This window comes from Protomyctophum bolini (genome assembly GCF_963924005.1).
Source record: "Protomyctophum bolini genome assembly, chromosome: 5".
Lineage (NCBI taxonomy): Eukaryota > Metazoa > Chordata > Actinopteri > Myctophiformes > Myctophidae > Protomyctophum > Protomyctophum bolini.
In genome coordinates, this window is record NC_137866.1 from 37,698,873 (window position 1) to 37,801,150 (window position 102,278).

General features: G+C 43.5%; 4 protein-coding genes across 4 annotated transcripts; 1 reads left to right on the top strand and 3 right to left on the bottom strand.

The window, feature by feature from the left end:
* The first annotated feature begins 830 nt into the window (after positions 1-830).
* On the top strand, positions 831-73,985 carry chchd6a (coiled-coil-helix-coiled-coil-helix domain containing 6a). The gene is made up of 8 exons (XM_080763413.1): positions 831-1,036; positions 3,119-3,236; positions 3,917-4,085; positions 6,405-6,543; positions 26,785-26,868; positions 35,090-35,160; positions 47,360-47,495; positions 72,447-73,985. Exons 1-8 carry the CDS (start codon positions 953-955, stop codon positions 72,468-72,470), a joined length of 825 nt encoding a protein of 274 aa, XP_080619539.1. The 5' UTR covers positions 831-952; the 3' UTR covers positions 72,471-73,985.
* LOC308315971 (armadillo repeat-containing protein 6-like) lies at positions 16,262-17,665 on the bottom strand (the record flags this gene model as incomplete). The annotated part of the gene is made up of 1 exon (XM_080764250.1): positions 16,262-17,665. The coding sequence occupies one exon, from the start codon at positions 17,663-17,665 to the stop codon at positions 16,262-16,264; it is 1,404 nt and encodes a 467-aa protein (XP_080620376.1).
* Positions 73,986-86,267: 12,282 nt separating the features above from the next.
* On the bottom strand, positions 86,268-87,302 carry LOC308315973 (E3 ubiquitin-protein ligase TRIM35-like; the record flags this gene model as incomplete). The annotated part of the gene is made up of 1 exon (XM_080764252.1): positions 86,268-87,302. The coding sequence occupies one exon, from the start codon at positions 87,300-87,302 to the stop codon at positions 86,268-86,270; it is 1,035 nt and encodes a 344-aa protein (XP_080620378.1).
* Positions 87,303-89,022: 1,720 nt separating this feature from the next.
* LOC308315985 (ubiquinone biosynthesis protein COQ4 homolog, mitochondrial-like) lies at positions 89,023-89,889 on the bottom strand (the record flags this gene model as incomplete). The annotated part of the gene is made up of 1 exon (XM_080764277.1): positions 89,023-89,889. One exon carries the CDS (start codon positions 89,887-89,889, stop codon positions 89,023-89,025), a length of 867 nt encoding a protein of 288 aa, XP_080620403.1.
* Positions 89,890-102,278: the final 12,389 nt, after the last annotated feature.

Sequence of the window (102,278 nt, forward strand, 5' to 3'; positions counted from 1 at the left end):
GTACAGTTATATTATGTATTATGTTGCATATTCATACAGCTTTTCAGGTTTTGGCCTTTATAATGCATGACTGAAAAATGCATTCTAATTCATTCATTCATTCATTCAAGATTCAAGATTCAAGATTGCTTTATTTTGTCATTATTTCCAACTGTAGCAGCAGAAAAAAACGAAAGTACGTTTCTCCTAGTTAAAAAAGACAACACAGGCTCATATCATACAATAATACATTATCAGTGCAAGACAATACTAAGTATAAATAAGTCCTAAAAACTACAGGGATCCATAAAAAAGATTAATAGAATAAAAAACCATTTAAAAAACTGAACATAGATCACAGTTCATGTCTTATCTGCCAGGGAGGCTAGAGTTCAGGAGCCTGATTGCCTGGGGAAAGAAGCTGCTCCGCATCCTTTCTGTCCTGGCACTGATGCTCCTGTACCGTTTCCCAGAGGGCAAAAGGGAGATCAGGCTGTGAGAGGGGTGGGTGGCATCCTTAGTGATACCAGTTGCTCTCCTGATGCACCTTTGCTGGTACATTCATTCATTCAAAATAAGAACTCCTACTGTGCTTGCTATGCACATCAGGGTTGCCAGGTTGTACTTCATGTAAGGAAACAAGGAAGTTAATGTATGTTTGAGACTATGAGTTATACAAACGCGTAAATAAAATAACGTAAAAATAAATAAATCACGATAAACTGAAAGTACTACACGTGAAATAAGTAGGCTATGGTGTGTTTGAACTTCTGATCATATCCTGTACAGGGGAACGGCCAACAACAAATCTGGCAACCGGGGGGAACCCATCTGTCAAAATTTCCAGTCGATGATAGAGAGGAGAGGATCATCAGCTGAGACTGCATGAGGTTGAACCACGTTAGATCTCTACAATAAAAAATAAAAAAACAGTAGCAGTCTAGTCTAGATCATCATAATAGAGAATTCAGTAATGGGATCTGGTGAGAGTACAACCAGGAAGGTATCCTTCGGCGTGGATGAGGAGGATAGAGTCCGAATCCTGCGTGGAGTCAAGGTAAAGATTATACGGTTGTCGCTTTGCCCCCCAAAACAAAAAGAACAGATCTGCAAATCGCTGGTCTGGTCTGTTAATATTTAAGCAAAGCGACGTTCTGCGTGGTTGAACGTATAGCGTTCGTTTGCTATGGTCTTGTTGCAGATTAAGTGGGCGATAACTAGCTTGAATCGTGTATGATGCTCGCTGTTGTATTGTAGGCTATATTTATGAATGTTAACTGTTACAGGTATTCAGTAATTACTTAATGTAAAACACCATGCTTAAATAAATCCCGGCAAAGGATGCCAGAGCAGGATGCAGGCAGGGGGCTGCCTAGTGCCTGTCGTGCCCGAGGGCGAGGGGTTATGTTCATGTCGACAGAGGGCAGTTTCTTTCATGACACGCCTGAGTTACACCGAAATCGGCGACCTATCTGATTCTGTAACCACATGGGTGTCGCTGTAGTGTCATTTCGTAGTGATTCTCAGCTATTTTCAATTCAGGACAGCTACCTAACCTAACCATACATGTCTATACTAACCGTTCAGGACCCACCATTTATCCCATTTTTGATGTGTTATATTGTTATACCGCGCATATTTGATATTTGATAAGAAGTTTCCGGTCCGTTGCGGTTATTGTGAACTTTACACACTCGACACAGGTCACAGCAGCCGCAGGTGTCGTTAATTACTTCACAATGTGAAATAAATAAATGAATGACACCTGTGTCCTCGCACTCGACTGGAGGAAATGTGGTCCGTGGGAATAGTATACAAACTACAAAGTGAAAGTGGAGATATTTATAGACGTTTTCTGCTATAACTTTCAAATGGATATGAAACTATACAATATAGCTGACCCCAAGTCGCAGCAATTGGGTGACCGTGAGTACAAACGGAGCGCTACTACAACTTTTAATGCAGGCCGTAAAGGCATACATTATCATTTGTCAATATGACGAAACGGCAACCTGACTGGAGTCACATAATGCAATATGGTCCCAATGTCAGTGTAACACCTCTGCTCTGACACAGACCATTCACCTCGTATGAACTGGGCGTGAGCCGCGTGACAAGGCAGCTGGAAAGATAACTTTGTTGCAAAAAGTATTTAAAAGCACACAGTTAAAAGGTAATATGAAACCTAGTTAACATCTTAAAACGTAAAGGGAGAACCTCATTGTAATGTTGGCAAAGTTGCAGGCACTACACACTACCCACATTTAGCAGAGGCTGATTCTTAGCATCTACGCCGGTATTCTATATAGGCTTTAAATCTAAACATTCAAATGCTGTGACACACACACACACACACACACACACACACACACACACACACACACACACACACACACACACACACACACACACACACACACTTCTTTCTTCCATCAGTTAGGCAGTTCATTAAGGCAGGTAGGCTATATGCTTTTTTACACAGGACTGTTTTGTCTAGACTAGTCCTATACTGCAACTTTGCTTTATGGACCAGTAACTGGAAACTGTCGTCCCAGGTCTTTACTTTTTATTCTGGATGTCTGAATAAGAATTACGTTTCTGCTGTATAATATACACCAGAAACTTACATATTATGTATTAGGGGAGTAACGGTATAGTAACGTCATCGGAAATCAAGAATCGAAGTAGCCTATCGAAATGAGAACTCAATATATTGTATCGCATGACTTAGTTTGTATCGTATCGTTTTGAAATGCAAATAATCGGTATCGAATCGTTTTGCAATGCAAATTATAATTGTATCAATACTAAGCACTTGTGTGTTGCATTCAGCAATTTTAATTGGTTTAATTACTTTTCTATTCTATCTATCGCTACACTTGGTCTATTGATAAATGTGTGTATTCTCTGTGTTCATGTGAAGGTGCAGGTTTGTCCATAATGTGTTCAAATATAATGTCCATGTATTTACCAGAGATGCATGTTTCCCTTAAACTGCTCCCTTAAACTGCTCAAATCATTGAATCGTATCGCCATGAATGAACCAATATCGTCCATGTATCGTATCGTCAACATATGCATCGTGATACCCTTGCTCTCTCTCTCTCTCTCTCTCTCTGTGACTGTTGTCTTTCTATAGCTGTCAGAGGATGTTCTTCAGAGGATGAAAGGCGTAGCCAACATTCCACCACCACCACGCACACCGTCACCAGCCTCACCGTCACCAGCCTCAAGCAGCCCTCAGATTGAAGACCAGGGTACTACAGTGGCAGACTCACTCTTATAGCAATTATTACTGCGTTCATTTGTATCCTTCAGTAAAGAAATCCATAGTCGAATAATGCTGTGTTCACACTAGCGGCTGGTGATTGGTGAACAAAGGTACAAAATGTCAATTCAGCATGGACGAAAGCATAAAATAAAACTATCAACTTACTAAGTCTTGGTCGACTAAGACCAAACTGGACGATTAATTGATTATTTGGCTATGAGAGGGCAGCCTGACTCATTTCATAATGTCAGTGAAAGTCTATCTTGCCCGTTGCTGTGGGATACAAATTAAGTCAGTAATCTAAATGATTGCACACACACACACACACACACACACACACACACACACACACAGATTGTCGGCTCGTAAACCAGGAAGTGAATGGCTGTGTGCGCAACAAAACAGCTCCGCGACCGACGAGCAAGGCGTTGCCTAGCAACGGCCGCGTGTCAAAAAATGGATTTTATCGATCGCGTTTTATATCATTAAAAAGGACCTAAAGATGTGTCCACACGTCCTAGGCCTCCTACGGGTGTAATTATGAAGACGTGTGGACACATCCTGTGTGTTAATTAATTGTTATAATAGTCCTTCCCATGCCTACTATAGCTACTAACAATATCGGAAGTGTTTTCTGATTTGGAGTCTTTGTGTTTTGTTTTAAAGGCACGTCTCGAAGTCCCGCTCCCATTCCCGATCCCATTCCCGCTCCCATTCCCGCTCCCAGCCCCGCCCCCTGCCACTGCCCACCGCCTCCGTTGCAGCCCAGTCCTCCACCCAGTACCACCGCCGACACCAACACAACTGCAGCCAACGCAGAGGATCAACAGAAGAGGTGGGTGTTCTTCTGTTGAGAGGAAGAGTGGATCTCTACTTGAGCCTGACCGATATATCATTATGATCGACATTATGGGCCATTGACTTTTTTGATAACATCAGTATTGGCAATTATGCAGGCAATTGCTAACTACGTTTTTTTTTTTGAAGATCTTTGAAATGTTTTGAAAATAGAAGATAAAATAACTACTTGACATGAGTAAGTAGTCCATTTCTGGGTTGGTGACTGACTGATAAAAGTAATGGTCTTATTTGGGATATGCTGTATAACTTAATGATTCCCCTATTTGTGTACACCCACAAATAAAGATTAGCTAGCTAGCAATAAGGTGAAAGCCAGCCAGGTAAAGGTTTAATTGCATAGCATATTTAAAGAGCAACGCAATACATTGTAGATATGTCAGATAATCTCTGAATATTTCAGGTTCCTTATCCAAGTTTTTCGCAGCATCCAAGTATGAAAAACGTTTAAGAGCTCATCCAGGGACATCCAGGGTGTATGTAACCAGTGGCCATTTTATTTTGACAGTGTACATCTCGGAGAATCACGGCAGCATGTGATTGAGTTGTATACAGTATAGTCAGGGAATATTATCAGTTTAATGTCAAATCTGGGAATGCATTTCTTGCCAAGAAATGTCTGTCTTCACCAATGTGTTTGTAAAGGTGTCATATCCCATATTGGTTTATATTCAACCACCCTAGGGGAACTTTTGACAGAAGCTGAAAGTCGGGGTACCATCAACAGCCAATATATGGAAAAATGTTCTAAATTTCATTATGCTTTAATTTATAGCATGTGACGTATCAAACTAGGGGTTTTTCATATATTCTGCATTCTGCTATAGCATTAGCTTTGCACGAAAAACACTCCTTGGGCTAAAAACAGCCATAGACACCAAATGTGCTGACCTCATCACATTTGTGATGACGGCTATGGCCATTTTTAGCCCAAGGAGTGTTTTTCGTGCAAAACTAATGCTTGGAATGGATTCAGAATTATGAAAACCCCCTAGTTTGACACGTCACATGCTACTTAAAGCATAATGAAATTGAGAAGATTTTGCCTTTTATAATGGTTATATGGTACCCCAACTTTCAGCAGCTGTCAAAAATTCCCCTATGGTGGTTGAATATAAACCCATGTGGGATATGTTAGTAGACACCTTTACAAACACATTGGTGAAGAAAATTCTTGGTAAAACAAATTATTCGCAGATTTTATTATTAATATCCCCTGACTATAGTAGAGCTCTTCTCAGGTCCAAAATGACAGAACTAATTTTGTTCTGACCCTGGATCGACCTGTGAAATTGGTTCCGAGATAGAAATTCTAAGGATCCGATTTGTTTTCCGAGATATTACAGACCTGACCTATTATTTTATGGACACGACATACCTAAAATGTCATTCTAACAAGTTAGATGTTATAGGACACTCCTCTACAATGATACCTAGCAGCTGCATAGCAGCCTACAATCTATTATTACAACTGAGAAGTTATGAGCACAGTTCAGTTGAGCAAGTCATAGACCGTGATGCATCCGGTAGCGCCACGTACGTCCGTACTCTGCGGCCTCGGTACGTCACTGAACTTACCCCTGCGCTTTCAACCCAGCTCCGTCCATGGTTTCCTTTTCCGTGATGCGATGGTCCGATTACAATCAACCTTAAAACAATTTGCATGGGCAGCGGACACACAACATTTACAGAGAAACAACAACAATACAACCTGCCCAACACGGAAAACGCAGTTTGTAAAGATAAATCGCTGTTTGCCTTCATTCAAAATGTACGCTTTGTGTGTGTGTCTCTCACTCGGATCACACTACAAGACAGACGCGTGTTGTTAATCACTTGACCCGCTTCTAGTAGACCCGCTTCTATTAAAAGACAATGACATTGAATTGTATATTTTTACATTGATGAACTGGCAATCATGACATGCCACACCACATGTGCTTTGTCTGAGTCTGTGTTGCGCTGAGTCTGTGTTCTCTCCGCTCTCACTGAACTGACAGTATGCGCAGCCCGACTTTGTTCCCCCCCCTACATTGCGCTTCAGTAATCTGATCCCTGGTCAGTGTAATCATCATAGCACTTTTTCTCTACCGATGAGCGCTGAACAAGGGTCTTCTCGGATCCACTGTGGTATTTTACATAATGATAAACAGACCCAAGGTCTGAGTCTGCGTTTTTATGGTAAAACACAGATCCGGACCCCTACGTGTCTCGGTTCCTGTCGGGTATTTTCTGAATCGGGGGACCCGTGAAGAAGTCTAGTATACATATCATTGTTTGTTTGTTCAACCCCCAGGTTTGAGAAACAGCAGGCGATACTGCAAGAAGAGCTGGCCAACATGGTGAGGAGGGAACGGGAGGTGGCAAGGGTTGAGATGAGCAAGGAGCTGAGCAAGGACAGACACCGCACATGTGAAGAGAGTGCCAAAAAAATGGTAAGTCTACACACTGTGGATTAACACTCAGGAGTTTGTTGTGTATCTATCTGAAAGCTTTCATCACATTTTTGCAGTTGCTCAGGGATAGAATGGCCGATAGAGCAGTTCGATCCCAGGCTCCCCCAGAGTTAGTGTCGAAGTGTCCTTGAGCGAGACGCTGAACTCCCATTTGCTCCCGATGTGCAGGTTGATGCCTTGCATGGTTTCCTCCGCCATCGGTGTGTGATTGGGTGAATGATGTAATGATAAAGGCGTTATATAAATGCAGCGTTTACCAGTGTAGAGTGCTCTTCCTCCACTGTGGAGGAAGAGAGTTGTATTGACCCCCAGTGCACAGCAGGTGGAGCTGTGGAGCTTTCCTAGAGCTGGCTGTACTTGCTTCACATACACCGAGTTGGGTGATGGAGATGTGCTGAAGCAGATTCATTTGACTCCTATATCTGAGTAAGGGGGTGGGGTGTCTGTAATGATTCAGTCCAACCTTCTTTCTTTTTTTCTTCTTAAATCACACGTCCACCACTTCACCTGGGTCACGTCATGTCTGTAATTTCAGTTGAGTTTCTCTCGTCATTCACTTTTTTTCCCCTCCTTTCTCGTCTTCTCGCTCGTCCTTCACTCAGGACTTTCTGCCTTTTTTCCCCCTCTCATTTCTAATCTCCCTCCTTTTTGCTCCTCTCTCGCTCTCTCCTTCTGCGCCTATCCCCCTATCCTCTTTCTCTCTCCATGGTTCTCTCCTTCTCTCTCTCTCTCTCTCTCTCTCTCTCTCTCTCTCTCTGTCCCTGCGTTCACCACTCTCCCCTCCTCTCTGGAGACGGTATTATCAGCACGGTGCAAGCGCTAAATTGCACCCGGAGAGTTTTCCCATCCGGGGGCTTAAGATTGGAAGTGGCCGGTGGGGGGGAGGAGGGGAGCGGGGGGTTGGGCTGTTTTACGCCCCCCACACACACACCCACCCTCTCTCTCATGTGACCCCCCCTCCCTCCCTCCCTCCCTCCCGTGTTGAGACATGCTGTAGCGAGCTCCTTATCTCGTCTCCTACACGCGCGGGCGGCTAATAGAACACCACTGGAGGGACCGTGTGAGCAGAATGACCGATGGAGACACCGGCAGACCTGTAATGTTCAGGCCGCGTCGTAATTACAGCTCCCATATGCGCCTGTGCGTGCGTGTGCGTGTGCGCGCGTGTGTGTGTGTGCGTGTGTGTGTGTGTGTGTGTGTGCAAGCAGTGCAGGCACACACAAATACATGAGCATATGCACATCGCGCACGAACACTTGAACCCACTTCCCTGTAGCGATTAATCCAGAACAGTGGTTACAGCCTGCGGCGGCCCCTTTACTCAAGCGAGCAGATGATAATAATAATTTTATCATTCATTTCGGGGGTGCTTATTTTTTTGGGCTTTGTTGGGATTTTTGCGGTTGACGGGGGAGAAAGATGTGGGGGAAGACACGTAGCAAAGGTCGTCGGGGTCGGGACGCGAACCCGCGACACACTTAATGCTGGATTACCAGCAATTTACAATTTAGGCATTTAGCAGACGCTCTTAATCTAGAGCGACTTACATTAAGCAAGAACAAAAGCATGGGAATACATCACATAGCCTAGGTGCCCGGACCGCTAGGGCGGCCCGGGCCAGGGGTAGCCTGGTTAATAAGCCAGACCGAATCAGCCGTTGGCAAAAATAAATTAGTCTGGCTTATTAGCCAGGCTAGGCCAGGGGGGCAAATAATGTCTGAATTTATGTTCCTTGAATACATTTTAGTGTGTGTGTGTGTGTAGTGGAGATAGTTCACCGTTTACATAGCACATCAACTTAGTATAGTATATTGTATACTCGTATAAATACGATACATTATTAGACGGCTATAAAGGCCTACACTCTCCCTCCTTTCTATCATTTCTCACTCTTTTCTCCATCTCTCTCAGCAGAGACAACATGTAACATTACAACATAAACATTTGTGTGAGTAAATGTGTTTGTGTGATTAGTTGTGACTGATATATGTAGCGACTTGTTGTTTGAGACCTACCTTGCAAATGACGTGCAACGGGGTAATTCAGACCGCTGCAACTTGTTTTTGCAACGTTCTGCAGCGGTTTTGCCTCGTGGAGAATCACTGGCCTGAACGAGGCTGTCCTAACTTCTAGTGGGTTTTTCTAATGTAGCATCCAGACGATGGCTGGGTGACTGCCAACACGACGCAGCAGCACACATAAACCCAGCCAGGCTGGAACAGCTATAAAGCCAGCGACACTTGGCTCAGGGCCAGTGTTCATTTCATATCCTGCCATGAAAAGACGCAAGTGATGACGGGTGACTCGGCACGGAGAGAGACAGAGAGATGAGGAGAGAAACATTGAGTGTGATTAGTGTGGACGCCACTCCTGCATCAATGGGGAATGCTGTGGTTTCCCATTGTCAGTGAGAGAGGTGTTTGAAAAGGTTCTGCTCGATTATGGTCTCAATCATCACAATGATTTTGGTAAATATTGGTCTGTTTTAGCTCCTTTGTTGTTTGGTCATAGACCACTTTGTATTTGAATTTCAACTAATTAAAACAAAACTAAAATAAAGTGTCACAGCCTGAGAGCGAAAGGTGCATGAAAATGAAAGAGACAAATCATTGTGAAATGGAATGCAGCTCATTTATCTCAATTATTTTGTCATAATCATTGGAAGCCAAAATTGAAAATGAAATGCAATTAATTGAGCAAGCCTGTTTGATTGAACAAGGACTTTTCAGTGTAGTACAGGTCAGCTACAGTACATCGCTGGAAATGCATCCAGTGCTAATAATTTAGAGCTCTTCAGGCCAGGATTACGGGAAACAAAATGGAATGGAAACAAATGTAATCGTGGAATAAAAGGCTTAATGACAAACATTAAACCTGTATATAAGAGGGGCTAGCGCTCCTCAAAAAGGTTGAGGGATTGCTCTGTGATCGGTATCTGAGTGAGCGCTGGTAAAAGGGTGAGGAAGAGGAAGTAAGTACATTTTATTTATAAAGCACAACAGTTACAAAGTGCTGTACAACAATGTAAAAAACAATCAATTCAAAGCACAAGATTAATAAAGACGAGAAGACAATAAAAATAGAAAACAAAACATTGGCCTGTACAAAAAGGTCAGGTCGACAAATCACAGCTCAAAATACAAGCGAAATAAATATGTTTACAGCGACTTCTTAAAAATGTCAACAGACTCTGCATTCTTTATAAAAAGGGTGAGGGCATTCCACAGTGTGGGAGCAGCTACGGCAAATGCCCGGTCGCCCTTGGTTACCCGTTTAGTCCAAGGGGCCAGCTAGGCACTCCAATGTTGAAGCGCTGGTAAGAGGAAGGACTGCAGGCGGACCCGTGGATTCTTGACGAGGAAACCCCGTGCAACCGAGCGCCCAATGTAAAGCCCAGGTGCACTCTGGGTGCACTTCCGCATTTGGACACCAAAATTTGGTGTCCAAATGCGGAAGTGAAATGCTGAATCAGCGAAAAGACGGTATACTTCCGGCAGCCTTCCGGGTGCTTCAAAACGCCACTGAGCAACTTCCACTGACATGAATAGCGGAGGGGGCGGAGCGTCGCGCTAGTTTAGTCTCTATCCTTTTAATACTCTATGGTTTAGTCGGCGGAATTTTCAGTAGGCCCTTCAAGATTCAAGATTCAATAATTTATTTGCCATGTCAACAAGTTGATAGGAATTTGTCTTGGTTCATACTCAACATATACAGACAACCATAGATACACAAACAAGAAGGACAATACAATAACAAACTGAATGTAATTGCCTATGCTGCTGGTTTTTGTAAAGTGCTATATGCATATATCTGAGTTCAGATGTCTAATGGCTACGGGGTAAGTGCTATCCCTGAAGCGACATGTTGAGCTCTGGATACTTCTATATCTCCTGCCTGATTGAAGAGGTGATGTGCAGGATGGGAGTTGTCTGCAATGATTTTATTTGCCTTCCTAATTATTCTGGTGGAATAGAGTGAGGAAAGTGTAGGGAGGCTACATCCTATGTTTTTTGATGCGCGACGTACTACTCTTTCCAGCTTTGATTTGTCTTGAGAGGTTGTGTGACCAAACCAGACAAGCATGGAGAAGGTTAGAACACTTTCAATAGTGGCCCTGTAGAAGTGAGTCATGGCTGCTTGGCTAACTTTAAACTTCTTAAGCTGCCGCAAGAAATAGAGACGCTGGTGTGATTTACCTATTATGAGACTGGTGTTAAGATCCCATGATAAGGATTCATGAATGGTGGTCCCGAGGAACCGGAAGGAGGAAACTCTTTCTACCTCTTCCCCATTGATGAAGAGGGGGGGGGGGAGGGGACTCGATATCTTTTTCCTAAAGTCTATAAACCTCTCTTTGGTTTTAGAGATGTTTAGAATCAAGTTGTAACTCTCACACCATCTCACCAGCTCTGCGGTAGTCGGTTTCAACCTCGTAGTCGGTTTCAACCTCGTTGATAATAAGACCTACTAAAGATGTGTCATCAGCAAACTTATACATCATAACTGTACTAAAGTGAGATTGACGGAAATGAGTACATAATGAGTACAGAAGTGGAGAAAGGACGCACCCCTGGGGGGCCCCAGTGTTTAGGAGCCTTGACAGCGAGACGAGATCACCTATTTTGACCACCTGTTTCCTGTCACATAGAAAATTAAAGATCCATTTACATAGAGGTGTACTGACGCCTAGCTCCTGTAGGGTTGAAATCAGCTTCCCCGGCACTATTGTATTAAATGCGGAGCTGAAGTCAACAAAAAGTACACAAGCATAGGTGGATCTGGATTCTAGATGTTGGGTAATAGTGTGCAGACAGAGGGACACTGCATCATCTACACTCTTATTTGCTCTGTAGGCAAATTGGTGGGGATCTAGTGCTATGCTGGACAGGTGTTTACAGACCAGTCGCTCAAAGACTTTCATAATGACAGATGTTGGGGCAACAGGCCTATAGTCATTAAGACAGGTGATATTATTTTTCTTTGGGACAGGAATGATAACCGCAGATTTAAAGCAAGCAGGCACAGCACAGAGTTCAAGTGACCAGTTGAAAATGGAAGTGAGGACAGGTGCAAGTTGGTCGGCACAGTGCTTTAGTGTGGCAGACGACACGCCATCAGGCCTTTCTGGGGTTTTGCTGACGGAGCAACAGTCTGACATCATGTTCATATATGTTGGGTGGAGAGTCACCCTGCTCTCTTGGAAAAGAGGGTGACTGATGGTTTTCACTGTCGAACCGACAATAAAAATCATTAAGCCTCCCAGGAAGGGAGGTGTCCAGGTCTGGAACATGGTGCTTGGTTTTATAGTCAGTGATGTCCTGCAAACCCTGCCATACACCTTTGATGTAATTTGCTTGCAGTTTGTTTTCAAGCTTCACCTAATCATGAGTAACATGAGCAACATGAGTTAGAATTCCCTCCTCGATGTTGTAAGATGATAAGAGCGCCCCTCACTTCAAACGGGTGTGATTTTTATTTCAAGGACCCCCTTGTAAAATCCTCTGATCATTTACCTCACTGTGCAAATTGGACACGCTCTGCGTTACAGACCCGTAACACCGCAAGGACGCCTGGGGGTCCCTGGACCACATGTTGAGAACCAGTGGGCTAAGTGAGTCGTCCCCTATACCCGGTGTTGGGGTGAATCACAGAGTCGCGTGTCAAGACGAAGGACCGGAAAACGCGTTAATGAGGGGGTGGGGGGGTTTATCACAGTAATGGCATCCCTTATTTCCTCTTTCATTCCCTCCCTCGTCTTTTGTCTTCTGGGCGAACCGCCTGACCTCCCTCCCTCCCTCCATCCTTCTCTTTCAGCCGGTGCCCTCGCCCCGCTGTGCACTGTGCCCCGTGAATAGTCATTGTTGGCGGCAAATGTTCCGCAGATTAATTTCGGAGCGAGGGAAAGGAAGGAGGAGGCAGATGAAGAACAGAAAGAAAGGAAGTGAGCGGAGCTAAAGGGCTCAAAGGGATTTTGTCTTTAATTATTTTTTATTAATGCCCCCCTGCTGCCCATCAGAAGCAGAATAAAAGGTGATAAGTCTCATTAGCATACGATACGCTGGATTCTATCCTCTTGTCTCTTTGCTCAGAACATTTAAGGAAGACTGTTTTATTAACTGGCCTTCAGCCCACTCTGTGATAGAGCCTCACGCACGACCGCCGTCCGTGCTTGGCCTGGGTTGTTGGCGTCGCGCTCTGTTGGATTCTAGTGAAGATTGGGGGCCAGGAGTGGAGTCAGCTGTAGCCACAGGTTAAGTGTACTGTAGCGCAGGTTAGAATAGCTTCTCTTCTCAAAATCACAGTTCAACCTTCGTTTCCAGCTCAATGCTGTGCCAATAAGAACAATATTTTTGTTTTGCGAGACACGCAACGCATACACAAATCTCATGCACACACCTCTATCTAGAGATTTTTTAAGGGTGTGTGTGCAGTGTGTGTTGAACGTATTGATTTTACTTTAGTTTCTAAATGTATCAATTATTGTTTGTATTTGCAAATGGGCATATCTAATTTAATATGCAGATGAGACTTGTTGTCTTTGCTGAATTGGTGTGGAGATTCTTGTAATAGACACTAGATGGCAGCAAAATCATTCTGTATTCCATAGCTTCTCTCTCTCTCTCTCTCTCTCTCTCTTCACCCCCCCCCTTCATACAGGGTATTACTGTGTACAGTACCTGGAATTACATCACGTCTCGAGTGCGTCATTTTCTTTCGCAGAGACAAAAGGTGGTTCTTGTTCATCTAATCTGCCTAAGCACTTGCCATTTACACTGTGATTGCTCAGTTCTCAATTTTTTTTCCCCAAATTGGAAGTGGTTGTGGAGTTGAAATGGAATATACATTTAATCATGCATCTTCAAGGATGTAGAGAGCAAAGGGGGTTGTGTTTTATCTATGGTTAGCTTCTATAGGTGCATAATGTAATTTCCAGCATACGGTATGTGTCATTATTTTCACCAAGCCCACATGTTTCCTCTAATTGCTTTATACCTCGCCTCGCACGGTAATTTAGTTCTTTTCATTATCACTAGTATTTTGCCTCCGCTATTGAATTTGACACAATCCTTACCTCTATATGAGTTTACTAGGAGATCTATTAAAACTGTGGTATGGAGGCTTATATGTCCACTTAATTATACTGCTCGAAATATGCGATGTTGTGGCATGGGAGATTGTGTGGTATAGCTATAATGGACGCACGTGATCCCATTTTAACACTGTAAGATTCAATTTATTAGTAGTTGTGCTTCTTTCTACCCGTCAGGAGTCTTAGCAGTACCTTTTATCATAGCATACTTCAGTGCCAGTGTCATTTATTGCCCATTTGTCCAACAAAATGTCACTCTGCGATACACTCTGCCGGTTTGAAGTTGATTTTTAATGTTCCTCGAGATATGCCGGCCAGGGCAGCTACACGCACACGCACACGCACACGCACACACACACACATATTGATTATGACATGGCCAAAATATGGACGCCATGTTGAAAGTGGCTAAACCACACTATTCTGGGATGAAGAACTTGGAGATGAGCGTATAGGTCGACTATGTTCGGCGAAGATATTCGGTGTTGAGTGGACAACAGGAGCGGACCTAGTATTGAGTCCTGAGGGACCCTGGTCAACTGTATATAGGGTTTATAAGTGCTTACATGAACACTCTGTATTTGGCAGTGGTTTGTCAGACAGACGGTGGTTGATATTTTTACTCAAGTAGATGTTCTTCCACCATTGTCAGCAGCGCTATGCTATCTCCTTTCAGCACTATACTCCAACCACCGTCTGTCTGGCGAAACTATTACTTGCGCGCTCTGCTTGCGCAAGTAATAAAATAATACAGAAAAACAGTGTTTCCAATGTGAAAATAGGAAATCTGCTGTTGGTGTAACAGGTTTGCATATCACTAATGTGAAAATAGCATTTCTGGTCAAAACAACACTTATTGCAGAGCCTGGCAGTCGCTGTAATGGTGCCGGCCTGTACTTCTCAGTTCTCATGCCCCAGGCAAAGATACAACCGGTCGAGACAACACACACATACACACACACACACACCAGTAAGTTGACACAACATCCGGTCGCGGTGTTTTTCATCTTCAAAATAAGGGTTGAATGGGGGTTAATCTTGACATATAGCAATCGTTCTTTAATTAATCCTGGCGGGTTAAGGAAGCAGGTCCACAGCCCACTGGGAGGTGTTCTGACTCTAGGTCCCACTAGTTGAGAATGCCTACAAATCTGCTCTAAATCTTCAAAGTAACTAGTAAAGGTGTAAAATAATTGTAGTGGAGTAAACAGTAGGACAATTGTCTCTGAGATGTAGTGGAGTAGGTAGGTACATGAATACAGGTAGAAAATTGGAAGTACTCAAGTAAAGTAAAACAAATACCTCAAAAGTACCTAAGTACAGTACCGGTACTTGAGTAAATCTACTTGGTTACCTTCAGTTTCCACCACTGCATAGCGCTGCTGGGATCTGTGAGTGAGCACAATGAGACGGATGTTCCCTTTCATTGGACAAGCCTGCATTTAACAGTAGTAATGCTGCTGCACACAGAGATATAGCGAGTCCAACACATCCACAGTAGTAATGCTGCTGCACACAGAGATATAGCGAGTCCAACACATCCACAATGCTGCTGCACACAGTCCTGTAGTGAGTTCAACACATCCACAGTAGTAATGCTGCTGCACACAGAGACATAGTGAGTCCAACACATCCGCAATACTGCTGCACACAGAGATATAGCGAGTTCAACACAATCATCCACAGTAGTAATGCTGCTGCACACAGCCATGCAGTGAGTTCAACACATCCACAGTAGTAATGCTGCTGCACACAACCATAGCGAGTCCAACACATCCACTGTAGTAATGCTACCCCCCCTCTCCCCCCCACACACACGCACGCGCGCACGCGCGCACACGCACGTTGTTGAGCTGAGTACCTTATAGTCCGCTGGTTCCCAAACTCGGGACTAGAATAGTTCTAGTCTGACTCACAAAAGTACTAACTGGTTGATCAGACAGTGAGAGCGACGAAAATGAAAGACATAAATAAAACGTATCTTTACTTGGTTCGTGACTATTTCACAAAGATTAAAGAGTTAAAGAGAGAGTTAAAGAGTTAAAAGATTAAAAGTTAAGATGATAAATAATCCCTGTAGGATTCTCTTTCCTGATAAAAGTAGTATCCTAACCTGAAAATTGATTTCCTGGTCAGGACCAGGAGACCTCTGTTACTGAACAGTCAATAGTAGTCATGTACTGCTATTGCGATTACTGATCGGAATATACGAATTACACTTTAACAAAAACCTTTTCCTTAAAAAAAAGAAAACAAATGTATGTTAGTTAGATAGTTCAACCAAAAAATACTTATTTTCTATCAATTACCCAGCCCCATGAAGTCTTGAATAATTTGACGACCAACATTGTATGTCAATGAGACTCAAAGGAGAATACACTGCTTCATACACTGTGATTTATTGGCTTCGGAATGTGACAAAAACTAAAATATCTCTGTGAATTCAAGGCTCCATGGTGTGGGTAATCGATAGAAAAAATGTCATTTTGGGGGTGAATTATCCCTTAAACGGGACTCTACTTACCCTATACTTGTGTGCGCACGTGTCTCGACATCTATGCGACACGTTGTGAGCTTGTAGAAAGTCTAAATCAGGACGGCACGCATTCAGTTCATGGCAATGGTACCCTTTTTGCCGGTCCACAGCTCTCGCAGTTCCACTTGGCAGCCCAGGTCCCTGAGGGCTGCTCTGCACACGTCACCGCAGTCCTCCTGATAGGAGCGTAGAGCCTCACATATCAGGTCTTCAGCTCCCAGCTGCAGGATGACCTGGCTGAAGTTGTTTGTGTGTGCCACAAGGTTCCTCATGAGCATGCATGCCTGTTTCTGTACGTTGACTTGGCCCGGGTGAGACTTCATGGCCTGTATGGCGGCCATGGCTCCCTCATTGTCCATGATGACCCGGCAGTTGTTGGGTTTCCGCAGAGCCAGGACGGAGAGACATCCGCAGCCCTGCTCGCACACATTGGAGTTGCTCATGTGCACGTTCATGGCGACCACGATGAGTTGCACCCCGCCCGCACTCACTACCATGTCCTTCACGTCGTCATTCCCTGCTATGGCTCGTATAGCACATAGTGACTGTCGAACTACTTCCTGGGCCTCAAAGCTGTCTTCAAGCAGCGTCATCAGGAGTTTTAGCCCTCCGAGGTCACAGATGTCTTGACAGAACTCGTTCCTCACAGCCAGCCGGGACAAAGTGACACAGAGTTCACTGATGACGGGGATCTTATCGAGATGAGCCTTGGCAGCCTCGATGATAACTTTCAATCCGCTGTGTTGCGTTACGATGAGCCTGACGTGTTCGTGAGCACGTCCAAAAGGAACTCTGACATCATCATCAAATGTCATGATCTTGAGACACACACTGGCCTCTTTAACCAGCTCGGCACATCTATTGTGCTTGCTGATGGCACCAGTCATCAGTGGCAGAACGCCAGCTGTCACCAAATCCAGACGATTCTGCTCATGCTTCAGACAGCAGTGGCGTACGGTACGAAGGGCTGCACGCGTTACAGCAGGGTCAGCCCGGTACCTCCTTAGGATAGACAAAAGGAGACCCGTGCCTGCTTTGTCTAACAAGTCTGGCTGTCCATCAGTCAACACAGCCAGGGCAGCAAGAGTCACTAGCAGATGTCCTTGGTCCTCCAAACTCTTTCTGCAGCAGGAGAGAATGACGGGGTAGGCGCCGTTCTGAGCAGCCAGGTACCTCTGTGGAAATCCCGAAGAGCATTGATCAGTGAAGCGTTTGAGTTCTGCTGTCATGTTCCCAGAGTGTAGTCCAACTCGAAGGGACTCCAAGGCCTGCAAGACCTCATGAGTTTTGCCCTCTTGTTTGCCATCAGATGAGGCTGTTGGTATAGCTTTCACTATGAAGCTTAGGTTCACACCTTGAGACACAAACTGCTCCACAGCCTCTCTCAGTGCATCTTTTGGATCCATGTCAAACTCCTCCATGTTCTCCTTGACGACCTCGTCAAAGGTCTCCTGTGTGACCCTTTGTGTAGACATTGTGATCCTTGTTAACACCACCCGGTGACAAACTATTGAACAGAATAAAATCAGTTTCATGCTATTTGGCGTTAATATAATGTTTTGACGACTACGTCATGCAGTATGATGTTGGTCATCTCCATATTTGGGCAAAAACACATGTAGACTTTTTGTGGAAGACACACACAGTGGAAGTTATAGATACTAGAGGTTTGGGGCGCTATGCGGCCCTCAAACCTCATAAGATTAATGAACTCACCGTGCTGATTGGCCCATCTCTCCTTAGCAATTTCTTCTCAGTGGCTCACTGGCTTTTAACTCTGTCTGATATTGGATTGCATTTTGGCTGGCATGAAGTCAGGCATGAATTAAATTGTGTAATTGCACTTTCTTTGGTTGAACACTGGTCTTAGTAAATGTGCTTAATAAATAATCAATTTGAATTTAATTCAACTACATGCACAATCCTGAGTGTTTATTTGGCCACATGGACCCTAACATCTGTGTTCTGGGCATGTCAACATTCGATAAAAATAGGACGTTCTGCAAATATAGCTGATCGACAACCTCACAACACGCAATGGGAAGCGATGTGAGCTTGTTGATCGACTATTTTCTCTATTTGCCGTACAGCGGAGTGTACAGATGGGGATTAAATTAACTCTCAGGATTTTTAACTATGTACTTCTGAGATCAGAATGTTCCTCTTGGTACAACTCCCAGGCAGTTGTCGGTGGAGTAATCTGTCCTGCCGTGCGCGCGCGAGATAGCGCTAGCGCTGTCTGTGGGGATCCCTGTATCTGTCTGGGGGAATGAGACAGATGTTTACTCTGATTGGACACAAGGAAACCGCCTCTCGCGTTTATACCCGCAACCGCCTGTCTCGTCGGCCTCAGATTGCCTGCTGATAGAAAAACAATATTGTCTCTCCTCGTGCAACACTCAAGAAAGCCATTCAGTTCGGGCTGTGAGAGAAACAGCTGCCATTACACGCACACACGCACACGCGCACACGCACGCACGCACGCACGCACGCATGCACGCACACACACACGCACAAATGCACAACTCCTCCACACCAAGCACTGCAGCAGTTGGAGACATTATAGCTTTACATAATTACTTTTTTGTTTGACCGTGTCGTGGGTTAAGGCGGGTGGTGTTGGTAGTGGATGTAACTATTGAGTCACAAAGGGTCCATTTGGTTCCATTTGTGCAGTTCTCAGAGTTACATTTGGTTGCTTTCTTTCTTTCTCTCTCTGGTGGTGTCATGAGAAGAGAAAAAGTGAGTCTAGCTAGCAATCAAAAAAGTTGCAGAAAGAGAAGAAACGAGCATGAGTGAATGAGAGGAAAGCTAATGGAAATAGAGGAGAGTGGGAGTGTGCAGTAGGCCTAGTGGGTACAGATAGGACGGTGGGTGTATCAGTAATTGTAATCTGCAGTGGGCCACATGGCTTTGCATGTAAATCTATTAGACTGTGGGCTTCACTCACTATGTGATCAGTGTAAACTTTAAACTCACATACACTATTGACTGTACTTATATTCACTATGTATTCAGGCAGACAGAAAAGGAAACACAAGTATTCAGGGAGGCAGACAATGGTAGAGTTGGGTTAAAGCTACAGTCTGTAATTTATAGTAGTCTATGATGTCCTACATATCCAATGTCATACTGACATCATAGTACTTAATCTGTCATAGGTGGCGACTGTCCACAAATTGTCCGCGATCACCATAGTCTCAAATAGACCATGTCACAGAGCTAACGAGCTAATAAAACGAGTTAACCTGCCCTTAAGGTGGACTGACCTTATTCCACTTAAACCTCTATAGTCTTGGATAACTGCGCTTTAGATACAACTGTATTGTAAATGCTTTATTCCATTTACAGTACACCAAATCACTTCGGCAAAAGTAGCCGATGCACAATGCGACCCGTTGTGAGCTTGTACACCAGCTCCTTTTGCTGTATGCTCCTTCCAGAATAGAACATGAACCAGCATTCATTTAGTTTAGTGACAGTCTCCCCTACTCCTCCTAAATAACTTACGTTAGCTGCAGAGGCTCTCAAAATCATGCACGCACACACCCACACAAAGATAGAGCTATTTTTGAGCTCCCATGTCCAGCTTTGTCAGTTTGTGTGAACACAAACACGATGATTTGACTGGCTGATCACCCCATAAAGATGAGTTGATTGGCTGAGCAAAGTACATATTGAGGATAAAATGTGAGGGCAGAAAAGTGAAGATGCCAGAAGTGAATAGCTGGAATGATATTTGTTATGATTTGATTCGCTGAGCACGGAATGTGATGTAGGATGATGATGATAAGAGCGCCGCTCACTTCACACAAGTGTGAGTTTTGCCAGCCGCTTGCAAAGCAGCTGAACAACATGTTGATCCAACTCTATAGTCAGAGGATATTAATTAAAAACTAATCTCGGAATACATTTCTTACCAAGAATTTTCTTCGATGTGTTTGGGTGTCTACTAACATATCCCACATTGGTTTTTATTATTGGTTGCTAATTAACTTCAGCCTACACCTTTTTTGGTCATAACAATGTATCTGTATTAACAAATTATTCATTTTTGTACATAAAAAAGACCAAAGTTGGGGTACCATCAACAACCACCAATATCAGGCAAAATGTTCTAAATTTCATTATGCCTTAAAGGACCACTTCAACACTTTTCAACCTATCCTCACTAATAATCATGATAAAATGGCACAATTATTTTCTACTCTGTGTCTCAGGAGGGCTGTGGGCAGTTCAGAAACCCATCCACCAGTGACATCATCATTAGGCAGATATTATTTTAAACAAGATTGTTTTACAAAAATGTTTAGATTTTTATTATCGTGAGAACGATAGCTTCCATTTTCGCATTGCAACTTTTCGGGACAAGAAAGCCTGCAGTTTCTATTAGCTTGGATTCCCCATCGATGATGTCACTGGTGGACAGGTTTCTAAAATGCCAACAGACAGCCCTCCTATGAGACACACAGACCGAGTAGTGTTTTTCATGCAAAACTAATGCTTGGAATGGATTCAGAATCATCTAGTCTGACGTTGCTACTTAAAGCATGATGAAATCTAGAACATTTTGTCTTTATATTGGTTGCTGATGGTACCCCAACTTTCAGCAGCTGTCATAAAATGACATTATTCTGAGGATATTACCTGACTGTCTACTAGCGACCGTAGTAGAGACTTCTTCATCTTTGACTGCCTCTAAGCCAATGGGAGACTTACCCATAAAACCCATACTCTGAACACTGCAAGCCGTGAGCATGAGGCAGAGGCTGAGGCACATACACTGGTTATAGCTGTTCATAAACGAGAGCTTGCTGCATCTGGAAATTATGACCGAGTTATTCTTGTTTCTTATTTTTTCCCCTATATTTCCTCCCTCCTGGGGCCTGCAGCCCCCTCTTTGAAACCCACTGAGCTAAACGGCAGTGAAAACGGGGAGGAGGGGCAGTTTAAACGAGGACAGTGAGAGGAGGGGAGGTGTAGAGGCCTTCTCTCTGTGCGTCTGTCAAGGGTTAATTATCACGAACATTGCTATTGAGTGCTAATTTATTGCCTTGCTGCAAGCTATGTGTTAAATAAACGGAGCACACTGCTGCTGCTATCAGATGGCAACACAATACACACACACACACACACACACACACACACACACACACACACACACACACACACACTATTGTTCAAGGCCATAGTGATGTTGTTGTTCTTAATGAAGCTACTGATATTAATAGTTTCTATTCCTGTGCAGAAAGACAACACTGGAATACATTTCTAGGGCAATTCCCTTTTGCAAAATCTAATTAAAATAAAAGTATTCAAATTAATGCAAATATCGGTCTTGATATATCGACAGTCCGATATCTGACAAATTCACACACACACACACACACCACACACACACACACACACACACACACACACACACACACACACACACACACACACACACACACACACACACACACAACCTGCACATGCGCATGCATGTGCATGTGTGCATGTGTGTGGAGCAGAGTTCCAGCGTCCTGGAGCCAGTGCCACTGTAAACAGTAGACCTCTGTAAACCCACACAGTGACAGCTTAGCAGCCTCCATCCATCTGTCCTCCATAACAACACCACCACCTCCTCCCCGAGGAGATGGCTGAGAACACAGCTCTCCTGAGGACCATTCACTACTCTGTGTGTGTGTGTGTGTGTGTGTGTGTGTGTGTGTGTGTGTGTGTGTGTGTGTGTGTGTGTGTGTGTGTGTGTGTGTGTGTGTGTGTGTGTGTGTGTGTGTGTGTGTGTGTGTGTGTGTGTGTGTGTGTGTGTGTGTGTGTGCCTGTCTTTCTGCCTGTGTGTCTGTTTCTTTCCGTTTGTCGATATACACACACTCTATCTCTCTTCTCCCTTGCTTCTAAATAGTCTGTTCACACCTCAGGCTGTATGCTGAGCTGATTGGTATGCGGGTTAGCATAATGTAGGATAATACATTTGTAAGCTTATCTTTCCTTTAGCTCACAGCAAGCAGCTGCCTCATTCAATTATGCTTCTTCTAAATAACTGCAAGTTGTTGATGTCTGGTTTTTTTATTCGTTCTTTTTTTTTTTAACCCAGTCCTTTACATTTGTTTTTAATGTAGACTTGGGGTGTGCTTCATCTTATCTTCAGTCTGACTTATACTGAAAAAGGCAATCGTGCAAGCTCATAACATGTCACATCCTGCTTGTAGAACTGCTATTTTTGTCATGCAACACGCGTAGACATGTAATACACAAAACTGTGCAGAACAGCAAAAAATGAAACTTGCAAAACTCACGAAACTGAAACTTGTGGAAGTCTAAAGACTTTAAGTCTTGCCCAGTGTATATGAATGGGTGCAGAAAAGTCAGTCAGTCAGTCCATCCTGGATGCTTTAGATATTAAACAAAATTTGTTTTTGTGGCATTCCTGAGACAATTATTTCCTAGCGGAGAATCCGCCAGTCATCAAATTATTGGCTGAGGAATGCGACAAAAAAACAAAACAAATCCATGAATTCAAGGCTTCATGGGGTCTGTAGAAAATACATGTAGGTGAACTTTATTTGTCAGCCGGTGGTGTGTTGTAGCCAGACATAATGATACGACTTTTGACATATACATTTAATGTAGCAGGTGCTTGAACAAACATACGCCCACTGCTTGCTTTGATAACGTATACAGTAAGAGTCCCAATATATAAGGGAAGTCCTAGAGTCCCCCCCCCGAGACTAGCAGGCAGATTGGCTGAATGACAGACAGGCGTAGATGCAGAGACGTATATTATCAATTTACAATGTATCTAAATAATGCTATCTTAATAACATTCATAGCATTGTGAACCAAGTAACCAGCATAGTGCATTGTACAACTAGCATCTATCAATTCAAAATAGATCTGTCCCATCAATTTCTGCAGTTCCTACATTGACTTCAATGAAAGCTCGATAACTTTTAAGTTTCACTTCTACCCCCTCTCTCCCTCTAGCTCTGTACTTCTTCTCGCTCTCTTTTTCCACCTCCCTCTTTCCCACTCTTCCCTTGCATCTCTCTGCCTGTCTCTCCTCCTGTTTATGAGACACAGCTGATCTGCACTGATTCGATTCAATGTTCAGCAGCCATGATAATCATGATGAATACCCTGTGTGTGTGTGTGTGTGTGTGTGTGTGTGTGTGTGTGTGTGTGTGTGTGTGTGTGTGTGTGTGTGTGTGTGTGTGTGTCCGCCTCCATGCATGCGTGCACAGGTGTGTGAACTCTCTCTCCTCTTCCTGTGTTCATAACACTCCTTGAAGCCACGGTGATGTCAGCAGTATGAGCGATGAGAAGTCATTCAGAAGTACTGCTTCACTTAAGTTCAGTTCCTTTGGGTCACACGGTGCCACTTGCACAAGGCCGCCTCCGGGAAGAAGTAAACAAACACAATCGGTGCATGTGGTAAATGGTGCATTTATATAGCGCCTTTATCCAAGGCGCTTTACATAGATTGTGCATTACATTCACCCATTCACACACACATTCATATAGCAATTAGGGGTTCAGTGTCTTGCTCAAGGACACTTCGACACTAACTCTGGGGCAGCCCGGGTTCAAACTGGCGACCTTGCGGTTACCATCCGGAAACTCCACCCCTGAGCCACCGCCGCCCCGTGGAACGAGGTTAGGGGTTATATAGGGTTATACACACACTATGAGAAATATAAATGATATGCTAAACATCCCCCTGAACAAAGATTTTTGGGTCAATACCACATTTGGTGTAGAAGCTGAAAATACATTTTCCTAAACACATAAAGGAGAGTACTTTGTTAACAGTCCCTACAGTAAGTAGCTCCATGGTTGGGTTGGTCAAATAGCCAACATGAAACTAACTACTTCACTATACCTTTTGTATCAAGATGTATATTGAAAATGTCTATTGCACAGACAAATATATGTCCTTGCATATTCCTATCAAATGATTACATTGACTGTAACACAGAGGATACAAGCAGAGTGGAGCCTCTCCTTGTCTGTCCGCGCGACCGGGCATGCTCAAACATGTGGTGCGCGGCCCCGATCGGGGTGGCTCGGAGGGGAGAGCGGTCCTCGCTCCAAAGCAGCTGGGGATGCTTTTCAGGTTTTCGGGGACTGATCCTGAATTCCAATCACTGATTGTTTTTCTTATGATCGGCTGATGCCGATCTTGTGCGTAAGGGGCAAATTCGAATATTTCTAAAGTTATTTATGTCAAAATTGTTCCTGTGTGTGTGGGGAGGAAGGGGAGAAAGATGAAAATGATATTATACTATGGGCTCTGTTTTGTCCTTTCAAAGTAGTAAAAAAAGTATAATGGGTTTAGCATGGACAAAAATAGAGCCCTATATATCTGATATTTATAACACTTAAATGGTGTAAAAGATGGGTTTCTCCAGATACAGAAATTGCCGATTATTTTTAAGATTCCAATTTTCTTTTTAAACGTTAATTGAATGAAAAGGTTATCAAAACGTATCAATGAATGAATTCATGGATCATTCCAATGCCTACTCACAAGTGTGTGAATTGGATATGAACCATCCATAGCTCAAAATAATATAACCTTATTTTTTATGAAGAGATAATAAGACCTCTCGTCTCCGCAGCAGTGGTTAAGAAAAAGTGAAAGGTAAACTTGCAGTGGCAGTCATATTGAAGGTCATGAATGCATACAGTGGAATAGGGATTGGTTAAAACTTAAAACAACATTTCATTACCGGTAATTAAAATAAGTTCCGGGTTGCAGCTTTAAATAGATCAATATAAAATGCTGTGTGCTGCGGTACCAGGCTGTCCGTACTGATTAAGATGTTTCATGGCAACCGAGACAAAACGATTTTCTATAGATGTTTTTCTTTGCCAAGGGGACTCTGTACCTTTGTCCTGAGGGCAGTATAGCTGAAAGTGGAGATTTAAGGGATGGCTGAGGGTGTCTGGGAATTTGCCCTGCAAGCATTAAAGTACTTTACTGTGTGTACCTGAAGATTTTTGGTACTCATCGTGTTGCACCCTGAGGTGTAATGCACCCATCTCTAGCTGCCTATCACAGATGAGGCAAAGTAAAATGGATCAATGGATTGTGCCAGGAACTTCAATACAATGAAGCATTTTTTTTATTCTTCTCATTTCACATGTCTAGGCTACAGTGGCGTGCACAGACATAGAGGGGCAGGTGCTCAAGTGGAAAGAAAGGGCACCTTGTGCAGCGTGTGGAACCGGCCAGTTGCCTTAATAGTGTGAGATTTATAGTCAAACTGTTAATCATGGTAACATGGTACAGTGCCTCAATGGGTCTGCATGCATGAAGACTTTGTATACCATGGTCAGGGGTGGAAGAAGCACTTTTATTTACTTAAACAAAAGAAGAATATGAATACACAGATTCTTGACCTAACTTCAAGAATGGCAATCAGTAGTAGTAGCAGCAAAGAACTCAATCTCAAACATATATCTGCCTTCAGATTATTCTTCATTTCCAATATTGATATTTCTTAGTTTTTCACTGTACCATGAGACATGATGACTACTGTACCTGGTTGCAGGTGTGTAAATGCTGAGATATGTAAATGCTGAGAGTGCGTTTTGAAATGATGGCATCATCAACACTTTTCTGTGAACCTTTATTGGTTTGGTTTCACATAATTGAAGTTGCTTGGACGAAGATCCTTCCTCTGACATTGAACTCCTTGACATTGAAAGCAAAAAAAGAAAATAAATTAATCGAGAGAGTCATCCCATCCAAATATTATGCTCTATGAAAAATTCTCATGAAAAGTTAATCCTGAATATGATTTGGGTTGCGGCCAATTATCTGTGATACTCTGTGTGTGTGTGTGTGTGTGTGTGTGTGTGTGTGTGTGTGTGTGTGTGTGTGCGCGCGCGCGCGTGTGCGTGTGCGACTGCGTGCGTGCGTGCTGGTATTGCACACACTCCCTGGAGGCCTCCTCCAGATTCTGTCCAGAAATCCTGCAAATCGTTAGACACCATCTCTTTAGTCATGTGTTCAAGACGGATCTGTCCGATATTTCATATTCCATCCTAATTGGCTAACATTGGCTTTCAAAGTTTGAAGGATTCGCCCGTTTTGAACAAAAAGCCTCAAATCATGAACGCAGCGTGGAATTTAAGTGAAACTTTCACAGACTTTCCTAGCACTAGGCTGAGGAATATATCCCACCCTTTTCACATTGGCCTGTTATAGCGCCACCACAAGGCCAGAACCTGACCTGCCCTGGTGGAGACCTGTGCCCCGAGGGGCACTTGATCTAGTTACACTTCTGTTATTGTATTCTTTATTATGCTGACTGCATAGATCTGTTGAGGAACTATATATGATAATATACTGTATGTTCTATACTACATCCTAAACCAGTGCTGCTGTCATGCGCACATACTGTACAGTATACGCTTGAGCGTGGTCAATGTATGAAATGATTAGCAGACGGTATACTCGTTGTTTTTCTCCAAGAACTTCTGCACGGCATACTACAAATATAGCATGTAACGGTAGACTACACACCACTGTCCTAAATGATGGGTGGTGGTGACTTTCAGTGTGTGTCTGTGTGTTGCTTTGCAGGCTCAGCAGTTGCAGAAGAAAGACGTGGAGGTGAAAGCCCTGGAAGCTTTCTACAGAGAGCAGTTGGTCGATTTTGAGATGAGGGTATGGAGACCACATGCACACACACACACACACGCACACACACACGCACATGCACACGCTCACACCTGCACGCAACGCACACAAACGCGCGAGTTAACCTATTTTGACCTGAGATCAGATTAAAAAAATGTCTTCTACATCCTGACAGTTTTCTGAAAAAGCTATGTTTTTATGTCAAGTCATTCTTCGATTTTTCAAAAATAGCAGACCTACAAGCTCGTAGCGCGCCACTTGGTGGCGCGCTATGAGCTTGTAGGTCTGCTATTTGTCAATAATGCTAACACCAAAAGGGGTTCCCGCCCAAAATGAGTTAAATAGATGATTTTCCAGTGTCTAGTTCATATGGATGCAGTCAGAGCAGCAGCAGGATGACAGGGTGTGAATGGATACAAATGTTCATGTCATGCACCTCGTTATTAGATCCTCCCTCCGTGAACATCCCCCTCTCTCTGCTCCTCTAGCCCGCAATGCTGGACTTTAACCACCAACACAATGCAACACAATGTGTGATTTATATATTTGATCTTTTACGATAGTTTTATGTATTTCTGAATAATATATTTGAAAAATGACAAGAACAGATTTTGAAGCTAACAACACATGGCATTACCTATACTGTATGCAAATGAAAGCCTTACCACAGGGGTGTCAAATGTACCTGAAGGTGGAAAATATGGTGTTTTTATTTATTTTATTTTATTTTTTATTCCCGGCCAAAATTCCCAGGTAGGCATGCTTCGGTTAGGCAAAAATGGCACAGTCGCTTTCACATTACTGTAGGGGCCATTCTGATGGTGGCATATTATTTGTTAGTTGGCACTTGGCAGTATTATTTTTTCGACACTTGGTGGCGGGCTTTAGATTGACAGCACTGGGGTGTGTATGTAGAGGGTCAGAGGTGCAGTGATGAGCTAGGACTCAGGCTCTGACTGTTCTTACCAGCCAAGCAGAAGCAGACGGATGGATGGATATGGATATACAGTATGTTGTTTGTTTCTGTGTCTACTGGATCACTCCCTTAACCACCCTGTGAAGTAATACATGACATTGGAAGGTGGAGATTGCCATTACATTGTCCTTAGTGCCACTATTACAAGGAGAAATTACTGTAAGCCTTAAAAAAAAAATAGACCTTATGCCTACTGCATCAAAAACAAACGAACTATACTGTAAAATCTGTTTAAAAGTTAAAAGGCCAACAACGCCATAACGACATCCAAGCGGAAAAAACTACAAAAACAGACAAAGTTGGGGGGATGACAGAGTGGGGGTGTCACGTCGTTTCCCAAGGGGAAATTAAGAACCACAGCTGCTCTCATCAGCAATCACATCCAAGGCAATATAATAAAACATAAGATACAATCAATGAAATCAATTATATTTGATAAACTGTGCCTCTGGAGTGATGGATTCGCATGGCTTTGTAATTGGTTAGTAAAACGAGAGAGGAGATGTGAATATTGTGATCTCTCTGTGGTCTCTCTCATGCAACACCAAATACAAACACAAGAAGAAAGGGCATTCCACTGCACATCAACCAGGTAGAGTTTGGCAGGTCTGGGGCATCATAAGTAGATAAGAAAGCACTGGAACACCTCCTTTTTTTAATAAAGATGCAAAGTACATTGAAATGGGACAATACTTTTGCTGTAGCCTAAGTCGGTTCCATCTTCGTCAGGTTTAAGGAAGGCTCTGCTCCAGTGCCCTTTCTACCAGATATGAACATTCAGTAAAAACACAATATTCAAAACAAACGATATGAAGATTTAAAAGGGCTTTCTGCTTCCTTTTTCCTTGTGCGTGCGTGACACTTCCCAGACTGTGCTGCAGACGGCGGGGACCTTTCACTCTCCTCTCTGGGGGTAAACGGTACTCTTAGCTCAGAGTAGAGGAGACCTTTTAAACAAAGGGACATTTTGCTTCAGATGAAGTCGGAGCTTTAAGTTGTTGTGTGCTCTGCTATGTGTGAACTGGTCCAACAGTTAAAATAAGCGATCTACAAGCTAAGGACCTTGTTGCCATGTAGATGCATGTATTGGGACATATTGTTGAATCATGTTGATCGATGTACCCAACTATCCTCAATGTTTACGGAGGAGGTTTTGGCTTCTCTATTCTCTATTCTGTCTGTCTCTGTCTCTGTCTCTGTCTCTCTCTCTCTCTCTCTCTCTCTCTCTCTGTATGTCTCTCTCTTATTCTCTCTCTCTGTCTTTGTCTATCATTCTCTCTGTCTCTCTACTTTTCTCCCTCGGTGTGGAGCTCATTTAAGAGTCATGGCTGGTAAAACCCTGTGTGGGAGCACACTGTACATACCACCATTAACTCCGTATAGAAACGAACATGCGGGTGGCACATGCCGTATCCTAGCCTAGGGGGTACGATTATAATTGTAGATAGCAGAGAAAGAATTAACCAAACAACACAGGTTACTTACAATGGTGTTTAGTTCATGGAATTGTGACAGTGAATTTGATTGGTTGAATACTCTATTAGCAGTTTTCAGGGGGGAAAAGCACAGGGATGTACAGTTAAATACAAGGTCTGCTAAGAGGATTTAAACCCAAGAAAGCCTATGCCAGATGGCTGATTGCTGGAATTTCTTCTTTGATCAAACAAAGTTGACAAATATTTAAGTAGAAAAGAGAAAGAAATGCATAGAAGGCATAATTGTGTGTCTCTTTGTAATTCAAGAGTCTAGTTTGTCTATTCTTTCAATATAAATATGTCAAAATAGAGGGGTTTATGAAGGTATACCTTTGTCTGTAAATAACTTGGAAATTATGGTTGTAGATGTTTACTTGTACTTTATTTCTGGTGAGGTATTGTAGCTTGTCGTTGCCTTTGTCCTAAATGTCCTAATATTCTACAGCATATGAATGATTGTTTAAAACTCCAATCTTGTCACCCATCCATGGCACCAATCTATCAACTCTGTCTCTCTCTGTCTCGTCATCCTTAAATTAGGGATGTGCCCAAAATTATCTTCTGCTTAATAATTAATATTCTATTCTATCACGTACACCTACATTACTCACATTTTCATTTTTAATGGAAGGGTTGAAAGGTTTTTGTTAAAGGTTCAAGCTCTAGTAGCATAGTAATCATTGCTATAGAGTGTTTGTTCAGTGACAAGGGTCTCCCCAACTCTCCATGCTTAAACACAAAATAAATACTGTGTTCAAGTGGGTCACCAATTTCATCCAAGCAGGAGAAACAACCCATTTATCAGCTTCAATAATGACTCTGTTCCCATTCCAATTGTGCCTCTTTTCTTGTTTCACACACTTGTGTGTGACTCACTGCATGAAGTGGGGTGAATTCATGGAGATGTGTTGTGAATGTCACATTCCTGATCTAACATACCAATAGGAGGCCATGGCAAAACTATACGAAACAATCACACCCGTGTGAAGTGAGGGGCGCTCTTATCATCATACGTCGTCATACATCATCTCATTCTGGCCAATCATTAGTCTTTTAATGCTTGTCTTTACGCAAACACTCACTACTTCAATTAACAATTGCGTCAGGAATACGGGGAAAAAATGTCATTGAATTCAAGCTATGGTATTTTGTGCCTGCGCGTGAGTCAACGCAAGTGTCAGGTGAACAAGGCACTTAGAAGCACATTATATCAGCATTAACATTGAATCTTTGCTCTATCAATCATGTAATGAGCATACATATTTTAATATCAGCTTCTATTCACTCAAACAATGGCTGCACGCATGTCGCTTACATGCACAAACACTTGGTTGATTCATTAGTCTCATTAGTAGCAGGCTGGGTTTACTGACTGCATGTCAGCCTGACACAGTGGTGGCACGAGCTGTGTTTGCTGTCGGGTTCAGGGTGTTTGCTGTTGGGCTCAGGGTGTTTGGAACGCATTTGGATTGTCAGCAGTGCAGTTCTGGGGCGCTAAACCCTCCAATGCATGGCTTTTGAAGATTACGTTATATAGCAGCGTTATATAGTGCCATGTTTGTTTAGAGCACTTATGACGTAAATCGTTTGCCAGCCAAGTCTATGGACTTTAATGTTTGTGTAGGGCACTAAATGCGATGTAAGACGTCATGTGGCCGATATATAAATACAGTGGGCACCCCTCACTTCACAAAGTGTGATTTTTGAGGGGCGCTAGCCCCTCCTATGCCCAGCTTTGTGTGTCTGTGTGTACCCATAGCGATTATTTGATTGGCTGAGCAATGTGTGTACCACATCGCGATGATTTGATTGGATGAGCACGGAATGTGATGTATGATAAGAGCGCCCCTCACTTCACATGAGTGTGATTTGTATTTTTTTCTTAAACTCTAGTTGTTCCCACCCAGCTTTATCAACGAAATCTGTGAGATTATCCTCAGTCACCAATATTGAGCGAAATGTTTAGAAACTGACTTGTGAGTTTAGTAACTGGTCTCCAGTCTCCATCTCTGACCTGGGTAGCAGAGGACTTTGAACCTGATGTCGGAAGTGGAGCGTGCAATAGCAATCAGCTTCAAATCTGAAGAGCTGCTTGACATGCTGTCAGTAGACTGCCTCCAAGTACACACCCACCCACACACACACACACACACACACACACACACACACACACACACACAGACACCCACACAAGATCAGGCCACTATACAAGCGGTCAGAGTACCTGGCCAAACAGCAGCAGCAGATGTCAATTCATAAATCACACACACATAAATCTCTCTCACTCTCTCTCTCTCACACACACACACACACACACACACACACACACACACACACACACACACACACACACACACTGACCCGTTTTGTCCCCTGGCCATCAGAGACCTACCAATCACAAAGTCATTTACTTCAAAGCTTGCAGGGTGGGAAAACGAATGCATTTTAATTGTATCTTTTTTTCCTTCTCCCTATCATCTCCCCCTTGCCTCTTATTTTTCCAGCAGGATTATACATTTCCCAGCATGCTGAACACTGGTGTGTGTGTGTGTGTGTGTGTGTGTGTGTGTGTGTGTGTGTGTGTGCGTGTGTGCGTGCACACCCCTGGGGGTTAGTGTATGTGTGCATGCATGCATATTTCCTTGTGGTCGTCCGGGCCCTGGGGGCGTGTGTGTAACCACAGCGACTGGTTTGGCAGCGTTCAAGGCCTCAGAATTACGCCTTCTTTAAAAAAAGATGCATTAAAACTCCTCATTTTGCCTCGTTGCACTTTCTTATGTAAATGTACACACAGCAGCAGCCTCATGTAGTGGAAGTCAAAAAGTTTGATGCTTTCATCGCGTGAAAAGCTATCTGCTCAATATGCCTGAGCGAGAGCTCTGAATTCTGCTTATTAGTTCAGCTTGTTAGCAATATTTCCAGCACGCCCGCTCCCCATCTGGAGATGAAGATATGAGCTACATAATAAGTTAACCCAATTTGGGCGGGAACCCCTTTTGGTGTTAGCATTATGTTATGCTTTAGCTATTGAAAAATAGCAGATATACAAGCTTGTAGGTCTGATATTTTTGATAAATCGAAGAACGACTGACATAGAAACATAGCTTTTTCAGAAAACTGTCAGGATGTAGAAGACATTTTTAGAATCTGATCTCAGGTCAGAATGGGTTAATGTTAGCAAACATTGCAGAGCGGAGACCAACGTCACCGACGAGCCTCATTATTTCGGCCCAGCGAGAGAGAGAGAGAGAGAGAGAGAGAGAGAGAGAGGCAGGGGGTGGCGGCACTTGCTTGAGGGTGGGATGTGCATGGTGGGACTTCTGGAGCGAATTCCATGGTTTAATTGAAGCATGCATAGAACGGTCTTTTCTGCAGTCCAGACGACAGTACTGCAAGAAAAGCAGGAAAATGCATTAGATTCACGCCAGGGACTTTTAAACGTTACTGGAATGGATTCATTGGAGCAAAATCTGTTATCTCGCAAATAGCATAAGTTTACCTACAACTTTCCGATTTCTACTATTCTTTTTTTTTTCTCCCAGCAGATCAGCAGATCTGTTGCCTTTGGTTCTGGAGTGTACCAGTTTCATTTTGAGATTGTGTCAGGAAAGTTTTCAGTCATAGAATTGTACTGGCACACAAGTAATAACCACTTTCAGTTAGGATGTCCAGCTACTGTAGCTCTGGGTAGCTCGGTCAGTATAGAGCACGCATCTTTGGAAGGTTCTGGGTTCCATCCTGGGCTCCAACAACGCAGTGTTTGAGTAGCAGGGCTTGGTTGTGCGGTACCACAGGCAAGGTGACGGCGGTTGGTGAATGGAAAAGCGGGTGGTCCTGTCAGCAGGAGGTGGAGGAGAGGGGGGGGGGGGGGGGGTGACGGATGGGTGCCAGTATGAGGAGTGAGAGACGATGCAGGTGCCAGATGCTGGATTAACGAGGCAGCTAATCCCTATAATTTGCCATAACGAGCAGTGAGCCTAATTTACACACAGTGACGATGCTTGCCTAAAATAAGCGATCTACAAGCTAAGGACCTTGTTGCCATGTAGATCGATCACTTACGTTTTTTTAGTCACATTTTTTGCCTGCCCTTAAATGTGTACAGTACAGAGTTCAGTGAGGCAGACATGGGATGGTTTAAAAATATTACAAATTAAAAAATCACTTCTTTTAACAAACATCGTACTCTGTTTAAAATGCTCTAAACAAACATTAGAAGGTCCATAGACTTGGCTGACACTTGACGTCACGTGGGGTGTTCACTGTTTACGTCATTAAAAGTCCATAGGCCAGTGTCCCTCAAAAATGAAACCATGTGGATCCTAAGATCCAGCCATCTATGACATGATTAAATCTAGTCATCTATGACATATCTATGACATATGGCTCCACTATGGTTTCACTCCATTGACTTTGATTTGCAAGATTATCTCCAGAGTTCGTTTTGGAGCGGTACTTCCATGGGTTTGTTTTAAACTGCATTCCAGAAAATCGCAATAAAATGGTTGTTACCCACAGTGGTCATAGAGACATCATACCATCTGTGTAGCATTTGATTGATCGAGGTTTTAATTGTCACAAATGCATATCCCGTAAATTAATTGTGGTCCGTTGAGTGTAAGTGTTTTTGTAAATTGAGTTGAGGAAAATAAAAGTGGTCGAGTCGGCCCTGAATCTAACCCATGTGGTACATGTACAGTATGCACCCTAAACACTTCTATCAAGACTCCTTACTCCCAGTGGATAAGGAGTGGATTGTACACTGTGTCAGAATCCACTAGCGCAACACGCACGTGGCACCCACACACACACACACACACACACCGGGGCTACCCTCCTACGTTTTGCAGGAGACTCATTTTATTTGACCGTTTCTCTTGCGCTGCACCTGCGGCAGCATTTCTCCTGCGTTTGGGGGATTTCAGCCTTTTTGCGTGGTCACCCCTGTCAAACTGAGAGAGAGGGTGGGAATGTTACTCTTTTACTCTCACTTGGATAAACTCCAGTTCCACTACAGTGTACACATAAACTCAGGCCTATCTAAATTAAGTAATTAGTGGTTATTATTAAAGATGGCTCTTTTATTGTTTCAGTCGTCAATTAGATTTCTGTAGGACTGCTGTACTTTTAGCTTTAGTAAAGGCTCCCCAAACTTCCCAAATCCAACAAAATACTGGAAATTACATGTACTTTGTTAGAACATCCAGATCCACAGACCCCCCCCCCCCCCCCCCCCCCACTTGGGGGGCGTGGTCAGTGTCCCCAATAATTCTCCCCCCCTTTGAAAAGAACGGGCACGACATCCAATGCAAGCCGAGCTGGCCGAGAATGTTGTTTAAATATCCTAGAGATGCTGGGTGTTGGGAGGACGATGTGTGTTTGAAGGACTGCAGTTGTTGTGGATTAACTGCTTGTCTTCAGCACACAACGGCTGTCTGCCCAGGGGAGATCCTGGCATCAAGACCCCGTATATCTAAATAGATCTGGATTAAGCGGAAGCCTTTCAGAGGTCGGAAAGAAAGTTTTTATTTAAAAGTTAAAAGTTTAAAGTTTAAACGTTTTGTTGTTAATTCTCAAGTGGCTCTAGAATCTGATAGTGATAATTGCTATAGAGTGTTTCTTAACAGGGGTCTTTCTGGGTCTCTCCAGCTCTGTAGTTAACAGAAAATACATTTTCATGTTATCCAAACAGGAGAGAGAAGTCATACAGGATAAACAAGTGAAAAACACATCAGAAAACAAAAAACAATCACACACAGAACTACAATAACCAGCATACTTTGTCTGTCACTTGTAGAACATGCAGCGCTTCAAACAGAGCAGTGAACAGTTCCACCACGCTGCCTCCAAGACCCAAGCTACTGTGAGGTAAGACGTACAGCACACGCGCACACGCGCACACACACACACACACACACACACACACACACACACACACACACACACACAGAGTTTCAAAGGTGAGGACATGTTATTCCCCCAAACCCCCTGATGCACGCATGCTTGCATTCACACACAGAGGACACACACACACACACACACACACACACACACACACACATAGCAGCGTACACACACAGTGGCGTAATGAGCAGCAGTGGATAGCAATCTCCTCTTTTTCCCATTTATTTTGTTAAGCACTTAAATGCAAACAAACATTCCCCTGAGCAAAGCCAACTAATGTGATAAGTGTTTTAATTGCCTGCTTTGATTAAGCAGAGTTTAACAATACCCCAGCTTCCCCCTTGTGTGTGTGTGTGTGTGTGTGTGTGCGTGTGTCATTTAATAGGCGAAGTATCTTATTCTGAAAGCCGTTTCACTCGGACACCGAAAATCAGGAAGTGAAAATGTCCCGCGATTGTAATTTAATCACCATATGAAAATAGGCGTGAAAAGGCGATATCGCCGGTAAATGAGTTAAAGGCCCTACAACATGAAATTCAAGTCCCTTTTTTGTGGACTCTCTTACAGTACATGTTTTCTATGCCCAGGAGCAGTTCTCAAACATTTTCCTAATTAAAAATGTATTCAACATTCTTCCAACACTTTTTCTAAAATGTTCAAAAATAGCAGCTGAGCTTATTATCTGGTATTTTTGAATGCCCAATGCAAAAAAACTAAAATTACACGGATGCTTTCCCGGTTTTAACGGGATAAAATGTAGTGAAAATGCTTGCGACCGCAAACGCTTTTTAAGGTTTTCAAATCCAGGGTTCTGATCCATAAACCACTGGACTCTGTAGTCTTTTTAGGTACCCCAACCCCCCCTCCCCCATTCAAATACAACCCAGGCATGAATCCAAGCTGTTGCCTCTCCCCCACCGTTATTCTACCTGCTGACTACTCAGTCACACCGATTCCCCCGAGCTGACGTTTTTAAGCCTGATACTAACACTAGTTATGGTAGCGTTTTCATGCTTATCTGGAGTGGATGAGCGCTATTGGCTGAATGAGATCCCCATTACACACAGATTAAACACACCAGAGGGGTGTGTGTGTGTGTGTGTGTGTGTGATATGTGCCGACGCTGTACATGTAATCTATACTAGGTGATTCTACCTCTGGAGAATAATGCTACAGCAGCACCTCTAATCCTGTGTGTGTGTGTGTGTGTGTGTGTGTGTGTGTGTGTGTGTGTGTGTGTGTGTGAGAGGCTCATGTGTGTAGCGTGTGTTTTTTATCACACAAGATAAAGCGATCACAGTTTCAGCAGGTAATTTACTGTATCAGTCTACTTCAATTACATGCTGTCAACATTGTCTAGGTCCTGGTTTAGGCTCTGTATAATTCTGTTATCTACCTTTGGGAATGAGAGAGACGGAGAGAGAGAGAGAGATTACTTGGGTTCATGCGTTGTGTGTGTGCACATGTGCATGCGTGTGCACGACTAATTAACTACTGCCAGGTATTATGTTTTCGCAAATTAAACGGGACCTTCACAGACAAAGATATATACATACTATACTTATAATAAAATTGACTTGTGGGTGGAAGGTCTGCATCAGAAATGTAACATCCGGATTTGATTGCTCATCAAATGTCCCAAAAATGTCACAGATGTGACACCCGAAGCGGAAAATCTACATGTGAAGGCTACTACTCGGCCATCGGACCAATGGTGCGTCGGAATAATGAGCCGTCGGATGAATGCCACGGCACTCTGGGAATGTTCCATTCTTACACATTTCAGCATCAATGGATTGCCAAATCCAAAACCACCTCTGTAATTGATTGGTGGGCAGCAGCTCATGTTTAATGTCCGTGCTGCATTGTGGTGCGTTGTGCGCTTGTCTGCTATTTTACGCAATACAATACAAGCATCACATCATGCGACAAACTATAAGTCAGGCTTCACCGTGTTTTCGACAGACAAGACACACACGCACACATCACAATTAAATTCCCTAGCCTTAGAGCCTTCAAGGTGACTGTGTGCGCGCGCGCAGATATGTGATTGACATGTGTGACATCTGTCAGTCAGGAGCCATGTGAAAGCGTACCCTTGATGAAATGGGCTGATAAGAGAGACATCAGTGTTATGTTTGCTGCATGTGCGCCTGGGAATGAGAGAGGGCGAGAGCAACCAAAAGATAGTTATATTAATCTTTGTAGCTTATTTTACAGTATGTGCACCTCCTGCCTGTGAATTTCTTTTCTCATTTGAATAGACATGAAAGAGTGAGAGAGAAACAGATAGACAGTAAGCTACATGAAAAAGAGAATATTTTACAGTAACTCTCACTGTAACCAGTTTCTGGGAAAGAGAAACAGAAGGACTGACAGAGAGACAGAGTGACAGAAGATGGCTGGAGTGAGTGGCAGAGTTTCAGAAACGACAGCCATAGGGAAACAGAGAAAAGACATTAACAACCCCATAGTTGTGCTTGAAAAGCAACCGTCGGTGCCATACTGTATGTATGTTGATATTGGACAAGACTAGCACAACAATGGCCTCAGTTTGGAGTGTGGATACAGTCTTTTCTCCAAGTTGCAGGGGATGTGAAGCAAAGTTATGATATAACTAATGAAATAAGGTAAAAAAACAAGGCTTAACACATTGTGTGCCCACACAACACTAAAAAACCCCAGGGTGCCCACCTTTTACATTCATCTTTTTCCACATATTTCTTTTTAAATAAAAACAAAAGACGTCCATACGGGGTACTTCCCAGGACGTCTAAATCATAGAGAATCCTTAGTTTTATTCTTTATCCATATATTTCATATACAGATGATATTTTTTGTGGATATGAATTCTATCTTCCATATGTTTTAGCTGTGCCAGTTTAAACACATTGACTGCCAGGATTAAGTGTTTTTTTTATAATTTAAAGATGATAACTATAATAATATTTTTATGAAGCTCAGCTGTCTGTGAGAGTTGCATGGATGATGAACTACATGCATCAGCGTTTTAGTTGCAAGCAGTTGCAGTTTGTTATGTTGTTGTGGCGGGTGTGTGTGTGTGTGTGTGTGTGTGTGTGTGTGTGTGTGTGTGTGTGTGTGCACATGCGAGTGAGCATGTTTTATGGTGTGGGAAAGGGTTAATGTGAGATGTATGTTTATAGTGTTGCCCCTGTTGTTCCCTTTCTCATTTAAATAACAAGATTCACCTTCAGACCAAACGCACAATTTCCAGTGAGTGAGGAGGGACAGTCTGTCTTTCCACAGTTACAGGAGGAAATCCTGACCCTGACCACTTGAAACTGCTGCGGACTAGCTCTTTCTGCTGAATTGGACTTTTACGAGAAGCAGGATTCAAAGTGAAAGTAAACTTGATTGTTACCACAACATAACTGGCTGAGTTAGTTGAGTGAGCAGAGTGTTTTAGCTTCACTCAGAGACTAAATGGCTTAAGTTCCCAGTCATCTTTTTCAGAAGAGGATTTTTCCTGCCCTGTGTGTCATGACATATTTAAAGATCCTGTTCTCCTATCATAGCTTCTGTCAAACCTGTCTGCAGGAATGGTGGCGAGAGAAGGAAATAAAGGAATGTCCAGTTGGTAAGAATAATAATTCAATGGATTTTTCCACCCTGTAACCCGTCTCTGAAGAACCTGTGTGAGACCTTCATACAGGAGAGACATAAGAGAGCTTCAACAGGGCCTGAGATTCTCTGTAGTCTGCATGCTGAGAAACTCAAACTCTTCTGTCTGGAATGTCAAAAGCCAGTGTGTGTTGTGTTGTGTGTCGGGATTCTATAAAACACATCAACCACCGTTTTAGACCCATCGATGAAGCTGCACTGCATCACAAGGAGGAAGTCCAGAAATCACTGAAGCCCTCACCGGAGAAGCTGGTGGTCTTTAATAAAGTTAAAACAAACTATGATCAAACAGCAGAACACATTATGTTCCAGGCCCAGAACTGTTGTTTATTTTCCCCAACACAGACCAATCCGAAGCCACGGGTCGATTTAGCGAAGTAGCGAAGTGACAAAACAAATGCACGGAACGCAGGCTGGAACCCAGGCTAGGTATATAGCCTATCCTGTATGTATATCTCCACTCTGGGAACAGCATTTGTCTTTAGGAGAAGGTCTTTCCCCTACTCTCTTTGGCTAGCTTTAATAATCCTTGTAGAATTGGTCACTAACACGGCAGGTCTCATTGCACAACAAGCCACTGTTGCAGTGTTGTTGTCATATCATCCGAAGATCGTTTATGAAAGATGATGTGCAGTGTTGCTATACATCTACATGAACATGTGCAAAATAAACCATTTTAAAATACTTTTAAGACTTTAAAAGTTCTTAAAAATATATTGTAAAACTCCGATGTCTAAGGATGGGTGGAACATGGTCATGTCTCATTTTGTTACACTTTAGTTTTGTTTAGTTTTCGAATAGTGATTTTACTGATGCGTTTAACTCGCCTGTCACCATCCCTCTACCATATTTCTAATAGTTTTAGACAGGGGTGAGATGGCGGCCCTGTGCAGATGGAAATGTGGTCCGTGCATGAATGCACTCTTGGATATCTGCAACATAAAAAATGCATAACCCTCTCCCCCACCCCCCCACCCCCCCTCCCTGGACACTAAATAGTAATCTGTACAGTATATCTACAGTATCACCTGTCTTAAACGCTTAGCAAAGTAAGAAAACACTTGTGAATTGTTTGATAGTGACAATGGCACACTGTGAGCTTGTTCTGAGGCATTAAATTACTTTAGTTTCACATTCTTTTATGAGCTTTTATGATGGTCCTTTTATGTGAGTTAAATGGCTGCAGTGTTCATATTTCATCATTATATCTTTTGTATTTATTTTGTAGCTTACACATTTCATTATGCGAGTGTCATAAGTACAGCACGTAACACAATAAAGTGCACACTCATCACAAGCAATAGAAGGTGGAGGATTTTATGGTTATTTTGTCTTTGAATCTGAGTCTGGATGCAATGTATTTTTCATCAGAAAGCATAGTGACCTTTGTGATGTGTTGTTTTTAAATTAAAGACCCAACCCCACCATAATACATGAGGACAAAGAAAAAGCAGAGATAAAGGTACTGCAAAGCCGGGATGTTTTTTGGGGGGAAGAAAACGTACAGTAGTTGATTTAAACCACATCATTGGGCATGTGTACATGGACTTAAATTTCAACAGAAAAGCTGTGTTCCCTGGATGGCTGGAATAATGTGTCATCCAGTGTGCTATTTCCCTGTTGGGAAACATATTCCTTTCTGGTATATAAGGGAAGGTAACAAGGGTCAAGTGGGTGTTCCTTTTGGGAAGAAAATCTGATAATGTGAAAATAATTCCAGTGCGTTCCGTTTTATTTGAAATAGAGGTTGCAGGCAGACATAAGAATACCATTGAGACATAATTTCACCTCAAGCAAGGCAGGGTGAAACGGGTTAGTTTTGAGGATTGCAAAACATTGGGAATATTCAAAGATGGAAAAGTGTCATTCCAAAGAATATAATGGGAAATATATGGGAATTTATAAGAGTGTATATTCCTCCCCTGGGTCCATTACTATACAGTACAATTGTGATTTAACCATGACGGTGCCATTTGTACACTCTCTGAGCTACAAATGGATAAATTATCTCCTGCTTTCATAGTGTCTATACACGTGTCAGAGTATACTGTGTTGAACCTGCCATTCTATAAGATTTAACAATAATTGTTTGCCAGCAGTGTAGCGGCGCTGGCACGGTTTTATTTGACAACTTATAAATAGAAATAAAAGGGAAGACAAATACTGTTTCATGTTCATACAGCTAATGCCATTAAAGGCAAAACGGACCAAATCAACTGGGCTAGGATGTGTGGCTGAGGGAAGATAAAAGCACCTTTCTTATCGGGGCTCGGAGCTTTAACGGCGGCACCGGCTTTTTGTAGTTGTTGTTTCATTGCGTCTTTTCCAATTTCCAATTTCTACCCCCTTTCATTTCTCCCTCGCCGTCTCGCTCCGTCTCGTCTCGTCTGCGTGGTTAACAAGTCTCGCTCCTCTTTGTTGTGCGCGTGTGCCTCCGCCTTCGCCGGTGCAGATTAAAAATAACGAGCAGCATCATTAATTAAACAACTAATCTCATCGTTTTGTGTGTGCACGGCGTGTCATATTTACCGCTCACAGATGGGCAGAAAACTCCCTCACATTGTCACATACTACACACATGCATACATGCACGGGCGCACATGCACACACATACACACGCGCGCGTGCACACATGTACACACCAGTGGCGTTTCCAGAAATTGTATTTTGGGCAGGCAAGACGTGTCCTACCCACACCCACCCCCCACACTGCCATTCATGCATTTGCATTACAATGGGTGATTGAGTGTCTCGCACAACGGCCAATCCGCTGCCCACCAATAGTTCTCGGGTCTGGTGTTTGTCCTCGGTTTTTCAAATGGATTCCTGGCCTTATTGTAAATATGCCACTGTCTGGCACACACACACACACACACACACACACACACACACACACACACGTACACAGCAACAGGCAAGAGTGTTTTGGTCTTTGAGTAGCTCAGCAGAACCGATTAATGAAACAACCCGATGCTCTGATGCTGAAGGCCTCTTAAAGTTCCTAATCTGAGTCGGCATCCAATAGACAAGACGGACAGGCAGAGAGAGAGAGTTTCTGTGTCATTAGTGAGAGAGATTACAGAGAGAGAGAGAGAATGAAAAGGAGGGTGTGAGAAATGAACAGACAAGAGAAGTGAGCGGAAGCTCCATAGGGTGACATGGGGAAACGCAACAATCTGAATTGTGTGTGTGTGTGTGTGTGTGTGTGTGTGCGCGCGCGCAGATGGATATACACACTTACTGCGCCGTGCGTGCGCCGTGCGTACATAATATTTAGCAGTAGGACTCATGCACACAACACGTTCAAGCACCTCCAAGGGGGCAATGACTAATATACATGCAGTACTGTATTATTTCTCTTTAACGTCTGCTTACAATTGTTGCGATTCTTATTTCTTTGTTATTCTTGCTATTGGTGCTACAATTAGGAGCCAAAATCATTTTACTCTCGGGTGCTTGATAGATATAACGATAGTAATCTTACAATTGGAATCGATTTTTATAAATATGACCAGCTCAAAGGAGTTACTTTAATGCCAATTAAATGTTGTAATCTCTGTAATAGGATGCGATATGGTGTGGTGTCTAATGCAGCTCTAGGGTCTAACGAAAAACTGCAATTAGGAGGTTATTTGCAACTTTCACCAACACTGTCTCTGTGTTGCAGTTTAATCCTGACTGAAGATCTTGGAGATAATGAATAAATGTTGAACGTAGAAAATCACATTGATTGCCGCTGCTTTCTCAAGGATTTTAGAGAGAAATGGAAGGTCGGATACAGTTTTGGCTGAAATGCCTGAATCATGTGCAGGCTTTCATTTAATTACAGCTACCTTAACACCAGTAAGAATCCTGAGGTCGCGTGCATGCATCCGCCTGGGTGACGGTAGATTGCTGGGCGAGCGCTGGTGCTTTGGAATGGGGGGTCAGATCAACATATGGAATGAATTCTGTACTGGCCTATATATGGAGCGTATGAAGTGTACAGGGTTTGATGAGTCGGATCAACATATGGAATGTCAGAACAGGTTAGCTCCAGATCTCAGGGTGGCAGCAAGGGCAGTGTCTTGATGGTACAGGGTTTGATGAGCGCCCAGGTAGGGCCGAGCCTTAATTTTCATGCCTGTTGAGAAGTTATTACGCAGCCGCGCGAATGCTTATTTGTCCCTTTTCTGCTCAAAATGAGACAATCTAGGATATTTAGGACCTTATAAAACCTGAAAACAAGCTATGATGATGATGATGCCGCCGGGGCGATTCTGCTCCTCCTAGAGCAGCAACAGCTGCATGCTTTAATGCTATCTTGCCACACTAAGTGAGATTCTTGCTTTTGTGTGTGTGTGTGTGTGTGTGTGTGTGTGTGTGTGTGTGTGTGTGTGCATGCACACCTATACGTACCTGCGTGCATGCATGCCTATACGTACCTGTGTGCGTGCATGCGTGTGCCTATACGTACCTGTGTGCGCGCCAGCCAGGTGTGACGGACGTGTTGTAATTGAATCGCCGGGCCCGGCGCTCCTCTGCGAATCAAAGCCGAGAAGAGCCTTTAATTTGCTTTCAATTAAAGGCGCTGTTAAACAGTCCCCAGAGAGAGCACACCGCTACAGAAGGCTGCTGTGCAGAGATGGAGTGTAGAGGCAAGCCAGGAGGTTGTAGCAAGTCTAGCGTGCAGGTGGGTCTGTGTGCTCCATTCCACACAACTGGCTGAAAATAATGGTGTGTGTGTGTGTGGTTACTCGTTATGTATCTGTCTCTACCTTAATCAGTCAAATTACATTACTCTAGGCACCTCGGCAATGAGCCTGTCATGGTAATGCCTATAGTTTCTTTGTTCTGTTGTATGAAGGTTTTGCGTGCTGACAATAGCAGCTCTGCAAGCTCACAATGCGTTGCAGCCACGCCACATTGTGTGCTTTGGATCGGCTACTCGGGGTGCACTACACTGTCATATGACAAAGTATGAATCCGTCTCTAACCTTCACACGGACAGACCAACAGACAGAGACCAATTACAGTACAACCCACATATCACACTAAACACAGCTGATTTAATTCCTCAAAGGCTTCTCTGCTTCATTTGATCACATTTTAATTATTTCCCATTCAGTTAGCTGTGATTTCTCGACTAATTGCACTATTCTTGCCTCAGCTCATGTTGGCTTGTTGCTGGAGAGTGTGGGCGGTCCTTTGTCTTTCTTTTTCACGCCTTATTTGTTTAAGTCACTTTTATCAATTTAATTGGCTTTGGCTCCCAATGCCATATACTACTGTATCGGCAATGCATCTCATGTTATGTACACATTTATTTTTAGATTATTGTTCTGTTGTCAAAAGATGGACACGTTTAGATGAAGTATACTTTTGTTCTTGTTAATACTTTATGTCAATTTGTTTCATTGGTTAAATAAATATGTATTAATCCCACAGACAAACTTAACCACTTTCAATTTATAGCCGGGAAACCACAGGCCCAAAAGCTCAATTTTTAAGGATTAACCTGCATGTCATGACATACTTTTTATATATTTGTGTTTTTTCTATTCACTTGGTCATTAAGGTACACAGAATGAGAAAGAATGAGAGGTCTGCTCTGCCGGAAACATCGCAAAAATAACTTATGGCCATTTTTGTATACCATACCATAGACCAATATAAGGCAAAATATCATCATACTTTAAGTAGCATGTGACATGTCAAACTAGGGGGTTTTCATGATTCGGAATCCATTCCAAGCATTAGTTTTGCACGAAAAACACTCCTTGGCCTTAATTTGGCCATATCCACCCAAATGTGCTGACCTCACCACATTTGTGATGACGGCTATAGCCGGCAATAACAGAGCTCTCATTCTGTGGACCTTAATGACCAAGTGAATAGAAAAAATACAAATAAAAAGTATGTCATGACATCACAGGTCCTCTCAATTCTTTGGTGCTGGCTCCCCGGCTATTAGCGTCGCTATTTTGTGCATGTCATTACAGGTTAAGATAAAAGAAAATACTCAAAACATTTTCTAAAAGGTTTAAAAAATAGCTGACGTACAAGCTTGTTGATATACAGATATAATAGATACAATGTTTCTTCCCGACAGTCACTATATACATTTATATACAATACTGTAGGCGAATGGAACATAAATGCATCACACTGGCTGATAATTAATTGTAATTAATGCATCACACCAGATCTCAATCTCCATTGTCTCTCTCTCTCTATTGGTACTTAGTTGATTTCATGACCATGAATGTGCTCAGCAAGTTTCATTACATTTTGAGATGTCTAAGGTGCCAGTGGACAATCAGGTCACTGGTCCTTTATTAAATTAAACTGCCTTTCCTCCTTTTTTGGCAGTTGCCTTTTTAATTTAATAAAGGCATTCCTAATTTTTTTACTTTGTGTGCCCGGATCCTTCTCTCTTTATCTATGTCTTGATCCCGTTTTTGATCCGTGTGAGCACCTTTTTCATCATTATCACATTTTGCTATCTCCATTGACCATTTCTCGAGTTTATATACATATTTTATGTGTTTCTCTTGGTGTTCAGCACTTCGTGCTTTATAAATAAAATTGACTTGACTTGACTTGACCTTCCCAAAGGAGCTCAGCTCACAGCGGCCGACTGAAGAGTCCATGTTGACGGTCTTGTGGGGAAGCGATCCCTAGACCAGTGGTTCTCAAAGTGGGGTCGGAATGTCCCCAGCAAAATGTGGCTGTTCAAAAAATAGCAAATATATAGTACAAGCTGCTATTTTTGAATGTTTTTACGAAATATTGAAAGTATTTGAATGTTTTGCATGAATTCGATTTTTTTAACACAAATCTTCTCTTCTGGGGGTCCCTGGCACCTACAGTAGTATGTATATTAATTTGAGGGTCCTTGGCATGGTTTTGAGAAGCACTGCCCTAGACTGTCGGAGACTCTCTTGTCCACAGACGTCATGGCGGAGTTAGCAGACCCGGTGTTCCGGTGTGGAATCTCTCTCAGGGTAGTGGGCTAGCTGCTGGAGTGATTCCAGAGGTCACTGATGGGACAAGAGCTTATATGAATCTGTTTTTTAGAACTTAGAACGTTCAGAGCCTTTACCCATGCAGGCATGGTGGTACGTACATCTCCAGAAATCGCTGACACGGACAGTACAGGGTTGGGGGCCTGATGGGGATTAGCCTGGACTAGGGAAATTGGAAGAGTCTGTGCAGAGCAAACATCAACTAAGAGGCCAGATGGACAATCTGGGGTTGGGACTGGAACTTAAACCAGCGTGGAGAGCTCGTATAAACCATCATTGAGAAAATGGTGCAGGGGATTTGCAATGGAGAATCCTACACGGGCTCATGGAGATGAATGCCTCTGGCTATTTAACCAATCAATGAGTCACTATTAACTGTCCTTTCGCTCAGCAGCGGGAAACGGATCACCCATTCCCTGATTTGTGTGAGGTTGCCTTTGAGTAGAGTTTTGAGGATTTCCCATCTAGGTAAATGTTTGCCAACTGATTATTTAATGTTCGGCAGGAGATTGTTGCATCCGTGTGTGTGTGTGTGTGTGTGTGTGTGTGTGTGTGTGTGTGTGTGTGTGTGTGTGTGTGTGTGTGTGTGTGTGTGTGTGTGTGTGTGTGTGTGTGTGTGTGTGTGTGTGTGTGTGTGTGTGTGTGTGTGTGTGTGTGTGTGTGTGTGTGTGTGTGTGTGTGTGTGTGTGTGTGTGTGTGTGTGTGTGTGTGTGTGTGTGTGTGTGTGTGTGTGTGTGTGTGAGATTAAGATTTTTCAGTTTAATACTACAATGCACTTTAGACTGTACAGTGAATGGACAATGTATTGTTCACACCACCAGATATTTTGATTTAAGTTTAGGTTTATTTATTTAGCATGTAGTACAAAAAATAGACAATAACATATCAAAGAACAAAAATACAATGCAAGGAAGGGAAGAAACCAGAAGGCTTATTTTGAATCCTTTCCTATAGGAAGAGGTCATTGGTTTAAAAGTTCATAAAGAACAGTACATAAGTCTACAAGTTGGCAAAGGGGGGCAGCTGTGCAGTAAAGAAATAAAAACACAGACTGCACAAAAAACAGAAATAAACAATACAACAACAACCACACAAAAGAAAATATAACGCATCAAGGTTCATACCGATTTGAATGTGAAATCATTCTCAGAAACATTTTTTGAATGATCAGTAATTTAGTGAGATGTGTTGAATATGTAGCAGCCCAGACAATATTACAGTAATTAATATGAGGGAAAATTAAGCTATAATAGAGTGTTAAATGACATGAAGGAAGAACAAAAGGGCAGACTTTTCTCAATATACCAAGCATCTTCATAGACTTCATACATACAGTATCAATATGTTGTTTCCAATATATTTATTCCAATTTAAGCAAGTGATTAAAAACATCAGCCTTAAGAACAGATTATTAGTTCTTATTAGTAGATTTTTCGATGCATTACAAGGTTTAATTAGATGTTTTTTTTTTACATAACCTGATCTCACCTGATGGTGTCGCTGTTCCTCTGCAGAGCTCGTTGCACGGAGGGGGTGTGCCCTGCGCTACAGGCCCAGATCTTTACCTGCTACAAGGAGAACAGAGAGCAGACGCTGCGCTGCTCAGACCTCGCCAAAGAATACATGCAGTGCATCGATGCCGCCAAGAAGGTGAGCCCGTACCAATGAGTACCAATGAGCTGAACTGTAACCATGAAAACCATTGAATTATGTAACTGTTCATCAATATCTGAAGTTAAAGTTAATTTGGACATCTCTGTGCGACGTCTCGGGGACATTACAAATTAAAAAAGGCAGCAATGCTTTGTGAGCTTGAAAATCATCTACGGTATTTTCGATGAATATATATTACAGTATATTAAGCCTGACCCCCTGGCTACACTGGGCATGTACTGTTAATTGCTCGGCTGCCGTGCTGCAGCTAATTTATAACCACCCACTGAGTGTGAGAATGCCTCGTAGGTCGTGTGCAAGCTCAATCCTAACATTGCACAAGTCTTCTATTTTCGCATGTGTGCGTAGCCCATTTGATGGCACTATAAAATGTATATAAATTGTTTTTTCTGTAATATTTTGAAACTCTCCTCAGACGGAAGGGAATAGCCAACCGTACATCGCTCACCATTGTTAAAATAAAAGGGGTAAATGATGACGACGATCTGGACAGGACAGATATGCAAAACACGGCAAATAACAAAGCTATTGTCAGTATCTCACCTGCGGTGTTCTCTTGGTCTGTACGCAACTATAAGGAATGCCAAACGTTCTCTGTGTAGCCGCTAACAAGCTCTGTGCTCCTTCTGTTCCGCTCCGCCAGCGATGCGGATACTTGGCGCGCCCAGTGTAGCCCGGAGGTTTGGGTCAAAACACTGCTGGTTTGTCTCCACACGGTCCATGCTTGAATGGCCAACTCCAGCATTTTGCATGGCTGTCATTTGAAGTTTTGCACACATTTTGTGAAATATCTGGATATTTTAGACTACATGAGTGTGTTTCTCCTTACTTTTCGCAGAGTGACACTGTGGGAGTTTGTGAGCCGAGTCAAAAGATGAGCTGATGTAAAGCACAGAAATGCAAGTCCCCCACAGCACCACCAAATGTGTTGGCTGTGGGACTATATCTCACTGAAAAGTGACAGGCTCTCCTCTCGCTCAGTGGAAGATAGTTGTGTTTGCAGCAGTATGGTCTTGTCATTCCGGTGTGTACCGTCTCACTTCTAATTTTAGAGAGCGAGCAGGAAAGATGTCAGTTAACGCACGCAAAGAAAAGCATCTGTGTGACGCCCGGAAACAAAAAGGTAGGTGAAAATAGACCATGAGTTGTCAGCAATGCAGTTATTGGTCTGTTTTCACAGCGTTCCTCCGTGCAAGTTGAGGGTGCCATGCTATAGCTGCATTAGAACAACATGGTTACCCTGCAGAATAGTGTGAAAGTTTGAGTTGACTTGAAGATGAGTTGACTGACTCTTGTTGTGAACAAAAGCCTCTTGCCAACAGCCACCCACTTGCATGTAGACACACTGAGTATTATGATTTCTGGCTGGTTGAGTGGTTAGTGCATGCTTTAACATTTCCAATACCGTATAATCCAGTGCAGTGTTGTAGATTTGGCGTAGAGGAAAAGAGAGTACGGTGTCATGGTCAAGTTTACTCATTATATTAGAAAATATACATTAACATGAATCCAACATATTTATCTGTTTCTATATCAGTGGTGCTCAATATTTCATGTCAAGGACCCCAGAATTATCTGTATTTGGCCGCAGACCCCCATCTGAAAATATGTTGTTCCAGGGACGCCCCCATAAGCAACAATTTGAGTAATAACGTTCGCTCTGAAAGAATACATTTTCAAAGATTTGCGCCACATTTTCACGATTTAAAAAGAATAGCAGATCTACAAGCTCGTAGCGCGGCACTCGGTGCCGAGCTATGAGCTTGTAGATCTGCTATTTTTGAATATCTAAAGTAGAACACGATGCTTAAAACACCAAAAGGGGTTCCCGCCCCTGGTGTAAGGTGATTGGTATCATTGTACTCTATGTCACAGCTCTTGTGTTTGTGTAACCAGACGCAGCATGGATGCTGCAAGTTTGGAAGGGAACATGAATTACATCACATTGTCATCCATCCGTGACTTCAGATGACCCCTAGAGATGAGAATTAATTAGTTACATAAATCAGAGTTTTAAACCTCCGTTATGGAATAGCATGCAACATAATGCTGCGTGTAGTGTGTGTACGATTGTGTCCTCTCACTATACCTGGTGATCCAAGGCGTTCAGACCAAAGCAGCCCACCATCTGTTTTTTGGCACAGTGTGTTATTCCAAAGTATGAAGAAACGGAGGATCTCATACTGTATCACCTTTATTTCCCAACTTCTCACAGTAGATACTGACTCACAGATACTTCTCACAGTAAATACTGACAGGCAAAACAACTTCTCACAGTAGATGCTGACAGGCAAAACAACTTCTCACAGTAGATACTGACAGGGAAAACAACTTCTCACAGTAGATACTGACAGGCAAAACAACTTCTCACAGTAGATACTGACAGGGAAAACAACTTCTCACAGTAGATACTGACAGGGAAAACAACTTCTCACAGTAGATACTGACAGGCAAAACAACTTCTCACAGTAGATACTGACAGGGAAAACAACTTCTCACAGTAGATACTGACAGGGAAAACAACTTCTCACAGTAGATACTGACAGGCAAAACAACTTCTCACAGTAGATACTGACAGGGAAAACAGAGGAGGAGTGGAATCGGGGTGTGTGAACTTTGTAGAGGTGTAGTTGATCATTCTGTACACGTATAGCGCTCTGTACCGTACGTACCCCCCACACTCACACACATACGTACACACACACACATGTATGTATGTATGCACGCACACACACGCGTGTGCACACCGCACACACACACACACACACACACATGCACACACGCACACACACCTCGTCCTTCTCTGTTCCTCGCTGATGTTCTCCTCTGTTCTGATCATGTTCCTCCCAAGGTGCACTGCATACAGTACTAATCAGCTCACTGTGTGTGTGTGTGTGTGTGTGTGTGTGTGTGTGTGTGTGTGTGTGTGTGTGCCTGCGTGCGTGCGTGCGTGCGTTTTCCTCTGCATATTAGCTGGTGTGAGATAACAGGGATTGAAATGAAGACCCTTTGAAGAAGCTCTTTATGAAGAGCACTGTCATACACAACATGTGTGTGTGTGCATGTGCGCTTGAATATATGTTTGCGTGTCGTGTGTGCTTGAATGCATGTCCGTGTGTGTGTGCGTGCCTTTCTCACCCACATATCAGTCCAGTCCTATAGCCCACATCAAGGTACTGTGAGCTGATTGGCCCCCGAGGCATCTCTGTGACTTTGACCTTGTCATATTGAAAGCTGAGAAAGTTCCTCGCCTTCCGTTGTGTCCTCAGGAGCTGTCACAGATACTCGATGTGCCTGTCTTTAAGACTACAGCGTACAGTCATCAGCATAGGCTGTGATGTTACACCGCCTGTCTGTTTTTTCTGTGTGTACGTCACTCCAACTCGTGTCTGCATCGGCGTCACTGGGTTGGCAAACACATTGGGTGACCTTTTGGCGGCATTTCTCAACGTCGAGGGTAGTCCGAATCAAGTGACGTGATACTAGCCATGTGGACTCACCGTTGACAACACCGTTGGATACATTGAAAATATTGTCTTGCGCAGGCGAGTGTGGTGGCATGCAGAGTGGTGTGATGTCCACTTCTGCTGCTTCAGTGCTCTTCTATTAACATAGCGATAGGGTGGGAATCAGTTATCCCATTCTGGGCGGGAGCCCCTTTTGGTGTTCAGCATCATGTCGTGCTCTAGCTATTGAAAAATAGAGAGTGGCGCGCTACGAGCTTGTAGGTCTGCTATCTTTGAAAAATTGAAGAACGACTGACATAGAAACATAGCTTTTTCAGAAATGGATGGAAGACATTTTTAGAATCTGATCTCAGGTCAAAATGGGTTATGAGACGTCTCTGTCCATACATGGCACTGGACAGTATCGTCACTGACGGGAGGATACACTTAACTACATGTTTTTCCCCCAAACATCTGTGTGTTGTTAAGAAAATATTGAATCAATGAATAGTGTCACAAAGCGCTTCTGAAGAAACCTCTTAATTCCATTGGTTCCTCAAACTGTCTGTAAAAGCAACTACCTCCACCCCCTCTCCCCTGTGGCAGGCAGAGAAGCATGGCTGCAACAGCACAGAGAGGAACAAACAGGGGTCTCCTCCTAGTCTGTTAAAAGTAACTGCCTCCACCCCCTCTCCCCTGTGGCAGGCAGAGAAGCATGGCTGTAGCAGCACAGACGCACAGAGAGGAACAAACAGGGGTCTCCCCATAGTCTGTTAAAAGTAACTATGCAGTGTACCTGTTTATCAAACTTAGCACTGACGCTAATGTTATGAAAGCAATTCAATCTATTTCTAAAAATAGTGTTTTCTTTCTTAGGAGAGCAATGTGACAAGAAATTAGTTCATATTGCATTTCTCATGCTATAGTTCTACTGAAACGGCAACTCCGTCTCCGTGAAAGAAAACCTTGTATCTCCACTTGAGCTGGATTCAGGTAAAGTGGTGATAGTATGACACCTGCAAGTATAACTGACAATATCCAAAGTCACATTTCCAACTTTGATGAGGCAGTATATTGCCTTGTTTAAAAAATATATATGTGGTTTTCTTCATTTTCAGAAAAAAAAAACTTTTGTGTTTTAATTTCCTGAAAAATGTTGTACTTAGGTGGTTTCTTCCTATCTGCAGAGATATGACAAGTCAGCCTGTATGTTAACTGTGTTTGTTTATGTTGAAAGTGTTGGCATGGCAGAATGACCCGCCCCATACATCCCATGATAACACTAATTTACCGTCCAGATATTCAGGGGATGACTAACACTTATGGAACACCCAGTGTTATCGTAATGGAATGCAAGTTGATGACCAGCAGAGAAGTGAAAACTTCATTAAAGGAAGTAGCAGGTAGATGAACAGAGCTTCAGAGGTGTGAAGGTCGTATTAGTTGTGTGTAGAGGTGGAGCAGAGCTTCATGTGGCTGTTCTCTGATCACACTTACAAAGTGGGATGCGGCACATCAAAGTCGTGTGTGTGTGTGTGTGTGTGTGTGTGTGTGTGTGTGTGTGTGTGTGTGTGTGTGTGTGTGTGTGGATGTGGATTGTGCTGTCTGACACTAAACAAGTTGGAATTCCTACCAAGTGTGTGTGTGTCTGTGCGTCTGACTGGGTTCTGACACAGTCTCCCCTGGTGAAGAGGACCGCATTCGTTGGGGTGCATGTATGCATGTGTGTTTTAGTGGATAAATGAGTTGAGATTCTGACAGAGTGTACGATCTATTCCTTATCCACTGGGAGACATGGCTTTATATCTTCTTGCACCACACACACACATACGTACACACCATTTAGCTGCGGCCGCAGACTGAAGGCTACTGTGAAGGATGCTTTGGCACACATTGAGGACTGAGAGAAAAGACACAAGAAAGAAACGAGGGAGGGGGAAAGACTGAAAGAAAGGAAATTACAGGAAGGTAAAGTTTCGATTTACACAGAAGGGAAAAGTAGGAAATCATAGCATGAAGAAACAAGAAGACTTGCAAAGCAAGCAGTAAAGAAAGACTGGAGCAGCACAAAGAGAGAAGGCTCAGGAGAGGGACGCAGCGATGGAGAGATTCAGAGAGAGGATGGAGGGGCGCGCGGTGCGGGTAAGGCAGCGTGTCTGATCGCTAGGCCAAGGTCATAATCTGCACAGCCGCAAGTTTGAGACCACTGAAACTTTTAATGCTGCTTTTTCACCTTCAGCAAGGCCTTGCGTGCACTTGCACGCACGCGAACACACACACACGCACGCACACACACACACACACACACACACGTGTGCACACACACACACGTGCGCACACACACACACACACACACACTCCGCCAACCTTGCTTAGTGCAGAGCATCAGAAAAGGCTTTGGGTTTAATGCCCAGAGAGTTACTCCACGAATATAACCTGTCAGACATGGTAGAGAGAGGGAGAGAGAGAGATATGGGGGGGGGGGGTAACAGACAAAGAGAGACGTAGATTGAGACAAAGAAAGTAACTATTACGAAAAGTAAAACCTATAAAACTTGTATAGATTTGTGCCGAGGTTTGGATGCCCTAATCCCCTTTACTGCATTGAAGCTTCTGAATGCTGTTAACAAACTTAAAAAACTAGTGGAATGAAATGTGATATGAATGTGAAGTGCATTGCAGTGAATTTCTGATTCTGACCTAAATGTTATCGTGTGTGTGTGTGTGTGTGTGTGTGTGTGTGTGTGTGTGTGTGTGCGTGTGTGTGTGTGTCATTTCCCCCAACTCAATTTACAAGAACACTTACACTCAAAGGAACACAATTAATTTACAGGATATGCATTTGTGACAATTAAAACCGCAATCAATCACATGCTACACAGCTGGTATGATGTCTCTATGACCACTCTGTGGGTAACAACCATTTTATTGCGATGTTCTGGAATGCAATTTAAAACGAACCCATGGAAGTACCGCTCCAAAACGAATGGTTGGTCCTATAGTGCCGAAGTTAATCTAGAACGCAACAGCAATGGTTTCAGAAATGGTACATCTATATATAAATGCACCAAGTCCCTGTACGTACGTCTGTAATCCATGTAACTCAAATTTGACACACGTTCTACATCACCACAGGGAGTGCAGTGCCCGGTTTGTTGGAAAGATTAACTCTCCATAGAGGAGATCCTTGGGAATCCGTCCGACATCCATCCTCACCACATGACCGGGCCAGCGCATGCGTCTCTGTTCCAGAGTGGATTCCAGCACTCTCCAGGACGGTGTTGTTTGGCACTTTGTCTTGCCAGGTGATGCCCATAATGCGTCTAAGGCAGCGCATGTGAAAGACATTGAGTTTACACTCCTGACGAGCGTGCAGCGTCCAGGACTCACTGCCATACAGGAGGGTGCTCATGACACGCTCTGTAGACCTGGATCTTAGTTTGCTGTGTCAGCTTGCTGTTGGTCCACACCCTGTTGTCAGTCTGGACATGGTGGTAGCTGCCTTGCCAATGCGCTTGTTGAGCTCTTGGTCAATACAGAGGGAGTCTGAGGTTGTTGAGCCCAGGTACACAAAGTCGTGGACGATCTCCAATACATAGTTGGAGATCCTGATGTTAGGTGGTGAGTCCACGTCCTGTCCCATGACTTGTGTTTTCTTCAGGCTGATTGTAAGTCCGAAGTTGTGGCAAGCCTCGCTGAAGCGGCTGCTGAGCTGCTGTAACTCTTCAGCTGAGTGCTGAGTCGTTCCTTATTGTTATAGGTTTCCCACGAATACGGATGCTGGGTTCATGGTTAAATGTCATGTTTCTGAGAATATGAACGATTTTTAGAAATAGTTTTGCAAGCGTGATGGCTACAGATCTAAACGCATCCAGGGGAATCCAAAATGCTTGCAGCTTCCAGAAGGTTGCATAAAGAACTCGGGTCTCTCTGTTGGTCTCTCTAGTAATCTCAGAACAGATCTTGACAAAGTGATTCAGGCTGTTGGCTGTGAGGCTGTGAATCCAGCAGATAAAAGGAAACACTGAAGAAAATATTGACATGCCTGAACACAGTAGTTGAAGGTTTTACTTATTTTGAAATTATTGTTAGAATTCTATACAAATTGTATACAAGTGATTACAATTCTGCCAGCTCCAAATGTGTGTGCAGGTGACTGAAACAGTCTCTGATTAGGTTTGGTTCTGATCTTTCATAAGCTTGCAAGCTTATGAAACCCAAACCTTGACTTCCGGTCAGTGGACTCAAATTATGGGAACGTAAGATATTGTTTTATGCACTCTGGTGTCGGCCAATACGCATGTCTGTGTTCCTTTTATCCCCATATTATGGGCATAAAAGGAACACAGACAGACTGGCAGACCGACACATAAAGATAGATTTTTGGATTTTCAGTTTGATGTGTGATGTGTGTGAGAGAAAGAGAGGGGTCGGGTTGATTAGAGGTAGAACTTCAGAGAAGGATGAGGAGGGAGAAAAGTGGACAGACGCAAAGAGCGGAAAGAGAAAGCTAGGAGAAAACAGGAGAGGAGAAAACAGGAGAGGAGAGGAATGACTCACCTGATGAGAGGAAGGGATAGATAAGGGTTGGGCAGAGAGAGAGAGGGAGAGGGAGGGGGGAGAGAAAAGCTCCCAGAGTGGTCACTGCTAATGATGAAGAATGAGGGGCTGCTGGACATGCTGCTGACCACACACGCGCGCACACACACACACACACACACACACACACACACACACACACACACACACACACACACACACACACACACACACACACACACACACACACACACACACACACTTTCCCTCAAATTGACCATAACCTTTTTGCCTCCAAACCCCTGGATGGAACAAGTTTGCTTCACTGCAACGCATGAATAGTTAAGAGAGCGCCTTGTCTTCAAACAGTACTAATTAGCCACAGAGTTTCTCGCCTCGCTAAATTCATCTGGATCTGCGCTGCAGAATAAAAGGAAAAAAGACTTGTATGCAAAAGCTTTAAATTAGTGTAGGAGGACATAATTGGGCCATATTTTGGCCTAAATAAAGCTTAGAATTAGTGTTGTTGATACTAACTCAAATAAGTTGCAGTACCATGTTCTGTGTACACACACACACACACACACACATACACACACACACACACACACACACACACACACACACACACACACACACACACACACACACACACACACACACACACACAGACAGACACATGTACACACGTTTTCCTTCAATACATTTCGTCAAATGTCTGACTCTTGGTCTCTTGGTCGTCAAATGTCGGCCCGGGTAGGGGTGCAACTGTTAATTGAACAAATCAAATTTTTACTGATAATCTAATAACATAATTGATTAATAATCTATCCCTATTTTGAAAATGTCATTTGTAAGCAAGAAATATTCCATAAGTTTAAGCAAATGGAATTATCGCTAAGAAAACTATCCATAGTTGCAGCTGAAGATCTGGTTATGAGAATGTGTGGGTTTTGTAACTGGAGAAGTAAAGGCTGGGTTTATGCCCTGAATTTCAGCTCCACTGTCAGTTCAACCAGTGTTTGGGTCCTGCTTGAACACCCCTGACACCCGGCCTAATTAGCCACAGAGTTTCTTGCCTTGCAAAATGCATCTGTACATACACATCAGAAGGGGGGAACTTCTAAGAAAAACTGTAACTTGCGAAAATGTAATTGGGGCTAAGCCTTCAAAGAAAAGTTTCAATTTGTTCTACTAAGTCCCAGTATCATGTCGGATATGGAAATATGGAAAAACACCAATCTTGCATATGGGGACCCTTACACAAATTATTTTTCAGATTGAGGTCTGGGCCAAATTCGTAATTTATTTTGGAGACAATAGCTTATTTGTATATACAGTATACTATTATTTAGTTGACTGTTACAAGTTCACATACGTACAAGTAAAAACAAAACAAAAACTAAGTCAAGTTCAGAGTCACAGAATAAGAGTGCAACGCACAGGTTATTGAGCGTGCGTGCGTGCGTGCGTGCGTGCGTGCGTGCGTGAGTGCGTGCGTGCAGCGTTAAGTGGCAGGTCTTAAGGTGAACTTTCCAAGCTAGCTGGTCAGAGACTGGCTGTCAGACAGTTCGTCAACCTCAGACTAAAGCCAGACTCTGGAAACAGCCATTTAGAGAGAGAGAGAAGGAAGGAATGGAAATGGTAATAGAATGAGAGCAGGCAGAGAGGAGAGAGTTTTCTCATTGTTGCTGAAATACTGAAAAAGTTTGCGGGGGATTTCAAACCGATAAAACGTCAGACAGACCGTTTGTCTCCTGCTTCAGCCTTGAACATGTACAATAGCGTGCGCTGTGTGAAAGAGAAGAGAAATTAACCTGTATTCCAATGGATCCAATGTTATGTAGTCACAAGCTCTTGTTAATACTTTTCATTTTGGCTCAATATTGATAAAACCCACAGACAGACTTAGCCACTTTCTCTTTGAAAATATTTCAAAAATAGAGCAAATAAAAGATAAGCTGTGTCACATTGCTTGGGCTACTTTATGCGTGTCTTGTACGAGAAATGAGGAGGTTTCTGCCCCGACAGCAACAATATTGGTATAAATCCTTTGCCTGCTGTTGAATGGATTGGTTCGATTAACTGTTGCACACCTACTTTGTTCCTATCAGTTTTCCCTCTCGCAGTTTGTTTGGCTTCGCAATTTTTACATTATTTTAAAACTGTTTTTCTGCTGTCTTTTGTTCTTTTGTTACACTTAATACCTCTACCTCTTACGTTTATCTTCTTCTTTTCACCTCCTCCATCTGTAATCATGTCTTTTCTCTGCTAGTTTCTCTCTGTCTCTCTCTCTCTCTCTCCTCTGGCCTCTATCATTCTTTCTCTCAGACTGTCTTTGCTCTCCCTCGCTCCCAGCTCTCCAGCACCGCTGACTTATTGATTAGATTTTCATATTGTTGCGGAGCCGTTCTCTCCACCACGCGCCACGGCCATGCCATCCCATTCAGACCACCATTGATCTATGGCTCCGCCACTCAGCCAATACCAGCCGATCACAAACGCCCCCACCGATCATCGGGCCAAGCATCATTATCTGTTAACTCATCAAGACCTGAGACCAGATTCGACTAAATTCTGACAGTTTTCTGAAAAACCTACCAGTTGTGCTCAAACTGTTTTCAGGTTAAGGACCCCCTATAGAATAATCTGTAATTGGTTCCAGCGCGAGTTCAAACCGTGGTTAAAAAAGTGGTTAAAAGCTAAGGTGACACACAGATGCGTTCCAGGTCTTAATGGGTTAATCTTCTGTTCTGGCTTGGCGTCCGCCCCGCTGTTAATGTGCTTTTGTGTGTGCCGTTATGTTGTTGTTATCCAGCCATTCAATGCAGGCTAGTGATTTTCAGAAATAATAGCCTTTTACTACTTCTTGGAAGTGAATTTGAGGTTTTGATTTCTCACTCAGTTCTTTTCTTTCACTTATGATTGCGAGGCGTTGCGATAGCAACGGACCACGAGGAATGAAGAGCTCTCAGAGAAAACAACCGCAAATGTAAAGGCAGTCTGTGGGACACATGCTCAAAAGACAATTCATAATTATGATAATGAACAAGAATTCAGATTTATGGAGTATAAGGATTTTACTCGAGTGAGGAGACAGACTTGCATGACCTGTCATGTATCGAATCCCAGTCTAACTCTCAGAGTGACAAAAAGGCGACAGCTTTTATAGCTCACTCCCACACAACCAACCCCCAACATATAGCCTCAAGACATTCATCAAATGGGACATCATAAAACAAACAGCACCGAACAGCACCAAACTGTAACTTGGAGTATTATTACATGTTTATCTCTAAATTTCCACGACACACGACGTCCGTGAAATAAAATAAAAAAGTTACTCGTGGCAGGAGTGCACAAGCAAAGCACTTGAACCCTATGGCGTTCCTATTCTGGGGTGACAGTTGGCAGAAATAGCAGACACGCAAGCTTGCATCGGCCGTTTTCTGTGAGGATACTTATACAGTACATTGACAAGAGGAAGCTGCCTAGAATAGAGCCCTGGGGGACACCGGGGGGTCGGTGTCTGTCAGCGTCTGTATTAAAATGTATATTGTTGGTGACGGGTGGAAACCTTGCATGTCCAAAACTGCTCCTTTTTCATTATTATTTGTAAAACATTTTAGAATAGTGAATAATACTTTTATGTGACACTCTTGTATGATGAAGTAGGACATAATTTGTGAACAGACAGACAACTCAGAGATACAAGTTTTCTGCCCGACAGCAACGGAATCATGTGCGTGTTTGCACATGTCTGTCAGAGTCGGTACATGTTGCCGCTGTAGCTGAAGAAAGAGCAGGGTTAACGAGCCAGATAATTATAATTAAGCCTCACAGCTGACACGTGATACCGTATGGACAAACCTGTGGGAGTTAACCCTGATTTACTGTACACCGGCTTGTTATAAAGACATAGGTGCCGGCAAAGGCTATACGAACTCGAAAGGCGGAGTGTGTGTGCGCGTGCGTGCGTGCTGCCCCTTATAGACCCTTCATCTTTATCAGACTACTGTGCGTCACACTTACATCATGCACACGCAAGCAGGTTACACAAGTACTCTAGGGCCTAAATGTTTGACTGTACTCTGTTGCTACATTCATGTCTAATAAACTATTCAATCAATCAAACCCCACCGCTCAGACAAAAATAAGTCATGCGACGTTTGACTGCAGTTTTCCTCATGTGTTTCAGTATGTTTTTCTCCCAGTGCGGATGATGGAAGGCTTATTAGAATGTCTGCTGTGATCTCTCCTTGGTTTCTGTTGTGTGTAAAGCTCCCAAACCACTACTCAAAACCATGCCCCAATCGATGCACGGAGGGGTCACTTGTGTGTGTGCGAGGTCATAGCTGGAATGCAACAAGGATTCAGGTTGCCCTGCCCTTAATATAATGGATCATCTGAATCTAAAGCTACAATCTGTTTTGAATGTCCAATCTGTGATTCGTGAATAGCCATCACTCCCAAATCCTTCTGGTAACTTTCATTATTTCAGCGCCATTGCCGTTGATTAATGGCAATTGAAGCCTATTTTTTTATACTACGCTTACCGCCATTTCCGTTGATTAATGGAAATTGCGCTTTTATAGTGCATTCGATCGATCGAGCCATAATGCTACTATACGTTAGCCGGTTAGCTAGCTATGTTGTTGTCACAGCACTGGATCGTCCATCTTAGATCGTCGTCGCCATAATAATCCATTCTATCTGTTTCTTTCAATCGCCTGTATCTCCTATTCCTTGTCCCAGATGGCATTTTTGGTCAAAACAACGTTTCTTTGATGGCACAGAGACGACAATGTGGACCTCTCCAGTGCACCAACATAGATCGATCTTGTAAACGAGGCCTGTCCAGGCTCCGTTGAGCTTACTAGGATAATACTACTTCCGGTAGACTGGAAATGTGGCTTTTCAAAATAAGAGCTCAAATGGGAAAAATGCTGGCGTGAATCATATTATAGCACACGGACGGACACATGACAGGCTAGCAAACACGGATGCCTTTCGGCACCGTGCCTTCTGCGTCTGCACGTATGACAATGTAAACATTTGTGACGGTTTTATAGAGGAGGGGGGGGACCTGCATGCATGCAACACCCACAAACACCTTTTGGCTAGAGGACTCCCCATTGTAACGTAAATACAAAATATAGCTGCAAGCAGTGATCACAGCGGCCAAGCAATAAGAACAATCAAACGTGTGTAGGCTGCACAACAACACGCTGGCTGGCTGCAGTTATAGTTTTAGTGCTCAGTGTAAATGGCCTCAACAGTGCCCCCTTCAGGTCACCCAGTGTAAATGGCCTCTACAGTGCCCCTTTAGGTCACCCAGCAACCTGTCCATTCAGCAATAGGGTTACGTAACCCATTCTCACATGCCCATTAACAATGGGACAAACATCCTCCAAAACATTCCACAACATTGACAGCATGTGTCTTCTGACACGTTAGTTAAAGATGGAATTCCCATAGCCTATAATGGAATAATTTGTGTTGTTATAACTGGTATTGTACAGCAGCATCATACTGTACATGTAAACCATGGAATGTACAGACTTACTGAACATGGAAGCCACACACAACATACACACAACTGATCACGCAACACGACACATGGAATCAAAAACGAATTCCAAAAAATCCTAAAATGGCACAAATAGCAGATTTCGTCTATTTTCACTATTGATCGTAAGACGAAGCGTATAGGGCTTGAAGTGGTTAAATATTGGATGAGGTGCATGTGCAATATTTACTCAACCCATAGTGCACCAGGTAAGCCTTCAGTTGAAGTAAGGAACTCCACAAGAGTGATTTTTCTACTGATATGCTGCTTGCTTTTCTTCTCTGCATTCCCTATATCTATTCCCTCTCTACACACAGACCCCACACACACACACACACACACACACACACACACACACACACACACATCTCAGCAGGGAAACGGGTAAGGCCTATCAACTGCAGCTTGCTGGGTCTAGCACCCGGGAGCCCCAATTGCCTGCCAGTCATCAGATAAGATGGATTTCCAATTGAGTCAAGGCTCCCAAGCTCGGCAAGGTAGAATGGACAACACTCACCCCCCTCCGCCCTACTTATTTCAATCTCTTTTCTCTCGCAAGTTGCTCCTGTTTGAAGTCTGAAGTTTTCACCTCACTATAAAATAGTCTAGTGGTAATGTCACAGATGTAACGTCACAGATGTAACGTTGGTGGTTTTCATAGTGGTTGCCGCCATGGGGCACCAGAGGAGCCAATTGGAAAGAACAGGAGCATATTATAGACTGTAAAAAATATGGACGAATATGACGAATATGAAGTCACCCGTTGGTTTCTACAGACCCAGGTTGAAACTGAAAAATAGCAGATCTACAAGCTCATAGCGCGCCACCAGTCTGCTATTTTTGAAAAATCGAAGAACGACTGACATAGAAACTTAGCTTTTTCAGAAAACTGTCAGGATTTAGAAGACATTTTTAGAATTTGATCTCGGGTCAGAATGGGTTAAGTGACTTTGAGCGTGGCCTGAACCGTTGATACAATGCAGATTGGATTGCATGTTTGCATTGCATGTTGTAGACGCCACATTCTGATCCTACCATGCCAATGTCGCAGCAGAAATCGAGAATCATCAGACCGGGTAAAGTTTATCCAATATTCTATCCAATTTTGCTGAGCCGGTGGGAGTTTCCTGTTCTGCTGCAGCAGCCCATCTGCCTCCAGGTTCGACTTGTTTTGCTTTCCGAGAGGCTCCTCTGAATTCCTCAGCTGTAGCGAGTGGTTATTTGAGTTACTGATGCCTTCCGTCAGCTCAATCCGGTCTGACCATTATTCTCTGCACCTTTTCATCTTTTTTTTTTTTACATTTAGAAATTCTCTAAAAAAAACCTTTGAAAAATGTTGCCTTTTGACGCCGGGTTGAAACTGGTTAGTATCCCTCCCACTATCTTGTCTTAGCGAGAGAGCACTGGTGATGTGCAGGAGAGAGAAGACAGAGTGATGTATATGTGAGTGAAGGAGTGAGGAGGCCATAGGAGGACTTATTGATCCCCCTGCTCTGTGATTCTCTCTGTGCTTTTAATATGGATGGACCTCACAGTTGGAGCAAACCGCATGCTGTTTAACACACACACGCGAGCGCAATGCGCATGCTACAACACACACATATTATCTCCACAAGCCATCCTCGGGTCAATCCAGTCCTAGCCCGCAGTTCATTCATTTCATTGCATGGTTCCACATGGCCTGTGGTACTGGACATTTAAGACTTGGCTAGCGGTGAGTCTCTCACTGCCAGCCTGGCTCCGGAGCTAAAACGGGAGCCCACACCTGGTCGATGTCTGGACACTGGGAGAACAAAATGCCCAGGGCCAGTCCCCGTCGCGCAAGCCAAGTGAGGCCTTTTTAAATCTACTCTGCAAGGGTTCAAAATAATCAATTCAAAACCAAAATGAGCAGGGCCAGCATTGCGTCAGATAATAAGCTAGAGAAGGCTTAGCGTTCCTTAAATGTACTATTGACAATTCACTGCCCTACAGAGCTACAAAACTACGTTTTTGGACACACCGACTTATTTCCCGAAGTTCAAATTAGCCTTCTTGAGTTTGGAGAATAAACAATTACCCCAAGAACAGACAACCCCTTTTCCACCGGTTCGTTCCCAATGGGAACCGGTTCAGTTGTCATCATTGTCTTCGTGTAAGTAATCAACTGGGGAAGTTTCATGGTGATAACAATCTAATATAGGTATGGTTTTGCACACTCAATTCATAATTAACTTTCCAGTTTTGGAGCTCTGGCTCATGGACTAAGAACCAAAAAGAACTGAACCGGTTCCCATCGGGAACCAACCGGTGGAAAAGGGGTCTTAGTGTATACAGTATATCACTTATATGCCGATATCTCATTTGGCTGACCAGTTGAAACACTTTTGAATCCATTTTTCTGTTACATTTGTGTTCGTAGTTAGTGCACTTTGGCTTTGTAGGTCAGAATAGTGCACATAGATGACAGTATGTATATGTCTGGATTATATAGTGGCTGCTGCCACCTGGTGACAGATGTGGACTGTATGAGATTCAGGACCATGGACAGTGCTGTTTCTGGTGTGTAGACTGTAGTAGGGTCAGGGTGTGATATTCAGGACCATGGACAGCGCTGTTTCTGGTGTGTAGGCTGTAGTAGGGACAGGGTGTGATATTCAGGACCATGGACAGCGCTGTGTGTAGGCTGTAGTAGGGACAGGGTGTGATATTCAGGACCATGGACAGCGCTGTTTCTGGTGTGTAGACTGTAGTAGGGTCAGGGTGTGATATTCAGGACCATGGACAGTGCTGTTTCTGGTGTGTAGGCTGTAGTAGGGACAGGGTGTGATATTCAGGACCATGGACAGCGCTGTGTGTAGGCTGTAGTAGGGACAGGGTGTGATATTCAGGACCATGGACAGCGCTGTTTCTGGTGTGTAGGGTGTGATATTCAGGACCATGGACAGCGCTGTGTGTAGGCTGTAGTAGGGACAGGGTGTGATATTCAGGACCATGGACAGCGCTGTGTGTAGATTGTAGTAGCGTGTGCTTGTGCACATAGTAAGATAGTAAGTTACTGAAAATGCAAACGGAAGAGACTTTTGACAGCACATTTTTATTTCGTTTCAGATTTTCTCAACTAAATCTACAGTTAATTTAGTCAACTAAAATGTATTTTGGCAGGCCTTTGATGGCGCCGTAATGCCTGATTTCACAGTTGCATGCTGAAAATAGCCGATCCACAAGCTCACAACGTGTCGCAGCGTGGCACATTGATTTTGGACTGAAGTGGAGCGTTCTTCTGGGTGCTTAAAAAGCGCCACTGAGCAACTTCCATTGAAATGAATAGCTGTCTCTCCCCATGTGCCCTCTATCCTTTATAACTCTATGCCCCTGCGAGATGGATTGCTGAGGTGGACCGCCACACCCACAGTCATCAGCTCCCAGTACTTACAGCGCCCAAGCCATGCTACTCATTCGCTGAGTGGGCGGTGCCCGGGATCAAACCCATGACTTTGTGCTCTTAACCCATTCTGACCTGAGATCAGATTCTAAAAATGTCTGTTTGAAAATGACAGTTTTCTGAAAAAGCTATGTTTCTATGTCAGTCGTTCTTCGATTTTTCAAAAATAGCAGACCTACAAGCTCGTAGCGCGCCACTCGGTGGCGCGCTATGAGCTTGTAGATCTGCCATTTTTCAATAGCTAAAGCATAACGTAATGCTAACACCAAAAGAGGTTCCCGCCTAAAATGGGTTAAAGCAATAGCTTTTGGACCACAACCACAAGTTGTTTAATGTGTTTTTTTGTAGCACATTGAATTGCCTTGTCATATTATCAAGGTGAACTGCTTTTGGATGGTGCCGACATTATTTCCAGCATGTGTGGAAATATTGTCACTGGGAGAAATGCTGCATTTCTTGTGTAATATACAAGCTCTAGGACATTTTTCACCTTGTTTCCTAGACAATGTTTTTGCAAACGGAAAAAATAAAAACTCAGAGTGCAGCCATGAAACGTCCAAATGCAACACTTCTGTAAAATGTGGACAAGATTTATCCCTGAGCTACGATGTTAGGACCGAGCACCTTTGTCCACCAATACTCTTTTCTGTATCTGCCACATGTTCATTAGAGCTGCAACATGTGTAGGTCTGCTATATATTACTGGAAGACTTCAGTTATAGACACTTTCAACCTGACATCCCAATTTAATACAAATGCATGTATTCATTTTTGCATATTTTCTAAAATAGTTCACAATGCTGAGCCTGTCGATTTTTGCTATTCATCGTATGATACAAGCCCCATTGCCCCCACCGGCTGTTTAACCCATTCTGACCTGAGATCAGATTCAATAAATGTCTTCTACATCCTGACAGTTTTCTGAAAAAGCTATGTTTCTATGTCAGTCGTTCTTTGATTTTTCAAAAATAGCAGATCTACAAGCTCATAGCGTGGCACCGAGTGGCGCGCAATGAGCTTGTAGATCTGCTATTTTTCAATAGCTAAAGCATAACATAATGCTAACACCAAAATGGGTTCCCGCCCAAAATGGGTTAATGGTTTTAAAAACACCATTGAAAATGAAGGGAAAATGTACGTCATCTTGTCCCTAACGCAAACATTAAATGCCATTAACACTAAAGAGAATTTAATGTTTGTGTTGGCACCGTTTGTTTTATATCACCATTACATCACCTAATCAACATGGGTTTTAATATATTGGTGCCCCTCACTTCACAGTCACACGTGTGTGATTTTTATATTTTATTGTCAACTTGTTTGCATGGATTTCAGCATCCATTGTCTGCAGCACAAACTAGACAGAACTATCACTTTAATTAAAAGTATAAAGTCCAAAGCAGCTGTAACTTGATCATGTCCGACCTGCAGTATTGAGTATTGAGCCAGATATACAACCCAAATAGCAGCAGTGATTTCAAATGAACTCACAGGTGCCTCCACTAAACCCAAAGCACACAGTAGCACAGAACCTTTGGTAAATACTCACTCGCATGAATCACAGCAGGGCTTAAACGAGTGTATTGAGCTCTCCTTGTCTAGTCCTCCTAGTCTCCTTGGATTAACCACTTAAAAAAAAGCTACAGCTCTAAATTCTCCTAAATCAAAGTGAAATACCTTTCTGTTTGCTGCTGCCTTTGTACCCAGTTTTTCTTTTCCCTTGTATTTTATATAAAATCTGTATTAATCATTTATTGATGAATTTATTTGTCTTAATGTTTTATGACACACGCTTGCATCTCCCACAGGAAGTATCTCACTCGAAGGCCACATCGGCTCTCTTCATGCACGCTCATTTGTCTTCGGATAAGAGACCAAAGTCACAATCCGAGGTTCCACAAAAGCTCATAGCAGCACGCTGTGAGCTTATAGATCAGCTGTGTTTGTTGCACAACACCACTGTATGTATAAATCAAGCTTTGATATCAATACTAATTAAACATATATAATGCTTATGACAGTTTATATGCTACATATATATTGTTGTGGGGAGGTGGGGTCGGGTGGTCCTGAAATCTGGTCCCGAAATCTGCTGCTAGTGGTCAAAAACCTTTGCACTAGAGAACGTTGTAGCTTCGCTTCAAGGTGTTGATTGATTTTCATCGTTTGCTAAGAGTCAAAGGTTCCCTTGTGGTGTCAAAGCCAAGGTCTCACTACTGGAGTCGCCTTGTTACACTTATTAGAATGTTCTCCCCTGGAAAAACATATAATTTCTAGGGTTTCAAGGACCTTATTGATCTCCGGTTGGTTGTATTCCATGCTGTATTCTTGGGATCAATTTCACATGGTTGGATATTTCTGTTCACACGTTCTGAGCGGCTGTCTTGGGGACATGTGAAGCCGTCTCGTTAGACTATAGGGCAGCTCTCTCTTGGAGAGATTGATTGATCTAGACTTGGATGGACGTTCATGGAGGCCATATCTTGGTGGTCTTATAGATTTCCTCACCTGCCACATTTTTCTGCAGAGAAGTTGATTAAACATGGATGTGATGAGACCAGGTCCCAAGATCCCCCTTAGTTAATAATTAACCACGGCTCTATACTAGGCTGCCTACTGTTTTCCTAAATGTCGTTAGTGTATATATCTGATCTACAAGTAGATCTTGTAGATCTGCTATTTTAACCAAATGTTTGCCCCCAGAACAGAACATTGTACATCTGTTTGCGCATGCAGGGCACCTGCAGGGTTTGAATCCTGATCAAACGATATGGATTGCATCTTTAAACGAGTGAAGATTTGTACTTTGTCGTACCAAGGTGTCGTGACAAAAAAATGACAGATTTACAAGACCACTGATGTACACGACATGTACTTGTAACAGAGTATTTCTACATTGCTACTTTTATGTAGCAATACTTTTACAGAGCAACTTTTAAAGTTTTAAGCAAAAAATCGGAGTCCTTCTTCCACCTCTGAATAAAACGGCATGTGTGCAGACAAACCCACACACACACGCCTAGCAAAAATAACGCTATTCATCTCGATGTTCCACTCCTCCATTTGATTACATATTGAATCTTGTCTTGCCTACAGGCTGAAAATATTAATAACCCTCACCAGAAAAATAAATATGCATCATAGAGAACACACATGCGCGTGTGTGTGTATTCAGTCTTTATCAGGTGGTAATCTAATATATATTCACTGTAAATGAACAATGTAATGTACAGTAGGTGGAACAATTTACACTGTAAATATATATATATATATATATATATATATATATATATATATATATATATATATATATATATATCTTAGGACAGGACAACCAGGCAGATTGGACAAAAATGTTCATTGATGAATCAACAACTAACATCAACAATGGGCTCTATGCACACAGAATAACTCTTCCTACTTTGCGTCTCTTACCGAAGATACTAATTAAGGCTCTTTTCCATTTAGTGTGCAGTGGTTCTCAAACTAAATTCCAAGGACCCCTATAACTGAGACTGTACAAATGGAAATAGTTCCATTTAAGTTACACACCTGTACGGAGCAATTTGGAACCTCAGGGGTAGCAGAGTGTTTCCAGTGAGCCAACACGCACAATAGCAGCACCCTGACTCTGTTTGACCAGAATGGAACAGAGCCTTCATTAGTAGCAGCGGTAACACCTGTGAAGGAAGTAGTTCTTTCCAAAATGGCGTGTGTGTGCAGCTGCAGAGTCCATTCTTGCATAATTTCATCATGTCTTTCATCATGTCACTAATGCCACATAAACTGTTGGTAATATAATGAGAAGAGCTGATTTACAAGCTCACAACGTGCCGCACTGTGCCAGGTCCAAGGCAGACCTACTGTAGACTCCTGGCCCACCAGTGTGCCTCGGCACCGTGCGAGACCGCAGAGAGGTCCAGCAGAGATTAAAATAAATAACCCGTGGCTATGAGAATCACAGAGGGCCACCCTAGGCGACTGAAAAGACATTTGGCACAGCATGGTCCAAGATGCTGTGGGCCTCCTACAAAGAGCCTCCTGACTGGATGCATCACCGCCTGGCACGGGAACTGTACCGCCCCTCAACCGCAAGGCGCTGTGGAGGGTGGTGCGGACAACCCAGAACATTGGTGGCCGTGTAAAGCTAGTGGTATTATCAAAAGACCCAGACACTGTTTTAGCTGCTATACTGTCTGGCAAGCGGTACCTTATAGCCTCAAGGCCCGGTTCAGCTGCTATCGTCTGGCAAGCGGCAGCGCAGCCTCGAGGCCCGGTCCAGTGGGCTCCGAGACAGCTTTTACCACCAGGCAAGCAGCCTGATGAACAATGACCACCGGCGGCCTGTTGCCCGTCTGCGTATCACAGGAGCATGCCACGCAGACAGCCAGACACCCACACTCACAGCTGTGCACGTCGACAACTACATACAGTACATACACATCCCACACACACACACACACAGGCAACCAAACGACACTTTATATCCAGAAATGTATTGTACACGCATGCATGCATGTACACATATACAGTGTGTTGTAAATTACAAAATAAAAGTGCGAAGAGGTTAAGCAAGCACTCAGTTGAGTAATTCACAGTAAGAGAATATTGGGTGCACGGTTCTGGTAGAACGTCTATCTAGGAAGGAATACCAGGACTCACTTTTTATCCATTTAGGATTAGGTTTATTAATTGTTCTCCCCCCAACATTTGTTGCGAGAACACAAACATTTTGATGAAGTGTGATGTGAAGAGGCATCAGATTTCAATAACAAGGCCGATACATTTGAATAAGGCAGAAATGGAGGGGAGAGAAGAAATGAAATGTGAAATGAAATCCTATCAAAGTAACGGTGTCAAATGACCTGGGTATGCTTCCTTTAAATCTTGCATGGTGCAAGTGCAGCATCTTTGAGCGTGCTACCGAGTCACACTACAGTATTGAATGTGGTGCTGGCTTAGTTGGGTGAAATGGCCCTTCGGCCTGGCTGGAGCCAAAACGATGAAAGAGATTTTTGATGTGGACTTTAGCGAGGGAGAGACACACACACACACACCCAGGCATTTGTATAAGCGTTCCTCTGGAGAAATTGATTACGGTGTACAACTAAAAGCTTCTCTTTGCATGTAGTTTACTATCTGTCTTCTTCTGTCTCATGTGTATTCAAATTAGTAAGAGAGCTTCACTGGTAGAAGTGCACATGAAATGAACTGAAGAGATTGATGTCTTTATTGTTTGGTGTGTCTCTCTCTCTCTCTGTTATGCCTGTTACATCCTGCCGTAGGCGGGAGAGAGGAAGAGAGTGACAGAAGTGAATAAATAAACCATGGCGTCCATGCAAAGTGAACATCAAACAGTCTGAAGTCTCCAGAAGGACTTCAGATGGTCTACACATCCTGGCTGCAAGCAGTAATAGTTCAGGCAATACGTTGTTACATTGAAAGTGTCAATTCTGTAACATTAACCACGCATGATGTGCTTAAGGCAGTACTGCTGACCACCAGTAGGTGTACCATCTGACACCAGGGTGTAAATGTCTGAGTAGTGAGACGGGACCTGCTCCAACCACTGTAGATTATTGACACACTCAGATTGAGTAAAGAAACGTCATATTTATATAGTGTGTTTTATATAACCGCAGTATAATATGGTTTAAGAACGTGCTCACGTGGGTCGTTGTCAAGAGTGGTAGAGAAATGAAATGCGTATTGTATAACAATTTTGGAGGCTTTCCTAAGCACAGTCATAGTCAATAGTGCTGACAACACGCTGACTTGAATAGTACCAATAGTCTGGAATGTTGAGAGAAATGTTGCTGAAGACAGAACGCGTTGTCGTATATAGCCCAGGTGTTGTTTAATGAGGAGGCAGGTTCATGGGAAGTGCAGCAACAACTGCATGATGGAGAGAAATGTAAATGTTTGGCGGTAATGAGAAGAGTTTAGAATAAGTGACGTATGCTCAGGGTGCAGGGTGACTGGATATGAAACACACCATTTTTCATCCCTGCAGACAGAAAAGGGACCCGGATTTGTAACCATAGATGGCAACTAGTGAATATGATTGTGGGGTTTCAAGACATGAAAGCTTATAATATACTGTAGCTTGTTGTTTTCCTCATATTTTCCCTGAGGCAGTGCATTTCACCCAGAAATCCTAGGCTTCTGAACATCAAATCACTTTCCATGAGTACAAATTCATATTTTCATCACCTAATACCTTTTTATGTTCAATGACCCATTAGGCCACAGGCCCTCATTTGATATGGTTGTTTATCTCCACATGTTAATTTAAAGACGTAGGGAAATAAGTTTCACTCTGAAACGAAGCGGTGTGTTTTTGAACCAATCAGAACGTCTCATCCCTCCAGGCTATGGGACGTATAGCTCCGCTACATGCACATGCTCGACACGTGCAACGTGCGTTGAGTTTGTTTGTTTACATGTCACAGAGAGACGGGCAGCAACGCTTGAGTTTGTTTGTTTACATGTCACAGAGAGACGGGCAGCAACGCTTGAGTTTGTTTGTTTACATGTCACAGAGAGACGGGCAGCAACGCTTGTGGCTTATTTCTAACCCATAAAGTTTTCAGATACATATTTTACTGTGCTGATTAAAGGGACCATGACGTTAAAAAAAACGTGTAATTATCTAATTATTTTTAGATCTTCTGAGCTCAAATGCACCCAAAAAACCTGAACTTTTAACATTCAGTAGATTTGGTGGTCTGGGGTTTTCTGGCTTAAACAAGTGCTCTGATTTGCCTGTGTGGACTGTGAAGTAAGAGTCCACAAATCCCATATATGATATAAGAATTTGCCAGCAGATGTTGAGGGATTTTTTTGCCTGTTTCCATTGCAACTCAAATGGCAGAACACCCCAGAAAAACCCCAGGCCACAGAAATTCCACTGAATGTTCAAAGTTCAGGTTGTGTGGGTGTAATTGAGGTGATAAAATAAAGTTAGCTGATCTATCAGCTCACAGTTTGTCGCTAAGGTCCATGTGGTTAACACCATCAGGGACCATGGCGTAAATCACAGTCAAGTTCAAGTGCACGGTCATGTGCCCGAGATGGAGATTGATAATCTCCGTCAAATTAGTGCTATGAAAACTGATGGGCACATTTTATTAATGGATTAAATAGGCCCGGCCCCTCAAGGTGTTAATATGTACAGTAAGCCTACATACTTTCTCACATGTATAGTTGACTTGCATTCAAAGAATTTCAAGTGATGGAGAGGTAGTCCGTATAGAGACTGCATTTATATCGAGACCATACACAACATTCTGTCCCTTTGCTGGCTTCTGGCTCAATCCGGGATGAAATAACAGACTCATCGCCACAAATAAGGCCAAGAAACCCTGCCTGATTGTTACCTTTCTTGACAAGCGGTGATTAAATGTACCTCTGAAGTGTCTTGATGAAGTATAGCCTGAGTGTTCTGCAGCGGTGAAGAGGCTGGAGCTGACCCACCTCTCTCAATTAACTCATAATCACTGATATTACAGCCCTGTGACCTTTCACTGCGCGCGCGCGCACACACACACACACACACACACACGCACACACACAGACACTCATCGTGCGTTATAAACACACGCTCCTACTTTCAACGCACATGCACACACTTTGATCATTTCTACCACTACCACACGCGCATTATGAAAACATGCTCTCAACACACATGCGCGCACTTTGATCATTTTCAGACACACACACACACACACACACACACACACACACACACACAGTCACACACACACACACACACACACACACACACACACACACACACACACACACACACACACACACACAAAGCACAGGCAAAGACCCAAATATGCTCCTAGTACTTACTGTAATGCCATCACAAAGGTCAGCGGGCGTAGCAGAAAGAGCAGTGTGTGTGACGGGCGTTTAATCCTCTTGTCTGTGTTTTTCCTCAGAACCTGCTGGTCAACCACGGCTGAGGAGCAGAGAGGGACGACCGGCGTGCCAGGAAGAGGAGGCGCTCCCCTTATCCACCTGCGGCACTACAAACAGACCTTCCTGTTTGGGTTTGATATGCTTGCATACGGTAGAGGCCAGAGTTGAGTTGCTGTTTGCATGCCTTGATCTTTTTTGTTATTTTTTTACGTTTATGTTTTTTTTATTTAGTGCTTTCATATCATACCTATTTATCTGCAGTCGTGGTCCAATTATGATATATATTAATTATTTACCACATACTGTAGCTCCAGCAGCAGCAGGTAGAGAAACGTGTGTTTATGCCCGATTGATACTTAGTTACCCGTGGGTGACGCGCACCGAAAATTGGTGCAGTACTTAGTTTAGACAGTTTTTGGTTTAGACTAGCTGATCTACAAGCTCACATTGTGTCGTGGAGGCGTGCAGAAAAGTGTTGTGAGCTTGTGGATCTGCTTCTTTTGGTGCGCACCACCCACTCACAGCTAGCTATAATTCAAGCCTTAGACTCAGGGGTTTGGCTCAGTGCACTTTTATTTCAGCCATTTACAAAGTAAAGACAAAGGGCCCTATTTTCATCAGTGCTAAACCCCTTATGCCTAAAGTTCTTTGCCGTGGCTTTTTTCACTATTTTGAAAAACAGTTTGACTCCATAAAACGCTTTACCCGCTATTTAATCAAAATTCACATTCTACGCTGCCGAGATTGTTTTATTACCTTTAGAGCATACGCTGAAGTATTTACAGCTTTCAACAACGGAAATCCGTCGGCTTGTTATGATCATCAGCACCAGGCTTGTTATGATCATCAGCACCAGCGGCCATGACAATGCGGAACGAAACCACAGTGCAGAGCAAGTTGTAGTCCAAACAACCTCCCCGTTCACTTGCATTGGGCTCAATTTCCCAGAAGCCCTAGCAGCCCAGATGATGACTTGATTTCCGGTTTCGTCATCATAACGTAACGGCCTCGTCATCAGGTCCCGGATAAATCCGCTGTTTCTTTTTAATTCTTTTAAAACGGCGAATTAAACGCATCAAACAAATGTTGGGTATAGCGTTTTACGCGAGGTGGAACACTGGATTAAATAATTAGCATCTATCAAACTGTTAAAATTGGTCAAATAGCCAACCTACATCAACATTCTTTTTTTCACTGTGAGCTTGTAGATCGGCTACTTGAACTATCCAAAAATGTTTTTCAAAATAGTAAACAAGGCAAAGAAGTTCAGGGATAAGTGGTTTCACACTGACTAAAATATGGGGCCCAAAGTCATTTCTCAATATACTCAACAAGGCCTTTTGCTCATCTAATACGACAGTGAAAGGACATCGACCTTGAATTGAGATAAGACTGATATAGAATGATTGATGATTGTTGAGTTGACTGATTTGTTTTTGCTTTGACTTAGTCAAATCTTCACATATAACAGCAGGTTTAAACTCAGGTAATCCTGTGTGTGTTTAATTTGATCAGAGGTGTATTATTTGTATGATTTCATTAAATCATTACAATGCGGACGTCTGGCTGCGTCTCATTACATGAATGGTAAATGGTGCATTAATAGAGCGTCGCAGTCCCGCCCCCTTTCATGACGACGCTAGGCCCAGGAAATGATTTCCAGTGCAGTATTTATTTAAAGACGGTTACGGCGCGGACAAAGCCAACTCGAGTTGTGACAAATCATGACAACAAACACAATATTTTGGACCAAACAAATAATTACAAAGAAGAAAAACAACAAAAAGAGTGTTTTAACCTGCCGTTTTTTCTTCTTTGTAATTATTTGTTCGGCCCGAAAAATTGTGTTTGTTGTCATGATTTGTCACAACTGGAGTTGGCTTTGTACGAGGCTTAAAAGGTCTTTAAATAAATACTTTTTGAAATGTCTATGAGGAAAATGAACGGGGGAATAATTTCCTGGGCCCTGGTAGGGGGCGGGACTGCGACGCTCTATATAGTACAGCCTTTATCAAAAGGGCTTTTATTGCGTCACAGTAACCATTCACGTGTGTATGTGGAGATCCGCTCGTATAATTCCAACAATTAGTCCAACAATGTGGCTTTGCTTGCCGTTAGTGTTAGGGACAGGGTTGGTAATGGGGCTGACGTGTGTGTGTGTGTGTGTGTGTGTGTGTGTGTGTGTGTGTGTGTGTGTGTGTGTGTGTGTGTGTGTGTACTGTATTGGAAGCTTGCACGCCGCACATCTAACGTCTACTGTAAGTGGCAATGCGATCTGAGTACGAGAGACACACACAAACCCTACATTTTTAACGAACAAAGGCAGTCATAAACCCATAAGTCATGAGGACCCCCAAATGAATGTGTTTAGCTGCGGACCCCCATCTGGAAATATTTTGTGCAAGGACCCCCCCATACAAGATTTGTGTTATGTACTCCACATTTGTTATTTTTAAGATATTTTGAAAATATGAGCTTGATGCTATATTAACTAATGTACCTGGGGAGTGGGGACCCCTCTCTCTGAGAAGCATTTATTTATACTGCACCAGAGACTGTCAATCAGTTGCCCTAAGGACAGCAAATGTTTAACCTCTCTTTGATAGCATTGTGAATTATTTATGCAATTTGCATCCGCATTGATACGTTGCTTTAAGGTTTTTTTCTTTCTTTCAACAAGTTTGACTCGCTTTTCCCTGCACCGAAGGTAATTCTCTCCAATCCCTTTTTTAAATTCCAATCCTTTTTAAATTCCTCTGCAGGCTCTGACTAATTGGTTCGAAGTGAACTACAGATACGTTGGCAATTCAACTTCTGCCACACATGCTTAAGTGTGTAGACGTGTGCGCGCGTGCGGCATGCACACACTGACACACACATGTTAGCAAGTTTGCATCCAATCTTACTAAAAGAAATGACACAGGGGGGGATGGAGGGTGGGGTGCGGTCGGTCACGCAGATGTTGCCACGACAACGGTATGCGAGCGGGGGATGAAAGTGAACAAGTCAGCAGCAGGTGGATGGATGGGGGGGGGAGGAGGGCAGAGTGCTGCTATAGCTCAGCCAGTCATCCTCATTGTCAGGCAGAAACCTTGTGTGTCTTTTTTTGCAAATGCAATTTTTTGTCACACAAACGTAGCAAAACTAGGCCTTTTTTATGAAAGTGAAATTGGTTAGGTGACGTCCATCTGTGGGTTTTATAAATATTGAACCAATGAACCTACGTAACGTACATTGTATCCATCAGAACACAGGTTATTTTTTTCCCCTAAAAAGTTACAGTTTTGGAGATACAGGGTTTCCACACCACGGGTGAAAGGTTCCTCTGACCATGAGAGAGTTGAATGTGAGTGTGAAGAGACTAGAGAGGAGCAGGAAGGAGGTAATGGACAGAGAAAATGAGGGGAGGAGAGAGTGGTCAGAGAGTTGGGGTTGAGCATGACAAGTTCAAAGAACTGCGTCCAACTCAAGCCCCCTGTAAGGCTATCCAACGTTGAAGATGCCACTACCTACTGGCGAAATGTGGAATTGCAGCACTTTAATGGAAGTGGACGGACGTTCATGATGTCACGTGCGTAAGCCCGGACCTCAAAATTGAGGTCTGGGGCTAGGCTAGGCTAAACTTCCGCTCGCTCGAGCCATTGAGTTATAATTATACTTCCGGAAGTCTTCCGGGTGCCACTGAGCAACTTCCACTGAAATGAATAGCGGGGGGGCGGGGCTTATGCTCCAGTTCGGTCTCTATCCTTCTTCATACTCTATGGTCCAACTGCGTCACCGCTCACATTGAACAAAGCCAAGACGCAAGCCAAGCTCTCTGCATGTGCTGATGTGTTTTTGCCTGAGTTACTGTGTACCTGGTTGCACCAAAATTAGCCAATCCACAAGCTCACAATGCGGTAGACATCACATCTGTTGACCACATACGTGTGTGTGTGTGTGGGGGGCGGGTTGTGGGTGCCTCAAGCATGCAAACCCTGATACATTTAATTTCATTTCATTTTTTATTTCGCACATGGTGTATCACAATACAGTACAAATCGTAATAGATAACAATTCATATGTCTTACATAATTAATTTGTCTTTCATACCTATCTGATACATCCATGACGAAAAGGAGCATGCCCACATGCCCACACAGAAGTTTGAACATAAAGCTACAGTGTGTTACTTGAATTCTCCACAGTAGGCCTACATCCGTCTTGGACATGTGTCCATGCGAACACAACTGGTGGTGTTTAGGGGAGGGAAGTCGGGCGACAGTGGCTGATCTTTGTCGCTGTGCCTCACTGCCTGCACCTCCTGCAGGCTGGGCCACCTCCTGCCTGCAACTTTACATTTAAGGAGGGCCAGTGGGACTGTGCAGTTCTGGACAAACTGTGAGTGAGAATGCACTCCACCTGCCTTTTCCCTACACTGCACGAGTCGTGCCGCGTGAAAAGTCTTAACAACCAAACATCTCAACCAACTTGCCGAGCAGCTATGAGAATATTTCCCACCTACAGTATATGGACACATGTCAGACGTGGATTAGCACCCCATTTGAAGGTTTCCTCCCAAGTCGCACAGCTGTCACGTCAGGAGCCAGGAGCGGCTGATTGACCTGTCATCTGGTGCAGCGCCGCAGTTTCACTTCACACAAAAGCCACTTGTGGATTTTTTGGACGGAGGCAATGACAGCATATACCAGTCCTGGCAAAGCCATTCTTGAGGGCTTTGATGTCCCTCGCCCCAGCGTATCTATGTGAGACTGGTTTCTCTGCTCTGACAGCAGTGAAGACTAAATATTGGCATAGATAGACTGGATGCTATTGAGGAAGATTTGAGGCTTAAACTGTCTTCAGTTGGACCAAAACATTGGAGAGCTTTGTGCAAAGATGCAGGCCCACCTGTCACATCAATAATATGGAAATGTATTTGGCTACTGGTATTATTGCTACTAGGTTACTGGCTAACCTTCTATCTCTCTCTCTCTCTCTCTCTCTCTCTCTCTCTCAATGCATGTGGCAGGCAGAGCTGCGAGCCAGTTTCACAATGCAGAGCTGCAGTAACCACATTTAAACATTAATTTAATGTAATTTAATAAACAGCTCTGCAGATGCTCCCTTCTCCAAACGGATCCTCTGTTCATCCATGTTATGTGTTTCCGATCCTACGTATATGCATGTGCCCTTCTCCTCCCTTCTCACTTGTTCTTTTGCGTGATGGAACGTGTAAATGGCAAATGGTTCACTTTCTCCAAAGCACTTTACATTGAACATTACACTATTATATAAAGCATGACTCAAATGCACTTTGCAATGTACTGTAGGCCTACTTTACTTGCACACACACGCACACACACACACACACACACACACACACACACACACACACACCAGTGGCACACGTTACATGTTCTAATCTAAGCGGCTCCATCCATTATCTTTAGCCCAGCACCCAGCCTGTCAATGTGCGTATTCTACGTCCGCTCTAATCTAAGCGGTTCCCATTGACAATGAATGGAGAATGTGTCTGAGCATGGTTATGTCATGGTGATGTATGATAATAAGAGCGCCCCTCAGAGGACCACTATAGTTCCACACTCACTCCAGAGGGCCACTATAGTTCCACACTCACTCCAGAGGGCCACTATAGTTCCACACTCACTCCAGAGGACCACTATAGTTCCACACTCACTCCAGAGGGCCACTATAGTTCCACACTCACTCCAGAGGACCACTATAGTTCCACACTCACTCCAGAGGGCCACTATAGTTCCACACTCACTCCAGAGGACCACTATAGTTCCACACTCACTCCAGAGGACCACTATAGTTCCACACTCACTCCAGAGGACCACTATAGTTCCACACTCACTCCAGAGGGCCACTATAGTTCCACACTCACTCCAGAGGACCACTATAGTTCCACACTCACTCCAGAGGGCCACTATAGTTCCACACTCACTCCAGAGGACCACTATAGTTCCACACTCACTCCAGAGGACCACTATAGTTCCACACTCACTCCAGAGGGCCACATTGCATATTACTGTCATAGCAAAAATGGACTCACCACCGACAGAAACAATCTTAGCGCCTCTGGAGGACTTCACAGTATGCAGCATCGACATCAGCTGCCTCCGGGTCCGGTAGTCGGTAGACCAGCAGTTCTTCTTTCTGTTTCCGCCATAAACAACAGCCAGTTTTGCTACCTGAAGTTCCATCTCCTGACCGGTCGTAGAACCACTGCTTTAAGGCACAAAGACACTGATTGAATCATGAGTATATTTGTCGAAGCAGGAAACAGACACCTACAATGGCATTGTATGTTTCTGTGTCCTGTTGAAAATGGTATACAAGCTCTATATATAGCTTAACTTCAGGACGGATATTGGTTTCAACTCTTCACCTTTTCTCATTTTCAGCTTGTAGATCTGCTGTTATGCACCCACGACGCCAACAAGTGTAAATCAGATTTAATGGTGACATTAAAACAGGAGCAGAGGTGAAGCAGCATCAGACTGACGCCCCGATCTGTCCCCTTTATTTTCTACAGGGCTCTGTGAAGGCTCGTGTAAAATGTGACACTTCTGTCCTCACGCACACACGCGCGCCCGCACGCATCCCTCAAGGGAAATCAGCCAGTCTGGTTGAGTTACCACGACACCCCCCCGCCCCCTCCCCTCCCCCTTCCATCAGATTATCAGAAACGTTGACATCTGTGAGTCTGTGCACGTCTAACGTGGACACACACACACACACACACAGTGTGTGCGCTCCTCGGAGTGCTTCCTCACCACATTACGCATCTGACAAAAGACTTCCACCTGTCTAAATCCACTAGAGCACAGGGATGAGAGAGAGAGAGGGCGGGCGTGAGCCACTTGGAGAGAGAGAGAGAGGGCGGGCGTGAGCCACTTGGAGAGAGAGAGAGAGCAGACAGCCTGCTTAACCTCTGTCATTTGAGGAAACCAGAGGAAGTGGAGGGAGAGAGAGAACCCTTTAATCCCTGTGTAGTAGCCTGGATTAGCCCTGCGATTTATCACTAGCTCCCTCCTTTATCCACCACTCATTGTCCTCTCTCTCTCTCTCTCTCTCTCTCTCTCTCTCTCTCTCTCTGAGTGGCTCTGCATTAGCCAGACACTTGTCTTTATCTTCCTCTTATCGTTTCCCTCTCTGAGGAACAAAGAACTCATTCATACAGGTCTTAGCTGTGCTGAAAGATGTGGAAAGGCCAAAATTGGGGTGTGTGTGTGTGTGTGTGTGTGTGTGCGCGCGTCCCCCCGTTTTCTGTAACATTCGCGAGTAAAATAGAGTAAGACAATAAAACAAATCAAATGTGTGCTGTACGAGAGGCGTTGTGGGGGAACTCGTTGGTACCAATTGAAATCACACTCTCTGTCTTTATCCTCTCTGGAAATCCAATCACAGTGTATTGTCGCCATGAAACCTTACCTTGGTCACCAGCTTAATGTTGCAAGTGAATGGAAGTTGGAGTAAGTATATGAATCCTCCATAAAAAAGACTCCATCTAATGGCAACATCTCTCCTGCCTGCCTGTGGTGATGAAACTAGAGGTAATCAGAAATGTAGCTCTCACTAAAAAAACACCTGTTTTTGCTAATGTTCACATGAGGAACCAACATGGCTGGTTTCACTGACGATATCTAAATCAGTGTTTCTTCGTTTAGACCTTCATTTTAAGGACCCCGGGTTGATATGCATTAGGCCACAACGGACCCTCCCGGTTGATACTTTGTTTTCAATCTCTGGGACCCCATATGGACACATTTGGTTACATTTGTACAATGTCGGCGTTACAGACCCATAAGGGTCAATTTGGTTCCTAACTATCAATCATTATTTTAGCCAGGAGCCCCTGGAACCCCCTCAAGGACCTCTGGGGGTCCCTGAACCCCACTTTGAGAAGCATTCATCTGTAGATTAACTCCACAGCACATAATAAGTTCCATTGGACCTGCATGGTGCACTCTGTGGCGCTGTCCTTGGTGCTGAAGCATTGAGTGTCACTCATGCTGTAATCACAGACCAATCTTTGTAGAGAGCTTTCAATCGACACTGAAGCCAAGCTTTTAGCCTTGAACCAAAACTGTCACCTAGAACAATGTTGAGTTTAATGATTCATTTCAGGGGGAGCTGACATGCCATTTCCCTTTCCATGTGCAGTAAAGCTGCCATTAGATATTTTGTCTGCTATGCTGAAGTAATGGTGGGTGGCAGCTCCTTCTGATGAAATAATGTTGATGGTACCCAGACAGTCATGGGCCACATTGCTTAATGCAATCTCCTGTGCAAGTAATTGAATCAATGTCTCATTTGTCAACAGTTGTAATGTATACAAGGAATTATTCAGTATCTAGCCAGTCATGATTGAATTGTATCGACCTATAAGCTAAAGAAATAGTCTTTTCAGAGCTCGAAGATTAGTTTAAATATGCTCGTCTCAAAAGCAACTGCAATACATATCAGCTACCTTCCATTGAAAAGCGGATCAGCGGCACAAGTTGTGCTGCTATTCCTGAATTCTGTAACACAACCTGATATGGGTACATCCTAACAAAAAGGCTGGATTTGGACACTGCAGGCGGAAATCTGCTGCGCACATGAGAAAGTATGACAAGTACAATCAAATATATTTACATAATTCATATAACTGAAATACTGCTCCCCGTCTTTCAAATTTGAATGGAGATTTGCTCCAACCATTGTATTGTAGTAGTAGGCCATTAATAATAGGCCAATAATTTCAGCAGAACTACAAAGTTCTGCTGAAATTTTAATTCTGTTCTGGGATTTGGGTTAATATTAAAGATCTGACTGTTCCTACTACCCTTAACATTGTGTCACATTGTGTTTCACGGCACGTTGTTAGCTTGTGGGCTATTTCTCGTACTATATATAAGTATTATAATGCAAAAAATTCCCCTCTGTGTTTTTTACATAATGACCCAACAAAACATCCATTTCAGCCTTACACTCTACCTCCCTCAGTTGCATCAGGTCATTATGTGTGTGTGTGTGTGTGTGTGTGTGTGTGTGTGTGTGTGCGTGTGCGAGCGAGCAAGCGAGAAAACACCTTGTTAAAATGGGAACTTGTCAACTAATTATAATCTACCAATAGAGGCTTAAAGCTGCAATCCGTACGTTTTGTAGCCTCCTGCCCCGGATTGGAGGCTGGGACTCCCGTGTGAGACCAAACACCAACGCTTGATACGAGGGAATCCCCACTTGGACAGGGGAGGCACTCCAGTTTTTAGGTGATAACCTATTCATCGCAGTGTTTGGGAAAACTACAACATGAGCCGTGGTGATAAATGACTCACTGCGGCTCACCCCAGCAGCACATCTCTCTGTTTTTACTAAGCACTGCGGTGGTTAGATTATGCATTCCGCTTAAGCTTCAGATGGTACTACGTACTGTAGCCTACTGTACTTATCAGCAAATAGGTGTCCTCCCTGACACTCAGACCCAGCAGGTGTCCTGACTCCTCCCTGACACTAAAACCCCTTCTCCACCGGTTTGGAACCGGTTGAGTTCAGAACCAGTTTATAGTCCATAAGACAGACCTCCAAAATTGGAACGTTATGAATTGAGTGGGCAAAAGCAAAACCATACCTATATTAAATTGTCAATATAAGTAAATTAATATGATAACGATTCCACAGTAGTAGCTTTTTCATATTTTCTATTTGTTGCGTATTTTCCTACATAATGCATTTGCATAATTAAATGTACAATTTCGGAAAATGTGTAATACAATAAATCATTGCCTTATAAGTAATTAACTGGGGAAGTTTCATGGTGATAAGTATTAATTAAATTGTTACCTATTCACTTATCACGTATAGGCCTACTGTAGGTGAAAATTACAAAATGTGTGATAAATGTGAAAGATCTACTCCTGTGGAAGGAAGGGTTATCAAGTAAGTATTGCCCACTGAATTGATAATGAGACTGGCTTAAACCACAGTAGATTAGATTGTATTAACATACTCTGCCATACCAATTCGTTCAAAGAGTTTTATTCATTAAAATAAGTTCCAGATTTCTGATTTAGCATACTTGTCACTTTCCAACAAGAACCGATCTTGACGGCAAACAATGTGGTTGTGCTAAAAACGGTAACCGGTTTGATCCACCTAAACACAATTTTTTCCCCGACCACTCGCCCTATAGCGATTCTTGTATTTGTTAGGTTACGATTCTGAGGTTACGTTTAGGCATAGTTTAGATGAGGTTGCGTTTAGGAATACCTGATGGTGACCTGAGGTCGTCAGATTTGACCCGAGGCGAGCGTATTAATTGGGGCAAGCATTCTTGTAATGTACTGTATTCCTTTCTACTGAGTATGAAGTAAACTTTAGTTAACAGTTCATATTCTTACTGGGATGTTGGTTGGCATGAACACTATCTACAGAATGGACATAGTGGTATAACATAATGGTATATGGTACACATTGTGCATCAGCTACAGTATTTTGGAAATAATGTAGAACATTTTGGTGGTTAAGTGATTAAATATAGCCTCCACGCTCAAGTTAGTGCTGCATATCGCATGCTGCAGAGTGTATAACTAGGCTTCTAAGACCGTGTTCCTTGATGTAGCGATCAAACACTTAATTATGTCAGTGATTAGTTTGTTACTAATGTTGTAAATGAGTCTTAAGATAGACAGGAAGGACCCCGTGGGAGTAGAGGAGGGAGGCTTTCACCCCGCTTGTCTAACTGTGTGTGGGTTGATGTAATTAGAGCTAAGCCGTAGGAAGAAAAAAAAAACAGAAACCAGGAGGAAAAAATAAATAACACACGTTTCTAGCCTAACTAGAGGTTGCCGTGGCAACAGAGCAGTGAGTTGCAAAGGTGTAAAAAGAAAAAAGAAAGAAAGAAAACCACAGCCACCAGTGTCACGGCCAAAGACATTTACTAAGCAGCTCCACTTTTATATGTCCTGTTTGTTAAAGCTGCGAGTATAGAAATATATCCTTGCTAAACTTGATTGCAACTGTTCTTCTTAATGTGAAAGACAAAGATATATTATACAACAGGTCGTTTTGAGGAAGCAATCTGATTGGTTGAAACAACTTTCTAGCCGTGCTTAAACCACGATAATGGAACGGTTAATCAAAACAAAGAATTCAGCTGTACTTTCCCCTCAGAGTGCAGGAGACTCCGGTGGCTAGGCTAGTTTCTTGGGACATTTGTGGTCGTAGTGACTACATACTTTAGTTTCTACCACCATACACTCCATCCAGATCACAGATCTGTGTGTGTGTGTGTGTGTGTGTGTGTGTGTGTGTTTGTACGTACGTGCAGGCACGTGCAGGCTCATAAAAGCTTAATTTTAAAACCTAAAAACGATTTTAGATATTGATCCAAAGTTCACGTGTAGCACGTTTTGTGCTTTTTCCCGGAAGTTCCCGGAAGGAGATAGATTTGAGCTGTTTTTCATATAATTCAAAATGGTGAATGGTGGCTTTTAGCAAAAAGTACAATGAAAGGGTTTCAGGTCATTTAGAAGCTTGTTTCACAAACAGTGAAGCTGTTGATTTTCTCTTATATTATTTCCAGAAGGTCTAAGGTCATCAGGCCGCTGAGCAGACTCATGCCATGCTAGAGCAATATGATGGCTGTCGGGTGGAAACTGCTCCTCTTGATACTGAGGTAGTCCAGTAGGCCCCCTTGCCCTTCCACGGTCGTTGTGAGGGGCTGAACAGGGAAGTAAACTTTGTTAGTTTGATTCCCTTTATCCGATATGAACGTATTGTCACTATTGTCACACGCAAACACTTGATTTATTAGTGCATATTTAAAGTATATTTAAAAAGGTATAGGTTAGGTACAGTAGGTTATTGTGGCCTCCTGGTGGCGTTATAATATGTCAGGTTATTGTGGGCCAGCACTGTTTCAGTCCCAGTGAATCGGGATGTACTATAAAACATCGGACAGATCCATCTCGATCACATGACTATAGAAACCAGTAAGACGCTCAAACGCGGGAAGCGAACGCAGCTGAGACCCTGCAGATCATGTCTGTCTGTCTGTGTGTCTGTCCCGCTGTTACTGTATATGTGGACCTGGCCCCTTTTGTGCCCATATATGGAGCTGAGTGGACCTGGCCCCTTTTGTGCCCATATATGGAGCTGAGTGATTGCTGATGCAACACACTCCATATTTGGATAGCGGGACAGACACACACACAGACAGACAGACACACAGACAGACATGATCTGCTAGGTCTCATAGTAAGTGCTCACTGCGTTCGCAATTATACCGATTTGCGTGATGTTTGGATAAAATCTGTAGACTAATATAATATCGGACAAAATGTAATAGGCCAATGTGAATGGACAGACGGGACAATACATAGTCTTGGCCATGCTTTTGGCCTGGCGGAGACAATACAAATTCAAAGGTTACAGCCTGTTTGGGAACCCTTGTTTTAGGGGATAAATATGATCAGTCTTGATTAATTTCTACACCTTCTAATGTTGCTTTGCTTGTGTCATGGCCTCTAACCTATGGATCATTAGTAGGACTCTTTCACAAACCCATCCATAAGTCAAACTATTCATCTCAACTAACCCTAAACCGACAGCAAAGAATATGTACTCTGTCCCAACCTATTGTAATTTAATTCTAAATGTGATCATATATATTATTTAGAATTCTATAACTAACACCCCTCTCCGTGAGGGAGGAACGCACCAGAAATGTGTTTTTATAATTTTTTTAGATATGGCAGTTTTGGCCCTCCATATGTACGATGATAAGATAGCCCCTCACTTCACACATGCCATTTGTATTGTATTATACTTGTTATTACTTGCGCTAGCAGAGCGTGCAAGTACTGCGATCGGCTGGGTATGTATGTCGGTGTACTCCACCAGCCGATAAGGGAACACCATTCTTGATGACGTAACTACGTACGTTTGGCAATCGGCTGGGTATGTATGTATGTACAGTATGTATGTATTTGGTTAAAATTGGTAGGGTTTAAAAAAAGTGCACCAAGAGCTTGCTCTGGTGCACTGGCCTAAAAGTGGGTCCTTAAAAACAGCTAAAACTTCTGAAATGTATGCATGTAGATATGTATGTATGTATGTATGTGTGTAGTATTTAAAAGGGGAGCTTTTTTGTAAAAAGCCCAGCCCACCATACCTTAATTTATTTAAAAATACTCCAAGATAGGGTTACCAGTGAAGGGCAAAATGCCTATTCCCTGGGGACTATGCAAGGCAGAGGCGTCCACCCCCCTGAGTCCAAGTTAGGCTTGTATGTATGTATGTACGTATGTATTGTATTGTATTGTATGTATGTATGAGGTCAATAACGGCTCTAAAGGATTTAGAACAGCAGTTGTATTAGACATTAGTTAGATAGTAAGCTCTGCTTGCGCACAAGTAGGCCATACATGGCCTTGTGCACCAGTAGGCCATACATGGCCAATTGGCCATGTATGGCCTACTGGCGTGCAAGGCGCAAGTTGGCAGCTCGACAGAGTTAATTTTATATTTTTTTGTCCAACTTTTTGTGTTTGCGTAAACACAAACATTGAAGACAAAAGTGAGGACAGAAAAGTGAAGACGCAAATTGTGAATGACCAGAATGATATTTGTGATGATTTGATTGGTTGGGTGTGATTCTTTTAATTTTTTTGTGGTATTAAAACGTTAAATTGTTACTCCGCCCCCCCGGGGTCCTCCTGACCCACAGGATGAGAACCACCGGGTATCCGATGCCATGGTACTTATAACGTTGACTGTCCTAGAACACATCATATTTATTTCCTAAAATCTAGTAGTATTCCCTAGATTTGTAGAAAGTCGAATGGTCATCATCCTCTTTTTATTACACTGATCTTCTTTGTTAACACCTTCAAAGGGAGAGTATGACCGGTATAAAAGTATGGAAAGAGTGTGTCTTTGAATGTGTGTGTGAAGGTGTGCAGGTGTGTGTTAGTATCGGGATCCGAGAAGGACAGCTGTCCTCTGCTCCAGTCCAGCTGGACCCTGATGCTCCAGGGCTTCTGTTTCACAGAGAGAACGGCGGTGGCCACCGGTGGTGTTGTGTAAGCAGTGTATCTACCGTCGCAGAACTCTAATCTCCAGAATTGGCCGCCTCTAACTCCCTTCCTGTGGAAGGACTCTGGTATAACACCTACGTGCCAATATGCGTTGTCTCCCACCTCAACGTCCCAGCTGTGACTCCCCAAATTGAAGCCCTCGGAACCCACGACATTGATGTAGCAATCAAACCTCTCCGGGTTGTCAGGAAGCTGCTGTCTCGCTCCCCGTCCCACGCACGTCAGATCGCCAGACAGCATGTATACTGGGTGGGCAGTGTTGGGGTCCAGGATCACGGGAGTGTAGGAGACAATGTCCTTCATCTTGTCCCAGACGCTGAAGGACAGGTTTCCAAGGTGTTTGGCCACGTCTATCAGCGCCCCGGAGACCAGCTGTGGGTCCTGCCATGTGGACTGGACTCTTTCCACAGAACCCTTGTGGTTCTGTGTGAGGTGCTCAGCCCTCAGCTGCTCCTCCATGGCTCTGATTATGTTTGAAAGTGTTGATATCTCTCTGTTCAGACCTTCAATATTCTCCTTCATCATCTGACTCTTCTTCAACTCTTCCTCCATCAGTGATTGAATCCTAGCCTCCTCTTCCTCTTGCAGAAACTGCTGCAGCTTCTTGAACTGTTTCTTAATCTGCATCTCTGTGTTCCGGGTCTGGACCTTGATGTGTTCTGCTGCTTTGTCAAAGTTTGTTTTAAAATCATTCAAAACCGTCACTTTGTCCCGTAAGATCTTAAGTGATTCATCGGCTGCCATCTTCAGTGATGACTCCTTCTCGGAATCCGTTTTCAGCTGCATGAAGGACTCGCACAGGTTCTTCAGAGCCAGGTTACAGCGTAGATCATCCACTGAAGACGTTTTCTTACAAACGGGACATTCTTTTATGTCCTTATTTTTCCACCATGCCTGCAGACACACTTTACAGAAGCTGTGGCTACATGACAGGATGACAGGATGTTTAAATACATCAACACACACAGGACAGGAAAAGTCCTCTTCTGAAAAAGGCAACTGGGAAGCCATTAGTCTCAAGACAGGAAATTAGACGGTTCAAGTTGGTTTAATAAGAATTAGAATTAATTAGAATTAGAATAATATTCCCTTATAATGTAGATTACACCTTCAATTCATGTCACTGTGGAAAGACAGCGTGGGTGTGCTGTGTTCCTGTTTCGGTCTCTCTGAAATACCAACTTGGAGTGGACATCACAATGACGTCATTGCAGTTGGAGCAACGCACGCACGCACAGATGTTATATATTCACAACAAAAAAGTACATAATTGCGAACGCAGTGATTGCGAATTCAGTGAGCACTTACTATGAGACCTAGCAGATCATGTCTGTCTGTGTGTCTGTGTGTGTGTGTCCCCGCCTTTGTGCCCATATATGGAGCTGAGCGATTTGTGAATCACTCAGCTCCATATATGGGCACAAAAGGGGCAAGGTCCACATATACTATAGGGTCCAGTGGTTTGCCAGAATTTCCAGACAGACTGTGTGAAGGTGTCATTGTTTTTTGCACAGATTTGTGTGTTTGTCTGTAGCACGGAATGTGATGATTTGATTGGCTGAGTACGGAATGTGATGTATGATGATGTATGATGATAAGAGGCAGAGCACCCCTCAGTCACTTCACACAAGTGTGATTTTCATGTTCAAATCTGCTACAGAGCTAATCAAACACAGCTGCATGTAGTAAGATTTATAGCCTACTATTTGCCCCAGAAAACGGTATATGCCACCGTCTGGAAAGCCGGGACTGCAGTTACAACAAACACAACCTATTGGCTGCGTCTTGTATTCACATGTTATCGACTGGACACTGACACCCAATGACAGGCTGACGGGCTCCCTGCATTCTGCACACTGAGCAGCCACGACCATCGGAATGAATGAAGGCCCACTCAACCTGCTCTCTCTGCTGCTGTTGTACATTATGTACTTAATTCATGCATAATGAATTGATTATGCCAGGACAGATTCAGTGTTGAGTCTAACGTGTTACTATAAGTAACGTGTTACAGAAGTGGGCTCTCACAGATGGATCCACTACAGACTGTGGAACACGTGATGACCAGATGAGTACTGCTATAGACTTATACAGTAGGCCTACTATTAGAGAATGTGAAAATGCTGCTTTTTTTGTCTTTTGGCAATGGTATTGCTTCTTTCCATATAGAACACACATGCTGGCCAGACATCTGTTGACATAGGTTCACGATGAGTGTAAAAGTAATGAATAGCAGGCTCATCGTACAAATAAAAATCTCAATGTGTTCATTGAATTAACTCATTGAGATTTTTCCTGTCCAAAGGCAAGGCCATTCACAAAATATTATAAAATCAACATCCACTCTCATAACCTCTATGTACAGTAAATCCTTTTATAGGTCCAGATGGTTCCATTTGTAAACTCAACTAAATGATGTGGAAATATCATTGAACATTGCTAATACCAATCCTAAATGTCTAGCTCAACACCATGCTTTGTTTTTCTCACATTTGATTTAATTCCATCAGGAAGTCATCCCTGACTCAGTCTTCCTCCTTTTCCTTTGGATGATAGCACTGAGAGAACGATGCAGTGGTTCAATATGGAGCTCTTGTCTAAGATCTTCCAGATTCTGTTCCCACCGTCTCTCATAATAAATGTTGAGGACACAGCGGGCCTGGCGGCCGTTCCGGAGAGCCCATGGACCAAGCGATGTCGCCAGTAGCTGCAAATGTGTTGTATCAAGCCGAAGTGGGCCGAGTAATGCTCCCAGAACACACATTGGCAGCTCAGTCTGAGCAGCTTCGAACCACTTCACTGCTACCTCACCTAGCATGTTAGCGGGCATTCCAAGTAGTGTGTGCAGCAAATCATGGACTTCTCTATATCGTTGCATAACATACGCCAGCTCCTCGTTGTCAACAAATCTCACATCTGCCCTGGAGTCGGGGGTTACGCCATTATCCTCCAGAAAACGAACGTATTCTCTTCCAAGAGAGCCTTGGGGCATTGAGAGCATCTTGCTCAGATCCAGTGTAGACAGGCTGATCCTTGGTCTCTCTGTTAGGATAGTGTGGCCTTCTGGGTCGTTTCTCATCCTGTCCCTGAGATTCACTAGGGCTAGGTGTCCCGTGGTTTCTCCCAACACTGCCACCATGTCATGTCTGTATGGGTTCTGCAGTGCAGCCACCCCTGATCCGACTGCCAACAAGGCTTTCTGGATGGGGTTAGTCGGGATGTGACCAGGATACAGCCTGTCATTGTCGATGTCTGCAGACCCACTGCTACTGTGCTTCTGGCGAACACACAGGGCTTCTTTCAAAAACGTCCCGTTGAGTCGAGTACCACACAGGGAACGCAGAAGTCTGCTGCCTAACGTTAAGCTTGACATGGTTTACGGATAAACAAACCCCAAGATAGGCCTGCCCTGCTACTGGTATCAGTTGGCTTTCTGCAGCCGTCAAGCACAATCTCGACTGACATCACTGATGACATCATCAAGGATGACTGATGTCACAGGCTCACCATAATGTAGCCTGTGACATAACTGACATTGCATTATCATTTCACTCTATCAATGATTACCGTTGAAATGGAGAACTGGTGAGTCGTAACCTACTTGTGTGAAGTGAGGGGTGCCCACTGTATTTATATCAGCCACATGACGTCTTACGGCATCTTGTAGTGCCCTAAACAAACATTAAAGTCCATATACTTGGCAGGCAAACTATTTATGTCATAAGTGCTCTAAAACATTAAAAATCACCCCGTGTGAAGTGAGGGATGCTCTTATCATCATACATCAGCATGCATCTCATTCTGGCCAATCACAATTTGCATCCTCACTTTTCCATCTTCACTTCACTTTACTGTCAATATGTACTTTGCTCAGCCAATCAAATCCATTGCCATAGCCATTGCTATGGGGTGCTCAGCCAATCAAATCATTGCTATGGGGTAGGGTACACACAGCAGGGGCTAGCACCTCTCAAAAATCCCATAGATAGACTTTGCTGCCATATGACGGAATCAAAAGCCATGCATTGCGCCCTTTAAAACTTCACTATTGTTTGTACAACGGCTTTGCCATCAACTGATTTTTATTTTTTATTTTGATAGTTTGTGTGGTCCATCAAATAAACAAAAACCATCCATCCATCCATCTTCAACCGCCTATCCAGAATCGGGCAGCTCCAGCAGAGAGCTCCAGACTTCCCTCTCCCAAACAACATTACTAATGATTACATTTTAAATAATCGTGTAACATCACAAAATGAGCAAGAATTGTTACAGTAGTGCTTTGATTGTATTGTGCTTCACACACAAACTGTTCATGCATGGTTCATCTCAATTTCAAACAGCAACCCAGCTGCACAGGTTGGGGTTGAGCCCCAGGTTCTTGAGCTCTGTGTCCAGTCTGAGGGGGGTTATGGTGTTGAACCATCAGCTGCAGTCTCTGATCATCATTCTCACAGACTTGTCTCTGTCTGTAGTGATATTGCTATGGCATCGTCTATGGATCTGTTTTGACAGCAGGTGAATTGTTGGTGGGGGGGTTGAGCGTGGGTGGCAACTTGCAGTTGATCAGCTCAGTCTAATGCACTAATATAATTCTAACTTCTAGACTCATGACAACTGTGTTGCACATGTCTTTAGACTAGATTTTGCCTGGCCCTGTTGCTTTGTGCGTCTTGACGTTGGAAAGCCTTATGCACTGATTCTGCAATAAGTAATATGAATCTGTGAGAGGCCATTAAGTGTTGGTGCGCTCCGCTACGGTGTCGGCTTCAGCCCTGCTATAAAATTCACATCAGTTGAAAAACTGGTTTAACTCATTGGGGAATGAGGAGCAGACCTCTGCATTATTTTTATCCGGGAGTTTGAAGTCGGTAATGATGATACAATATGTAGCTGTGATTCAACCTCTTTCCCATGATCACGTTTGGCTGTTCTAAATGTTCTCCTCCTGTTCAAAATAATGTGTGTTTTATAGTGGTGTAGCAATGATCCGAGGTGTTTTGCCCTTGAGTAGGTGTGTTTAAAATGTAGGCAGAACTTTCTTTAATGCTGCGTGAGCATGACTAAAATCACCTAAGCGCTGCTTGAGGGTGTTTATGGCTTATTGCTTGGTGCAGCTCTTTGTTCGCAAACTCAACCTTAGATCTGCGGTGAATGTACACAGTTTGGGCTTTATGAAGGTCTCACACAGCAGGTTCTTCAGAGCCATGTTAAAAGGTCCAGTCTCATTCTTTTACTTCCTTATGTGTCCACCATTCCTGCAGACAGGCTTTACAGAAGCTGTGGCTATTATATAAAAATGTCCTGTCACTGTACTACACTTGTCAACCTTCCAGATTAAAGGAAGGAGAACATTAATGTGGCTACAGGATATCAGGACTTTTTTAATATGACATGACAGACAGGACAGGACAATAAAATAAAACTGAAACCATTTAGCCTCAGAGTAAAGCTATACAAACACTCTTGAGTAATGTCAGCCAGTCAGGCCGCTTTAACACCCCTGTAAATAAAGCCATGGTTCTTGTTGAACCATCCCTCCGATAACAGAGTAAGCAGCAGAGGAGTCAGTATATGTAGCCGTGAAGTCTCTCACACACGCATGCATTCAAGCAGATCGTCTTATTGATGACGACGAGCACACACAGCGATTTGTGGAATCTAGATGCAGAGCGTATACTGTATATTCACACAACTAATTTTGCCTACAGTGTGCTACACAGTATGTGACAAATATTGTGGTTTTGACGTCCTTGGCAAAATGACAGTATGCTCAAGAAATGTGGTGCGAGAGGAGAGGAGATGAGAGGAGAGGAGAGGGCTGTGTGGCCCTGCTCCATTAATCTGTGTCTATCAGCCTCTGCATAGGGAAAAACAAGTGATGACCTCTAAGATTCAGTACCACGGGGTGTGTGTGTGTGTGTGTGTGTGTGTGTGTGTGTATGTGTGCATGTATGCGTGCGTGCGTTCAGGGTTGGGGGTCTTGCAGTTTTGCTCTGATATGATTGGTAATGACCTGCCTCCAAGGGGGGCTGGTCTACAGAGTAATATGGTGATTACACACACACACACACACACACACACACACACACACACACACACACTTCCTCTCTCTCTCAGTCTCTATATCGCTCACATACATTTTCAATTCTTCATTTGACTCAGTATACTTAATTATAATTTGCATAGTGCTCAAACATTATAGAGATCCAGTGTAGCTAAAGGGCGCAGTACACACACACACACACACACACACACACACACGCGCACACGCACGTGCACACGCACACGCAAAAATGTAATGTATTGAAGAAGAAACAATGGGCACGTCATCTCTCTTCTCTCATCCATGTTTCCAGTACACACTGAGACCCACAGTGTTCATTGAACACTGTGGGCATTGGGCAGGTGTGTGTGTGTGTGTGTGTGTGTGTGTGTGCGTGTGTGTGTGTGTGTGTGTGTGTGTGTGTGCGTGCGTGCGTGCACGCGCATTTATGTAGGCTACATGGAGGGACATTTATCCTAATGGACTCTACATTAGTTTTGCCCAATGTTTGCCTACATTCAAAGAATGCTCACCTATTTTCACCAAATGTTGCCTATTTAAAGATGAGGTGCCTTATTTTTGTATTTTTCCCCAGTTTTTGTATGTGTTTATGAGGTGACAGTACTTCATTCAACTATTAATAAATACTGTACACTTTTTTTTTAAGACAAAAAAAATAAATCTTCCTCCTTAATTCCTCCCTGATGATTTAAGGTGCATGGAAAAAATCACAGCACTTCATCTTTAACAGAATATTGCCGTCAAATATTACACCAAAAGTTAGGATACCGGTATGCCCAAATATAGGTGACAGACAGGACAGGACCAAATAAATACACGGACAGACGGATCCAGGCTACATTTTGGATGGTTTACATGGACAAGGACAAAGATGAGTAACAGAAGAAGGACAGAAAATCACTGCATCTGCAAAACGTCTCAGTGCAACTTTTAATGGGGGGAGAGAACAGAAAATGCTTAGATGTGCTCTTTTTCCACCAGCAAAAGTGGGCTGGGGAAACCTGAGGATATAAAGCTCAGTTATCTGCTAGAGAGGAGACACCACACACACACACACACACACACACACACCCACACACACACACACACACACACACACACACACACACACTGTCAACACAGAGGGAACACTCAGACTCAAAAGCATGTGTCATTTTCACAACTGTAATTTATAGACTATAGTCTTGGTCCATAAATATCATGTTTACTTCCCAACTCCTTGGCCAAACTTATCACACTTAGCATGAGTTGTAACTCAACACACACACACACACACACACACACACACACACACACACACACACACACACTCCAAAGAACACTTCCTGTGTCGAAGTATATTATGCTCTCCCCTTGTTTTTGGGGCGAGGCTTCCCTCCCCCATCCCCTCCCATATTTCTCTGATATATGACACCTCATTGCGGTCATAAACTTAGGGAATGCCAATTGTCACCCCTATAGTGTTCACATTTAACCTTAAATTCAGTTATTTTATGCATATTGTCCCCAACCCAACTTGTTCTAGCAGATTTATCAGATTGAATGGCAATCGATGCCCGTTCAGCCACATGTGACACGTGTTATAATCTAGACAAAGACAAACCTTTGCTTGTACGCAACCATCAATCTATTAACCAATATGTTGAGAACATCACTATAATACAACCCCCCCCCCCCCCCCCGCCCTTATATTATCTACAGTATTTCTTTCACGTGTCCTTGTGCCAGGACACGACAAGTGTCGTGTCCCAACAAGTGGGTTGTCGGTCACCTTGCATGGCTTCCCCCGCCGTTGCAGTGTAATTGAATATGATCACGAGGCCCACATTGTAAACCCTAAGACTGTTAAAGTGCTCTCTGAATGCAGTCCATTATGACTATGCAGCTATTATGGCAATGGTGTTTTAACTGTGTATCCCTTTTAGAGCACATTAACTGTCAAACTGTTGCACTCAGGGGCTCAGGCAGGCCCACGAGTGACTGAAATGTGGTACTTTTACTCTATAGACACAATCAAACAAAATACAAAGAATATACAGTAGTTAGCTGTTGTTCACTGTATATGCTTTGGCACGTACTATATGCAGTACATTACAACAAGGATACAACATTTCAGAATATGTAGTGGTGGAGGTGTAGCTTCCCCATATCTGTTTTCCTCCCCCAAATGAACCAGAATATGTAGTGGTGGAGGTGTAGCTTCCCCATATCTGTTTTCCTCCCCCAAATGAACCAGAATATGTAGTGGTGGAGGTGTAGCTTCCCCATATCTGTTTTCCTCCCCCAAATGAACCAGAATATGTAGTGGTGGAGGTGTAGCTTCCCCATATCTGTTTTCCTCCCCCAAATGAACCAGAATATGTAGTGGTGGAGGTGTAGCTTCCCCATATCTGTTTTTCTCCCCCAAATGAACCAGAATATGTAGTGGTGGAGGTGTAGCTTCCCCATATCTGTTTTCCTCCCCCAAATGAACCAGAATATGTAGTGGTGGAGGTGTAGCTTCCCCATATCCGTTTTCCTCCCCCAAATGAACCAGAAGAAGGCAATTAAGTGAATCCAAATATCTTGCAGATACTGTTATCAATATTATGTTGAATTCACCTGTAGAATTTCACCTGCAAAATTACTACTACTACTACTACTACTACTACTACTACTACTACTACTATACTACTACTACTCAAGAGTATAGACCTCTTTCTTGTTTACAAACCTTACTGTCCAGTAAGGTTTGTAAACAAGCACACACACTCGTGGGACGTACGTGGGTGCATCAGTCAGCTAGAGCAGCGAGTGACCATGTGACGTCAAGTCCATGCAAGTCTGTCTCAAACTAGAATTTACTGTGTGTTTATGTGTTTCAGATATGCTATAAATAGCGCTGCGTTCTGCCCGTAACTGGCGCTGAAACCCGTCTATGAACTGCAGAACCATGCAGCACAAGCCAAACAGACTGGGGGGGGGCGAGGGGAGGATTGGTGAAAGTAACTACTGTAGTTCATAACCACGGACCGACTGCATGGCTGACAGGCTGGTTCATTCCATTCGTCTTCCTATCTGCCATCATTCTCCCAGGCCTGTCAGACGCTTCAGGTACACCACTCTTCTGACACTGATGGCTAGGCTGGCCGCATCATCCACATGCACTCAGGCTGAAAACTCTTCTTGGCACATTCCTGGAGCGGAATGGAAGGTGGGGGATGGGGGGGGGCAGGTAGGGGTAGGGATGTGCATGGGGGTGGTGGGAGCATCACATGGGTCAGAGTTCTGTCACTGAAGCCAGTTGGCTGTGACATCACCTGGGAAAAGGGATAAAACTCCCAGTTGGCTGCTGTGACATCACCCGGGAAAAGAGATAAAACTCCCAGCAGAAAAAACAACAACTGGAAAGTCATATTATTGGTGCTCGGCAAAACAACAACACATACAGTATACGACTGAAGCCTGAGTTATACTTAGTTGCCAGTGTTGCTCTCTAAAATATGCGATCTACGTACAGCGCTGAGAGCCTGTAGATATAGGCTATTTTTTGGGTGCAGGACACTGGTGTCAAAATTAAGTTAAATTAAGCTAAATTAATTCGAGGGGATTCTTTGAGAGAGCTCATACTGTAGATCACACTGCAGGTGCTTGGTGGTGTGTACTGTATGTGGGCTGATGGTTTACTACAGTGGAGTGGACGAAACACCTCCACAGGAGTCAGGAGAGAGCGTGAAGCAAGTTTTACTTTCATTCAACACATCCTTAATGTACACGGCTTTGCTCTGCATATGCATTACCTTGAGCACACACGGACACACAGATGCACGCACGCACATGCACAGACGCAGGCAGGAATGCAGCACACACACACACACGTGTGTGACCTAACACACGCACGCACGCACGCAGACAGTACGAGTGTGGTGTGACAGTCCGACTGTCACACAGTCGGACATTCCGACTGTCACACCACAGAACATTCTCATCAAGACTTGCGTTGCACCCAACGGAACTTCTTGTTCCACATTTTTGATAGGTTTAATGTTTGTTTTTAGTTAAACAAACATAAAAAACGCCATTGACAATGGACAGAGTTTAATGTTTGTTTTGTCTGTGTTTGTTTTACATCACTATTACATCACCTAATCATAGCAACATGAGTTGGATGTGATTGTTACACTACAAACTTATGCTAACTCCTCAGCACTCGCCCCTGTCCACCTGTTCTCCGCATCTCCTCGTGTTCCCGGCAGCGTCAGTCAGCGTCGTCGCTGACAGGAAGTGGAGTCTCTTGGTTCGTGCCTAGAGTACATTCTCCTGATCCGCGGCCCACTTTCTCCCTCTGTTTACTTCAGTACTGTGACTCCAGCTACAAGGTTGTTTCTTTTGGAGATGTGGCACTCCAGATGTGAGCATGACCACCCTGGACGCCTCGTCCCCTTCATCATTCCCATACTTATGGTTATGGATCTGGAACACATTGTTGGTAGTGTGGAAGAGAGGCACTAGTGGTGGCCCAATTAAGAATGATCCACGTGAACCCTAGTGTCCCTGTTCTGGGGTGAACATTCAGCAAAATATATTGTAGATACTGTGTTTTGAGCAGACCCAGTGTATAGCCCAGGGGGACTCGCATCATCAAAAGCATCAAAAGTGGCAAATTCACAAGATCCACAAGCTGGAAACACGGCACTAAGCGACACATTTTGAGCTTGGAGATCTGCCTCTTTTGTGCTGCTCTGTAAATATCTGTCTGACGTCAAAGTAATCATTTTGGGCTATTCATATACAGTATTTTTTTGAAGGTTTAGAAGGTTATGAACTGATGAGTTTGTTGATCATAGCAAATATGCTCTCTCTCTCTCTCTCTCTCTCTCTCTCTCTCTCTCTCGCTCACACAATTACTTGAGTGCATGTTTCCACCTCTGGACACAATATATTATATGCAATGATCTCCTCACATCAGAACAATGGTTCGAAATGAGCACAGTGTCCCTTTAAGACATCTTTCACTTTTCAGTTAACTTGTCAAACACATTTGGGCCCTGGGTCTATTGTTTAATCAAGACAGGCAAGCAAGCATAATCTGCCCAGTAGCATCTGTCGTAAAAAAACAAATAGCAAATCTACAAGCTCTCAACATGCCACATCCACAACAGATCGTGTGCTTGTAGATCGTGCTATGTTTGGCACGCGACACCGTCGCACAGTGAAGTACAAAACACAATTCATTATAAATAACAATAGCCCTGAACTGAGCTTGGACAGACAGCACAGCTGAGGGGAAGGAAATGGCTGAAGGTGTTTTGCAATTTGCTATGGCATGCTTCAACAAGTCCACAAAAAGATGAAAAAGAGGTAAATAAAGATGTGACTCACGTTATGCAACGTGACTTTCTGTAGGCTACCTCTATACTGGCCCGGGGCACTGAGCACAACTAAGGCACAGTCTGAGGCATGGTCCAAGATGATAAACATGAGTTACATGATGTTTAAGCCAAAGTGAACGTTCTCTTTGCGGCTTCGGCTTAGCCTCGCGTTGCGATACCACAATCCGCCTCGGGGCATAATGCATATGCAATAGGGGCGGATGAAGTCTGGTCGCTATAGCTTCGGCTTGCCTTTGGTCTTCCTTGTTGGGTTGCCTGGTGGTTTGTTAGTGTTCCTCTGGCACTGTGGAAGGGTTAAAACCAGGAAAGGCAAGAAGCACACCACCTACGTAGATGCACTGCGGCGCAACAGCTTAGCTAACTACAGTACACTGTAGAGCTGAAGACCCTGATGCTAGACAGGAGCGTGTGGAGGGCAGCGATTCAGGTGTTGGCTACTAGTATACGAAAAGAATGGGCAGTTGCAGCCTACCAGCCTACCTATCCAGGGTGGAGCCTACCAGTACGGTACATCCAGGGTGGAGCCTACCAGTATGGTACATCCAGGGTGGAGCCTACCAGTACGGTACATCCAGGGTGGAGCCTACCAGTACGGTACATCCAGGGTGGAGCCTACCAGTACGGTACATCCAGGGTGGAGCCTACCAGTACGGTACATTCAGGGTGGAGCCTACCAGTACGGTACATCCAGGGTGGAGCCTACCAGTACGGTACATCCAGGGTGGAGCCTACCAGTACGGTACATTCAGGGTGGAGCCTACCAGTACGGTACATTCAGGGTGGAGCCTACCAGTACGGTACATTCAGGGTGGCCTTTCAGTTCAGCAAGCCTGCTGGTGATCCCTGACAGCTGCGTCCCTGACCCTAATGTCCTCCTGTCCCCCCCTCTCTCTCTCTCTCTCTCCTCTCCCGCCCTGTGCTCCTCCCCTCCCAGGTCTGTGGTGTCCCTGTGTGAACCCACGGCACGCATTCACCCCCCACACTCCTCTCCTCTCCTCCCCTCCTCCTCATGCATCCACACTCCTCTCCTCTCCTCCCCTCCTCCTCATGCATCCACCCCCCACACTCCTCTCCTCTCCTCCCCTCCTCCTCACGCATCCACCCCCCACACTCCTCTCCTCTCCTCCCCTCCTCCTCACGCATCCACCCCCCACACTCCTCTCCTCTCCTCCCCTCCTCCTCATGTCACCGCTGTCGTCGGGCTGCAGAAACCGTGTATCTCCATATTTCTACTTTTGTTTGTTTTGGGGTAATTTTTTGGTGTTGCAGAAATAGCCAAAGCTTCCAACGCACATTTTCAGCTTTTGTAGATTGGCGATTGTTTCATAGGCTACTCTCAAAACATTTAGAAAGTGAAAGTGTGTTGCGGGGTTTTACAACTATATTTAATTAATGAAAGGTAATAGCAAGCGCTTGTGACTAAATCACTGGTTGTCAAAGTGGGATCCCAGGTGTCTTTGTGGGGGTTACATTTGCTAATACATTTGAACCCCTTTTATTCATATAGCCTATTATACGTTGGCTATACGTTGGCTATTCAAATAGCACCTCTACAAGCTCACTGCGCGTCACTTCGTGCCACACTGCAAGCTTGTGCATCTGCAATCTTTTGGAATTGTTTGGAAAAAAGGTGTTCTGAATCGTTTTGCCTTTTTTAACACAAATCTTTTCTTCAAAACACTTTCCGTTGGGGTTCCATATATATCAATTTAGGGGTCCTTGGCAAGAACCACTGCATTGAATCACACATGGGCTCTTTCCTTATTTATTTTTTAATTTCCTGAAAAGTACCAGTATTGGACATACAAGGTTTTGGTGGGACAGCAGCCGTGTGCAGAAAGGGCAGGCCTGTCAGAGCTGCTTAGGCACCAACGTGTTGTTGTCTCACGAGCCCAGACGGGGTCGCCCTGACTCGCCCACCTCACCCCGACTGTCCATTCAGTGGGAGAGGAGGAGGACATTGTGTGGCAAGGTTATTATAGTTTATGTTTATTTTGTATTTATTTATTATTTACTTTGGACGAATTTGTGTTCAATTTCTGTTTAGTTTTGAGTGGGTACTTTAGTTTGGCTTTCAGTTTTTGAAAAGACTTGGTTTTAGTTTAGTTTAGTTATTTTGTTAATACCTACAATATCCTTGGTGCATTACAGCTGGTAAATGTGCAGCTGATTTAAATTGCTGCTTGGTTGCCTCAACCTTTATTAACACAGCATCATGTATCCGTAATGTAGGTGTTGTAATCATCTAAATCTGTCAAGTCACTAAAATGTATGAATTATATAATGAATCATGCCATGCAGTTAAAACAAATTGGGTTTTCATACCATTTACATCTTATTGTACGTACTGTATAGTAACAGTAATCATGTTCATAAAACAGAAACAAGCTTTAGTCTTAGGCAGCTACTATTTCTTGCATTGGGGTTTTGACAAGCTGACCCCAATATGGCGGCAACGTTAATGTATTTTGTCCATGGTGTGGGTAATGGCTGATTTAAGCACTCACACCTCTCCCAAGTCCACTGCACAGTGCACACCTGTTGTGTGCACACAGGATAAATCAGTACCCCCCCCCCCCCCACACACACACACACAGTCACACTCAAGAGAGCCTCTGTCGTGAGAGCATGCACTTTCTTGTAACATCTCTCGATAATAAATTTGTTTGAACCATATGTGTCCTACGGGAGCAGCATGGGAGAATCAGCCATCACCCACAGCACACTCTTACATTACCGTACGGTACCTCCACCGGGTGCATGCGTTTGACACCAAAGGGTCGGGTCCGGACTCCGGACAACGTTTTTTAAGGTCAACCACACCAATGAAACTCCTTAAAAAAAACGTTTTGTCCCGACCCGACCCTTTGGTGTGGTTCGGGCTAAAACATTCTGTCAAGGACGCACACGCAACACACACACACACACACACACACACACACACACACACACACCCACACACACACACTGTGCACGATGATGTGGCTATAGGGCGCCACCAACCCACATCCTAGTCAAGCAAGTCCTGCTTAAATTGCATAACAAGCTGAGCTGCCTTATGGGTGAATTAAGCCCCAAACCCTTACTGTACTCTCTCTCTCTCTCTCTCTCTCTCTCTCTCTCTCTCTCTCTCTCTCTCTCTCTCACACAGAGTACAGTGTGTGGTGGAGCTAGGCTGAGCCGGCCAGGCCTGCCTGCTCACTGTGATAGTAACGGCCAAAATAAAAAGGGTTTGGGGATGAGAATTGAATTTCATACTTGGACGCCTCGGCACTACATGTGTTTCTTTTTTAATAAAGAAGAGAGAGAGAGAGAGAGAGAGAGAGAGAGAGAGAGAGAGAGAGAGAGAGAGAGAGCAGAGTCAGTCATCCGAGAGGAGATATACAGAGGCTTTTCTCATTTCTTCTCACACTCCTGCGTTCATAAGCTCAGCTGTGTGTTTGCTGTTCCATTGAGGCTGCAGTGACGTCTGACCTGCTGATCACGCCATAGAAGACTTTACTTCACTTTTCCTTAATGTCCTCTCCTCTCCTCTCCTCTCCTCTCCTCTCCTCTCCTCTCCTCTCCTCTCCATCTTCTCTGGCATATGAATGTGTGTTTCCCCCTCTTTTTTCTCCTACTCTGTACATAGTGTTTTATATTTTGTGATGATATTGAATTTTGTTGTTATTTTTAATAGGCTTCAATATAGGACCCGAATGGAAACAAGACTGCAAGGATTTGTTTGAGTGCTATCCTTTTAGACCAAAGTTTGACTGTACTCTGTTGCTGTTTGCATTTCTGTCAATCAATCAATGAATCAAATGGTAACCACTTAAATAGACTGTAGTCCCCCAGGGCTCTAGACTATAGGTTCCCTCCTTGTTTTCCTTCTACACCAAATCTCTCAGCAATAACAAAGAAAGCACATCTACAAAGCGTGAGCACATGGATCTGCTATCTTCGATCAATGTTGGCAATAGGTAGGGTATAGGCTATGGGGTTCATTTTTATAAATGTATAACAAATAAAGCTATGATAAAGATTGTGTTGCTGCAATTCATTTACACATATTGTTCTTTGAATTAAAATGTATCAGCTCGTTAATGGCACTATTTGAATTGTGGTTGTCACTTTGTGGGAAGGTGCACATGCAGCCGTTGGAGAACAAGGAATGATTCATACCTAAGTAAAAGGAGGATCTCTATGCAGATAAACAACGACAAAAACCCATTGATTAATTTCCTTGTTGACTGTCTTGAAACCAGCGTGCCTGCATGGTTGAATAACGATGTGTCACAACTGCTCCCCGGGTTGCCTGCGGATGTGTCGTTGTGGATGCAT

Bases quoted from the DNA above. Each gene is read 5' to 3' on its own strand.
- chchd6a (XM_080763413.1), top strand. From the start codon at position 953: ATGGGATCTGGTGAGAGTACAACCAGGAAGGTATCCTTCGGCGTGGAT. The intron at 4,086-6,404 runs GTGGGTGTTCTT...TTCAACCCCCAG, and splicing joins GCAGAGGATCAACAGAAGAG to GTTTGAGAAACAGCAGGCGA. The intron at 26,869-35,089 runs GTATGGAGACCA...TGTCACTTGTAG, and splicing joins TGGTCGATTTTGAGATGAGG to AACATGCAGCGCTTCAAACA.